Here is a 144179-nt window from a genome sequence, read left to right as displayed (position 1 = left end):
GAGACCCGTCTACAAGGACATCACCACTCTCAGTGAGACCCGTCATTAAGGACATCACCGCTTTCAGTGAGACCCATCTTCAAGGACATCACCACTCTTAGTGAGACCCGTCTTCAAGAACATCACCGCTCTCAGTGAGATCCGTCGTCAAGAACATCGCCGCTCTCAGTGAGACCCGTCTTCAATAACATCACCGCTCTCAGTGAGACCCATCTTCAAAAGCATCACAGCTCTCATTGAGACCCGTCTTCAAGAACATCATCGCTCTCAGTGAGACCCGTCTTCAAGAACATCACCACTCTCAGTGAGACCTGTCTTCAAGGACATCGCCGCTCTCAGTGAGACCCGTCTTCAAGGACATCACCACTCTCAGTCAGACCCATCTTCAAGAACATCACTGCTCTCAGTGAGACCCATCTTCAAGGACATCACTGCTCTCAGTGAGTCCCATCTTCAAGAACATTGCTGCTCTCAGTGAGACCCGTCTTCAAGAACATCACCGCTCTCAGTGAGACCCGTCTTCAAAAGCATCGCCGCTCTCAGTGAGACCCATCATCAAGAACATCACCGCTCTCAGTGAGACGCATCTTCAAGGACATCCCCACTCTCAGTGAGACCCGTCTTCAAGAACATCTCCGCTCTCAGTGAGACCCGCCTTTAAGGAGTTAGCCGCTCTAAGTGAGACCCGTCTTCATGGACATTGCCGCTCTCAGTGAGACCCGTCTTGAAGAACATCATCGCTCTCAGTGAGACCCGTCTTCAAAAGCATCGCCGCTCTCAGTGAGACCCATCATCAAGAACATCACCGCTCTCAGTGAGACGCATCTTCAAGGACATCACCACTCTCAGTGAGACCCGTCTTCAAGAACATCTCCGCTCTCAGTGAGACCCGCCTTTAAGGAGTTAGCCGCTCTAGGTGAGACCCGTCTTCATGGACATTGCCGCTCTCAGTGAGACCCGTCTTGAAGAACATCATCGCTCTCAGTGAGACTCATCATCAAAATTATCGCCGCTCTCAGTGAGACCCATCTTCAAGGACATCACCACTCTCAGAGAGACCCGTCATCAAGAACGTCACCGGTCTCAGTGAGACCCATCTTCAAGAACATCACCGCTCACAGTGAGGCAAGACTTAAGGACATCACCTCTCTCAGTGAGTCCTATCTTCAAGAACATCACCGCTCTCAGTGAGACAAGTCTTCAAAAACATCACCGCTCTCAGTGAAACCCATCTTCAAAAGCAACGCCGCTCTCAGTGAGACCCATCTTTAAGGATATCACCGCTCTCAGTGAGACCCGTCTTCAATAACATCACCGCTCTCAGTGAGACCCATCTTCAAAAGCATCACAGCTCTCATTGAGACCCGTCTTCAAGAACATCATCGCTCTCAGTGAGACCCGTCTTCAAGAACATCGCCGCTCTCAGTTAGACCCATCTTCAAGAACATCACCGGTCTCAGTGAGACCCGTCTTTAAGGATATCACCGCTCTCAGTGAGTCCTGTCTTCAAGAACATCACCGCTCTCAGTGAGACCCGTGTTCAAGAACATCACCGCTCTCAGTGAGACCCGTCATTAAGGACATCTCTGCTCTCAGTGAGACCCATCTTCGAGAATATCGCCGCTCTCAGTGATACCCGTCTTCAAGAACATCACCGCTCTCAGTGAGACCCGTCTTCAAGGACATCGCCGCTCTCAGTGAGACCCGTCTACAAGGACATCACCACTCTCAGTGAGACCCGTCATTAAGGACATCACCGCTTTCAGTGAGACCCATCTTCAAGGACATCACCACTCTTAGTGAGACCCGTCTTCAAGAACATCACCTCTCTCAGTGAGATCCGTCGTCAAGAACATCACCGCTCTCAGTGAGACCCATCTTCAAAAGCATCACAGCTCTCATTGAGACCCGTCTTCAAGAACATCATCGCTCTCAGTGAGACCCGTCTTCAAGAACATCACCACTCTCAGTGAGACCTGTCTTCAAGGACATCGCCGCTCTCAGTGAGACCCGTCTACAAGGACATCACCACTCTCAGTGAGACCCGTCATTAAGGACATCACCGCTTTCAGTGAGACCCATCTTCAAGGACATCACCACTCTTAGTGAGACCCGTCTTCAAGAACATCACCTCTCTCAGTGAGATCCGTCGTCAAGAACATCACCGCTCTCAGTGAGACCCATCTTCAAAAGCATCACAGCTCTCATTGAGACCCGTCTTCAAGAACATCATCGCTCTCAGTGAGACCCGTCTTCAAGAACATCACCACTCTCAGTGAGACCTGTCTTCAAGGACATCGCCGCTCTCAGTGAGACCCGTCTTCAAGGACATCACCACTCTCAGTCAGACCCATCTTCAAGAACATCACCTCTCTCAGTGAGACCCATCTTCAAGGACATCACTGCTCTCAGTGAGTCCCATCTTCAAGAACATTGCTGCTCTCAGTGAGACCCATCTTCAAGAACATCACCGCTCTCAGTGAGACCCGTCTTCAAAAGCATCGCTGCTCTCAGTGAGACCCATCATCAAGAACATCACCGCTCTCAGTGAGACGCATCTTCAAGGACATCACCGCTCTCAGTGAGACCCGTCTTCAAGAACATCTCCGCTCTCAGTGAGGACCCGCCTTTAAGGAGTTAGCCGCTCTCAGTGAGACCCGTCTTGAAGAACATCATCGCTCTCAGTGAGACTCATCATCAAAAATATCGCCGCTCTCAGTGAGACCCATCTTCAAGGACATCACCACTCTCAGTGAGACCCGTCATCAAGAACGTCACCGGTCTCAGTGAGACCCATCTTCAAGAACATCACCGCTCACAGTGAGGCAAGTCTTAAGGACATCACCTCTCTCAGTGAGTCCTATCTTCAAGAACATCACCGCTCTCAGTGAGACAAGTCTTCAAAAACATCACCGCTCTCAGTGAAACCCATCTTCAAAAGCAACGCCGCTCTCAGTGAGACCCACCTTTAAGGATATCACCGCTCTCAGTGAGACCCGTCTTCAATAACATCACCGCTCTCAGTGAGACCCATCTTCAAAAGCATCACAGCTCTCATTGAGACCCGTCTTCAAGAACATCATCGCTCTCAGTGAGGACCGTCTTCAAGAACATCGCCGCTCTCAGTTAGACCCATCTTCAAGAACATCACCGGTCTCAGTGAGACCCGTCTTTAAGGATATCACCGCTCTCAGTGAGTCCTGTCTTCAAGAACATCACCGCTCTCAGTGAGACCGGTGTTCAAGAACATCACCGCTCTCAGTGAGACCCGTCATTAAGGACATCTCTGCTCTCAGTGAGACCCATCTTCGAGAATATCGCCGCTCTCAGTGATACCCGTCTTCAAGAACATCACCGCTCTCAGTGAGACCCGTCTTCAAGGAAATCAACGCTCTCAGTGAGACCCGTCTTCAAGAACATGACCACTCTCAATGAGACACGTCTTCAAGAACATCACCGCTTCAGTGAGACCGACTTCAAGGGCATCACCGCTCTCAGTGAGACCCGTCTACAAGGACATCACCGCTTTCATGAGACCCATCTTCAAGGACATCACCACTCTTAGTGAGACCCGTCTTCAAGAACATCACCGCTCTCAGTGAGATCCGTCGTCATGAACATCGCCGCTCTCAGTGAGACCCGTCTTCAATAACATCACCGCTCTCAGTGAGACCCATCTTCAAAAGCATCACAGCTCTCATTGAGACCCGTCTTCAAGAACATCATCGCTCTCAGTGAGACCCGTCTTCAAGAACATCGCCGCTCTCAGTTAGACCCGTCTTCAAGAACATCACCGGTCTCAGTGAGACCCGTCTTCAAGAACATCACTGCTCTCAGTGAGACCTGTCTTCAAGGACATCGCCGCTCTCAGTGAGACCCGTCTTCAAGGACATCACCACTCTCAGTCAGACCCATATTCAAGAACATCACCTCTCTCAGTGAGACCCATCTTCAAGGACATCACTGCTCTCAGTGAGTCCCATCTTCAAGAACATTGCTGCTCTCAGTGAGACCCGTCTTCAAGAACATCACCGCTCTCAGTGAGACCCGTCTTCAAGAACATCTCCGCTCTCAGTGAGACCCGCCTTTAAGGAGTTAGCCGCTCTAGGTGAGACCCGTCTTCATGGACATCGCCGCTCTCAGTGAGACCCGTCTTGAAGAACATCACCGCTCTCAGTGAAACCCATCTTCAAAAGCAACGCCGCTCTCAGTGAAACCCATCTTCAAAAGCAACGCCGCTCTCAGTGAGACCCATCTTTAAGGATATCACCGCTCTCAGTGAGACCCGTCTTCAATAACATCACCGCTCTCAGTGAGACCCATCTTCAAAAGCATCACAGCTCTCATTGAGACCCGTCTTCAAGAACATCATCGCTCTCAGTGAGACCCGTCTTCAAGATCATCACCGGTCTCAGTGAGACCCGTCTTTAAGGATATCACCGCTCTCAATGAGTCCTGTCTTCAAGAACATCACCGCTCTCAGTGAGACCCGTGTTCAAGAACATCACCGCTCTCAGTGAGACCCGTCATTAAGGACATCTCTGCTCTCAGTGAGACCCATCTTCGAGAATATCGCCGCTCTCAGTGATACCCGTCTTCAAGAACATCACCGCTCTCAGTGAGACCCGTCTTCAAGGACATCGCCGCTCTCAGTGAGACCCGTCTACAAGGACATCACCACTCTCAGTGAGACCCGTCATTAAGGACATCACCGCTTTCAGTGAGACCCATCTTCAAGGACATCACCACTCTTAGTGAGACCCGTCTTCAAGAACATCACCGCTCTCAGTGAGATCCGTCGTCAAGAACATCGCCGCTCTCAGTGAGACCCATCTTCAATAACATCACCGCTCTCAGTGAGACCCATCTTCAAAAGCATCACAGCTCTCATTGAGACCCGTCTTCAAGAACATCATCGCTCTCAGTGAGACCCGTCTTCAAGAACATCACCACTCTCAGTGAGACCTGTCTTCAAGGACATCGCCGCTCTCAGTGAGACCCGTCTTCAAGGACATCACCACTCTCAGTCAGACCCATCTTCAAGAACATCACTGCTCTCAGTGAGACCCATCTTCAAGGACATCACTGCTCCCAGTGAGTCCCATCTTCAAGAACATTGCTGCTCTCAGTGAGACCCGTCTTCAAGAACATCACCGCTCTCAGTGAGACCCGTCTTCAAAAGCATCGCCGCTCTCAGTGAGACCCATCATCAAGAACATCACCGCTCTCAGTGAGACGCATCTTCAAGGACATCACCACTCTCAGTGAGACCCGTCTTCAAGAACATCTCCGCTCTCAGTGAGACCCGCCTTTAAGGAGTTAGCCGCTCTAGGTGAGACCCGTCTTCATGGACATTGCCGCTCTCAGTGAGACCCGTCTTGAAGAACATCATCGCTCTCAGTGAGACCCGTCTTCAAAAGCATCGCCGCTCTCAGTGAGACCCATCATCAAGAACATCACCGCTCTCAGTGAGACGCATCTTCAAGGACATCACCACTCTCAGTGAGACCCGTCTTCAAGAACATCTCCGCTCTCAGTGAGACCCGCCTTTAAGGAGTTAGCCGCTCTAGGTGAGACCCGTCTTCATGGACATTGCCGCTCTCAGTGAGACCCGTCTTGAAGAACATCATCGCTCTCAGTGAGACTCATCATCAAAATTATCGCCGCTCTCAGTGAGACCCATCTTCAAGGACATCACCACTCTCAGAGAGACCCGTCATCAAGAACGTCACCGGTCTCAGTGAGACCCATCTTCAAGAACATCACCGCTCACAGTGAGGCAAGTCTTAAGGACATCACCTCTCTCAGTGAGTCCTATCTTCAAGAACATCACCGCTCTCAGTGAGACCCGTCTTCAATAACATCACCGCTCTCAGTGAGACCCATCTTCAAAAGCATCACAGCTCTCATTGAGACCCGTAATCAAGAACATCGCCGCTCTCACTTAGACCCATCTTCAAGAACATCACCGGTCTCAGTGAGACCCGTCTTTAAGGATATCACCACTCTCAGTGAGTCCTGTCTTCAAGAACATCACCGCTCTCAGAGAGACCCGTGTTCAAGAACATCACCGCTCTCAGTGAGACCCGTCATTAAGGACATCACTGCTCTCAGTGAGACCCATCTTCGAGAATATCGCCGCTCTCAGTGATACCCGTCTTCAAGAACATCACCGCTCTCAGTGAGACCCGTCTTCAAGGACATCGCCGCTCTCAGTGAGACCCGTCTACAAGGACATCACCACTCTCAGTGAGACCCGTCATTAAGGACATCACCGCTTTCAGTGAGACCCATCTTCAAGGACATCACCACTCTTAGTGAGACCCGTCTTCAAGAACATCACCTCTCTCAGTGAGATCCGTCGTCAAGAACATCACCGCTCTCAGTGAGACCCATCTTCAAAAGCATCACAGCTCTCATTGAGACCCGTCTTCAAGAACATCATCGCTCTCAGTGAGACCCGTCTTCAAGAACATCACCACTCTCAGTGAGACCTGTCTTCAAGGACATCGCCGCTCTCAGTGAGACCCGTCTTCAAGGACATCACCACTCTCAGTCAGACCCATCTTCAAGAACATCACCTCTCTCAGTGAGACCCATCTTCAAGGACATCACTGCTCTCAGTGAGTCCCATCTTCAAGAACATTGCTGCTCTCAGTGAGACCCGTCTTCAAGAACATCACCGCTCTCAGTGAGACCCGTCTTCAAAAGCATCGCCGCTCTCAGTGAGACCCATCATCAAGAACATCACCGCTCTCAGTGAGATGCATCTTCAAGGACATCACCACTCTCAGTGAGACCCGTCTTCAAGAACATCTCCGCTCTCAGTGAGGACCCGCCTTTAAGGAGTTAGCCGCTCTCGGTGAGACCCGTCTTCATGGACATTGCCGCTCTCAGTGAGACCCGTCTTGAAGAACATCATCGCTCTCAGTGAGACTCATCATCAAAAATATCGCCGCTCTCAGTGATACCCGTCTTCAAGAACATCACCGCTCTCAGTGAGACCCGTCTTCAAGGACATCGCCGCTCTCAGTGAGACCCGTCTACAAGGACATCACCACTCTCAGTGAGACCCGTCATTAAGGACATCACCGCTTTCAGTGAGACCCATCTTCAAGGACATCACCACTCTTAGTGAGACCCGTCTTCAAGAACATCACCGCTCTCAGTGAGATCCGTCGTCAAGAACATCGCCGCTCTCAGTGAGACCCATCTTCAATAACATCACCGCTCTCAGTGAGACCCATCTTCAAAAGCATCACAGCTCTCATTGAGACCCGTCTTCAAGAACATCATCGCTCTCAGTGAGACTCGTCTTCAAGAACATCACCACTCTCAGTGAGACCTGTCTTCAAGGACATCGCCGCTCTCAGTGAGACCCGTCTTCAAGGACATCACCACTCTCAGTCAGACCCATCTTCAAGAACATCACCTCTCTCATTGAGACCCATCTTCAAGGACATCACTGCTCTCAGTGAGTCCCATCTTCAAGAACATTGCTGCTCTCAGTGAGACCCGTGTTCAAGAACATCACCGCTCTCAGTGAGACCCGTCTTCAAAAGCATCGCCGCTCTCAGTGAGACCCATCATCAAGAACATCACCGCTCTCAGTGAGATGCATCTTCAAGGACATCACCACTCTCAGTGAGACCCGTCTTCAAGAACATCTCCGCTCTCAGTGAGACCCGCCTTTAAGGAGTTAGCCGCTCTAGGTGAGACCCGTCTTCATGGACATTGCCGCTCTCAGTGAGACCCGTCTTGAAGAACATCATCGCTCTCAGTGAGACTCATCATCAAAAATATCGCCGCTCTCAGTGAGACCCATCTTCAAGGACATCACCACTCTCAGTGAGACCCGTCATCAAGAACGTCACCGGTCTCAGTGAGACCCATCTTCAAGAACATCACCGCTCACAGTGAGGCAAGTCTTAAGGACATCACCTCTCTCAGTGAGTCCTATCTTCAAGAACATCACCGCTCTCAGTGAGACAAGTCTTCAAAAACATCACCGCTCTCAGTGAAACCCATCTTCAAAAGCAACGCCGCTCTCAGTGAGACCCATCTTTAAGGATATCACCGCTCTCAGTGAGACCCGTCTTCAATAACATCACCGCTCTCAGTGAGACCCATCTTCAAAAGCATCACAGCTCTCATTGAGACCCGTCTTCAAGAACATCATCGCTCTCAGTGAGACCCGTCTTCAAGAACATCGCCGCTCTCAGTTAGACCCATCTTCAAGAACATCACCGGTCTCAGTGAGACCCGTCTTTAAGGATATCACCGCTCTCAGTGAGTCCTGTCTTCAAGAACATCACCGCTCTCAGTGAGACCCGTGTTCAAGAACATCACCGCTCTCAGTGAGACCCGTCATTAAGGACATCTCTGCTCTCAGTGAGACCCATCTTCGAGAATATCGCCGCTCTCAGTGATACCCGTCTTCAAGAACATCACCGCTCTCAGTGAGACCCGTCTTCAAGGACATCGCCGCTCTCAGTGAGACCCGTCTACAAGGACATCACCACTCTCAGTGAGACCCGTCATTAAGGACATCACCGCTTTCAGTGAGACCCATCTTCAAGGACATCACCACTCTTAGTGAGACCCGTCTTCAAGAACATCACCGCTCTCAGTGAGATCCGTCGTCAAGAACATCGCCGCTCTCAGTGAGACCCGTCTTCAATAACATCACCGCTCTCAGTGAGACCCATCTTCAAAAGCATCACAGCTCTCATTGAGACCCGTCTTCAAGAACATCATCGCTCTCAGTGAGACCCGTCTTCAAGAACATCACCACTCTCAGTGAGACCTGTCTTCAAGGACATCGCCGCTCTCAGTGAGACCCGTCTTCAAGGACATCACCACTCTCAGTCAGACCCATCTTCAAGAACATCACCTCTCTCATTGAGAACCATCTTCAAGGACATCACTGCTCTCAGTGAGTCCCATCTTCAAGAACATTGCTGCTCTCAGTGAGACCCGTCTTCAAGAACATCACCGCTCTCAGTGAGACCCGTCTTCAAAAGCATCGCCGCTCTCAGTGAGACCCATCATCAAGAACATCACCGCTCTCAGTGAGACCCATCTTCTAGGACATCACCACTCTCAGTGAGACCCGTCATCAAGAACGTCACCGGTCTCAGTGAGACCCATCTTCAAGAACATCACCGCTCAAGGTGAGGCAAGTCTTAAGGACATCACCTCTCTCAGTGAGTCCTATCTTCAAGAACATCACCGCTCTCAGTGAGACCCGTCTTCAATAACATCACCGCTCTCAGTGAGACCCATCTTCAAAAGCATCACAGCTCTCATTGAGACCCGTCTTCAAGATCATCATCGCTCTCAGTGAGACCCGTCTTCAAGAACATCGCCGCTCTCAGTTAGACCCATCTTCAAGAACATCACCGGTCTCAGTGAGACCCGTCTTTAAGGATATCACCACTCTCAGTGAGTCCTGTCTTCAAGAACATCACCGCTCTCAGTGAGACCCGTCTTCAAGAACATCACCGCTCTCAGTGAGACCCGTCTACAAGGACATCACCACTCTCAGTGAGACCCGTCATTAAGGACATCACCGCTTTCAGTGAGACCCATCTTCAAGGACATCACCACTCTCAGTGAGACCCGTCTTCAAGAATATCACCGCTCTCAGTGAGATCCGTCGTCAAGAACATCACCGCTCTCAGTGAGACCCATCTTCAAAAGCATCACAGCTCTCATTGAGACCCGTCTTGTAGAACATCATCGCTCTCAGTGAGACCCGTCTTCAAGAACATCACCACTCTCAGTGAGACCTGTCTTCAAGGACATCGCCGCTCTCAGTGAGACCCGTCTTCAAGGACATCACCACTCTCAGTCAGACCCATCTTCAAGAACATCACCTCTCTCAGTGAGACCCATCTTCAAGGACATCACTGCTCTCAGTGAGTCCCATCTTCAAGAACATTGCTGCTCTCAGTGAGACCCGTCTTCAAGAACATCACCGCTCTCAGTGAGACCCGTCTTCAAAAGCATCGCCGCTCTCAGTGAGACCCATCATCAAGAACATCACCGCTCTCAGTGAGACGCATCTTCAAGGACATCACCGCTCTCAGTGAGACCCGTCTTCAAGAACATCTCCGCTCTCAGTGAGGACCCGCCTTTAAGGAGTTAGAAGCTCTCGGTGAGACCCGTCTTCATGGACATTGCCGCTCTCAGTGAGACCCGTCTTGAAGAACATCATCGCTCTCAGTGAGACTCATCATCAAAAATATCGCCGCTCTCAGTGAGACCCATCTTCAAGGACATCACCACTCTCAGTGAGACCCGTCATCAAGAACGTCACCGGTCTCAGTGAGACCCATCTTCAAGAACATCACCGCTCACAGTGAGGCAAGTCTTAAGGACATCACCTCTCTCAGTGAGTCCTATCTTCAAGAACATCACCGCTCTCAGTGAGACAAGTCTTCAAAAACATCACCGCTCTCAGTGAAACCCATCTTCAAAAGCAACGCCGCTCTCAGTGAGACCCATCTTTAAGGATATCACCGCTCTCAGTGAGACCCGTCTTCAATAACATCACCGCTCTCAGTGAGACCCATCTTCAAAAGCATCACAGCTCTCATTGAGACCCGTCTTCAAGAACATCATCGCTCTCAGTGAGACCCGTCTTCAAGAACATCGCCGCTCTCAGTTAGACCCATCTTCAAGAACATCACCGGTCTCAGTGAGACCCGTCTTTAAGGATATCACCGCTCTCAGTGAGTCCTGTCTTCAAGAACATCGCCGCTCTCAGTGAGAGCCGTGTTCAAGAACATCACCGCTCTCAGTGAGACCCGTCATTAAGGACATCTCTGCTCTCAGTGAGACCCATCTTCGAGAATATCGCCGCTCTCAGTGAGACCCATCTTCAAGGACATCACCACTCTCAGTGAGACCCGTCATCAAGAACGTCACCGGTCTCAGTGAGACCCATCTTCAAGAACATCACCGCTCAAGGTGAGGCAAGTCTTAAGGACATCACCTCTCTCAGTTAGTCCTATCTTCAAGAACATCACCGCTCTCAGTGAGACCCGTCTTCAATAACATCACCGCTCTCAGTGAGACCCATCTTCAAAAGCATCACAGCTCTCATTGAGACCCGTCTTCAAGAACATCATCGCTCTCAGTGAGACCCGTCTTCAAGAACATCGCCGCTCTCAGTTAGACCCATCTTCAAGAACATCACCGGTCTCAGTGAGACCCGTCTTTAAGGATATCACCGCTCTCAGTGAGTCCTGTCTTCAAGAACATCGCCGCTCTCAGTGAGAGCCGTGTTCAAGAACATCACCGCTCTCAGTGAGACCCGTCATTAAGGACATCTCTGCTCTCAGTGAGACCCATCTTCGAGAATATCGCCGCTCTCAGTGAGACCCATCTTCAAGGACATCACCACTCTCAGTGAGACCCGTCATCAAGAACGTCACCGGTCTCAGTGAGACCCATCTTCAAGAACATCACCGCTCAAGGTGAGGCAAGTCTTAAGGACATCACCTCTCTCAGTTAGTCCTATCTTCAAGAACATCACCGCTCTCAGTGAGACCCGTCTTCAATAACATCACCGCTCTCAGTGAGACCCATCTTCAAAAGCATCACAGCTCTCATTGAGACCCGTCTTCAAGAACATCATCGCTCTCAGTGAGACCCGTCTTCAAGAACATCGCCGCTCTCAGTTAGACCCATCTTCAAGAACATCACCGGTCTCAGTGAGACCCGTCTTTAAGGATATCACCGCTCTCAGTGAGTCCTGTCTTCAAGAACATCACCGCTCTCAGTGAGACCCGTGTTCAAGAACATCACCGCTCTCAGTGAGACCCGTCTACAAGGACATCACCACTCTCAGTGAGACCCGTCATTAAGGACATCACCGCTTTCAGTGAGACCCATCTTCAAGGACATCACCACTCTTAGTGAGACCCGTCTTCAAGAACATCACCGCTCTCAGTGAGATCCGTCGTCAAGAACATCGCCGCTCTCAGTGAGACCCGTCTTCAATAACATCACCGCTCTCAGTGAGACCCATCTTCAAAAGCATCACAGCTCTCATTGAGACCCGTCTTCAAGAACATCATCGCTCTCAGTGAGACCCGTCTTCAAGAACATCACCACTCTCAGTGAGACCTGTCTTCAAGGACATCGCCGCTCTCAGTGAGACCCGTCTTCAAGGACATCACCACTCTCAGTCAGACCCATCTTCAAGAACATCACCTCTCTCAGTGAGACCCATCTTCAAGGACATCACTGCTCTCAGTGAGTCCCATCTTCAAGAACATTGCTGCTCTCAGTGAGACCCGTCTTCAAGAACATCACCGCTCTCAGTGAGACCCGTCTTCAAAAGCATCGCCGCTCTCAGTGAGACCCATCATCAAGAACATCACCGCTCTCAGTGAGACGCATCTTCAAGGACATCACCACTCTCAGTGAGACCCGTCTTCAAGAACATCTCCGCTCTCAGTGAGACCCGCCTTTAAGGAGTTAGCCGCTCTAGGTGAGACCCGTCTTCATGGACATTGCCGCTCTCAGTGAGACCCGTCTTGAAGAACATCATCGCTCTCAGTGAGACTCATCATCAAAATTATCGCCGCTCTCAGTGAGACCCATCTTCAAGGACATCACCACTCTCAGTGAGACCCGTCATTAAGAACGTCACCGGTCTCAGTGAGACCCATCTTCAAGAACATCACCGCTCAAGGTGAGGCAAGTCTTAAGGACATCACCTCTCTCAGTGAGTCCTATCTTCAAGAACATCACCGCTCTCAGTGAGACCCGTCTTCAAGGACATCGCCGCTCTCAGTGAGACCCGTCTACAAGGACATCACCACTCTCAGTGAGACCCGTCATTAAGGACATCACCGCTTTCAGTGAGACCCATCTTCAAGGACATCACCACTCTTAGTGAGACCCGTCTTCAAGAACATCACCGCTCTCAGTGAGATCCGTCGTCAAGAACATCGCCGCTCTCAGTGAGACCCGTCTTCAATAACGTCACCGCTCTCAGTGAGACCCATCTTCAAAAGCATCACAGCTCTCATTGAGACCCTTCTTCAAGAACATCATCGCTCTCAGTGAGACCCGTCTTCAAGAACATCACCACTCTCAGTGAGACCTGTCTTCAAGGACATCGCCGCTCTCAGTGAGACCCGCCTTCAAGGACATCACCACTCTCAGTCAGACCCATCTTCAAGAACATCACCTCTCTCAGTGAGACCCATCTTCAAGGACATCACTGCTCTCAGTGAGTCCCATCTTCAAGAACATTGCTGCTCTCAGTGAGACCCGTCTTCAAGAACATCACCGCTCTCAGTGAGACCCGTCTTCAAAAGCATCGCCGCTCTCAGTGAGACCCATCATCAAGAACATCACCGCTCTCAGTGAGACGCATCTTCAAGGACATCACCACTCTCAGTGAGACCCGTCTTCAAGAACATCTCTGCTCTCAGTGAGACCCGCCTTTAAGGAGTTAGCCGCTCTAGGTGAGACCCGTCTTCATGGACATTGCCGCTCTCAGTGAGACCCGTCTTGAAGAACATCATCGCTCTCAGTGAGACTCATCATCAAAATTATCGCCGCTCTCAGTGAGACCCATCTTCAAGGACATCACCACTCTCAGTGAGACCCGTCATCAAGAACGTCACCGGTCTCAGTGAGACCCATCTTCAAGAACATCACCGCTCACAGTGAGGCAAGTCTTAAGGACATCACCTCTCTCAGTGAGTCCTATCTTCAAGAACATCACCGCTCTCAGTGAGACAAGTCTTCAAAAACATCACCGCTCTCAGTGAAACCCATCTTCAAAAGCAACGCCGCTCTCAGTGACACCCATCTTTAAGGATATCACCGCTCTCAGTGAGACCCGTCTTCAATAACATCACCGCTCTCAGTGAGACCCATCTTCAAAAGCATCACAGCTCTCATTGAGACCCGTCTTCAAGAACATCATCGCTCTCAGTGAGACCCGTCTTCAAGAACATCGCCGCTCTCAGTTAGACCCAACTTCAAGAACATCACCGGTCTCAGTGAGACCCGTCTTTAAGGATATCACCGCTCTCAGTGAGTCCTGTCTTCAAGAACATCACCGCTCTCAGTGAGACCCGTGTTCAAGAACATCACCGCTCTCAGTGAGACCCATCATCAAGGACATCACTGCTCTCAGTGAGTCCCATCTTCAAGAACATTGCTGCTCTCAGTGAGACCCGTCTTCAAGAACATCACCGCTCTCAGTGAGACCCGTCTTCAAAAGCATCGCCGCTCTCAGTGAGACCCATCATCTAGAACATTACCGCTCTCAGTGAGACCCATCATCAAGAACATCACCATGCTCAGTGAGACCCGTCTTCAAGAACATCTCCGCTCTCAGTGAGACCCGCCTTTAAGGAGTTAGCCGCTCTAGGTGAGACCCGTCTTCATGGACATTGCCGCTCTCAGTGAGACCCGTCTTGAAGAATATCATCGCTCTCAGTGAGACTCATCATCAAAATTATCGCCGCTCTCAGTGAGACCCATCTTCAAGGACATCACCACTCTCAGTGAGACCCGTCATCAAGAACGTCACCGGTCTCAGTGAGACCCATCTTCAAGAACATCACCGCTCAAGGTGAGGCAAGTCTTAAGGACATCACCTCTCTCAGTGAGTCCTATCTTCAAGAACATCACCGCTCTCAGTGAGACCCGTCTTCAATAACATCACCGCTCTCAGTGAGACCCATCTTCAAAAGCATCAAAGCATTCATTGAGACCCGTCTTCAAGAACATCATCGCTCTCAGTGAGACCCGTCTTCAAGAACATCGCCGCTCTCAGTTAGACCCATCTTCAAGAACATCACCGGTCTCAGTGAGACCCGTCTTTAAGGATATCACCGCTCTCAGTGAGTCCTGTCTTCAAGAACATCACCGCTCTCAGTGAGACCCGTGTTCAAGAACATCACTGCTCTCAGTCAGACCCGTCATTAAGGACATCACTGCTCTCAGTGAGACCCATCTTCGAGAATATCGCCGCTCTCAGTGATACCCGTCTTCAAGAACATCACCGCTCTCAGTGAGACCCGTCTTCAAGGACATCGCCGCTCTCAGTGAGACCCGTCTACAAGGACATCACCACTCTCAGTGAGACCCGTCATCAAGAACGTCACCGGTCTCAGTGAGACCCATCTTCAAGAACATCACCGCTCACAGTGAGGCAAGTCTTAAGGACATCACCTCTCTCAGTGAGTCCTATCTTCAAGAACATCACCGCTCTCAGTGAGACAAGTCTTCAAAAACATCACCGCTCTCAGTGAAACCCATCTTCAAAAGCAACGCCGCTCTCAGTGAGACCCATCTTTAAGGATATCACCGCTCTCAGTGAGACCCGTCTTCAATAACATCACCGCTCTCAGTGAGACCCATCTTCAAAAGCATCACAGCTCTCATTGAGACCCGTCTTCAAGAACATCATCGCTCTCAGTGAGACCCGTCTTCAAGAACATCGCCGCTCTCAGTTAGACCCATCTTCAAGAACATCACCGGTCTCAGTGAGACCCGTCTTTAAGGATATCACCGCTCTCAGTGAGTCCTGTCTTCAAGAACATCACCGCTCTCAGTGAGACCCGTGTTCAAGAACATCACCGCTCTCAGTGAGACCCGTCATTAAGGACATCTCTGCTCTCAGTGAGACCCATCTTCGAGAATATCACCACTCTTAGTGAGACCCGTCTTCAAGAACATCACCGCTCTCAGTGAGATCCGTCGTCAAGAACATCGCCGCTCTCAGTGAGACCCGTCTTCAATAACATCAACGCTCTCAGTGAGACCCATCTTCAAAAGCATCACAGCTCTCATTGAGACCCGTCTTCAAGAACATCATCGCTCTCAGTGAGACCCGTCTTCAAGAACATCACCACTCTCAGTGAGACCTGTCTTCAAGGACATCGCCGCTCTCAGTGAGACCCGTCTTCAAGGACATCACCACTCTCAGTCAGACCCATCTTCAAGAACATCACCTCTCTCAGTGAGACCCATCTTCAAGGACATCACTGCTCTCAGTGAGTCCCATCCTCAAGAACATTGCTGCTCTCAGTGAGACCCGTCTTCAAGAACATCACCGCTCTCAGTGAGACCCGTCTTCAAAAGCATCGCCGCTCTCAGTGAGACCCATCATCAAGAACATCACCGCTCTCAGTGAGACGCATCTTCAAGGACATCACCACTCTCAGTGAGACCCGTCTTCAAGAACATCTCTGCTCTCAGTGAGACCCGCCTTTAAGGAGTTAGCCGCTCTAGGTGAGACCCGTCTTCATGGACATTGCCGCTCTCAGTGAGACCCGTCTTGAAGAACATCATCGCTCTCAGTGAGACTCATCATCAAAATTATCGCCGCTCTCAGTGAGACCCATCTTCAAGGACATCACCACTCTCAGTGAGACCCGTCATCAAGAACGTCACCGGTCTCAGTGAGACCCATCTTCAAGAACATCACCGCTCACAGTGAGGCAAGTCTTAAGGACATCACCTCTCTCAGTGAGTCCTATCTTCAAGAACATCACCGCTCTCAGTGAGACAAGTCTTCAAAAACATCACCGCTCTCAGTGAAACCCATCTTCAAAAGCAACGCCGCTCTCAGTGAGACCCATCTTTAAGGATATCACCGCTCTCAGTGAGACCCGTCTTCAATAACATCACCGCTCTCAGTGAGACCCATCTTCAAAAGCATCACAGCTCTCATTGAGACCCGTCTTCAAGAACATCATCGCTCTCAGTGAGACCCGTCTTCAAGAACATCGCCGCTCTCAGTTAGACCCAACTTCAAGAACATCACCGGTCTCAGTGAGACCCGTCTTTAAGGATATCACCGCTCTCAGTGAGTCCTGTCTTCAAGAACATCACCGCTCTCAGTGAGACCCGTGTTCAAGAACATCACCGCTCTCAGTGAGACCCATCATCAAGGACATCACTGCTCTCAGTGAGTCCCATCTTCAAGAACATTGCTGCTCTCAGTGAGACCCGTCTTCAAGAACATCACCGCTCTCAGTGAGACCCGTCTTCAAAAGCATCGCCGCTCTCAGTGAGACCCATCATCTAGAACATTACCGCTCTCAGTGAGACCCATCATCAAGAACATCACCATGCTCAGTGAGACCCGTCTTCAAGAACATCTCCGCTCTCAGTGAGACCCGCCTTTAAGGAGTTAGCCGCTCTAGGTGAGACCCGTCTTCATGGACATTGCCGCTCTCAGTGAGACCCGTCTTGAAGAATATCATCGCTCTCAGTGAGACTCATCATCAAAATTATCGCCGCTCTCAGTGAGACCCATCTTCAAGGACATCACCACTCTCAGTGAGACCCGTCATCAAGAACGTCACCGGTCTCAGTGAGACCCATCTTCAAGAACATCACCGCTCAAGGTGAGGCAAGTCTTAAGGACATCACCTCTCTCAGTGAGTCCTATCTTCAAGAACATCACCGCTCTCAGTGAGACCCGTCTTCAATAACATCACCGCTCTCAGTGAGACCCATCTTCAAAAGCATCAAAGCATTCATTGAGACCCGTCTTCAAGAACATCATCGCTCTCAGTGAGACCCGTCTTCAAGAACATCGCCGCTCTCAGTTAGACCCATCTTCAAGAACATCACCGGTCTCAGTGAGACCCGTCTTTAAGGATATCACCGCTCTCAGTGAGTCCTGTCTTCAAGAACATCACCGCTCTCAGTGAGACCCGTGTTCAAGAACATCACTGCTCTCAGTCAGACCCGTCATTAAGGACATCACTGCTCTCAGTGAGACCCATCTTCGAGAATATCGCCGCTCTCAGTGATACCCGTCTTCAAGAACATCACCGCTCTCAGTGAGACCCGTCTTCAAGGACATCGCCGCTCTCAGTGAGACCCGTCTACAAGGACATCACCACTCTCAGTGAGACCCGTCATCAAGAACGTCACCGGTCTCAGTGAGACCCATCTTCAAGAACATCACCGCTCACAGTGAGGCAAGTCTTAAGGACATCACCTCTCTCAGTGAGTCCTATCTTCAAGAACATCACCGCTCTCAGTGAGACAAGTCTTCAAAAACATCACCGCTCTCAGTGAAACCCATCTTCAAAAGCAACGCCGCTCTCAGTGAGACCCATCTTTAAGGATATCACCGCTCTCAGTGAGACCCGTCTTCAATAACATCACCGCTCTCAGTGAGACCCATCTTCAAAAGCATCACAGCTCTCATTGAGACCCGTCTTCAAGAACATCATCGCTCTCAGTGAGACCCGTCTTCAAGAACATCGCCGCTCTCAGTTAGACCCATCTTCAAGAACATCACCGGTCTCAGTGAGACCCGTCTTTAAGGATATCACCGCTCTCAGTGAGTCCTGTCTTCAAGAACATCACCGCTCTCAGTGAGACCCGTGTTCAAGAACATCACCGCTCTCAGTGAGACCCGTCATTAAGGACATCTCTGCTCTCAGTGAGACCCATCTTCGAGAATATCGCCGCTCTCAGTGATACCCGTCTTCAATAACATCACCGCTCTCAGTGAGACCCAGCTTCAAAAGCATCACAGCTCTCATTGAGACCCGTCTTCAAGAACATCATCACTCTCAGTGAGACCCGTCTTCAAGAACATCACCACTCTCAGTCAGACCCATCTTCAAGAACATCACCTCTCTCAGTGAGACCCATCTTCAAGGACATCACTGCTCTCAGTGAGTCCCATCTTCAAGAACATTGCTGCTCTCAGTGAGACCCGTCTTCAAGAACATCACCGCTCTCAGTGAGACCCGTCTTCAAAAGCATCGCCGCTCTCAGTGAGACCCATCATCAAGGACATCACTGCTCTCAGTGAGTCCCATCTTCAAGAACATTGCTGCTCTCAGTGAGACCCGTCTTCAAGAACTTTACCGCTCTCAGTGAGACCCATCATCAAGAACATCACCATGCTCAGTGAGACCCGTCTTCAAGAACATCTCCGCTCTCAGTGAGACCCGCCTTTAAGGAGTTAGCCGCTCTAGGTGAGACCCGGCTTCATGGACAATGCCGCTCTCAGTGAGACCCGTCTTGAAGAACATCATCGCTCTCAGTGAGACTCATCATCAAAATTATCGCCGCTCTCAGTGAGACCCATCTTCAAGGACATCACCACTCTCAGTGAGACCCGTCATCAAGAACGTCACCGGTCTCAGTGATACCCATCTTCAAGAACATCACCGCTCAAGGTGAGGCAAGTCTTAAGGACATCACCTCTCTCAGTGAGTCCTATCTTCAAGAACATCACCGCTCTCAGTGAGACCCGTCTTCAATAACATCACCGCTCTCAGTGAGACCCATCTTCAAAAGCATCAAAGCATTCATTGAGACCCGTCTTCAAGAACATCATCGCTCTCAGTGAGACCCGTCTTCAAGAACATCGCCGCTCTCAGTTAGACCCATCTTCAAGAACATCACCGGTCTCAGTGAGACCCGTCTTTAAGGATATCACCGCTCTCAGTGAGTCCTGTCTTCAAGAACATCACCGCTCTCAGTGAGACCCGTGTTCAAGAACATCACTGCTCTCAGTCAGACCCGTCATTAAGGACATCACTGCTCTCAGTGAGACCCATCTTCGAGAATATCGCCGCTCTCAGTGATACCCGTCTTCAAGAACATCACCGCTCTCAGTGAGACCCGTCTTCAAGGACATCGCCGCTCTCAGTGAGACCCATCTACAAGGACATCACCACTCTCAGTGAGACCCGTCATTAAGGACATCACCGCTTTCAGTGAGACCCATCTTCAAGGACATCACCACTCTTAGTGAGAACCGTCTTCAAGAACATCACCGCTCTCAGTGAGATCCGTCGTCAAGAACATCGCCGCTCTCAGTGAGACCCGTCTTCAATAACATCACCGCTCTCAGTGAGACCCATCTTCAAAAGCATCACAGCTCTCATTGAGACCCGTCTTCAAGAACATCATCGCTCTCAGTGAGACCCGTCTTCAAGAACATCACCACTCTCAGTGAGACCTGTCTTCAAGGACATCGCCGCTCTCAGTGAGACCCGTCTTCAAGGACATCACCACTCTCAGTCAGACCCATCTTCAAGAACATCACCTCTCTCAGTGAGACCCATCTTCAAGGACATCACTGCTCTCAGTGAGTCCCATCTTCAAGAACATTGCGGCTCTCAGTGAGACCCGTCTTCAAGAACATCACCGCTCTCAGTGAGACCCGTCTTCAAAAGCATCGCCGCTCTCAGTGAGACCCATCATCAAGAACATCACCGCTCTCAGTGAGACGCATCTTCAAGGAAATCACCACTCTCAGTGAGACCCGTCTTGAAGAACATCATCGCTCTCAGTGAGACTCATCATCAAAATTATCGCCGCTCTCAGTGAGACCCATCTTCAAGGACATCACCACTCTCAGTGAGACCCGTCATCAAGAACGTCACCGGTCTCAGTGAGACCCATCTTCAAGAACATCACCGCTCACAGTGAGGCAAGTCTTAAGGACATCACCTCTCTCAGTGAGTCCTATCTTCAAGAACATCACCGCTCTCAGTGAGACAAGTCTTCAAAAACATCACCGCTCTCAGTGAAACCCATCTTCAAGGACCTCACTGCTCTCACTGAGACCCGTCTTCCAGAACATTGCTGCTCTCAATGAGACCCCTCTTCAAGAACATCACCGCTCTCAGTGAGACCCATCTTCAAGGACCTCACTGCTCTCACTGAGACCCGTCTTCCAGAACATTGCTGCTCTCAATGAGACCCCTCTTCAAGAACATCACCGCTCTCAGTGAGACCCATCTTCAAGGACCTCACTGCTCTCACTGAGACCCGTCTTCCAGAACATTGCTGCTCTCAATGAGACCCCTCTTCAAGAACATCACCGCTCTCAGTGAGACCCTTCTTCATGTATATCAGGGCTCTCATTGAGACCCGTCTTCAAGGACATCACCGCTTTCATTTAGACCCGTCATCAACAACATTGCCGCTCTCAGTGAGACCCATCTTCAAGGAAATTACGTACTCAGTGAGACCCTTCCTCAAGAACATTGCCGCTCTCAGTGAGACCCGTCTTCAAGGACATCACCATTCTCAATGAGTCCTGCCTTCCAGAACATCACCGTTCTCAGTAAGACCCATCTTCAAGGACAACGCTGCTCTCAGTGAGACCTGTCTTCAAGAACATCGCACCTCTCAGTGAGACCCGTCTTCAAGAACGTCACCGCTCTCAGTGAGACCAGTCTTCAAGAACATCGCAGCTCTCAGTGAGACCCTTCTTCAAGAACATCACCGTTCTCAGTGAGACCTGTCTTCAAAATCATCACCGCTCTCAGTGAAACCCATCTTCAAAAGCAACGCCGCTCTCAGTGAGACCCATCTTTTAGGATATCACCGCTCTCAGTGAGACCCGTCTTCAATAACATCACCGCTCTCAGTGAGACCCATCTTCAAAAGCATCACAGCTCTCATTGAGACCCGTCTTCAAGAACATCATCGCTCTCAGTGAGACCCGTCTTCAAGAACATCGCCGCTCTCAGTTAGACCCATCTTCAAGAACATCACCGGTCTCAGTGAGACCCGTCTTTAAGGATATCACCGCTCTCAGTGAGTCCTGTCTTCAAGAACATCACCGCTCTCAGTGAGACCCGTGTTCAAGAACATCACCGCTCTCAGTGAGACCCGTCATTAAGGACATCTCTGCTCTCAGTGAGACCCATCTTCGAGAATATCGCCGCTCTCAGTGATACCCGTCTTCAAGAACATCACCGCTCTCAGTGAGACCCGTCTTCAAGGACATCGCCGCTCTCAGTGAGACCCGTCTACAAGGACATCACCACTCTCAGTGAGACCCGTCATTAAGGACATCACCGCTTTCAGTGAGACCCATCTTCAAGGACATCACCACTCTTAGTGAGACCCGTCTTCAAGAACATCACCGCTCTCAGTGAGATCCGTCGTCAAGAACATCGCCGCTCTCAGTGACACCTGTCTTCAATAACATCACCGCTCTCAGTGAGACCCATCTTCAAAAGCATCACAGCTCTCATTGAGACCCGTCTTCAAGAACATCATCGCTCTCAGTGAGACCCGTCTTCAAGAACATCACCACTCTCAGTGAGACCTGTCTTCAAGGACATCGCTGCTCTCAGTGAGACCCGTCTTCAAGGACATCACCACTCTCAGTCAGACCCATCTTCAAGAACATCACCTCTCTCAGTGAGACCCATCTTCAAGGACATCACTGCTCTCAGTGAGTCCCATCTTCAAGAACATTGCTGCTCTCAGTGAGACCCGTCTTCAAGAACATCACCGCTCTCAGTGAGACCCGTCTTCAAAAGCATCGCCGCTCTCAGTGAGACCCATCATCAAGAACATCACCGCTCTCAGTGAGACGCATCTTCAAGGACATCACCACTCTCAGTGAGACCCGTCTTCAAGAACATCTCCGCTCTCAGTGAGACCCGCCTTTAAGGAGTTAGCCGCTCTAGGTGAGACCCGTCTTCATGGACATTGCCGCTCTCAGTGAGACCCGTCTTGAAGAACATCATCGCTCTCAGTGAGACTCATCATCAAAATTATCGCCGCTCTCAGTGAGACCCATCTTCAAGGACATCACCACTCTCAGTGAGACCCGTCATCAAGAACGTCACCGGTCTCAGTGAGACCCATCTTCAAGAACATCACCGCTCAAGGTGAGGCAAGGCTTAAGGACATCACCTCTCTCAGTGAGTCCTATCTTCAAGAACATCACCGCTCTCAGTGAGACCCGTCTTCAAGGACATCGCCGCTCTCAGTGAGACCCGTCTACAAGGACATCACCACTCTCAGTGAGACCCGTCATTAAGGACATCACCGCTTTCAGTGAGACCCATCTTCAAGGACATCACCACTCTTAGTGAGACCCGTCTTCAAGAACATCACCGCTCTCAGTTTGATCCGTCGTCAAGGACATCACCACTCTCAGTCAGACCCATCTTCAAGAACATCACCTCTCTCAGTGAGACCCATCTTCAAGGACATCACTGCTCTCAGTGAGTCCCATCTTCAAGAACATTGCTGCTCTCAGTGAGACCCGTCTTCAAGAACATCACCGCTCTCAGTGAGACCCGTCTTCAAAAGCATCGCCGCTCTCAGTGAGACCCATCATCAAGAACATCACCGCTCTCAGTGAGACGCATCTTCAAGGACATCACCACTCTCAGTGAGACCCGTCTTCAAGAACATCTCCGCTCTCAGTGAGACCCGCCTTTAAGGAGTTAGCCGCTCTAGGTGAGACCCGTCTTCATGGACATTGCCGCTCTCAGTGAGACCCGTCTTGAAGAACATCATCGCTCTCAGTGAGACTCATCATCAAAATTATCGCCGCTCTCAGTGAGACCCATCTTCAAGGACATCACCACTCTCAGTGAGACCCGTCATCAAGAACGTCACCGGTCTCAGTGAGACCCATCTTCAAGAACATCACCGCTCACAGTGAGGCAAGTCTTAAGGACATCACCTCTCTCAGTGAGTCCTATCTTCAAGAACATCACCGCTCTCAGTGAGACAAGTCTTCAATAACATCACCGCTCTCAGTGAAACCCATCTTCAAAAGCAACGCCGCTCTCAGTGAGACCCATCTTTAAGGATATCACCGCTCTCAGTGAGACCCGTCTTCAATAACATCACCGCTCTCAGTGAGACCCATCTTCAAAAGCATCACAGCTCTCATTGAGACCCGTCTTCAAGAACATCATCGCTCTCAGTGAGACCCGTCTTCAAGAACATCGCCGCTCTCAGTTAGACCCATCTTCAAGAACATCACCGGTCTCAGTGAGACCCGTCTTTAAGGATATCACCGCTCTCAGTGAGTCCTGTCTTCAAGAACATCACCGCTCTCAGTGAGACCCGTGTTCAAGAACATCACCGCTCTCAGTGAGACCCGTCATTAAGGACATCTCTGCTCTCAGTGAGACCCATCTTCGAGAATATCACCACTCTTAGTGAGACCCGTCTTCAAGAACATCACCGCTCTCAGTGAGATCCGTCGTCAAGAACATCGCCGCTCTCAGTGAGACCCGTCTTCAATAACATCAACGCTCTCAGTGAGACCCATCTTCAAAAGCATCACAGCTCTCATTGAGACCCGTCTTCAAGAACATCATCGCTCTCAGTGAGACCCGTCTTCAAGAACATCACCACTCTCAGTGAGACCTGTCTTCAAGGACATCGCCGCTCTCAGTGAGACCCGTCTTCAAGGACATCACCACTCTCAGTCAGACCCATCTTCAAGAACATCACCTCTCTCAGTGAGACCCATCTTCAAGGACATCACTGCTCTCAGTGAGTCCCATCCTCAAGAACATTGCTGCTCTCAGTGAGACCCGTCTTCAAGAACATCACCGCTCTCAGTGAGACCCGTCTTCAAAAGCATCGCCGCTCTCAGTGAGACCCATCATCAAGAACATCACCGCTCTCAGTGAGACGCATCTTCAAGGACATCACCACTCTCAGTGAGACCCGTCTTCAAGAACATCTCCGCTCTCAGTGAGACCCACCTTTAAGGAGTTAGCCGCTCTAGGTGAGACCCGTCTTCATGGACATTGCCGCTCTCAGTGAGACCCGTCTTGAAGAACATCATCGCTCTCAGTGAGACTCATCATCAAAATTATCGCCGCTCTCAGTGAGACCCATCTTCAAGGACATCACCACTCTCAGTGAGACCCGTCATCAAGAACGTCACCGGTCTCAGTGAGACCCATCTTCAAGAACATCACCGCTCAAGGTGAGGCAAGTCTTAAGGACATCACCTCTCTCAGTGAGTCCTATCTTCAAGAACATCACCGCTCTCAGTGAGACCCGTCTTCAATAACATCACCGCTCTCAGTGAGACCCATCTTCAAAAGCATCACAGCTCTCATTGAGACCCGTCTTCAAGAACATCATCGCTCTCAGTGAGACCCGTCTTCAAGAACATCGCCGCTCTCAGTTAGACCCATCTTCAAGAACATCACCGGTCTCAGTGAGACCCGTCTTTAAGGATATCACCGCTCTCAGTGAGTCCTGTCTTCAAGAACATCACCGCTCTCAGTGAGACCCGTGTTCAAGAACATCACCGCTCTCAGTGAGACCCGTCATTAAGGACATCACTGCTCTCAGTGAGACCCATCTTCGAGAATATCGCCGCTCTCAGTGATACCCGTCTTCAAGAACATCACCGCTCTCAGTGAGACCCGTCTTCAAGGACATCGCCGCTCTCAGTGAGACCCGTCTACAAGGACATCACCACTCTCAGTGAGACCCGTCATTAAGGACATCACCGCTTTCAGTGAGACCCATCTTCAAGGACATCACCACTCTTAGTGAGACCCGTCTTCAAGAACATCACCGCTCTCAGTGAGATCCGTCGTCAAGAACATCGCCGCTCTCAGTGAGACCCGTCTTCAATAACATCACCGCTCTCAGTGAGACCCATCTTCAAAAGCATCACAGCTCTCATTGAGACCCGTCTTCAAGAACATCATCGCTCTCAGTGAGACCCGTCTTCAAGAACATCACCACTCTCAGTGAGACCTGTCTTCAAGGACATCGCCGCTCTCAGTGAGACCCGTCTTCAAGAACATCACCGCTCTCAGTGAGACCCGTCTTCAAGAACATCACCACTCTCAGTGAGACCTGTCTTCAAGGACATCGCCGCTCTCAGTGAGACCCGTCTTCAAGGAAATCACCACTCTCAGTCAGACCCATCTTCAAGAACATCACCTCTCTCAGTGAGACCCATCTTCAAGGACATCACTGCTCTCAGTGAGTCCCATCTTCAAGAACATTGCTGCTCTCAGTGAGACCCGTCTTCAAGAACATCACCGCTCTCAGTGAGACCCGTCTTCAAAAGCATCGCCGCTCTCAGTGAGACCCATCATCAAGAACATCACCGCTCTCAGTGAGACGCATCTTCAAGGAAATCACCACTCTCAGTGAGACCCGTCTTCAAGAACATCTCCGCTCTCAGTGAGACCCGCCTTTAAGGAGTTAGCCGCTCTAGGTGAGACCCGTCTTCATGAACATTGCCGCTCTCAGTGAGACCCGTCTTGAAGAACATCATCGCTCTCAGTGAGACTCATCATCAAAATTATCGCCGCTCTCAGTGAGACCCATCTTCAAGGACATCACCACTCTCAGTGAGACCCGTCATCAAGAACGTCACCGGTCTCAGTGAGACCCATCTTCAAGAACATCACCGCTCACAGTGAGGCAAGTCTTAAGGACATCACCTCTCTCAGTGAGTCCTATCTTCAAGAACATCACCGCTCTCAGTGAGACAAGTCTTCAAAAACATCACCGCTCTCAGTGAAACCCATCTTCAAGGACCTCACTGCTCTCACTGAGACCCGTCTTCCAGAACATTGCTGCTCTCAATGAGACCCCTCTTCAAGAACATCACCGCTCTCAGTGAGACCCATCTTCAAGGACCTCACTGCTCTCACTGAGACCCGTCTTCCAGAACATTGCTGCTCTCAATGAGACCCCTCTTCAAGAACATCACCGCTCTCAGTGAGAGCCATCTTCAAGGACCTCACTGCTCTCACTGAGACCCGTCTTCCAGAACATTGCTGCTCTCAATGAGACCCCTCTTCAAGAACATCACCGCTCTCAGTGAGACCCTTCTTCATGTATATCAGGGCTCTCATTGAGACCCGTCTTCAAGGACATCACCGCTTTCATTTAGACCCGTCATCAACAACATTGCCGCTCTCAGTGAGACCCATCTTCAAGGAAATTACGTACTCAGTGAGACCCTTCCTCAAGAACATTGCCGCTCTCAGTGAGACCCGTCTTCAAGGACATCACCATTCTCAATGAGTCCTGCCTTCCAGAACATCACCGTTCTCAGTAAGACCCATCTTCAAGGACAACGCCGCTCTCAGTGAGACCTGTCTTCAAGAACATCGCACCTCTCAGTGAGACCCGTCTTCAAGAACGTCACCGCTCTCAGTGAGACCAGTCTTCAAGAACATCGCAGCTCTCAGTGAGACCCTTCTTCAAGAACATCACCGTTCTCAGTGAGACCTGTCTTCAAAATCATCACCGCTCTCAGTGAGACCCGTCTTCAAAAGCATCGCCGCGCTCAGTGAGACCTGTCTTCAAGAACATCGCAGCTCTCAGTGAGACCCATCTTCAAGTACATCACCGCTCTCAGTGAGACCCGTCTTCAAGGACATCACCGCTCTCAGTGAGACCTGTCTTCAAGAACATCACCGCTCTCAGTGAGACCCGCCTTCAAGGACATAGCCGCTCTCAGTGAGACCTGTCTTCATGGACATCGCCGCTCTCAGTGAGACCCATCTTCAAGAACATCATCGCTCTCAGTGAGAGTCATCATCAAAATTATCGCCGCTCTCAGTGAGACCCATCTTCAAGGACATCACCACTCTCAGTGAGACCCGTCATCAAGAACGTCACCGGTCTCAGTGAGACCCATCTTCAAGAACATCACCGCTCACAGTGAGGCAAGTCTTAAGGACATCACCTCTCTCAGTGAGTAATATCTTCAAGAACATCACCGCTCTCAGTGAAACCCATCTTCAAGGACCTCACTGCTCTCACTGAGACCCGTCTTCCAGAACATTGCTGCTCTCAATGAGACCCCTCTTCAAGAACATCACCGCTCTCAGTGAGACCCATCTTCAAGGACCTCACTGCTCTCACTGAGACCCGTCTTTCAGAACATTGCTGCTCTCAATGAGACCCCTCTTCAAGAACATCACCGCTCTCAGTGAGACCCTTCTTCATGTATATCAGGGCTCTCATTGAGACCCGTCTTCAAGGACATCACCGCTTTCATTTAGACCCGTCATCAAGAACATTGCCGCTCTCAGTGAGACCCATCTTCAAGGAAATTACGTACTCAGTGAGACCCTTCCTCAAGAACATTGCCGCTCTCAGTGAGACCCGTCTTCAAGAACATCACCACTCTCAGTGAGACCTGTCTTCAAGGACATCGCCGCTCTCAGTGAGACCCGTCTTCAAGGACATCACCACTCTCAGTCAGACCCATCTTCAAGAACATCACCTCTCTCAGTGAGACCCATCTTCAAGGACATCACTGCTCTCAGTGAGTCCCATCCTCAAGAACATTGCTGCTCTCAGTGAGACCCGTCTTCAAGAACATCACCGCTCTCAGTGAGACCCGTCTTCAAAAGCATCGCCGCTCTCAGTGAGACCCATCATCAAGAACATCACCGCTCTCAGTGAGACGCATCTTCAAGGACATCACCACTCTCAGTGAGACCCGTCTTCAAGAACATCTCCGCTCTCAGTGAGACCCGCCTTTAAGGAGTTAGCCGCTCTAGGTGAGACCCGTCTTCATGGACATTGCCGCTCTCAGTGAGACCCATCTTGAAGAACATCATCGCTCTCAGTGAGACTCATCATCAAAATTATCGCCGCTCTCAGTGAGACCCATCTTCAAGGACATCACCACTCTCAGTGAGACCCGTCATCAAGAACGTCACCGGTCTCAGTGAGACCCATCTTCAAGAACATCACCGCTCAAGGTGAGGCAAGTCTTAAGGACATCACCTCTCTCAGTGAGTCCTATCTTCAAGAACATCACCGCTCTCAGTGAGACCCGTCTTCAATAACATCACCGCTCTCAGTGAGACCCATCTTCAAAAGCATCACAGCTCTCATTGAGACCCGTCTTCAAGAACATCATCGCTCTCAGTGAGACCCGTCTTCAAGAACATCGCCGCTCTCAGTTAGACCCATCTTCAAGAACATCACCGGTCTCAGTGAGACCCGTCTTTAAGGATATCACCGCTCTCAGTGAGTCCTGTCTTCAAGAACATCACCGCTCTCAGTGAGACCCGTGTTCAAGAACATCACCGCTCTCAGTGAGACCCGTCATTAAGGACATCACTTCTCTCAGTGAGACCCATCTTCGAGAATATCGCCGCTCTCAGTGATACCCGTCTTCAAGAACATCACCGCTCTCAGTGAGACCCGTCTTCAAGGACATCGCCGCTCTCAGTGAGACCCGTCTACAAGGACATCACCACTCTCAGTGAGACCCGTCATTAAGGACATCACCGCTTTCAGTGAGACCCATCTTCAAGGACATCACCACTCTTAGTGAGACCCGTCTTCAAGAACATCACTGCTCTCAGTGAGATCCGTCGTCAAGAACATCGCCGCTCTCAGTGAGACCCGTCTTCAATAACATCACCGCTCTCAGTGAGACCCATCTTCAAAAGCATCACAGCTCTCATTGAGACCCGTCTTCAAGAACATCATCGCTCTCAGTGAGACCCGTCTTCAAGAACATCACCACTCTCAGTGAGACCTGTCTTCAAGGACATCGCCGCTCTCAGTGAGACCCGTCTTCAAGAACATCACCGCTCTCAGTGAGACCCGTCTTCAAGAACATCACCACTCTCAGTGAGACCTGTCTTCAAGGACATCGCCGCTCTCATTGAGACCCGTCTTCAAGGACATCACCACTCTCAGTCAGACCCATCTTCAAGAACATCACCTCTCTCAGTGAGACCCATCTTCAAGGACATCACTGCTCTCAGTGAGTCCCATCTTCAAGAACATTGCTGCTCTCAGTGAGACCCGTCTTCAAGAACATCACCGCTCTCAGTGAGACCCGTCTTCAAAAGCATCGCTGCTCTCAGTGAGACCCATCATCAAGAACATCACCGCTCTCAGTGAGACGCATCTTCAAGGACATCACCACTCTCAGTGAGACCCGTCTTCAAGAACATCTCCGCTCTCAGTGAGACCCGCCTTTAAGGAGTTAGCCGCTCTAGGTGAGACCCGTCTTCATGGACATTGCCGCTCTCAGTGAGACCCGTCTTGAAGAACATCATCGCTCTCAGTGAGACACATCATCAAAATTATCGCCGCTCTCAGTGAGACCCATCTTCAAGGACATCACCACTCTCAGTGAGACCCGTCATCAAGAACGTCACCGGTCTCAGTGAGACCCATCTTCAAGAACATCACCGCTCACAGTGAGGCAAGTCTTAAGGACATCACCTCTCTCAGTGAGTCCTATCTTCAAGAACATCACCGCTCTCAGTGAGACAAGTCTTCAAAAACATCACCGCTCTCAGTGAAACCCATCTTCAAGGACCTCACTGCTCTCACTGAGACCCGTCTTCCAGAACATTGCTGCTCTCAATGAGACCCCTCTTCAAGAACATCACCGCTCTCAGTGAGACCCATCTTCAAGGACCTCACTGCTCTCACTGAGACCCGTCTTCCAGAACATTGCTGCTCTCAATGAGACCCCTCTTCAAGAACATCACCGCTCTCAGTGAGACCCATCTTCAAGGACCTCACTGCTCTCACTGAGACCCGTCTTCCAGAACATTGCTGCTCTCAATGAGACCCCTCTTCAAGAACATCACCGCTCTCAGTGAGACCCTTCTTCATGTATATCAGGGCTCTCATTGAGACCCGTCTTCAAGGACATCACCGCTTTCATTTAGACCCGTCATCAAGAACATTGCCGCTCTCAGTGAGACCCATCTTCAAGGAAATTACGTACTCAGTGAGACCCTTCCTCAAGAACATTGCCGCTCTCAGTGAGACCCGTCTTCAAGGACATCACCATTCTCAATGAGTCCTGCCTTCCAGAACATCACCGTTCTCAGTAAGACCCATCTTCAAGGACAACGCCGCTCTCAGTGAGACCTGTCTTCAAGAACATCGCACCTCTCAGTGAGACCCGTCTTCAAGAACGTCACCGCTCTCAGTGAGACCAGTCTTCAAGAACATCGCAGCTCTCAGTGAGACCCTTCTTCACGAACTTCGCCGTTCTCAGTGAGACCTGTCTTCAAAATCATCACCGCTCTCAGTGAGACCCGTCTTCAAAAGCATCGCCGCGCTCAGTGAGACCTGTCTTCAAGAACATCGCAGCTCTCAGTGAGACCCATCTTCAAGTACATCACCGCTCTCAGTGAGACCCGTCTTCAAGGACATCACCGCTCTCAGTGAGACCTGTCTTCAAGAACATCACCGCTCTCAGTGAGACCCGCCTTCAAGGACATAGCCGCTCTCAGTGAGACCTGTCTTCATGGACATCGCCGCTCTCAGTGAGACCCATCTTCAAGAACATCATCGCTCTCAGTGAGAGTCATCATCAAAATTATCGCTGCTCTCAGTGAGACCCATCTTCAAGGACATCACCACTCTCAGTGAGACCCGTCATCAAGAACGTCACCGGTCTCAGTGAGACCCATCTTCAAGAACATCACCGCTCACAGTGAGGCAAGTCTTAAGGACATCACCTCTCTCAGTGAGTCCTATCTTCAAGAACATCACCGCTCTCAGTGAGACAAGTCTTCAAAAACATCACCGCTCTCAGTGAAACCCATCTTCAAGGACCTCACTGCTCTCACTGAGACCCGTCTTCCAGAACATTGCTGCTCTCAATGAGACCCCTCTTCAAGAACATCACCGCTCTCAGTGAGACCCATCTTCAAGGACCTCACTGCTCTCACTGAGACCCGTCTTCCAGAACATTGCTGCTCTCAATGAGACCCCTCTTCAAGAACATCACCGCTCTCAGTGAGACCCATCTTCAAGGACCTCACTGCTCTCACTGAGACCCGTCTTCCAGAACATTGCTGCTCTCAATGAGACCCCTCTTCAAGAACATCACCGCTCTCAGTGAGACCCATCTTCAAGGACCTCACTGCTCTCACTGAGACCCGTCTTTCAGAACATTGCTGCTCTCAATGAGACCCCTCTTCAAGAACATCACCGCTCTCAGTGAGACCCTTCTTCATGTATATCAGGGCTCTCATTGAGACCCGTCTTCAAGGACATCACCGCTTTCATTTAGACCCGTCATCAACAACATTGCCGCTCTCAGTGAGACCCATCTTCAAGGAAATTACGTACTCAGTGAGACCCTTCCTCAAGAACATTGCCGCTCTCAGTGAGACCCGTCTTCAAGGACATCACCATTCTCAATGAGTCCTGCCTTCCAGAACATCACCGTTCTCAGTAAGACCCATCTTCAAGGACAACGCCGCTCTCAGTGAGACCTGTCTTCAAGAACATCGCACCTCTCAGTGAGACCCGTCTTCAAGAACGTCACCGCTCTCAGTGAGACCAGTCTTCAAGAACATCGCAGCTCTCAGTGAGACCCTTCTTCAAGAACATCACCGTTCTCAGTGAGACCTGTCTTCAAAATCATCACCGCTCTCAGTGAGACCCGTCTTCAAAAGCATCGCCGCGCTCAGTGAGACCTGTCTTCAAGAACATCGCAGCTCTCAGTGAGACCCATCTTCAAGTACATCACCGCTCTCAGTGAGACCCGTCTTCAAGGACATCACCGCTCTCAGTGAGACCTGTCTTCAAGAACATCACCGCTCTCAGTGAGACCCGCCTTCAAGGACATAGCCGCTCTCAGTGAGACCTGTCTTCATGGACATCGCCGCTCTCAGTGAGACCCATCTTCAAGAACATCATCGCTCTCAGTGAGAGTCATCATCAAGAATATCGCCGCTCTCAGTGAGACCCGTCTTCAAGGACATCACAGCTCTCAGTGAGACCCGTCATCAAGAACATCACCGGTCTCAGTGAGACCCGTCTTCAAGTACATCACCGCTCTCAGTGAGACAAGTCTTAAGGACATCACCGTTCTCACTGAGTCCTATCTTCAAGGACATCACTGCACAAAGAGTGTCCCGTCTTCAAGAAATTCGCTGCTTTCAGTCAGACCCATCTTTAAGGACATCACCGCTATCAGTGAGACAGGTCTACAAGAACATCACTGCTCTCAGAGTGACCCATCTTCAAGAACATGACAACTGTCTGTGAGACACGTCTACAGTAACATTTCCGTTCTCAGTGAGACCCGCCTTGAATAACATTGCCGCTCTCAGTGAGACCCGTCTTCTAGGACATCACCGCTCTCAGTGAGACCCATCTTCAAGAACATCGCTGCTCTCAGTGAGACCCATCTTCAAGGACCTCACTGCTCTCACTGAGACCCGTCTTCCAGAACATTGCTGCTCTCAATGAGACCCCTCTTCAAGAACATCACCGCTCTCAGTGAGACCCTTCTTCATGTATATCAGGGCTCTCATTGAGACCCGTCTTCAAGGACATCACCGCTTTCATTTAGACCCGTCATCAAGAACATTGCCGCTCTCAGTGAGGCCCATCTTCAAGGAAATTACGTACTCAGTGAGACCCTTCCTCAAGAACATTGCCGCTCTCAGTGAGACCCGTCTTCAAGGACATCACCATTCTCAATGATGCCTGCCTTCCAGAACATCACCGTTCTCAGTAAGACCCATCTTCAAGGACAACGCCGCTCTCAGTGAGACCTGTCTTCAAGAACATCGCACCTCTCAGTGAGACCCGTCTTCAAGAACGTCACCGCTCTCAGTGAGACCAGTCTTCAAGAACATCGCAGCTCTCAGTGAGACCCTTCTTCAAGAACATCACCGTTCTCAGTGAGACCTGTCTTCAAAATCATCACCGCTCTCAGTGAGACCCGTCTTCAAAATCATCGCCGCGCTCAGTGAGACCTGTCTTCAAGAACATCGCAGCTCTCAGTGAGACCCATCTTCAAGTACATCACCGCTCTCAGTGAGACCCGTCTTCAAGGACATCACCGCTCTCAGTGAGACCTGTCTTCAAGAACATCACCGCTCTCAGTGAGACCCGCCTTCAAGGACATAGCCGCTCTCAGTGAGACCTGTCTTCATGGACATCGCCGCTCTCAGTGAGACCCATCTTCAAGAACATCATCGCTCTCAGTGAGAGTCATCATCAAGAATATCGCCGCTCTCAGTGAGACCCGTCTTCAAGGACATCACCGCTCTCAGTGAGACCCGTCATCAAGAACATCACCGGTCTCAGTGAGACCCGTCTTCAAGTACATCACCGCTCTCAGTGAGACAAGTCTTAAGGACATCACCGTTCTCACTGAGTCCTATCTTCAAGGACATCACTGCACAAAGAGAGTCCCGTCTTCAAGAAATTCGCTGCTTTCAGTCAGACCCATCTTTAAGGACATCACGGCTCTCAATGACTCCTGTCTTCAAGAACATTGCCTCTCTCAGTGTGAATCGTTTTCAAGAACATCGCCGGTCTCAGTGAGACCCGTCTTCAAGGACATCACTGCTCTCGGTAAGATCCCTCTTCAAGGACCTCACCGCTCTCAGTGAGACCCATCATCAAGAACATCACTGCTGTCAGTGAGACCCTTCGTCAAGAACATCGCCGCTCTCAGGGAAACCCGTCTTCAAGAACATCACCACTCTCAGTGAGACCCGTCTTCAAGGACATCACCGCTCTCCGTGAGACCCATCATCATGAACATTTCCACTCTCAGTGACACCCGGCTTCAAGGACATCACCGCTCTCAGTGAGAACCTTCTTCACGAACATCGCCGCTCTCAGTGAGACCTGCCTTCAAAAGCATTGGCCCTCTTAGTGAGACCTGTCTTCAAGAACATCACCGCTCTCAGTGCGACCCGTCTTCATGGACATCACCGTTCAAGTGAGACCCGTCTTCAAGAACATCTCTGCTCTCATTGAGACCTACCTTCAAGGACTTAGACGCTCTCAGTGAGACCCGTATACATAGACATCACCACTCTCAGTGAGACCCGTCTCCAAGGACATTACCGCTCTCAGTGAGACCCGTCTTCAAGAACATCACCGCTCTCAGCGAGACACGTCTTCAAGGACATCACTGCGCTCAGTGAGTCCTATCTTGAAGAACATCGCCGCTCTCAGTGAGACCCGTCTTCAAGGACATCTCCGGTCTCTTTGAGACCCAGATTCAAGGAATTAGACGCTCTCATGAAACCCGTCTTCAAGAACATCGCCGCTCTCATTGAGATATGTCTTCAAGAACATCACCGCTCTCAGTGAGACCCGTCTTCAAGAACATCACCACTCTCAGTCAGACCCGTCTTCAAGGACATCACCGCTCTCAGTGAGACGCGTCTACAAGAACATCACCACTCTCAGAGTGACCCATCTTCAAGAACATGACCACTGTCTGTGAGACACGTCTTCAATAACATTTCCCCTCTCAGTGAGACCCGTCTTGAATAACATCGCCTCTCTCAGTGAGACCCGTCTTCTAGGACATCACCGCTCTCAGTGATTTCTGCCTTCAAGAACATCACCACTCTCAGTGAGACCCGTCTTGAATATCATCACCGCTCTCAGTGAGACCCGTCTTCAAGGACCTCACTGCTCTCAGTGAGAACCATCTTCAAAAACATTGCCGCTCTCAATGAGACCCCTCTTCAAGAACATCACCGCTCTCAGTGAGACCCTTCTTCAAGGATATCAGGGCTCTCATTGAGACCCGTCTTCATGGACATCACCGCTTTCAGTTAGACCCATAATCAAGAACATTGCCGCTCTCAGTGAGACCCATCTTCAAGGACATCACCTACTCAGTGAGACCCGTCCTCAAGAACATTGCCGCTCTCAGTGAGACAAGTCTTCAAAAACATCACCGCTCTCAGTGAGACCCGTCTTCTAGGATATCGCCGCTCTCAGTGAGACCCGTCTTCAAGGACATCACTGATCTCAGTGAGACCCGTCTTCAAGGACATCACCACTCTCAGTGAGACCTGTCTTCAAGAACATCTCCGCTCTCAGTGAGACCTGCCTTTAAGGACTTAGCCACTCTCAGTGAGACCCGTCTTCAAGAACATCATCGCTCTCAGTGAGACTCATCATCAAGAATATCGCCGCTCTCAGTGAGACCCATCTTCAAGGACATCACCACTCTCAGTGAGACCCGTCATCAAGAACATCACAGGTCTCAGTGAGACCCGTCTTCAAGAACATCACCGCTCGCAGTGAGACAAGTCTTAAGGACATCACCTCTCTCAGTGAGTCCTATCTTCAAGAACATCACCGCTCTCAGTGAGACAAGTCTTCAAAAACATCACCGCTCTCAGTGAAACCCATCTTCAAAAGCAACGCCGCTCTCAGTGAGACCCGTCTTCAAGGACATCACTGCTCTCAGTGAGTCCTATCTTAAAGAACATCGCTGCTCTCAGTGAGACCCGTCTTCAAAAACAACACCGCTCTCAGAGAGACCCATCTTCAAAAGCATCGCCACTCTCAGTGAGACCCCCCTTCAAGAACATCAACGCTCTCAGTGAGACCCGTCGTCAAGAACATCGCCGCTCTCAGTGAGACCCGTCTTCAAGAACATCGTCGCTCTCAGTGAGACCCGTCTTCAAGGACATCACCGCTCTCAGTGAGAACCTTCTTCAACAACATCGCCGCTCTCAGTGAGACCCGTCTTCAAAAGCATTGACGTTCTTAGTGAGACCCGTCTTCAAGAACATCACTGATCTCAGTGGGACCCGTCTTCAAGGACATCACCGCGCTCAGTGAGACCCGTCTTCAAGAACATCTCCGCTCTCAGTGAGAGTCATCATCAAGAATATCGCCGCTCTCAGTGAGACCCGTCTTCAAGGACATCATAGCTCTCAGTGAGACCCGTCATCAAGAACATCACCGGTCTCAGTGAGACCCGTCTTCAAGTACATCACCGCTCTCAGTGAGACAAGTCTTAAGGACATCACCGTTCTCACTGAGTCCTATCTTCAAGGACATCACTGCACAAAGAGTGTCCCGTCTTCAAGAAATTCGCTGCTTTCAGTCAGACCCATCTTTAAGGACATCACCGCTATCAGTGAGACAGGTCTACAAGAACATCACTGCTCTCAGAGTGACCCATCTTCAAGAACATGACAACTGTCTGTGAGACACGTCTACAGTAACATTTCCGTTCTCAGTGAGACCCGCCTTGAATAACATTGCCGCTCTCAGTGAGACCCGTCTTCTAGGACATCACCGCTCTCAGTGAGACCCATCTTCAAGAACATCGCTGCTCTCAGTGAGACCCATCTTCAAGGACCTCACTGCTCTCACTGAGACCCGTCTTCCAGAACATTGCTGCTCTCAATGAGACCCCTCTTCAAGAACATCACCGCTCTCAGTGAGACCCTTCTTCATGTATATCAGGGCTCTCATTGAGACCCGTCTTCAAGGACATCACCGCTTTCATTTAGACCCGTCATCAAGAACATTGCCGCTCTCAGTGAGGCCCATCTTCAAGGAAATTACGTACTCAGTGAGACCCTTCCTCAAGAACATTGCCGCTCTCAGTGAGACCCGTCTTCAAGGACATCACCATTCTCAATGATGCCTGCCTTCCAGAACATCACCGTTCTCAGTAAGACCCATCTTCAAGGACAACGCCGCTCTCAGTGAGACCTGTCTTCAAGAACATCGCACCTCTCAGTGAGACCCGTCTTCAAGAACGTCACCGCTCTCAGTGAGACCAGTCTTCAAGAACATCGCAGCTCTCAGTGAGACCCTTCTTCAAGAACATCACCGTTCTCAGTGAGACCTGTCTTCAAAATCATCACCGCTCTCAGTGAGACCCGTCTTCAAAATCATCGCCGCGCTCAGTGAGACCTGTCTTCAAGAACATCGCAGCTCTCAGTGAGACCCATCTTCAAGTACATCACCGCTCTCAGTGAGACCCGTCTTCAAGGACATCACCGCTCTCAGTGAGACCTGTCTTCAAGAACATCACCGCTCTCAGTGAGACCCGCCTTCAAGGACATAGCCGCTCTCAGTGAGACCTGTCTTCATGGACATCGCCGCTCTCAGTGAGACCCATCTTCAAGAACATCATCGCTCTCAGTGAGAGTCATCATCAAGAATATCGCCGCTCTCAGTGAGACCCGTCTTCAAGGACATCACCGCTCTCAGTGAGACCCGTCATCAAGAACATCACCGGTCTCAGTGAGACCCGTCTTCAAGTACATCACCGCTCTCAGTGAGACAAGTCTTAAGGACATCACCGTTCTCACTGAGTCCTATCTTCAAGGACATCACTGCACAAAGAGAGTCCCGTCTTCAAGAAATTCGCTGCTTTCAGTCAGACCCATCTTTAAGGACATCACGGCTCTCAATGACTCCTGTCTTCAAGAACATTGCCTCTCTCAGTGTGAATCGTTTTCAAGAACATCGCCGGTCTCAGTGAGACCCGTCTTCAAGGACATCACTGCTCTCGGTAAGATCCCTCTTCAAGGACCTCACCGCTCTCAGTGAGACCCATCATCAAGAACATCACTGCTGTCAGTGAGACCCTTCGTCAAGAACATCGCCGCTCTCAGGGAAACCCGTCTTCAAGAACATCACCACTCTCAGTGAGACCCGTCTTCAAGGACATCACCGCTCTCCGTGAGACCCATCATCATGAACATTTCCACTCTCAGTGACACCCGGCTTCAAGGACATCACCGCTCTCAGTGAGAACCTTCTTCACGAACATCGCCGCTCTCAGTGAGACCTGCCTTCAAAAGCATTGGCCCTCTTAGTGAGACCTGTCTTCAAGAACATCACCGCTCTCAGTGCGACCCGTCTTCATGGACATCACCGTTCAAGTGAGACCCGTCTTCAAGAACATCTCTGCTCTCATTGAGACCTACCTTCAAGGACTTAGACGCTCTCAGTGAGACCCGTATACATAGACATCACCACTCTCAGTGAGACCCGTCTCCAAGGACATTACCGCTCTCAGTGAGACCCGTCTTCAAGAACATCACCGCTCTCAGCGAGACACGTCTTCAAGGACATCACTGCGCTCAGTGAGTCCTATCTTGAAGAACATCGCCGCTCTCAGTGAGACCCGTCTTCAAGGACATCTCCGGTCTCTTTGAGACCCAGATTCAAGGAATTAGACGCTCTCATGAAACCCGTCTTCAAGAACATCGCCGCTCTCATTGAGATATGTCTTCAAGAACATCACCGCTCTCAGTGAGACCCGTCTTCAAGAACATCACCACTCTCAGTCAGACCCGTCTTCAAGGACATCACCGCTCTCAGTGAGACGCGTCTACAAGAACATCACCACTCTCAGAGTGACCCATCTTCAAGAACATGACCACTGTCTGTGAGACACGTCTTCAATAACATTTCCCCTCTCAGTGAGACCCGTCTTGAATAACATCGCCTCTCTCAGTGAGACCCATCTTCTAGGACATCACCGCTCTCAGTGATTTCTGCCTTCAAGAACATCACCACTCTCAGTGAGACCCGTCTTGAATATCATCACCGCTCTCAGTGAGACCCGTCTTCAAGGACCTCACTGCTCTCAGTGAGAACCATCTTCAAAAACATTGCCGCTCTCAATGAGACCCCTCTTCAAGAACATCACCGCTCTCAGTGAGACCCTTCTTCAAGGATATCAGGGCTCTCATTGAGACCCGTCTTCATGGACATCACCGCTTTCAGTTAGACCCATAATCAAGAACATTGCCGCTCTCAGTGAGACCCATCTTCAAGGACATCACCTACTCAGTGAGACCCGTCCTCAAGAACATTGCCGCTCTCAGTGAGACAAGTCTTCAAAAACATCACCGCTCTCAGTGAGACCCGTCTTCTAGGATATCGCCGCTCTCAGTGAGACCCGTCTTCAAGGACATCACTGATCTCAGTGAGACCCGTCTTCAAGGACATCACCACTCTCAGTGAGACCTGTCTTCAAGAACATCTCCGCTCTCAGTGAGACCTGCCTTTAAGGACTTAGCCACTCTCAGTGAGACCCGTCTTCAAGAACATCATCGCTCTCAGTGAGACTCATCATCAAGAATATCGCCGCTCTCAGTGAGACCCATCTTCAAGGACATCACCACTCTCAGTGAGACCCGTCATCAAGAACATCACAGGTCTCAGTGAGACCCGTCTTCAAGAACATCACCGCTCGCAGTGAGACAAGTCTTAAGGACATCACCTCTCTCAGTGAGTCCTATCTTCAAGAACATCACCGCTCTCAGTGAGACAAGTCTTCAAAAACATCACCGCTCTCAGTGAAACCCATCTTCAAAAGCAACGCCGCTCTCAGTGAGACCCGTCTTCAAGGACATCACTGCTCTCAGTGAGTCCTATCTTAAAGAACATCGCTGCTCTCAGTGAGACCCGTCTTCAAAAACAACACCGCTCTCAGAGAGACCCATCTTCAAAAGCATCGCCACTCTCAGTGAGACCCCCCTTCAAGAACATCAACGCTCTCAGTGAGACCCGTCGTCAAGAACATCGCCGCTCTCAGTGAGACCCGTCTTCAAGAACATCGTCGCTCTCAGTGAGACCCGTCTTCAAGGACATCACCGCTCTCAGTGAGAACCTTCTTCAACAACATCGCCGCTCTCAGTGAGACCCGTCTTCAAAAGCATTGACGTTCTTAGTGAGACCCGTCTTCAAGAACATCACTGATCTCAGTGGGACCCGTCTTCAAGGACATCACCGCGCTCAGTGAGACCCGTCTTCAAGAACATCTCCGCTCTCAGTGAGACCTGCCTTTAAGGACTTAGCCGCTCTCGGTGAGACCCGGCTTCATGGACATCGACGCTCTCAGTGAGACCCATCTTCAAGAACATCATCGCTCTCAGTGAGACTCATCATCAAGAATATCGCCGCTCTCAGTGAGACCCATCTTCAAGGACATCACCACTCTCAGTGAGACCCGTCATCAAGAACATCACAGGTCTCAGTGAGACCCGTCTTCAAGAACATCACCGCTCGCAATGAGTCAAGTCTTAAGGACATCACCTCTCTCAGTGAGTCCTATCTTCAAGAACATCACCGCTCTCAGTGAGACAAGTCTTCAAAAACATCACCGCTCTCAGTGAAACCCATCTTCAAAAGCAATGCCGCTCTCAGTGAGACCCGTCTTCAAGGACATCACTGTTCTCAGTGAGTCCTATCTTAAAGAACATCGCCGCTCTCAGAGAGACCCATCTTCAAAAGCATCGCCACTCTCAGTGAGACCCCCCTTCAAGAACATCAACGCTCTCAGTGAGACCTGCCTTTAAGGACTTAGCCGCTCTCAGTGAGACCCGTCTTCATGGACATCGCCGCTCTCAGTGAGACCCGTCTTCAAGAACATCATCGGTCTCAGTGAGACTCATCATCAAGAATATCACCGCTCTCAGTGAGACCCATCTTCAAGGACATCACCACTCTCAGTGAGACCCGTCATCAAGAACATCACAGGTCTCAGTGAGACCCGTCTTCAAGAACATCACCGCTCGCAGTGAGACAAGTCTTAAGGACATCACCTCTCTCAGTGAGTCCTATATTCAAGAACATCACCGCTCTCAGTGAGACAAGTCTTCAAAAACATCACCGCTCTCAGTGAAACCCATCTTCAAAAGCAACGCTGCTCTCAGTGAGACCCGTCTTTAAGGAGATCACCGCTCTCACTGAGTCCTGTCTTCAAGAACATTGCCGCTCTCAGTGAGACCCATGTTCAAGAACATCACTGCTCTCAGTGAGACCCGTCATTAAGGAAATCACCGCTCTCAGTGAGTCCTGTCTTCAAGAACATCGCCGCTCTCAGTGAGTCCCGTCTTCAAGAACATCACCGCTCCCAGTGAGAGACTTCTTCAAGGATATCACCGCTCTCATTGAGACCCGTCTTCAAGAACATCACCACTCTCAGTGAGACCCGACTTCTAGGACATCACTGCTCTCATTGAGTCCTGCCTTCAAGAACATCACCGCTCTCAGTGAGACCCGTCTTCAAGAACATCGCCGCTCTCAGTGAGACACATCTTCAAAGACCTCACTGCTCTCAGTGAGACCCGTCTTCAAGAACATTGCCGCTCTCAATGAGACCCCTCTTCAAGAACATCACCGCTCTCAGTGAGACACCTCTTCAAGGATATCACCGCTCTCATTGAATCCTGTCTTCAAGAACATCGCCGCTCTCAGGGAGACCCGTCCTCGAAAACATCACCGCTCTCAATGAGACCCGTCTTCAAGAACATCACTGCTCCAAGTGAGACCCGTCTTCAAGAACATCACCGCTCACAGTGAGACCAGTCTTCAAGAACATCTCCCCTCTCAGTGAGACCCGTCTTCCATAACATTACCGCTCTCAGTGAGACCCGTCTTCAAAAACATCACTGCTCCAAGTGAGACCCGTCTTCAAGAACATCACCGCTCACAGTGAGACCAGTCTTCAAGAACATCTCCCCTCTCAGTGAGACCCGTCTTCCATAACATTACCGCTCTCAGTGAGACCCGTCTTCAAGAACATCACCGCTCTCAGTGAGACCAGTCTTCAAGAACATCGCCGCTCTCAGTGAGACCCTTCTTCAAGAACATCACCATTCTCAGTGAGACCAGTCTTCAAGAACATCGCCGCTCTCAGTGAGACCCGTCTTCAAAAGCATCGTCACTCTCAGTGAGACCTGTCTTCAAGAACATTGCCACTCTCAGTGAGACCGTTCTTCAAGAACATCACCATTCTCAGTGAGACCTGTCTTCAAGAACATTGCCGCTCTCAGTGAGACTCATCTTCAAAAGCATCGCCGCTCTCAGTGAGACCTGTCTTCAAGAACATCGCCGATCTCAGTGGGACCAATCTTCAAGAACATCGCCGCTCTCAGTGAGACCCGACTTCAAGAACATCGCCGCTCTCAGTGAGACCCATCTTCAAAGACCTCACTGCTCTCAGTGAGACCCGTCTTCAAGAACATTGCCGCTCTCAATGAGACCCCTCTTCAAGAACATCACCGCTCTCAGTGAGACACTTCTTCAAGGATATCACCGCTCTCATTAAGACCCGTCTTAAAGGACATCACCGCTCTCAGTGAGACCCGTCTTCAATAACATCACCGTTCTCAGTGAGACCAGTCTTCAAGAACATCGCCGCTCTCAGGGAGACCCTTCTTCAAGAGCATCACCATTCTCAGTGAGACCTGTCTTCAAGAACATCACCGCTCTCACTGAGACAAGTCTTAAGGCCATCACCGCTCTCGGTGAGATCTCTCTTCAAGGACCTCACCGCTCTCAGTGAGACCCATCATCAAGAACATCACTGCTGTCAGTGAGATCCTTCGTCAAGAACATCGCCGCTCTCAGGGAAACCCGTCTTCATGAACATCACCACACTCAGTGAGACCCGTCTTCAAGGACATCACCGCTCTCTGTGAGACCCATCATCATGAACATCACTGCTCTCAGTGAATCCTATCTTGAAGAACATTGCTGCTCTCAGTGAGACCCGTCTTCAAGGACATCTCCGCTCTCATTGAGACCCACCTTCAAGGACTTAGACGCTCTCATGAGACCCGTCGTCATGGACATCACCGCTCTCAGTGAGACCCGTCTTCAAGAACATCGCCTTTCTCAGTGAGACTCGTCTTCAAGGACATCACGGCTCTCAGTGAGTCACGTCTTCAAGAACATCACCACTCTCAGTGAGACCTGTCTTCACGAACATCACCGCTCTCAGTGAATCCTGTCTTCAAGAACATCGCCGCTCTCAGGGAGACCCGTCTTCGAAAACATCACCGCTCTCAATGAGACCCGTCTTCAAGAACATCACTGCTCCAAGTGAGACCCGTCTTCAAGAACATCACCGCTCACAGTGAGACCAGTCTTCAAGAACATCTCCCCTCTCAGTGAGACCCGTCTTCCATAACATTACCGCTTTCAGTGAGACCCGTCTTCAAGAACATCACCGCTCTCAGTGAGACCAGTCTTCAAGAACATCGCCGCTCTCAGTGAGACCCTTCTTCAAGAACATCACCATTCTCAGTGAGACCGTTCTTCAAGAACATCACCATTCTCAGTGAGACCTGTCTTCAAGAACATTGCCACTCTCAGTGAGACTCGTCTTCAAAAGCATCACCGCTCTCAGTGAGACCTGTCTTCAAGAACATCGCCGATCTCAGTGGGACCAATCTTCAAGAACATTGCCGCTCTCAGTGAGACCCGACTTCAAGAACATCGCAGCTCTCAGTGAGACCCGTCTTCAAGAACATCACCGCTCTCAGAGAGAACCGTCTTCAAGAACATCGCCGCTTTCAGTCAGACCCGTCTTCAAGGAAATCACTGCTCTCAGTTAGTCCTGTCTTCAAGAATATCACCGCGCTCCGTGAGTCCCATGTTCAAGAACATCGCCACTCTCCGTGAGACCCGTCTTCAATGATATCACTGCTCTTAGTGATTCCCGTCTTCAAGAACATCGCCGCTCTCAGTGAGACCCATCTTCAATAACATCACCATTCTCAGTGAAATCCGTCTTCAGGAACATGGCCACTCTCTGTGAGACCCATCTTCAATAACATCACCTCTCTCTTTAAGACCCGTCTTCAAAAGCATCGCCACTCTCTGTGAGACCCGTCTTCAGCAACATCACCGCTCTCATTGAGACCTGTCTTCAAGAACATCACCACTCTCAATGAGACCCGTCTTGAATAACATCGCCACTCTCACTCAGACCCGTCTTCAAGGACCTCACCGCTCTCAGTGAGACGTGTCTACAAGAACATCACCGCTCTCAGAGTGACCCATCTTCAAGAACATGACCGCTGTCTGTGAGACACGTCTTCAATAACATCTCCACTCTCAGTGAGACCCGTCTTGAATAACATCGCCGCTCTCAGTGAGACCCATCTTCTAGGACATCTCAGCTCTCAGTGAGTTCTGCCTTCAAGAACATCACCGCTCTCAGTGAGACCCGTCTTCAAGAACATCACCGCTCTCAGTGAGACCCGTCTTCAAGGACCTCACTGCTCTCAGTGAGACCCGTCTTCAAGGACCTCACTGCTCTCAGTGAGACCCGTCTTCAAGAACAGTGCCGCTCTCAATGAGATCCCTCTTCAAGAACATCACCGCTCTCAGTGAGACCCTTCTTCAAACATATCACTGCTCCCATTGAGACCCGTCTTCAAGGACATCACCGCTCTCAGTGAGACCCATCTTCAAGAACATCACCGCTCACAGTGAGACCAGTCTTCAAGAAAATCTCCCCTCTCAGTGAGAACCGTCTTCAATAACATCACCGCTCTCAGTGATACCAGTCTTCAAGAACATCGCCGCTCTCAGGGAGACCCTTCTTCAAGAACATCACCGTTCTGAGTGAGACCTGTCTTCAAGAACATCTCCCCTCTCAGTGAGAACCGTCTTCAATAACATCACCGCTCTCAGTGAGACCAGTCTTCAAGAACATTGCCGCTCTCAGTGAGACCCTTCTTCAAGAACATCACCGTTCTCAGTGAGACCTGTCTTCAAGAACATCTCCCCTCTCAGTGAGAACAGTCTTCAAGAACATCACCGCTCTCAGTGAGACAATTTTACAAGAACATCGCCGCTCTCAGGGAGACCCTTCTTCAAGAACATCACCGTTCTCTTTGAGACCCGTCTTCAAGGACATCACCGCTCTCAGAGAGACCCGTCTTCAAAAACATCACCGCTTTCAGTCAGACCCGTCTTCATGGAAATCACTGCTATCAGTGAGTCCTGTCTTCAAGAATATCGCCGCTCTCAGTGAGACCCATGTTCAAGAACATCGCCGCTCTCCATGAGACCCATCTTCAATGACATCACTGCTCTAAGTGATTCCCATCTTCAAGAACATCGCCGCTCTCAGTGAGACCCATCTTCAAGAGCATCACCACGACTAGTGAACTCCGTCTTCTGGAACATGGCCACTCTCTGTGAGACACGTCTTCAATAACATCACTGCTCTCAGTAAGACCCGTCTTCAAAAGCATCGCCACTGTCTGTGAGACCCATCTTCTGGAACATCACCGCTCTCATTGATACCTGTCTTCAAGAACATCACCGGTCTAAGTGAGACCCGTCTTGAATAACATCGCCGCTCTCAGTGAGACCCGTCTTCATGAACAGCACCGCTCTCATGTGAGACCAGTCTTCAAGAACATCACGGCTCTCAGTGAGACCCATCTTCAAGGATACCACCGTTCTCAGTGAGTCCTGCCTTCCAGAACATCACCGGTCTCAGTGAGACCCGTCTTCAAGATCATCACCGTTCTCAGTAAGACCCGTCTTCAAGAACATCACCGCTGTCAGTGAGACCCGTCTTCAAGAACATCACCGCTCTCAGTGAGACCATTCTTCAAGAACATCGCCGCTCTCAGTGAAACCCTTCTTCAATAACATCACCGTTCTCAGTGAGACCTGTCTTCAAAAACATCACCACTCTCAGTGAGACCTGTCATCTAGAACATCGCCGCTCTCTGTGAGACCAGTCTTCAAGAACATTGCCGCACTCAGTGAGACCCGTCTTCAAGAACATCACCGCTCTCAGTGAGACCCGTCTTCAAGGACCTCACTGCTCTCAGTGAGACCCGTCTTCTAGAACATTGCCGCTCTCAATGAGATCCCTCTTCAAGAACATCACCGCTCTCAGTGAGACCCTTCTTCAAACATATCACTGCTCCCATTGAGACCCGTCTTCAAGGACATCACCGCTCTCAGTGAGACCCATCTTCAAGAACATCACCGCTCACAGTGAGACCAGTCTTCAAGAAAATCTCCCCTCTCAGTGAGAACCGTCTTCAATAACATCACCGCTCTCAGTGATACCAGTCTTCAAGAACATCGCCGCTCTCAGGGAGACCCTTCTTCAAGAACATCACCGTTCTGAGTGAGACCTGTCTTCAAGAACATCTCCCCTCTCAGTGAGAACCGTCTTCAATAACATCACCGCTCTCAGTGAGACCAGTCTTCAAGAACATTGCCGCTCTCAGTGAGACCCTTCTTCAAGAAAATCACCGTTCTCAGTGAGACCTGTCTTCAAGAACATCTCCCCTCTCAGTGAGAACAGTCTTCAAGAACATCACCGCTCTCAGTGAGACAATTTTACAAGAACATCGCCGCTCTCAGGGAGACCCTTCTTCAAGAACATCACCGTTCTCAGTGAGACCCGTCTTCAAGGACATCACCGCTCTCAGAGAGACCCGTCTTCAAAAACATCACCGCTTTCAGTCAGACCCGTCTTCATGGAAATCACTGCTATCAGTGAGTCCTGTCTTCAAGAATATCGCCGCTCTCAGTGAGACCCATGTTCAAGAACATCGCCGCTCTCCATGAGACCCATCTTCAATGACATCACTGCTCTAAGTGATTCCCATCTTCAAGAACATCGCCGCTCTCAGTGAGACCCATCTTCAAGAGCATCACCACGACTAGTGAACTCCGTCTTCTGGAACATGGCCACTCTCTGTGAGACACGTCTTCAATAACATCACTGCTCTCAGTAAGACCCGTCTTCAAAAGCATCGCCACTGTCTGTGAGACCCATCTTCTGGAACATGACCGCTCTCATTGATACCTGTCTTCAAGAACATCACCGGTCTAAGTGAGACCCGTCTTGAATAACATCGGCGCTCTCAGTGAGACCCGTCTTCATGAAGAGCACCGCTCTCATGTGAGACCAGTCTTCAAGAACATCACAGCTCTCAGTGAGACCCGTCTTCAAGGATACCACCGTTCTCAGTGAGTCCTGCCTTCCAGAACATCACCGGTCTCAGTGAGACCCGTCTTCAAGATCATCACCGTTCTCAGTAAGACCCGTCTTCAAGAACATCACCGCTGTCAGTGAGACCCGTCTTCAAGAACATCACCGCTCTCAGTGAGACCATTCTTCAAGAACATCGCCGCTCTCAGTGAAACCCTTCTTCAATAACATCACCATTCTCAGTGAGACCTGTCTTCAAAAACATCACCACTCTCAGTGAGACCTGTCATCTAGAACATCGCCGCTCTCTGTGAGACCAGTCTTCAAGAACATTGCCGCACTCAGTGAGACCCGACTTCAAGAACATCGCCGCTCTCAGTGACACCTGTCATCAAGAACATTGCCGCTCTCAGTGAGACGTGTCTACAAGAACATCACCGCTCTCAGAGTGACCCATCTGCAAGAACATGACCGCTGTCTGTGAGACATGTCTTCAATAACATCTCCACTCTCAGTGAGACCCATCTTGAATAACATCGCCGTCTCAGTGAGACCCATCTTCTAGGACATCACAGCTCTCAGTGAGTTCTGCCTTCAAGAACATCACCGCTCTCAGTGAGACCCGTCTTCAAGAACATCACCGCTCTCAGTGAGACCCGTCTTCAAGGACCTCACTGCTCTCAGTGAGACCCGTCTTCAAGAACATTGCTGCTCTCAATGAGACCCCTCTTCAAGAACATCACCGCTCTCAGTAAGACCCTTCTTCAAACATATCCCCGCTCCCATTGAGACCCGTCTTCAAGAACATCACCGCTCTGAGTGAGACCCATCTTCAAGAACATCACCGCTCACAGTGAGGCCAGTCTTCAAGAAAATCTCCCCTCTCAGTGAGAACCGTCTTCAATAACATCACCGCTCTCAGTGATAGCAGTCTTCAAGAACATCTCCGCTCTCAGGGAGACCCTTCTTCAAGAACATCACCATTCTCAGTGAGACCTGTCTTCAAGAACATCTCCCCTCTCAGTGAGAACCATCTTCAAGAACATCACCGCTCTCAGTGAGACAGGTATTCAAGAACATCGCCGCTCTCAGGGAGACCCATCTTCAAAAGCATCGGCGCTCTCAGTGAGACCCGTCTTCAAAAGCATCACCGCTCTCAGTGAGACAAGTCTTCAAGAACATCGCCGCTCTCAGTGAGACCCATCTTCAAGAACATCACCACTCTCAGTGAACTCCGTCTTCACGAACATGGCCATTCTCTGTGAGACACGTCTTCAATAACATCACTGCTCTCAGTAAGACCCGTCTTCAAAAGCATCGCCACTGTCTATGAGACCCATGTTCTGGAACATCACCGCTCTCATTGATACCTGTCTTCAAGAACATCACCGGTCTAAGTGAGACCCGTCTTGAATAACATCGCCTCTCTCAGTGAGACCCGTCTTCATGAACAGCACCGCTCTCTTGTGAGACCAGTCTTCAAGAACATCACCGCTCTCAGTGAGACCCGTCTTCAAGGACACCACCGTTCTCAGTGAGTCTTGCCTTCCAGAACATCACCGGTCGCAGTGAGACCCGTCTTCAAGATCATCACCGTTCTCAGTAAGACCCGTCTTCAAGAACATCACCGCTGTCAGTGAGACCCCTCTTCAAGAACATCACCCCTCTCAGTGAGACCATTCTTCAAGAACATCGCCGCTCTCAGTGAAACCCTTCTTCAATAACATCACCGTTCTCAGTGAGACCTGTCTTCAAAAACTTCACCACTCTCAGTGAGACCTGTCATCTAGAACATCACCGCTCTCTGTGAGACCCGCCTTCAAGAACATCGCCGCTCTCAGTGAGACCCGACTTCAAGAACATCGCCGCTCTCAGTGACACCTGTCATCAAGAACATTGCCGCTCTCAGTGAGACCCTTCCTCAAGAACATCACTGTTCTCAGTGAGACCTGTCATCAAGAACATCGCCGCTCTCAGTGAGACTCATCTTCAAAAGCATCGCCGCTCTCAGTGAGACCTGTCTTCAAGAACATCGCCGCTCTCAGTGAGACCAATCTTCAAGAACATTGCCGCTCTCAGTGAGACCCAACTTCAAGAACATCGGGGGTCTCAGTGAGACCTGTCTTCAAGAACATCACCGCTCTCAGTGAGACCCGTCTTCAAGAACATCACCGCTCTCAGTGAGACCCGTCTTCAAGAACATCGCCGCTCTCAGTGAGACCCGTCTTCAAGGACCTCACTGCTCTCAGTGAGACCCGTCTTCAAGAACATTGCCGATCTCAGTGAGACACCTCCTCAAGGACATCTTCGCTCTCAGTCAGACCCGTCTTCAAGGACATCGCCGCTCTCAGTGAGTCCCATCTTCAAGAACATCACCGCTCTCAGTGAGACCCGTCTTCAAGAACATCACCACTCTCAGTGAGACCCGTCTTCAAGATCATCACCGTTCTCATTAAGACCCGTCTTCAAGGACAACGCCGCTCTGAATGAGACCCATCCACAAGAACATCGCCCCTCTCAGTGAGACCCGTCTTCAATAACATCACCGCTCTCAGTGAGACACGTCTTCAAGAACATCACCGCTCTCAGTGAGACCCGTCTTCTAGAACATCACCGCTCTCAGTGAGACCCGTCTTCAAGAACATTGCCGCTCTCAGTGAGACCCCTCCTCAAGGACATCTTCGCTCTCAGTCAGACACGTCTTCAGGACATCACCGCTCTCAGTGAATCCCATCTTCAAGAACATCGCCGCTCTCAGTGAGACCCGTCTTCAAGAACATCACCGCTCTCAGTGAGACCCGTCTTCAAGATCATCACCGTTCTCAGTAAGACCCGTCTTCAAGGACAACGCCGCTCTGAGTGAGACCCATCCTCAAGAACATCGCCGCACTCAGTGAACTCCGTCTTCACGAACATGGCCATTCTCTGTGAGACACGTCTTCAATAACATCACCGCTCTCAGTAAGACCCGTCTTCAAAAGCATCGCCACTGTCTATGAGACCCATGTTCTGGAACATCACCGCTCTCATTGATACCTGTCTTCAAGAACATCACCGGTCTAAGTGAGACCCGTCTTGAATAACATCGCCGCTCTCAGTGAGACCCGTCTTCATGAACAGCACCGCTCTCTTGTGAGACCAGTCTTCAAGAACATCACCGCTCTCAGTGAGACCCGTCTTCAAGGACACCACCGTTCTCAGTGAGTCCTGCCTTCCAGAACATCACCGGTCGCAGTGAGACCCGTCTTCAAGATCATCACCGTTCTCAGTAAGACCCGTCTTCAAGAACATCACCGCTGTCAGTGAGACCCCTCTTCAAGAACATCACCCCTCTCAGTGAGACCATTCTTCAAGAACATCGCCGCTCTCAGTGAAACCCTTCTTCAATAACATCACCGTTCTCAGTGAGACCTGTCTTCAAAAACATCACCACTCTCAGTGAGACCGGTCATCTAGAACATCACCACTCTCAGTGAGACCAGACTTCAAGAACATCGCCGCTCTCAGTGAGACCCGACTTCAAGAACATCGCCGCTCTCAGTGACACCTGTCATCAAGAACATTGCCGCTCTCAGTGAGACCCTTCCTCAAGAACATCACTGTTCTCAGTGAGACCTGTCATCAAGAACATCGCCGCTCTCATTGAGACTCATCTTCAAAAGCATCGCCGCTCTCAGTGAGACCTGTCTTCAAGAACATCGCCGCTCTCAGTGAGACCAATCTTCAAGAACATTGCCGCTCTCAGTGAGACCCAACTTCAAGAACATCGGGGGTCTCAGTGAGACCTGTCTTCAAGAACATCACCGCTCTCAGTGAGACCCGTCTTCAAGAACATCACCGCTCTCAGTGAGACCCGTCTTCAAGAACATCGCCGCTCTCAGTGAGACCCGTCTTCAAGGACCTCACTGCTCTCAGTGAGACCCGTCTTCAAGAACATTGCCGATCTCAGTGAGACACCTCCTCAAGGACATCTTCGCTCTCAGTCAGACCCGTCTTCAAGGACATCGCCGCTCTCAGTGAGTCCCATCTTCAAGAACATCACCGCTCTCAGTGAGACCCGTCTTCAAGAACATCGCCACTCTCAGTGAGACCCGTCTTCAAGATCATCACCGTTCTCAGTAAGACCCGTCTTCAAGGACAACGCCGCTCTGAGTGAGACCCATCCACAAGAACATCGCCCCTCTCAGTGAGACCCGTCTTCAATAACATCACCGCTCTCAGTGAGACACGTCTTCAAGAACATCACCGCTCTCAGTGAGACCCGTCTTCTAGAACATCACCGCTCTCAGTGAGACCCGTCTTCAAGAACATTGCCGCTCTCAGTGAGACCCCTCCTCAAGGACATCTTCGCTCTCAGTCAGACACGTCTTCAGGACATCACCGCTCTCAGTGAATCCCATCTTCAAGAACATCGCCGCTCTCAGTGAGACCCGTCTTCAAGAACATCACCGCTCTCAGTGAGACCCGTCTTCAAGATCATCACCGTTCTCAGTAAGACCCGTCTTCAAGGACAACGCCGCTCTGAGTGAGACCCATCCTCAAGAACATCGCCGCACTCAGTGAGACCCGACTTCAAGAACATCACCGCTCTCAGTGAGACCTGTCTTTAAGAACATTGCCGCTCTCAGTGAGAACATTCTTCAAGAACAACACCGCTCTCAGTGAGACCTGTCTTCAAGAACATCGCCGCTCTCATTGAGACTCGTCTTCAAAAGCATCGCCGCTCTCTGTGAGACATGTCTTCAAGAACATCGCCGCTCTCAGTGAGACCTATCTTCAAGAACATCGCCGCTCTCAGTGAGACCCGACTTCAAGAACATCGCCGCTCTCAGTAAGACCTGTCTTCAAGAACATCGCCCCTCTCAGTGAGACCAATCTTCAAGAACATCGCCGCCCTCAGTGAGACCTGTCCTCAAGAACATCGCCGCTCTCAGTGAGACCCGTGTTCAAGGACCTCACTGCTCTCAATGAGACCCGTATTCAAGAACATTGCTGCTCTCAATGAGACCCCTCTTCAAGAACATCACCGCTCTCAGTGAGACCCTTCTTCAAGCATATCAAAGATCTCATTGAAATTCGTCTTCAAGTACATCACCGCTCTCAGTGAGACCCGTCTTCAAGATCATCACCGCTCTGAGTTTGACCCATCTTAAAGAACATCGCCCCTCTCAGTGAGACCCATCTTCAAGAACATCACCGCTCTCAGTGAGACCATTCTTCAAGAACATCACCGCTCTCAGTGAGACCTGTCTTCAAGAACATCGCCGCTCTCAGTGAGACTCGTCTTCAAAAGCATCGCCGCTCTCTGTGAGACCTGTCTTCAAGAACATCGCCGCTCTCAGTGAGACCAATCTTCAAGAACATCGCCGCTCTCAGTGAGACCTCTCTTCAAGAACATCGCCGCTCTCAGTGAGACCTGTCTTCAAGAACATTGCCGCTCTCAGTGTGACCCGCCTTCAAGAACATCGCCGCTCTCAGTGAGACCCGTGTTCAAGGACCTCACTGCTCTCATCGAGACCCGTATTCAAGAACATTGCTGCTCTCAATGAGACCCCTCTTCAAGAACATCACCGCTCTCAGTGAGACCCTTATTCAACCATATCAAAGCTCTCATTGAGATCCGTCTTCAAGGACATCACCGCTCTGAGTGAGACCCATCTTCAAGAACATCACCCCTCTCAGTGAGACCCGTCTTCAAGAACATCGCCGCTCTCAGTGAGACCAGTCTTCAAGAACATCGCCGCTTTCAGTGAGACCCTTCTTCAATAACATGACAGTTCTCAGTGAGACCTGTCTTCAAAAACATCACCACTCTCAGTGAGACCTGTCATCTAGAACACCGCCGCTCTATGTGAGACCCGTCTTCAAGAACATCGCCGCACTCAGTGAGACCCGACTTCAAGAACATCGTCGCTCTCAGTGACACCTGTCATCAAGAACATTGCCGCTCTCAGTGAGACCGTTCTTCAAGAAAATCACCGTTCTCAGTGAGACCTGTCATCAAGAACATCGCCGTTCTCAGTGAGACTCGTCTTCAACAGCATCGCAGCTCTCAGTGAGACCTGTCTTCAAGAACATCGCCGCTCTCAGTGAGACCAATCTTCAAGAACATTGCCGCTCTCAGTGAGACCCGACTTCAAGAACATCGGGGCTCTAAGTGAGACCTGTCTTCAAGAACATTGCCGCTCTCAGTGTGACCCGTCTTCAAGAACATCGCCGCTCTCAGTGAGACCTGTCTTCAAGGATCTCACTGCTCTCAGTGAGACCCATCTTCAAGAACATTGCCGATCTCAGTGAGACCCCTCCTCAAGGACATCTTCGCTCTCAGTCAGACCCGTCTTCAAGGACATCACCGCTCTCAGTGAATCCCATCTTCAAGAACATCGCCGCTCTCAGTGAGACCCGTCTTCAAGAACATCACCGCTCTCAGTGAGACCCGTCTTCAAGATCATCACCGTTCTCAGTAAGACCCGTCTTCAAGGACACCGCCGCTCTCAGTGAGACCCATCCTCAAGAACATCGCCCCTCTCAGTGAGACCCGTCTTCAATAACATCACCGCTCTCAGTGAGACCAGTCTTCAAGAACATCGCTGCTCTCTGTGAGTACCGTCTTCAAGAACATCACCGCACTCAGTGAGACCCGACTTCAAGAATATCGCCGCTCTCAGTGAGACCATTCTCCAAGAACATCACCGTTCTCAGTGAGACCTGTCTTCAAGAACATCGCCGCTCTCAGTGAGACTCGTCTTCAAAAGCATCGCCGCTATCTGTGAGACCTGTCTTCAAGAATATCGCCGCTCTCAGTGAGACCAATCTTCAAGAACATCGCCGCTCTCAGTGAGACGCGACTTCAAGAACATCGCCGCTCTCAGTGAGTCCTGTCTTTAAGAACATCGCCGCTCTCAGTGAGACCAGTCTTCAAGAACATCGCCGCTCTCAGTGTGACCCGTCTTCAAGCACATTGCCGCTCTCAGTGTGACCCATCTTCAAGAACATCACCGTTCTCAGTGAGACCTGTCTTCAAGAACATCGCCACTCTCAGTGAGACCCGTCTTCAAGAACATCGACGCTCTCAGGGAGACCCTTCTTCAAGAACATCACCGTTCTCAGTGAGACCTGTCTTCAAGAACATCACCGCTCTCAGTGAGACCTGTCTTTAAGAACATTGCCGCTCTCAGTGAGAACATTCTTCAAGAACATCACCGCTCTCAGTGAGACCTGTCTTCAAGAACATCGCCGCTCTCAGTGAGACCCGTGTTCAAGGACCTCACTGCTCTCAATGAGACCCGTATTCAAGAACATTGCTGCTCTCAATGAGACCCCTCTTCAAGAACATCACCGCTCTCAGTGAGACCCTTCTTCAAGCATATCAAAGATCTCATTGAAATTCGTCTTCAAGTACATCACCGCTCTCAGTGAGACCCGTCTTCAAGATCATCACCGCTCTGAGTTTGACCCATCTTAAAGAACATCGCCCCTCTCAGTGAGACCCATCTTCAAGAACATCACCGCTCTCAGTGAGACCATTCTTCAAGAACATCACCGCTCTCAGTGAGACCTGTCTTCAAGAACATCGCCGCTCTCAGTGAGACTCGTCTTCAAAAGCATCGCCGCTCTCTGTGAGACCTGTCTTCAAGAACATCGCCGCTCTCAGTGAGACCAATCTTCAAGAACATCGCCGCTCTCAGTGAGACCTCTCTTCAAGAACATCGCCGCTCTCAGTGAGACCTGTCTTCAAGAACATTGCCGCTCTCAGTGTGACCCGCCTTCAAGAACATCGCCGCTCTCAGTGAGACCCGTGTTCAAGGACCTCACTGCTCTCATCGAGACCCGTATTCAAGAACATTGCTGCTCTCAATGAGACCCCTCTTCAAGAACATCACCGCTCTCAGTGAGACCCTTATTCAACCATATCAAAGCTCTCATTGAGATCCGTCTTCAAGGACATCACCGCTCTGAGTGAGACCCATCTTCAAGAACATCACCCCTCTCAGTGAGACCCGTCTTCAAGAACATCACCGCTCTCAGTGAGACCCATCTTCAAGAACATCGCCGCTCTCAGTGAGACCAGTCTTCAAGAACATCGCCGCTTTCAGTGAGACCCTTCTTCAATAACATGACAGTTCTCAGTGAGACCTGTCTTCAAAAACATCACCACTCTCAGTGAGACCTGTCATCTAGAACACCGCCGCTCTATGTGAGACCCGTCTTCAAGAACATCGCCGCACTCAGTGAGACCCGACTTCAAGAACATCGTCGCTCTCAGTGACACCTGTCATCAAGAACATTGCCGCTCTCAGTGAGACCGTTCTTCAAGAAAATCACCGTTCTCAGTGAGACCTGTCATCAAGAACATCGCCGTTCTCAGTGAGACTCGTCTTCAAAAGCATCGCAGCTCTCAGTGAGACCTGTCTTCAAGAACATCGCCGCTCTCAGTGAGACCAATCTTCAAGAACATTGCCGCTCTCAGTGAGACCCGACTTCAAGAACATCGGGGCTCTAAGTGAGACCTGTCTTCAAGAACATTGCCGCTCTCAGTGTGACCCGTCTTCAAGAACATCGCCGCTCTCAGTGAGACCTGTCTTCAAGGATCTCACTGCTCTCAGTGAGACCCATCTTCAAGAACATAGCCGATCTCAGTGAGACCCCTCCTCAAGGACATCTTCGCTCTCAGTCAGACCCGTCTTCAAGGACATCACCGCTCTCAGTGAATCCCATCTTCAAGAACATCGCCGCTCTCAGTGAGACCCGTCTTCAAGAACATCACCGCTCTCAGTGAGACCCGTCTTCAAGATCATCACCGTTCTCAGTAAGACCCGTCTTCAAGGACACCGCCGCTCTCAGTGAGACCCATCCTCAAGAACATCGCCCCTCTCAGTGAGACCCATCTTCAATAACATCACCGCTCTCAGTGAGACCAGTCTTCAAGAACATCGCTGCTCTCTGTGAGTACCGTCTTCAAGAACATCACCGCACTCAGTGAGACCCGACTTCAAGAACATCGCCGCTCTCAGTGAGACCATTCTCCAAGAACATCACCGTTCTCAGTGAGACCTGTCTTCAAGAACATCGCCGCTCTCAGTGAGACTCGTCTTCAAAAGCATCGCCGCTATCTGTGAGACCTGTCTTCAAGAATATCGCCGCTCTCAGTGAGACCAATCTTCAAGAACATCGCCGCTCTCAGTGAGACGCGACTTCAAGAACATCGCCGCTCTCAGTGAGTCCTGTCTTTAAGAACATCGCCGCTCTCAGTGAGACCAGTCTTCAAGAACATCGCCGCTCTCAGTGTGACCCGTCTTCAAGAACATTGCCGCTCTCAGTGTGACCCGTCTTCAAGAACATCACCGTTCTCAGTGAGACCTGTCTTCAAGAACATCGCCACTCTCAGTGAGACCCGTCTTCAAGAACATCGACGCTCTCAGGGAGACCCTTCTTCAAGAACATCACCGTTCTCAGTGAGACCTGTCTTCAAGAACATCACCGCTCTCAGTGAGACCTGTCTTTAAGAACATTGCCGCTCTCAGTGAGAACATTCTTCAAGAACATCACCGCTCTCAGTGAGACCTGTCTTCAAGAACATCGCCGCTCTCATTGAGACTCGTCTTCAAAAGCATCGCCGCTCTCTGTGAGACATGTCTTCAAGAACATCGCCGCTCTCAGTGAGACCTATCTTCAAGAACATCGCCGCTCTCAGTGAGACCCGACTTCAAGAACATCGCCGCTCTCAGTAAGACCTGTCTTCAAGAACATCGCCGCTCTCAGTGAGACCAGTCTTCAAGAACATCACCGCTCTCAGTGAGACCCGTGTTCATAAACAGAACCGCTCTCAATGAGACCAGTCTTCAAGAACATCACTGCTGTCATTGAGGCCCGTCTTCAAGGACATCACCGTTCTCAGTGAGTCCTGACTTCCAGAACATCACCGCTCTCAGTCAGACCCGTCTTCACGATCATCACCGTCCGCAGTAAGACCCGTCTTCAAGGACAACGCAGTTCTGAGTGAGACCCATCTTCAAGAACATCGCCCCTCTCAGTGAGACCAGTCTTCAATAACATCACCGTTCTCAGTGAGACCTGGCTTCAAAAACATCACCGCTCTCAGTGGGACCTGTCTTCAAAAACATCACCTCTCTCTGTGAGACCTGTCTTCAAGAACATCGCCGCACTCAGTGAGACCCGACTTCAAGAACATCGCCGCTCTCAGGGAGACCCTTCTTCAAGAACATCACCGTTCTGAGTGAGACCTGTCTTCAAGAACATCTCCCCTCTCAGTGAGAACCGTCTTCAATAACATCACCGCTCTCAGTGAGACCAGTCTTCAAGAACATTGCCGCTCTCAGTGAGACCCTTCTTCAAGAACATCACCGTTCTCAGTGAGACCTGTCTTCAAGAACATCTCCCCTCTCAGTGAGAACAGTCTTCAAGAACATCACCGCTCTCAGTGAGACAATTTTACAAGAACATCGCCGCTCTCAGGGAGACCCTTCTTCAAGAACATCACCGTTCTCAGTGAGACCCGTCTTCAAGGACATCACCGCTCTCAGAGAGACCCGTCTTCAAAAACATCACCGCTTTCAGTCAGACCCGTCTTCATGGAAATCACTGCTATCAGTGAGTCCTGTCTTCAAGAATATCGCCGCTCTCAGTGAGACCCATGTTCAAGAACATCGCCGCTCTCCATGAGACCCATCTTCAATGACATCACTGCTCTAAGTGATTCCCATCTTCAAGAACATCGCCGCTCTCAGGGAGACCCTTCTTCAAGAACATCACCGTTCTGAGTGAGACCTGTCTTCAAGAACATCTCCCCTCTCAGTGAGAACCGTCTTCAATAACATCACCGCTCTCAGTGAGACCAGTCTTCAAGAACATTGCCGCTCTCAGTGAGACCCTTCTTCAAGAAAATCACCGTTCTCAGTGAGACCTGTCTTCAAGAACATCTCCCCTCTCAGTGAGAACAGTCTTCAAGAACATCACCGCTCTCAGTGAGACAATTTTACAAGAACATCGCCGCTCTCAGGGAGACCCTTCTTCAAGAACATCACCGTTCTCAGTGAGACCCGTCTTCAAGGACATCACCGCTCTCAGAGAGACCCGTCTTCAAAAACATCACCGCTTTCAGTCAGACCCGTCTTCATGGAAATCACTGCTATCAGTGAGTCCTGTCTTCAAGAATATCGCCGCTCTCAGTGAGACCCATGTTCAAGAACATCGCCGCTCTCCATGAGACCCATCTTCAATGACATCACTGCTCTAAGTGATTCCCATCTTCAAGAACATCGCCGCTCTCAGTGAGACCCATCTTCAAGAGCATCACCACGACTAGTGAACTCCGTCTTCTGGAACATGGCCACTCTCTGTGAGACACGTCTTCAATAACATCACTGCTCTCAGTAAGACCCGTCTTCAAAAGCATCGCCACTGTCTGTGAGACCCATCTTCTGGAACATGACCGCTCTCATTGATACCTGTCTTCAAGAACATCACCGGTCTAAGTGAGACCCGTCTTGAATAACATCGGCGCTCTCAGTGAGACCCGTCTTCATGAAGAGCACCGCTCTCATGTGAGACCAGTCTTCAAGAACATCACAGCTCTCAGTGAGACCCGTCTTCAAGGATACCACCGTTCTCAGTGAGTCCTGCCTTCCAGAACATCACCGGTCTCAGTGAGACCCGTCTTCAAGATCATCACCGTTCTCAGTAAGACCCGTCTTCAAGAACATCACCGCTGTCAGTGAGACCCGTCTTCAAGAACATCACCGCTCTCAGTGAGACCATTCTTCAAGAACATCGCCGCTCTCAGTGAAACCCTTCTTCAATAACATCACCGTTCTCAGTGAGACCTGTCTTCAAAAACATCACCACTCTCAGTGAGACCTGTCATCTAGAACATCGCCGCTCTCTGTGAGACCAGTCTTCAAGAACATTGCCGCACTCAGTGAGACCCGACTTCAAGAACATCGCCGCTCTCAGTGACACCTGTCATCAAGAACATTGCCGCTCTCAGTGAGACGTGTCTACAAGAACATCACCACTCTCAGAGTGACCCATCTGCAAGAACATGACCGCTGTCTGTGAGACATGTCTTCAATAACATCTCCACTCTCAGTGAGACCCATCTTGAATAACATCGCCGTCTCAGTGAGACCCATCTTCTAGGACATCACAGCTCTCAGTGAGTTCTGCCTTCAAGAACATCACCGCTCTCAGTGAGACCCGTCTTCAAGAACATCACCGCTCTCAGTGAGACCCGTCTTCAAGGACCTCACTGCTCTCAGTGAGACCCGTCTTCAAGAACATTGCCGCTCTCAATGAGACCCCTCTTCAAGAACATCACCGCTCTCAGTATGACCCTTCTTCAAACATATCCCCGCTCCCATTGAGACCCGTCTTCAAGAACATCACCGCTCTGAGTGAGACCCATCTTCAAGAACATCACCGCTCACAGTGAGGCCAGTCTTCAAGAAAATCTCCCCTCTCAGTGAGAACCGTCTTCAATAACATCACCGCTCTCAGTGATAGCAGTCTTCAAGAACATCTCCGCTCTCAGGGAGACCCTTCTTCAAGAACATCACCATTCTCAGTGAGACCTGTCTTCAAGAACATCTCCCCTCTCAGTGAGAACCATCTTCAAGAACATCACCGCTCTCAGTGAGACAGGTATTCAAGAACATCGCCGCTCTCAGGGAGACCCTTCTTCAAAAGCATCGCCGCTCTCAGTGAGACCCGTCTTCAAAAGCATCGCCGCTCTCAGTGAGACAAGTCTTCAAGAACATCGCCGCTCTCAGTGAGACCCATCTTCAAGAACATCACCACTCTCAGTGAACTCCGTCTTCACGAACATGGCCATTCTCTGTGAGACACGTCTTCAATAACATCACCGCTCTCAGTAAGACCCGTCTTCAAAAGCATCGCCACTGTCTATGAGACCCATGTTCTGGAACATCACCGCTCTCATTGATACCTGTCTTCAAGAACATCACCGGTCTAAGTGAGACCCGTCTTGAATAACATCGCCGCTCTCAGTGAGACCCGTCTTCATGAACAGCACCGCTCTCTTGTGAGACCAGTCTTCAAGAACATCACCGCTCTCAGTGAGACCCGTCTTCAAGGACACCACCGTTCTCAGTGAGTCCTGCCTTCCAGAACATCACCGGTCGCAGTGAGACCCGTCTTCAAGATCATCACCGTTCTCAGTAAGACCCGTCTTCAAGAACATCACCGCTGTCAGTGAGACCCCTCTTCATGAACATCACCCCTCTCAGTGAGACCATTCTTCAAGAACATCGCCGCTCTCAGTGAAACCCTTCTTCAATAACATCACCGTTCTCAGTGAGACCTGTCTTCAAAAACATCACCACTCTCAGTGAGACCTGTCATCTAGAACATCACCGCTCTCTGTGAGACCCGCCTTCAAGAACATCACCGCTCTCAGTGAGACCCGACTTCAAGAACATCGCCGCTCTCAGTGACACCTGTCATCAAGAACATTGCCGCTCTCAGTGAGACCCTTCCTCAAGAACATCACTGTTCTCAGTGAGACCTGTCATCAAGAACATCGCCGCTCTCAGTGAGACCCATCTTCAAAAGCATCGCCGCTCTCAGTGAGACCTGTCTTCAAGAACATCGCCGCTCTCAGTGAGACCAATCTTCAAGAACATTGCCGCTCTCAGTGAGACCCAACTTCAAGAACATCGGGGGTCTCAGTGAGACCTGTCTTCAAGAACATCACCGCTCTCAGTGAGACCCGTCTTCAAGAACATCACCGCTCTCAGTGAGACCCGTCTTCAAGAACATCGCCGCTCTCAGTGAGACCCGTCTTCAAGGACCTCACTGCTCTCAGTGAGACCCGTCTTCAAGAACATTGCCGATCTCAGTGAGACACCTCCTCAAGGACAACGCCGCTCTGAGTGAGACCCATCCTCAAGAACATCGCCGCACTCAGTGAGACCCGACTTCAAGAACATCACCGCTCTCAGTGAGACCTGTCTTTAAGAACATTGCCGCTCTCAGTGAGAACATTCTTCAAGAACAACACCGCTCTCAGTGAGACCTGTCTTCAAGAACATCGCCGGTCTCATTGAGACTCGTCTTCAAAAGCATCGCCGCTCTCTGTGAGACATGTCTTCAAGAACATCGCCGCTCTCAGTGAGACCTATCTTCAAGAACATCGCCGCTCTCAGTGAGACCCGACTTCAAGAACATCGCCGCTCTCAGTGAGACCCTTCTTCATGTATATCAGGGCTCTCATTGAGACCCGTCTTCAAGGACATCACCGCTTTCATTTAGACCCGTCATCAAGAACATTGCCGCTCTCAGTGAGACCCGACTTCAAGAACATCGCCGCTCTCAGTAAGACCTGTCTTCAAGAACATCGCCGCTCTCAGTGAGACCAGTCTTCAAGAACATCACCACTCTCAGTGAGACCCGTGTTCATAAACAGAACCGCTCTCAATGAGACCAGTCTTCAAGAACATCACTGCTGTCAGTGAGGCCCGTCTTCAAGGACATCACCATTCTCAGTGAGTCCTGACTTCCAGAACATCACCGCTCTCAGTCAGACCCGTCTTCACGATCATCACCGTCCGCAGTAAGACCCGTCTTCAAGGACAACACAGTTCTGAGTGAGACCCATCTTCAAGAACATCGCCCCTCTCAGTGAGACCAGTCTTCAATAACATCACCGTTCTCAGTGAGACCTGGCTTCAAAAACATCACCGCTCTCAGTGAGACCTGTCTTCAAAAACATCACCTCTCTCTGTGAGACCTGTCTTCAAGAACATCGCCGCACTCAGTGAGACCCGACTTCAAGAACATCGCCGCTCTCAGTGAGACCTGTCTTCAAGAACATCGCCGCTCTCATTGAGACTCGTCTTCAAAAGCATCGCCGCTCTCTGTGAGACATGTCTTCAAGAACATCGCCGCTCTCAGTGAGACCTATCTTCAAGAACATCGCCGCCTTCAGTGAGACCCGACTTCAAGAACATCGCCGCTCTCAGTAAGACCTGTCTTCAAGAACATCGCCGCTCTCAGTGAGACCAGTCTTCAAGAACATCACCGCTCTCAGTGAGACCCGTGTTCATAAACAGAACCACTCTCAATGAGACCAGTCTTCAAGAACATCACTGCTGTCAGTGAGGCCCGTCTTCAAGGACATCACCGTTCTCAGTGAGTCCTGACTTCCAGAACATCACCGCTCTCAGTCAGACCCGTCTTCACGATCATCACCGTCCGCAGTAAGACCCGTCTTCAAGGACAACGCAGTTCTGAGTGAGACCCATCTTCAAGAACATCGCCCCTCTCAGTGAGACCAGTCCTCAATAACATCACCGTTCTCAGTGAGACCTGGCTTCAAAAACATCACCGCTCTCAGTGAGACCTGTCTTCAAAAACATCACCTCTCTCTGTGAGACCTGTCTTCAAGAACATCGCCGCACTCAGTGAGACCCGACTTCAAGAACATTGCCGCTCTCAGTGAGACCATTCTTCAAGAACATCACCGTTCTCAGTGAGACCTGTCTTCAAGAACATCGCCCCTCTCAGTGAGACCAATCTTCAAGAACATCGCCGCCCTCAGTGAGACCTGTCCTCAAGAACATCGCCGCTCTCAGTGAGACCCGTGTTCAAGGACCTCACTGCTCTCAATGAGACCCGTATTCAAGAACATTGCTGCTCTCAATGAGACCCCTCTTCAAGAACATCACCGCTCTCAGTGAGACCCTTCTTCAAGCATATCAAAGATCTCATTGAAATTCGTCTTCAAGTACATCACCGCTCTCAGTGAGACCCGTCTTCAAGATCATCACCGCTCTGAGTTTGACCCATCTTAAAGAACATCGCCCCTCTCAGTGAGACCCATCTTCAAGAACATCACCGCTCTCAGTGAGACCATTCTTCAAGAACATCACCGCTCTCAGTGAGACCTGTCTTCAAGAACATCGCCGCTCTCAGTGAGACTCGTCTTCAAAAGCATCGCCGCTCTCTGTGAGACCTGTCTTCAAGAACATCGCCGCTCTCAGTGAGACCAATCTTCAAGAACATCGCCGCTCTCAGTGAGACCTCTCTTCAAGAACATCGCCGCTCTCAGTGAGACCTGTCTTCAAGAACATTGCCGCTCTCAGTGTGACCCGCCTTCAAGAACATCGCCGCTCTCAGTGAGACCCGTGTTCAAGGACCTCACTGCTCTCAACGAGACCCGTATTCAAGAACATTGCTGCTCTCAATGAAACCCCTCTTCAAGAACATCACCGCTCTCAGTGAGACCCTTATTCAACCATATCAAAGCTCTCATTGAGATCCGTCTTCAAGGACATCACCGCTCTGAGTGAGACCCATCTTCAAGAACATCACCCCTCTCAGTGAGACCCGTCTTCAAGAACATCACCGCTCTCAGTGAGACCCATCTTCAAGAACATCGCCGCTCTCAGTGAGACCAGTCTTCAAGAACATCGCCGCTTTCAGTGAGACTCTTCTTCAATAACATCACCGCTCTCAGTGAGACCAGTCTTCAAGAACATCGCCGCTCTCAGTGTGACCCGTCTTCAAGAACATCACCGTTCTCAGTGAGACCTGTCTTCAAGAACATCGCCACTCTCAGTGAGACCCGTCTTCAAGAACATCGCCGCTCTCAGTGTGACCCGTCTTCAAGAACATCACCGTTCTCAGTGAGACCTGTCTTCAAGAACATCTCCCCTCTCAGTGAGAACCGTCTTCAAGAACATCACCGCTCTCAGTGAGACAAGTCTTCAAAAGCATCGCCACTGTCTGTGAGACCCGTCTTCTGGATCATCACCGCTCTCATTGATACCTGTCTTCAAGAACATCACCGGTCTAAGTGAGACCAATCTTGAATAACATCGCCACTCTCAGTGAGACCCATCTTCATGAACAGCACCGCTCTCAGTGAGACCAGTCTTCAAGAAGATCACCGCTCTCAGTGAGAACCGTCTTCAAGGACACCACCGTTCTCAGTGAGTCCTGCTTCCAGAACATCACCGGTCTCAGTGAGACCCCTCTTCAAGATCATCACCGTTCTCAGTAAGACCCGTCTTCAAGGACATCACCGCTCTCAGTGAGACCTGTCTTCAAAAACATCGCCGCTCTCTGTGAGACCTGTCTTAAAGAACATCGCCGCACTCAGTGAGACCCGACTTCAAGAACATTGCCGCTCTCAGTGAGACCTGTCTTCAAGAACATTGCCACTCTTAAGAGACCATTCTTCAAAACATCACCGTTCTCAGTGAGACCTGTCTTCAAGAACATCGCCGCTCTCAGTGAGACTCGTCTTCAAAAGCATCGCCGCTCTCTGTGAGACCTGTCTTCAAGAACATCGCCGCTCTCAGTGAGACCCTTCTTCAAGAACATCGCCGCTCTCAGTGAGACCCGACTTCAAGAACATCGGGGCTCTCAGTGAGTCCTTTCTTCAAGAACATTGCCGATCTCAGTGAGACCACTCTTCTAGAACATCGCCGCTCTCAGTGTGACCCGTCTTCAAGAACATCGCCGCTCTCAGTGAGACCCGTGTTCAAGGACCTCACTGCTCTCAATGAGACCCGTATTCAAGAACATTGCTGCTCTCAATGAGACCCCTCTTCAAGAACATCACCGCTCTCAGTGAGACCCTTCTTCAAGCATATCAAAGCTCTCATTGAGATCCGTCTTCAAGGACATCACCGGTCTCAGTGAGACCCGTCTTCAAGAACATTACCGCTCACAGTGAGACCACTCTTCAAGAACATCTCCCCTCTCAGTGAGACCCATCTTGAATAACATCGTCGCTTTCAGTCAGACCCGTCTTCAAGGACATCACCGCTCTCAGTGAGTCCCATCTTCAGAACATCGCCGCTCTCAGTGAGACCCGTCTTCAAGAACATCACCACTCTCAGTGAGACGCGTCTTATGAACAGCACCGCTCTCAGTGAGACCAGTCTTCAAGAACATCACCGCTCTCAGTGAGACCCGTCTTAAAGGACATCACCGTTCTCAGTAAGTCCTGCCTTCCAGAACATCACCGCTCTCAGTGACACCCATCTTCAATAACATTACCGCTCTCAGTGAGACCTGTCATCAAGAACATTGCCGCTCTCAGTGAGACCCTTCCTCAAGAACATCACTGTTCTCAGTGAGACCTGTCATCAAGAACATCGCCGCTCTCAGTGAGACTCATCTTCAAAAGCATCGCCGCTCTCAGTGAGACCTGTCTTCAAGAACATCGCCGCTCTCAGTGAGACCAATCTTCAAGACATTGCCGCTCTCAGTGAGACCCAACTTCAAGAACATCGGGGGTCTCAGTGAGACCTGTCTTCAAGAACATCACCGCTCTCAGTGAGACCCGTCTTCAAGAACATCACCGCTCTCAGTGAGACCCGTCTTCAAGAACATCGCCGCTCTCAGTGAGACCCGTCTTCAAGGACCTCACTGCTCTCAGTGAGACCCGTCTTCAAGAACATTGCCGATCTCAGTGAGACACCTCCTCAAGGACATCTTCGCTCTCAGTCAGACCCGTCTTCAAGGACATCGCCGCTCTCAGTGAGTCCCATCTTCAAGAACATCACCGCTCTCAGTGAGACCCGTCTTCAAGAACATCACCACTCTCAGTGAGACCCGTCTTCAAGATCATCACCGTTCTCATTAAGACCCGTCTTCAAGGACAACGCCGCTCTGAATGAGACCCATCCACAAGAACATCGCCCCTCTCAGTGAGACCCGTCTTCAATAACATCACCGCTCTCAGTGAGACACGTCTTCAAGGACATCACCGCTCTCAGTGAGACCCGTCTTCTAGAACATCACCGCTCTCAGTGAGACCCGTCTTCAAGAACATTGCCGCTCTCAGTGAGACCCCTCCTCAAGGACATCTTCGCTCTCAGTCAGACACGTCTTCAGGACATCACCGCTCTCAGTGAATCCCATCTTCAAGAACATCGCCGCTCTCAGTGAGACCCGTCTTCAAGAACATCACCGCTCTCAGTGAGACCCGTCTTCAAGATCATCACCGTTCTCAGTAAGACCCGTCTTCAAGGACAACGCCGCTCTGAGTGAGACCCATCCTCAAGAACATCGCCGCACTCAGTGAACTCCGTCTTCACGAACATGGCCATTCTCTGTGAGACACGTCTTCAATAACATCACCGCTCTCAGTAAGACCCGTCTTCAAAAGCATCGCCACTGTCTATGAGACCCATGTTCTGGAACATCACCGCTCTCATTGATACCTGTCTTCAAGAACATCACCGGTCTAAGTGAGACCCGTCTTGAATAACATCGCCGCTCTCAGTGAGACCCGTCTTCATGAACAGCACCGCTCTCTTGTGAGACCAGTCTTCAAGAACATCACCGCTCTCAGTGAGACCCGTCTTCAAGGACACCACCGTTCTCAGTGAGTCCTGCCTTCCAGAACATCACCGGTCGCAGTGAGACCCGTCTTCAAGATCATCACCGTTCTCAGTAAGACCCGTCTTCAAGAACATCACCGCTGTCAGTGAGACCCCTCTTCAAGAACATCACCCCTCTCAGTGAGACCATTCTTCAAGAACATCGCCGCTCTCAGTGAAACCCTTCTTCAATAACATCACCGTTCTCAGTGAGACCTGTCTTCAAAAACATCACCACTCTCAGTGAGACCTGTCATCTAGAACATCACCACTCTCTGTGAGACCAGCCTTCAAGAACATCGCCGCTCTCAGTGAGACCCGACTTCAAGAACATCGCCGCTCTCAGTGACACCTGTCATCAAGAACATTGCCGCTCTCAGTGAGACCCTTCCTCAAGAACATCACTGTTCTCAGTGAGACCTGTCATCAAGAACATCGCCGCTCTCATTGAGACTCATCTTCAAAAGCATCGCCGCTCTCAGTGAGACCTGTCTTCAAGAACATCGCCGCTCTCAGTGAGACCAATCTTCAAGAACATTGCCGCTCTCAGTGAGACCCAACTTCAAGAACATCGGGGGTCTCAGTGAGACCTGTCTTCAAGAACATCACCGCTCTCAGTGAGACCCGTCTTCAAGAACATCACCGCTCTCAGTGAGACCCGTCTTCAAGAACATCGCCGCTCTCAGTGAGACCCGTCTTCAAGGACCTCACTGCTCTCAGTGAGACCCGTCTTCAAGAACATTGCCGATCTCAGTGAGACACCTCCTCAAGGACATCTTCGCTCTCAGTCAGACCCGTCTTCAAGGACATCGCCACTCTCAGTGAGACCTCCCTTCAAGAACAACACCGCTCTCACTGAGACCAGTCTTCAAGAACATCGCCGCTCTCAGTGAGACCCTTCTTCAAGAACATCACCGTTCTCAGTGAGACCTGTCTTCAAAAAGATCACCACTCTCAGTGAGTCCCGTCTTCAAGAACACCACCGCTCTCAGTGAGACCCGTCTTGAAGAACATCACCGCTCTCAGTGAAAACCGTCTCAAGAACATCACCGCTCACAGTGAGACCAGTCTTCAAGAACATCTCCCCTCTCAGTGAGACCCGTCTTCAATAACATCGCCGCTCTCAGTGAGACCCGTCTTCAAGGACATCGCCGCTCTCAGTGGGACCCGTCTTCAAGAACATCACCGCTCTCAGTGAGTCCTGTCTTCAAGAACATCGCCGCTCTCAGTGAGACCCGTCTTCAAGAATATCACCGCTCTCAGTGAGACCCATCTTCAAGGACATCGCCTCTGTCAGTGAGATCCGTCTTCAAGAACTTCACTGCTCTCAGTGAGACCCGTCTTCAAAAACATTGCCGCTCCAAGTGAGACCCATCTTCAAAAGCATGGCTGCTCTCATTGAGACGCATCTTCAAGGACATCGCTGCTCTCAGTGAGTCCCGTCTTCAAAAACATCGCCGCTCTCAGTGAGACCCATCTTCAAGAACATCACCACTCTCAGTGAGACCTGTCTTCAAGAACATCACCGCTCTCAGTGAGACCCGTCTTGAAGAACATCACCGCTCTCAGTGAGACCTGTCTTGAAGAACATCACCGCTCTCAGTGAGACCCGTCTTCAAGAACATCACCACTCTCAGTGAGACCTGTCTTCAAGAACATCACCGCTCTCAGTGAGACCCGTCTTCAAGAACATCACCGCTTACAGTGGGACCAGTCTTCAAGAACATCTCCCCTCTCAGTGAGACCTGTCTTGAATAACATCGCCGCTCTCAGTGAGACCCGTCTTCAAGGACATCGCCGCTCTCAGTGTGACCTGTCTTCAAGATCATCACCGTTCTTAGTAAGTCCCGTCTTCAAGGACATCGCCGCTCTCAGTGGGACCCGTCTTCAAGAACATCACCGCTCTCAGTGAGTCCTGTCTTCAAGAACATCGCCGCTCTCAGTGAGACCCGTCTTCAAGAATATCGCCGCTCTCAGTGAGACCCGTCTTCAAGGACATCGCCGCTGTCAGTGAGATCCGTCTTCAAAAACTTCACCGCTCTCAGTGAGACCCATCTTCAAAAACATCGCCGCTCCAAGTGAGACCCGTCTTCAAGAACATCACCGGTCTCAGTGAGACCCCTCTTCAAGATCATCACCGTTCTCAGTAAGACCCGTCTTCAAGAACATCGCCGCTCTCAGTGAGACCCGTCTTCAAGAACATTGCCGCTCTCAATTAGACCCCTCATCAGGACATCACCACTCTCAGTGAGACCCTTCTTCAAGGACATCACCGCTCTCATTGAGACTCGTCTTCAAGGACATTACCGCTCTCAGTGAGATTTGTCTTCAAGAACATCGTCACTCTCACTCAGACTCGTCTTCAAGGACATCACGCTCTCAGTGAGATTTGTCTTCAAGAACATCGCCACTCTCACTCAGACTCGTCTTCAAGAACATCGCCACTCTCAGTGAGACCTCCCTTCAAGAACAACACCGCTCTCACTGAGACCAGTCTTCAAGAACATCGCCGCTCTCAGTGAGACCCGTCTTCAAGGACATCGCCGCTCTCAGTGAGACCCTTCTTCAAGAACATCACCGTTCTCAGTGAGACCCGTCTTCACGAACATCGCCGCTCTCAGTGAGACCCGTGTTCAAGGACATCACTGCTCTCAGTTAGTCCTGTCGTCAAGAACATCGCCACTCTCAGTGAGACCCATCTTCAATAGCATCACCGCACTCAGTGAGACCTGTCCTCAAGGACATCGCATATCTCAGTGAGACCCATCTTCAAGAACATCTCCGCTCTCGGTGAGACCCATTTTCAAACGCATCGCCGCTCTCAGTGAGACCCGTCTTCCAGGACATCACCGCTCTCAGTGAGACCAGCCTTCAAAAGCATCGCCGCTCTTAATGAGACCCGTCTTCAAGGACATGACCTCTCAAGTGAGACCCATCTTCAAGAACATCTCCGCTCTCATTGAGACCCACCTTCAAGGACTTAGACGCTCTCAGTGAGACCCGTCTTCATGGACATCGCCGCTCTCAGTGAGACCCGTCTTCAAGAACATCATCGCTCTCAGCGAGACCCGTCTTCAAAAACATTGCCGCTCTCAGTGAGACCCATCTTCAAGGACATCACCGCTCTCAGTGAGACCCGTCTTCAAGGACCTCACCGCTCTCATGAGACACGTCTTCAAGAACATTGCCGCTCTCAATGAGACCCCTCTTCAAGGACATTACTGCTCTCAGTGAGACCCTTCTTCAAGGACATCACCGCTCTCAGTGAGCCCTGTCTTCAAGAACATCGCCGCTCTCAGTGAGACGAGTGTTCAAGAACATCGCTTCTATCAGTGAGATCCATCTTCAAGAACATCGCCGCTCTCAGTGAGACCCGTGTTCAAGGACCTCACTGCTCTCAACGAGACCTGTATTCAAGAACATTGCTGCTCTCAATGAGACCCCTCTTCAAGAACATCACCGCTCTCAGTGAGACCCTTCTTCAAGCATATCAAAGATCTCATTGAGATCCGTCTTCAAGTACATCACCGCTCTCAGTGAGACCAGTCTTCAAGATCATCACCGCTCTGAGTTTGACCCATCTTCAAGAACATCGCCACTCTCAGTGAGACCCGTCTTCAAGAACATCACCGCTCTCAGTGAGACCATTCTTCAAGAACATCACAGCTCTCATGAGACACGTCTTCAAGAACATTGCCGCTCTCAATGAGACCCCTCTTCAAGGACATTACTGCTCTCAGTGAGACCCTTCTTCAAGGACATCACCGCTCTCAGTGAGCCCTGTCTTCAAGAACATCGCCGCTCTCAGTGAGCCGAGTGTTCAAGAACATCGCTTCTATCAGTGAGATCCATCTTCAAGAACATCGCCGCTCTCAGTGAGACCCGTGTTCAAGGACCTCACTGCTCTCAACGAGACCCGTATTCAAGAACATTGCTGCTCTCAATGAGACCCCTCTTCAAGAACATCACCGCTCTCAGTGAGACCCTTCTTCAAGCATATCAAAGATCTCATTGAGATCCGTCTTCAAGTACATCACCGCTCTCAGTGAGACCCGTCTTCAAGATCATCACCGCTCTGAGTTTGACCCATCTTCAAGAACATCGCCCCTCTCAGTGAGACCCGTCTTCAAGAACATCACCGCTCTCAGTGAGACCATTCTTCAAGAACATCACCGCTCTCAGTGAGACCTGTCTTCAAGAACATCGCCGCTCTCAGTGAGACTCGTCTTCAAAAGCATCACCGCTCTCTGTGAGACCTGTCTTCAAGAACATCACCACTCTCAGTGAGACCCATCTTCAAGGACATCGCCGCTCTCAGTGAGACCCATCTTCAAGGACATCGCCGCTCTCAGTGAGACCTGTCTTCAAGGACATCACTGCTTTCAGTGAGACCCGTCTTCAAGAAAATCACTGCTCTCAGTGAGACCCGTCTTCAAGAACATCGCCGTTTTCAGTCAGAACTGTCTTTAAGGACATCACCGCTCTCAGTGAGTCCTGTCTTCAAGAACATCTCCGCTCTCAGTGAGACCAGTGTTCAAAAACATCGCCTCTCTCAGTGAGATCCATCTTCAGGAACATCGCCGCACTCAGTGAGACCCGTCTTCAAAAATATCGCCGCTCTCAGTGAGACCCATCTTCAAGAACATCGCCGCTCTCAGTGAGACCCATCTTCAAAAGCATCGCCGCTCTCAGTGAGACCCGTCTTCAAGGACATCGCCGCTCTCAGTGAGACCCGTCCTCAAGGACATCGCCACTCTCAGTGAGACCCGTCTTCACGAACATCACTGCTCTCAGTGTGACCCATCTTCAAGATCATCACCATTCTCAGTAAGTCCCGTCTTCAAGGACATCGCCGCTCTCAGTGGGACCCGTCTGAAAGAACATCACCGCTCTCCGTGAGACCCGTTTTCAAGAACATCGCCGCTCTCAGTGAGACCCATCTTCAAGAACATCGCCACTCTCTGTGATACCCGTCTTCAGGAACATCACCGTTCTCAGTGAGACCTGTCTTCAAAAACATCACCGCTCTCAGTGAGACCCGTGTTCAAGGATATCACTGCTCAGTTAGTCCTGCCTTCAAAAACATCGCTGCTCTCAGTGGGACCCATCTTCAATAGCATCACCGCTCTCAGTGAGACCTGTCTTCAAGGACATCGCAGATCTCAGTGAGACCCATCTTCAAGAACATCTCCGCTCTCAGTGAGACCCATCTTCAAACGCATTGCCATTCTGAGTGAGACCCGTCTTCAAGGACATCTCTGCTCTCAGTGAGAACAGTCTTCAAAAACATCGCCGCTCTCAGTGAGACCCGTCTTCAAGGACATTTCTGCTCGAAGTGAATCTCAGTGAGACCCACTTCAAAAGCATCGCCACTCTCAGTTAGACCCGTCTTCAAGAACATCACCGCTCTCAGTGAGACCCGTCTTCAAAAACATCACCGCTCTCAGTGAAACCCGTCTTCAAGGACATCGCCGCTCTCAGTGAGACCCATCATGAATAACATCGCCACTCTCAGTCAGACCCGTCTTCAAGGACATCACCGCTTAGAGTGAGTCCTGCCTTCAAGAACATCACAGCTCTCAGTGAGACCAGTCTTCAAGCACATCACCGCTCTCAGTGAGACCCGTCTTCAAAAACATTGCCGCTCCAAGTGAGACCCATCTTCAAAAGCATGGCTGCTCTCATTGAGACGCGTCTTCAAGGACATCGCTGCTCTCAGTGAGTCCCGTCTTCAAAAACATCGCTGCTCTCAGTGGGACCCATCTTCAATAGCATCACCGCTCTCAGTGAGACCTGTCTTCAAGGACATCGCAGATCTCAGTGAGACCCATCTTCAAGAACATCTCCGCTCTCAGTGAGACCCATCTTCAAACGCATTGCCATTCTGAGTGAGACCCGTCTTCAAGGACATCTCTGCTCTCAGTGAGAACAGTCTTCAAAAACATCGCCGCTCTCAGTGAGACCCGTCTTCAAGGACATTTCTGCTCGAAGTGAACCTCAGTGAGACCCACTTCAAAAGCATCGCCACTCTCAGTTAGACCCGTCTTCAAGAACATCACCGCTCTCAGTGAGACCCGTCTTCAAAAACATCACCGCTCTCAGTGAAACCCGTCTTCAAGGACATCGCCGCTCTCAGTGAGACCCATCATGAATAACATCGCCACTCTCAGTCAGACCCGTCTTCAAGGACATCACCGCTTAGAGTGAGTCCTGCCTTCAAGAACATCACAGCTCTCAGTGAGACCAGTCTTCAAGCACATCACCGCTCTCAGTGAGACCCGTCTTCAAAAACATTGCCGCTCCAAGTGAGACCCATCTTCAAAAGCATGGCTGCTCTCATTGAGACGCGTCTTCAAGGACATCGCTGCTCTCAGTGAGTCCCGTCTTCAAAAACATCGCCGCTCTCAGTGAGACAAAAATCTTCAAGAACATCGCCGCTCTCAGTGAGACGCGACTTCAAGAACATCGCCGCTCTCAGTGAGTCCCGTCTTCAAGGACATCGCCGCTCTCAGTGAGACCCATCTTCAAGAACATCGCCGCTCTCAGTGAGACGCGACTTCAAGAACATCGCCGCTCTCAGTGAGTCCTGTCTTTAAGAACATCGCCGCTCTCAGTGAGACCAGTCTTCAAGAACATCGCCGCTCTCAGTGTGACCCGTCTTCAAGAACATTGCCGCTCTCAGTGTGACCCGTCTTCAAGAACATCACCGTTCTCAGTGAGACCTGTCTTCAAGAACATCGCCACTCTCAGTGAGACCCGTCTTCAAGAACATTGACGCTCTCAGGGAGACCCTTCTTCAAGAACATCACCGTTCTCAGTGAGAACTGTCTTCAAGAACATCACCGCTCTCAGTGAGACAAGTCTTCAAAAGCATCGCCACTGTCTGTGAGACCCGTCTTCTGGATCATCACCGCTCTCATTGATACCTGTCTTCAAGAACATCACCGGTCTAAGTGAGACCAATCTTGAATAACATCGCCACTCTCAGTGAGACCCATCTTCATGAACAGCACCGCTCTCAGTGAGACCAGTCTTCAAGAAGATCACCGCTCTCAGTGAGAACCGTCTTCAAGGACACCACCGTTCTCAGTGAGTCCTGCTTCCAGAACATCACCGGTCTCAGTGAGACCCCTCTTCAAGATCATCACCGTTCTCAGTAAGACCCGTCTTCAAGGACATCACCGCTCTCAGTGAGACCTGTCTTCAAAAACATCGCCGCTCTCTGTGAGACCTGTCTTCAAGAACATCGCCGCACTCAGTGAGACCCGACTTCAAGAACATTGCCGCTCTCAGTGAGACCTGTCTTCAAGAACATTGCCACTCTTAAGAGACCATTCTTCAAAACATCACCGTTCTCAGTGAGACCTGTCTTCAAGAACATCGCCGCTCTCAGTGAGACTCGTCTTCAAAAGCATCGCCGCTCTCTGTGAGACCTGTCTTCAAGAACATCGCCGCTCTCAGTGAGACCCTTCTTCAAGAACATCGCCGCTCTCAGTGAGACCCGACTTCAAGAACATCGGGGCTCTCAGTGAGTCCTTTCTTCAAGAACATTGCCGATCTCAGTGAGACCAGTCTTCTAGAACATCGCCGCTCTCAGTGTGACCCGTCTTCAAGAACATCGCCGCTCTCAGTGAGACCAGTGTTCAAGGACCTCACTGCTCTCAACGAGACCCGTATTCAAGAACATTGCTGCTCTCAATGAGACCCCTCTTCAAGAACATCACCGCTCTCAGTGAGACCCTTCTTCAAGCATATCAAAGCTCTCATTGAGATCCGTCTTCAAGGACATCACCGGTCTCAGTGAGACCCGTCTTCAAGAACATTACCGCTCACAGTGAGACCACTCTTCAAGAACATCTCCCCTCTCAGTGAGACCCATCTTGAATAACATCGTCGCTTTCAGTCAGACCCGTCTTCAAGGACATCACCGCTCTCAGTGAGTCCCATCTTCAGAACATCGCCGCTCTCAGTGAGACCCGTCTTCAAGAACATCACCACTCTCAGTGAGACGCGTCTTATGAACAGCACCGCTCTCAGTGAGACCAGTCTTCAAGAACATCACCGCTCTCAGTGAGACCCGTCTTAAAGGACATCACCGTTCTCAGTAAGTCCTGCCTTCCAGAACATCACCGCTCTCAGTGACACCCATCTTCAATAACATTACCGCTCTCGGTGAGACCAGTCTTCAAGAACATCGCCGCTCTCAGTGAGACCCTTCTTCAAGAACATCACCGTTCTCAGTGAGACCTGTCTTCAAAAAGATCACCGCTCTCAGTGAGTCCCGTCTTCAAGAACACCACCGCTCTCAGTGAGACCCGTCTTGAAGAACATCACCGCTCTCAGTGAAAACCGTCTCAAGAACATCACCGCTCACAGTGAGACCAGTCTTCAAGAACATCTCCCCTCTCAGTGAGACCCGTCTTCAATAACATCGCCGCTCTCAGTGAGACCCGTCTTCAAGGACATCGCCGCTCTCAGTGGGACCCGTCTTCAAGAACATCACCGCTCTCAGTGAGTCCTGTCTTCAAGAACATCGCCGCTCTCAGTGAGACCCGTCTTCAAGAATATCGCCGCTCTCAGTGAGACCCGTCTTCATGGACATCGCCGCTGTCAGTGAGATCCGTCTTCAAAAACTTCACCGCTCTCAGTGAGACCCATCTTCAAAAACATCGCCGCTCCAAGTGACTCCCGTCTTCAAGAACATCACTGCTCTCTGTGAGACCAGATTTCAAGAAAATCACCGCTCTCATTGAGACCCGTCTTCAAGAACATCGCCGCTCTCAGTGAGACCCGTCTTCAAGAACATTGCCGCTCTCAATTAGACCCCTCATCAGGACATCACCACTCTCAGTGAGACCCTTCTTCAAGGACATCACCGCTCTCATTGAGACTCGTCTTCAAGGACATTACCGCTCTCAGTGAGATTTGTCTGCAAGAACATCGTCACTCTCACTCAGACTCGTCTTCAAGGACATCACGCTCTCAGTGGGATTTGTCTTCAAGAACATCGCCACTCTCACTCAGGCTCGTCTTCAAGAACATCGCCACTCTCAGTGAGACCTCCCTTCAAGAACAACACCGCTCTCACTGAGACCAGTCTTCAAGAACATCGCCGCTCTCAGTGAGACCCGTCTTCAAGGACATCGCCGCTCTCAGTGAGACCCTTCTTCAAGAACATCACCGTTCTCAGTGAGACCCATCTTCACGAACATCGCTGCTCTCAGTGAGACCCGTGTTCAAGGACATCACTGCTCTCAGTTAGTCCTGTCGTCAAGAACATCGCCACTCTCAGTGAGACCCATCTTCAATAGCATCACCGCACTCAGTGAGACCTGTCCTCAAGGACATCACATATCTCAGTGAGACCCATCTTCAAGAACATCTCCGCTCTCGGTGAGACCCATTTTCAAACGCATCGCCGCTCTCAGTGAGACCCGTCTTCCAGGACATCACCGCTCTCAGTGAGACCAGCCTTCAAAAGCATCGCCGCTCTTAATGAGACCCGTCTTCAAGGACATGACCTCTCAAGTGAGACCCATCTTCAAGAACATCTCCGCTCTCATTGAGACCCACCTTCAAGGACTTAGACGCTCTCAGTGAGACCCGTCTTCATGGACATCGCCGCTCTCAGTGAGACCCGTCTTCAAGAACATCATCGCTCTCAGCGAGACCCGTCTTCAAAAACATTGCCGCTCTCAGTGAGACCCATCTTCAAGGACATCACCGCTCTCAGTGAGACCCGTCTTCAAGGACCTCACCGCTCTCATGAGACACGTCTTCAAGAACATTGCCGCTCTCAATGAGACCCCTCTTCAAGGACATTACTGCTCTCAGTGAGACCCTTCTTCAAGGACATCACCGCTCTCAGTGAGCCCTGTCTTCAAGAACATCGCCGCTCTCAGTGAGACGAGTGTTCAAGAACATCGCTTCTATCAGTGAGATCCATCTTCAAGAACATCGCCGCTCTCAGTGAGACCCGTGTTCAAGGACCTCACTGCTCTCAACGAGACCCGTATTCAAGAACATTGCTGCTCTCAATGAGACCCCTCTTCAAGAACATCACCGCTCTCAGTGAGACCCTTCTTCAAGCATATCAAAGATCTCATTGAGATCCGTCTTCAAGTACATCACCGCTCTCAGTGAGACCAGTCTTCAAGATCATCACCGTTCTGAGTTTGACCCATCTTCAAGAACATCGCCCCTCTCAGTGAGACCCGTCTTCAAGAACATCACCGCTCTCAGTGAGACCATTCTTCAAGAACATCACCGCTCTCAGTGAGACCTGTCTTCAAGAACATCGCCGCTCTCAGTGAGACTCGTCTTCAAAAGCATCACCGCTCTCTGTGAGACCTGTCTTCAAGAACATCACCACTCTCAGTGAGACCCATCTTCAAGGACATCGCCGCTCTCAGTGAGACCCATCTTCAAGGACATCGCCGCTCTCAGTGAGACCTGTCTTCAAGGACATCACTGCTTTCAGTGAGACCCGTCTTCAAGAAAATCACTGCTCTCAGTGAGACCCGTCTTCAAGAACATCGCCGTTTTCAGTCAGAACTGTCTTTAAGGACATCACCGCTCTCAGTGAGTCCTGTCTTCAAGAACATCGCCGCTCTCAGTGAGACCAGTGTTCAAAAACATCGCCTCTCTCAGTGAGATCCATCTTCAGGAACATCGCCGCACTCAGTGAGACCCGTCTTCAAAAATATCGCCGCTCTCAGTGAGACCCATCTTCAAGAACATCGCCGCTCTCAGTGAGACCCATCTTCAAAAGCATCGCCGCTCTCAGTGAGACCCGTCTTCAAGGACATCGCCGCTCTCAGTGAGACCCGTCCTCAAGGACATCGCCACTCTCAGTGAGACCCGTCTTCACGAACATCACTGCTCTCAGTGTGACCCATCTTCAAGATCATCACCATTCTCAGTAAGTCCCGTCTTCAAGGACATCGCCGCTCTCAGTGGGACCCGTCTGAAAGAACATCACCGCTCTCCGTGAGACCCGTTTTCAAGAACATCGCCGCTCTCAGTGAGACCCATCTTCAAGAACATCGCCACTCTCTGTGATACCCGTCTTCAGGAACATCACCGTTCTCAGTGAGACCTGTCTTCAAAAACATCACCGCTCTCAGTGAGACCCGTGTTCAAGGATATCACTGCTCAGTTAGTCCTGCCTTCAAAAACATCGCTGCTCTCAGTGGGACCCATCTTCAATAGCATCACCGCTCTCAGTGAGACCAGTCTTCAAGGACATCGCAGATCTCAGTGAGACCCATCTTCAAGAACATCTCCGCTCTCAGTGAGACCCATCTTCAAACGCATTGCCATTCTGAGTGAGACCCGTCTTCAAGGACATCTCTGCTCTCAGTGAGAACAGTCTTCAAAAACATCGCCGCTCTCAGTGAGACCCGTCTTCAAGGACATTTCTGCTCGAAGTGAATCTCAGTGAGACCCACTTCAAAAGCATCGCCACTCTCAGTTAGACCCGTCTTCAAGAACATCACCGCTCTCAGTGAGACCCGTCTTCAAAAACATCACCGCTCTCAGTGAAACCCGTCTTCAAGGACATCGCCGCTCTCAGTGAGACCCATCATGAATAACATCGCCACTCTCAGTCAGACCCGTCTTCAAGGACATCACCGCTTAGAGTGAGTCCTGCCTTCAAGAACATCACCGCTCTCAGTGAGACCCGTCTTCAAAAACATTGCCGCTCCAAGTGAGACCCATCTTCAAAAGCATGGCTGCTCTCATTGAGACGCGTCTTCAAGGACATCGCTGCTCTCAGTGAGTCCCGTCTTCAAAAACATCGCTGCTCTCAGTGGGACCCATCTTCAATAGCATCACCGCTCTCAGTGAGACCTGTCTTCAAGGACATCGCAGATCTCAGTGAGACCCATCTTCAAGAACATCTCCGCTCTCAGTGAGACCCATCTTCAAACGCATTGCCATTCTGAGTGAGACCCGTCTTCAAGGACATCTCTGCTCTCAGTGAGAACAGTCTTCAAAAACATCGCCGCTCTCAGTGAGACCCGTCTTCAAGGACATTTCTGCTCGAAGTGAACCTCAGTGAGACCCACTTCAAAAGCATCGCCACTCTCAGTTAGACCCGTCTTCAAGAACATCACCGCTCTCAGTGAGACCCGTCTTCAAAAACATCACCGCTCTCAGTGAAACCCGTCTTCAAGGACATCGCCGCTCTCAGTGAGACCCATCATGAATAACATCGCCACTCTCAGTCAGACCCGTCTTCAAGGACATCACCGCTTAGAGTGAGTCCTGCCTTCAAGAACATCACAGCTCTCAGTGAGACCAGTCTTCAAGCACATCACCGCTCTCAGTGAGACCCGTCTTCAAAAACATTGCCGCTCCAAGTGAGACCCATCTTCAAAAGCATGGCTGCTCTCATTGAGACGCGTCTTCAAGGACATCGCTGCTCTCAGTGAGTCCCGTCTTCAAAAACATCGCCGCTCTCAATGAGACAAAAATCTTCAAGAGCATCGCCGCTCTCAGTGAGACGCGACTTCAAGAACATCGCCGCTCTCAGTGAGTCCTGTCTTTAAGAACATCGCCGCTCTCAGTGAGACCAGTCTTCAAAAACATTGCCGCTCCAAGTGAGACCCATCTTCAAAAGCATGGCTGCTCTCATTGAGACGCGTCTTCAAGGACATCGCTGCTCTCAGTGAGTCCCGTCTTCAAAAACATCGCCGCTCTCAGTGAAACCCGTCTTCAAGGACATCGCCGCTCTCAGTGAGACCCATCATGAATAACATCGCCACTCTCAGTCAGACCCGTCTTCAAGGACATCACCGCTTAGAGTGAGTCCTGCCTTCAAGAACATCACAGCTCTCAGTGAGACCAGTCTTCAAGCACATCACCGCTCTCAGTGAGACCCGTCTTCAGGGACTTTGCCGCTCTCAGTGAGACCCGCCTTCAAGGACATCACTGCTCTCAGTGAGTCCTGTCTTCAAGCACATCGCCGTTCTCAGTTAAACCCGTCATCAACAACATCACCGCTCTGAGGGAGACTCGTCTTCAAGAACATCACCACTCTCATTGAGACCCATCTTCAAAAACATCACCGTTCTCAGTGAGACCCGTCTTCAAGGACATCGACGCTCTCAGTGAGACCCGTCTTCAAGAACATCACCGTTCTCAGTGAGACCCGTCTTCACGGACATCACCGCTCTCAGTGAGACCCGCCTTCAAGGACATCACTGCTCTCAGTGAGTCCTGTCTTCAAGAACATCGCCGCTCTCAGTGAGACCCATCTTCAAAAACATCACTGCTCTCAGTGAGACCCATCTTCAATAGCATCACCGCTCTCAGTGAGACCTGTCTTCAAGGACATCGCCGATCTCAGTGAGACCCGTCTTCAAGAACATCGCCGCTCTCAGTGAGACCCGTCTTCAAGAACATCACCGCTCTCAGTGAGACCCGTCTTAAAGAACATCACTGCTCTCAGTGAGACCCGTATTCAAGGACATCACCACTCTCAGTAAGACCCGTCTTCAAAAACATCACCGCTCTCAGTGTGACCCGTCTTCAAGATCATCACCGGTCTCAGTAAGACCCGTCTTCAAGGACATCGCCGCTCTCAGTGGGACCCGTCCTCAAGAACAACACTGCTCTCAGTGAGACCCGTCTTCAAGAACATCGCTGCTCTCAGTGAGACCTGTCTTCAAGAACATCGCCGCTCTCAGTGATACCCGTCTTCAGGAACATCACCGTTCTCAATGAGACCTGCCTTCAAAAACATCACCGCTCTCAGTGACACCCGTCTTCAAAAGCTTTGCCGCTCTCAGTGAAACCCATCTTCAAGGACATGGCCACGCTCAGTGAGACCCATCTTCAAGAACATCACCGCTCTCAGTGAGACCATTCTTCAAGAACATCACCGCTCTCATGAGACACGTCTTCAAGAACATTGCCGCTCTCAATGAGACCCCTCTTCAAGGACATTACTGCTCTCAGTGAGACCCTTATTCAAGGACATCACCGCTCTCAGTGAGCCCTGTCTTCAAGAACATCGCCGCTCTCAGTGAGCAGAGTGTTCAAGAACATCGCTTCTATCAGTGAGATCCATCTTCAAGAACATCGCCGCTCTCAGTGAGACCCGTGTTCAAGGACCTCACTGCTCTCAACGAGACCCGTATTCAAGAACATTGCTGCTCTCAATGAGACCCCTCTTCAAGAACATCACCGCTCTCAGTGAGACCCTTCTTCAAGCATATCAAAGATCTCATTGAGATCCGTCTTCAAGTACATCACCGCTCTCAGTGAGACCCGTCTTCAAGATCATCACCGCTCTGAGTTTGACCCATCTTCAAGAACATCGCCCCTCTCAGTGAGACCCGTCTTCAAGAACATCACCGCTCTCAGTGAGACCATTCTTCAAGAACATCACCGCTCTCAGTGAGACCTGTCTTCAAGAACATCGCCGCTCTCAGTGAGACTCGTCTTCAAAAGCATCGCCGCTCTCTGTGAGACCTGTCTTCAAGAACATCACCACTCTCAGTGAGACCCATCTTCAAGGACATCGCCGCTCTCAGTGAGACCCATCTTCTAATGCATCGCCGCTCTCAGTGAGACCCGTCTTCAAGAACATCACCACTCTCAGTGAGCCCCTTCTTCAATAACATCACCACTCTCAGTGAGACCTGTCTTCAAGAACATCACCACTCTCAGTGAGACCCATCTTCAAGGACATCGCCGCTCTCAGTGAGACCTGTCTTCAAGGACATCACTGCTTTCAGTGAGACCCGTCTTCAAGAAAATCACTGCTCTCAGTGAGACCCGTCTTCAAGAACATCGCCGTTTTCAGTCAGAACTGTCTTTAAGGACATCACCGCTCTCAGTGAGTCCTGTCTTCAAGAACATCGGCGCTCTCAGTGAGACCAGTGTTCAAAAACATCGCCTCTATCAGTGAGATCCATCTTCAAGAACATCGCCGCACTCAGTGAGACCCGTCTTCAAAAATATCGCCGCTCTCAGTGAGACCCATCTTCAAGAACATCGCCGCTCTCAGTGAGACCCATCTTCAAAAGCATCGCCGCTCTCAGTGAGACCCGTCTTCAAGGACATCGCCGCTCTCAGTGAGACCCGTCATGAATAACATCGCCACTCTCAGTGAGACCCGCCTTCAAGAACATCACCGCTCTCAGTGAGACCCGTCTTCAAGGACATCGCCGCTCTCAGTGAGACCCGTCTTCACGAACATCACTGCTCTCAGTGTGACCCATCTTCAAGATCATCACCATTCTCAGTAAGTCCCGTCTTCAAGGACATCACCGCTCTCAGTGGGACCCGTCTGAAAGAACATCACCGCTCTCCGTGAGACCCGTTTTCAAGAACATCGCCGCTCTCAGTGAGACCCATCTTCAAGAACATCGCCACTCTCTGTGATACCCGTCTTCAGGAACATCACCGTTCTCAGTGAGACCTGTCTTCAAAAACATCACCGCTCTCAGTGAGACCCGTCTTCATGGACATCGCCGCTCTCAGTGAGACCCGTGTTCAAGGATATCACTGCTCAGTTAGTCCTGCCTTCAAAAACATCGCTGCTCTCAGTGGGACCCATCTTCAATAGCATCACCGCTCTCAGTGAGACCTGTCTTCAAGGACATCGCAGATCTCAGTGAGACCCATCTTCAAGAACATCTCCGCTCTCAGTGAGACCCATCTTCAAACGCATTGCCATTCTGAGTGAGACCCGTCTTCAAGGACATCTCTGCTCTCAGTGAGAACAGTCTTCAAAAACATCGCCGCTCTCAGTGAGACCCGTCTTCAAGGACATTTCTGCTCGAAGTGAATCTCAGTGAGACCCACTTCAAAAGCATCGCCACTCTCAGTTAGACCCGTCTTCAAGAACATCACCGCTCTCAGTGAGACCCGTCTTCAAAAACATCACCGCTCTCAGTGAAACCCGTCTTCAAGGACATCGCCGCTCTCAGTGAGACCCATCATGAATAACATCGCCAATCTCAGTCAGACCCGTCTTCAAGGACATCACCGCTTAGAGTGAGTCCTGCCTTCAAGAACATCACAGCTCTCAGTGAGACCAGTCTTCAAGCACATCACCGCTCTCAGTGAGACCCGTCTTCAGGGACTTTGCCGCTCTCAGTGAGACCCGCCTTCAAGGACATCACTGCTCTCAGTGAGTCCTGTCTTCAAGCACATCGCCGTTCTCAGTTAAACCTGTCATCAACAACATCACCGCTCTGAGGGAGACTCGTCTTCAAGAACATCACCACTCTCATTGAGACCCGTCTTCAAAAACATCACCGTTCTCAGTGAGACCCGTCTTCAAGGACATCGACGCTCTCAGTGAGACCCGTCTTCAAGAACATCACCGTTCTCAGTGAGACCCGTCTTCACGGACATCACCGCTCTCAGTGAGACCTGCCTTCAAGGACATCACTGCTCTCAGTGAGTCCTGTCTTCAAGAACATCGCCGCTCTCAGTGAGACCCATCTTCAAAAACATCACTGCTCTCAGTGAGACCCATCTTCAATAGCATCACCGCTCTCAGTGAGACCTGTCTTCAAGGACATCGCCGATCTCAGTGAGACCCGTCTTCAAGAACATCGCCGCTCTCAGTGAGACCCGTCTTCAAGAACATCACCGCTCTCAGTGAGACCCGTCTTAAAGAACATCACTGCTCTCAGTGAGACCCGTATTCAAGGACATCACCACTCTCAGTAAGACCCGTCTTCAAAAACATCACCGCTCTCAGTGTGACCCGTCTTCAAGATCATCACCGGTCTCAGTAAGACCCGTCTTCAAGGACATCGCCGCTCTCAGTGGGACCCGTCTTCAAGAACAACACTGCTCTCAGTGAGACCCGTCTTCAAGAACATCGCTGCTCTCAGTGAGACCTGTCTTCAAGAACATCGCCGCTCTCAGTGATACCCGTCTTCAGGAACATCACCTTTCTCAATGAGACCTGCCTTCAAAAACATCACCGCTCTCAGTGACACCCGTCTTCAAAAGCTTTGCCGCTCTCAGTGAGACCCATCTTCAAGGACATCGCCACGCTCAGTGAGACCCATCTTCAAGAACGTCGCCTCTCTCAGTGAGACCATTCTCCAAGAACATCACCGTTCTCAGTGAGACCTGTCTTCAAGAACATCGCCGATCTCAGTGAGACCCCTCCTCAAGGACATCTTCGCTCTCAGTCAGACCCGTCTTCAAGGACATCACCGCTCTCAGTGAATCCCATCTTCAAGAACATCGCCGCTCTCAGTGAGACCCGTCTTCAAGAACATCACCGCTCTCAGTGAGACCCGTCTTCAAGAACATCACCGGTGTCAGTAAGACCCGTCTTCAAGGACAACGCCGCTCTCAGTGAGACCCATCCTCAAGAACATCGCCCCTCTCAGTGAGACCCGTCTTCAATAACATCACCGCTCTCAGTGAGACCCGTCTTCAAGAACATCACCACTCTCAGTGAGACCAGTCTTCAAGAACATCGCTGCTCTCTGTGAGTCCCGTCTTCAAGAACATCACCGCACTCAGTGAGACCCGACTTCAAGAACATCGCCGCTCTCAGTGAGACCATTTTCCAAGAACATCACCGGTCTCAGTGAGACCTGTCTTCAAGAACATCGCCGCTCTCAGTGAGACTCGTCTTCAAAAGCATCGCCGCTATCTGTGAGACCTGTCTTCAAGAATATCGCCGCTCTCAGTGAGACCAATCTTCAAGAACATCGCCGCTCTCAGTGAGACGCGACTTCAAGAACATCGCCGCTCTCAGTGAGTCCTGTCTTTAAGAACATCGCCGCTCTCAGTGAGACCTGTCTTCAAGAACATCTCCCCTCTCAGTGAGAACTGTCTTCAAGAACATCACCGCTCTCAGTGAGACAAGTGTTCAAAAGCATCGCCACTGTCTGTGAGACCCGTCTTCTGGACCATCACCGCTCTCATTGAGACCTGTCTTCAAGAACATCACCGGTCTAAGTGAGACCAATCTTGAATAACATCGCCACTCTCAGTGAGAACCATCTTCATGAACAGCACCGCTCTCAGTGAGACCAGTCTTCAAGAACATCACCGCTCTCAGTGATATCCGTCTTCAGGAACATCATCGTTCTCAGTGAGACCTGTCTTCAAAAACATCACCGCTCTCAGTGAGACCCGTCTTCATGGACTTCGCCGCTCTCAGTGAGACCCGTGTTCAAGGATATCACTGCTCAGTTAGTCCTGCCTTCAAAAACATCGCTGCTCTCAGTGGGACCCATCTTCAATAGCATCACCGCTCTCAGTGAGACCTGTCTTCAAGGACATCGCAGATCTCAGTGAGACCCATCTTCAAGAACATCTCCGCTCTCAGTGAGACCCATCTTCAAACGCATTGCCATTCTGAGTGAGACCCGTCTTCAAGGACATCTCTGCTCTCAGTGAGAACAGTCTTCAAAAACATCGCCGCTCTCAGTGAGACCCGTCTTCAAGGACATTTCTGCTCGAAGTGAATCTCAGTGAGACCCACTTCAAAAGCATCGCCACTCTCAGTTAGACCCGTCTTCAAGAACATCACCGCTCTCAGTGAGACCCGTCTTCAAAAACATCACCGCTCTCAGTGAAACCCGTCTTCAAGGACATCGCCGCTCTCAGTGAGACCCATCATGAATAACATCGCCACTCTCAGTCAGACCCGTCTTCAAGGACATCACCGCTTAGAGTGAGTCCTGCCTTCAAGAACATCACAGCTCTCAGTGAGACCAGTCTTCAAGCACATCACCGCTCTCAGTGAGACCCGTCTTCAGGGACTTTGCCGCTCTCAGTGAGACCCGCCTTCAAGGACATCACTGCTCTCAGTGAGTCCTGTCTTCAAGCACATCGCCGTTCTCAGTTAAACCCGTCATCAACAACATCACCGCTCTGAGGGAGACTCGTCTTCAAGAACATCACCACTCTCATTGAGACCCGTCTTCAAAAACATCACCGTTCTCAGTGAGACCCGTCTTCAAGGACATCGACGCTCTCAGTGAGACCCGTCTTCAAGAACATCACCGTTCTCAGTGAGACCCGTCTTCACGGACATCACCGCTCTCAGTGAGACCCGCCTTCAAGGACATCACTGCTCTCAGTGAGTCCTGTCTTCAAGAACATCGCCGCTCTCAGTGAGACCCATCTTCAAAAACATCACTGCTCTCAGTGAGACCCATCTTCAATAGCATCACCGCTCTCAGTGAGACCTGTCTTCAAGGACATCGCCGATCTCAGTGAGACCCGTCTTCAAGAACATCGCCGCTCTCAGTGAGACCCGTCTTCAAGAACATCACCGCTCTCAGTGAGACCCGTCTTAAAGAACATCACTGCTCTCAGTGAGACCCGTATTCAAGGACATCACCACTCTCAGTAAGACCCGTCTTCAAAAACATCACCGCTCTCAGTGTGACCCGTCTTCAAGATCATCACCGGTCTCAGTAAGACCCGTCTTCAAGGACATTGCCGCTCTCAGTGGGACCCGTCTTCAAGAACAACACTGCTCTCAGTGAGACCCGTCTTCAAGAACATCGCTGCTCTCAGTGAGACCTGTCTTCAAGAACATCGCCACTCTCAGTGATACCCGTCTTCAGGAACATCACTGTTCTCAATGAGACCTGCCTTCAAAAACATCACCGCTCTCAGTGAGACCCGTCTTCAAAAGCTTTGCCGCTCTCAGTGAGACCCATCTTCAAGGACATCGCCACGCTCAGTGAGACCCATCTTCAAGAACGTCGCCTCTCTCAGTGAGACCATTCTCCAAGAACATCACCGTTCTCAGTGAGACCTGTCTTCAAGAACATCGCCGATCTCAGTGAGACCCCTCCTCAAGGACATCTTCGCTCTCAGTCAGACCCGTCTTCAAGGACATCACCGCTCTCAGTGAATCCCATCTTCAAGAACATCGCCGCTCTCAGAGAGACCCGTCTTCAAGAACATCACCGCTCTCAGTGAGACCCGTCTTCAAGATCATCACCGTTTTCAGTAAGACCCGTCTTCAAGGACAACGCCGCTCTCAGTGAGACCCATCCTCAAGAACATCGCCCCTCTCAGTGAGACCCGTCTTCAATAACATCACCGCTCTCAGTGAGACCCGTCTTCAAGAACATCACCACTCTCAGTGAGACCAGTCTTCAAGAACATCGCTGCTCTCTGTGAGTCCCGTCTTCAAGAACATCACCGCACTCAGTGAGACCCGACTTCAAGAACATCGCCGCTCTCAGTGAGACCATTTTCCAAGAACATCACCGTTCTCAGTGAGACCTGTCTTCAAGAACATCGCCGCTCTCAGTGAGACTCGTCTTCAAAAGCATCGCCGCTATCTGTGAGACCTGTCTTCAAGAATATCGCCGCTCTCAGTGAGACCAATCTTCAAGAACATCGCCGCTCTCAGTGAGACGCGACTTCAAGAACATCGCCGCTCTCAGTGAGTCCTGTCTTTAAGAACATCGCCGCTCTCAGTGAGACCTGTCTTCAAGAACATCTCCCCTCTCAGTGAGAACTGTCTTCAAGAACATCACCGCTCTCAGTGAGACAAGTGTTCAAAAGCATCGCCACTGTCTGTGAGACCCGTCTTCTGGACCATCACCGCTCTCATTGAGACCTGTCTTCAAGAACATCACCGGTCTAAGTGAGACCAATCTTGAATAACATCGCCACTCTCAGTGAGACCCATCTTCATGAACAGCACCGCTCTCAGTGAGACCAGTCTTCAAGAACATCACCGCTCTCAGTGAGACCCGTCTTCAAGGACACCACCGTTCTCAGTGAGTCCTGCCTTTCAGAACATCACCGGTCTCAGTGAGACCCGTCTTCAAGATCATCACCATTCTCAGTAAGACCCGTCTTCAAGGACATCGCCGCTCTCAGTGAGACCTGTCTTCAAAAACATCGCCGCTCTCTGTGAGACCTGTCTTCAAGAACATCGCCGCACTCAGTGAGACCCGACTTCAAGAACATCGCCGCTCTCAGTGAGACCCGTCTTCATGAACATCACTGCTCTCAGTGTGACCCATCTTCAAGATCATCACCATTCTCAGTAAGTCCCGGCTTCAAGGACATCACCGCTCTCAGTGGGACCCGTCTGAAAGAACATCACCGCTCTCCGTGAGACCCGTTTTCAAGAACATCGCCGCTCTCAGTGAGACCCATCTTCAAGAACATCGCCACTCTCTGTGATACCCGTCTTCAGGAACATCATCGTTCTCAGTGAGACCTGTCTTCAAAAACATCACCGCTCTCAGTGAGACCCGTCTTCATGGACATCGCCGCTCTCAGTGAGACCCGTGTTCAAGGATATCACTGCTCAGTTAGTCCTGCCTTCAAAAACATCGCTGCTCTCAGTGGGACCCATCTTCAATAGCATCGCCGCTCTCAGTGAGACCTGTCTTCAAGGACATCGCAGATCTCAGTGAGACCCATCTTCAAGAACATCTCCGCTCTCAGTGAGACCCATCTTCAAACGCATTGCCATTCTGAGTGAGACCCGACTTCAAGGACATCTCTGCTCTCAGTGAGAACAGTCTTCAAAAACATCGCCGCTCTCAGTGAGACCCGTCTTCAAGGACATTTCTGCTCGAAGTGAATCTCAGTGAGACCCACTTCAAAAGCATCGCCACTCTCAGTTAGACCCGTCTTCAAGAACATCACCGCTCTCAGTGAGACCCGTCTTCAAAAACATCACCGCTCTCAGTGAAACCCGTCTTCAAGGACATCGCCGCTCTCAGTGAGACCCATCATGAATAACATCGCCACTCTCAGTCAGACCCGTCTTCAAGGACATCACCGCTTAGAGTGAGTCCTGCCTTCAAGAACATCACAGCTCTCAGTGAGACCAGTCTTCAAGCACATCACCGCTCTCAGTGAGACCCGTCTTCAGGGACTTTGCCGCTCTCAGTGAGACCCGCCTTCAAGGACATCACTGCTCTCAGTGAGTCCTGTCTTCAAGCACATCGCCGTTCTCAGTTAAACCCGTCATCAACAACATCACCGCTCTGAGGGAGACTCGTCTTCAAGAACATCACCACTCTCATTGAGACCCGTCTTCAAAAACATCACCGTTCTCAGTGAGACCCGTCTTCAAGGACATCGACGCTCTCAGTGAGACCCGTCTTCAAGAACATCACCGTTCTCAGTGAGACCCGTCTTCACGGACATCACCGCTCTCAGTGAGACCCGCCTTCAAGGACATCACTGCTCTCAGTGAGTCCTGTCTTCAAGAACATCGCCGCTCTCAGTGAGACCCATCTTCAAAAACATCACTGCTCTCAGTGAGACCCATCTTCAATAGCATCACCGCTCTCAGTGAGACCTGTCTTCAAGGACATCGCCGATCTCAGTGAGACCCGTCTTCAAGAACATCGCCGCTCTCAGTGAGACCCGTCTTCAAGAACATCACCGCTCTCAGTGAGACCCGTCTTAAAGAACATCACTGCTCTCAGTGAGACCCGTATTCAAGGACATCACCACTCTCAGTAAGACCCGTCTTCAAAAACATCACCGCTCTCAGTGTGACCCGTCTTCAAGATCATCACCGGTCTCAGTAAGACCCGTCTTCAAGGACATCGCCGCTCTCAGTGGGACCCGTCTTCAAGAACAACACTGCTCTCAGTGAGACCCGTCTTCAAGAACATCGCTGCTCTCAGTGAGACCTGTCTTCAAGAACATCGCCGCTCTCAGTGATACCCGTCTTCAGGAACATCACCTTTCTCAATGAGACCTGCCTTCAAAAACATCACCGCTCTCAGTGACACCCGTCTTCAAAAGCTTTGCCGCTCTCAGTGAGACCCATCTTCAAGGACATCGCCACGCTCAGTGAGACCCATCTTCAAGAACGTCGCCTCTCTCAGTGAGACCATTCTCCAAGAACATCACCGTTCTCAGTGAGACCTGTCTTCAAGAACATCGCCGATCTCAGTGAGACCCCTCCTCAAGGACATCTTCGCTCTCAGTCAGACCCGTCTTCAAGGACATCACCGCTCTCAGTGAATCCCATCTTCAAGAACATCGCCGCTCTCAGTGAGACCCGTCTTCAAGAACATCACCGCTCTCAGTGAGACCCGTCTTCAAGATCATCACCGTTTTCAGTAAGACCCGTCTTCAAGGACAACGCCGCTCTCAGTGAGACCCATCCTCAAGAACATCGCCCCTCTCAGTGAGACCCGTCTTCAATAACATCACCGCTCTCAGTGAGACCCGTCTTCAAGAACATCACCACTCTCAGTGAGACCAGTCTTCAAGAACATCGCTGCTCTCTGTGAGTCCCGTCTTCAAGAACATCACCGCACTCAGTGAGACCCGACTTCAAGAACATCGCCGCTCTCAGTGAGACCATTTTCCAAGAACATCACCGTTCTCAGTGAGACCTGTCTTCAAGAACATCGCCGCTCTCAGTGAGACTCGTCTTCAAAAGCATCGCCGCTATCTGTGAGACCTGTCTTCAAGAATATCGCCGCTCTCAGTGAGACCAATCTTCAAGAACATCGCCGCTCTCAGTGAGACGCGACTTCAAGAACATCGCCGCTCTCAGTGAGTCCTGTCTTTAAGAACATCGCCGCTCTCAGTGAGACCTGTCTTCAAGAACATCTCCCCTCTCAGTGAGAACTGTCTTCAAGAGCATCACCGCTCTCAGTGAGACAAGTGTTCAAAAGCATCGCCACTGTCTGTGAGACCCGTCTTCTGGACCATCACCGCTCTCATTGAGACCTGTCTTCAAGAACATCACCGGTCTAAGTGAGACCAATCTTGAATAACATCGCCACTCTCAGTGAGACCCATCTTCATGAACAGCACCGCTCTCAGTGAGACCAGTCTTCAAGAACATCACCGCTCTCAGTGAGACCCGTCTTCAAGGACACCACCGTTCTCAGTGAGTCCTGCCTTTCAGAACATCACCGGTCTCAGTGAGACCCGTCTTCAAGATCATCACCATTCTCAGTAAGACCCGTCTTCAAGGACATCACCGCTCTCAGTGAGACCTGTCTTCAAAAACATCGCCGCTCTCTGTGAGACCTGTCTTCAAGAACATCGCCGCACTCAGTGAGACTCGACTTCAAGAACATCGCCGCTCTCAGTGAGACCTGTCTTCAAGAACATTGCCGCTCTTAAGAGACCATTCTTCAAAACATCACCGTTCTCAGTGAGACCTGTCTTCAAGAACATCGCCGCTCTCAGTGAGACTCGTCTTCAAAAGCATCGCCGCTCTCTGTGAGTTCTGTCTTCAAGAACATCGCCGCTCCCAGTGAGACCCTTCTTCAAGAACATCGCCGCTCTCAGTGAGACCCGACTTCAAGAACATCGGGGCTCTCAGTGAGACCTTTCTTCAAGAACATTGCCGATCTCAGTGAGACCAGTCTTCTAGAACATCGCCGCTCTCAGTGTGACCCGTCTTCAAGAACATCACCGCTCTCAGTGAGACCCGTGTTCAAGGACCTCACTGCTCTCAACGAGACCCATATTCAAGAACATTGCTGCTCTCAATGAGACCCCTCTTCAAGAACATCACCGCTCTCAGTGAGACCCTTCTTCAAGCATATCAAAGCTCTCATTGAGATCCGTCTTCACGGACATCACCGCTCTCAGTGAGACCCGTCTTCAAGAACATCACCGCTCACAGTGAGACCACTCTTCAAGAACATCTCCCCTCTCAGTGAGACCCATCTTGAATAACATCGTCGCTTTCAGTCAGACCCATCTTCAAGGACATCACCGCTCTCAGTGAGTCCCATCTTCAGAACATCGCCGCTCTCAGTGAGACCCGTCTTCAAGAACATCACCACTCTCAGTGAGACGCGTGTTATGAACAGCACCGCTCTCAGTGAGACCCGTCTTAAAGGACATCACCGTTCTCAGTAAGTCCTGCCTTCCAGAACATCACCGCTCTCAGTGAGACCCGTCTTCAAGGTCATCACCGTTCTCAGTAAGACACGTCTTCAAGGACACCGCCGCTCTCAGTGAGACCCATCTTCAAAACATTGCCCCTCTCAGTGACACCCATCTTCAATAACATTACCGCTCTCAGTGAGACCAGTCTTCAAGAACATCGCCACTCTCAGTGAGACCCTTCTTCAAGAACATCACCGTTCTCAGTGAGACCTGTCTTCAAAAACATCACCGCTCTCAGTGAGATCCGTCTTCAAAAGCATCGCCGCTCTCAGTGAGACCTGCCTTTAAGGACATCACCACTCTCAGTGAGTCCCGTCTTCAAGAACACCACCGCTCTCAGTGAGACCCGTCTTGAAGAACATCACCGCTCTCAGTGAAAACCGTCTCAAGAACATCACCGCTCACAGTGAGACCAGTCTTCAAGAACATCTCCCCTCTCAGTGAGACCCGTCTTCAATAACATCGCCGCTCTCAGTGAGACCCGTCTTCAAGGACATCGCCGCTCTCAGTGTGACCCGTCTTCAAGATCATCACCGTTCTTAGTAAGTCCCGTCTTCAAGGACATCGCCGCTCACAGTGGGACCCGTCTTCAAGAACATCACCGCTCTCAGTGAGTCCTGTCTTCAAGAACATCACCGCTCTCAGTGAGACCCGTCTTCAAGAATATCGCCGCTCTCAGTGAGACCCGTCTTCAAGGACATCGCCTCTGTCAGTGAGATCCGTCTTCAAGAACTTCACTGCTCTCAGTGAGACCCGTCTTCAAAAACATTGCCGCTCCAAGTGAGACCCATCTTCAAAAGCATGGCTGCTCTCATTGAGACGCGTCTTCAAGGACATCGCTGCTCTCAGTGAGTCCCATCTTCAAGAACATCGCCGCTCTCAGTGAGACCCATCTTCAAGAACATCACCACTCTCAGTGAGACCTGTCTTCAAGAACATCACCGCTCTCAGTGAGACCCGTCTTGAAGAACATCACCGCTCTCAGTGAGACCCGTCTTCAAGAACATCACCGCTTACAGTGAGACCAGTCTTCAAGAACATCTCCCCTCTCAGTGAGACCTGTCTTGAATAACATCGCCGCTCTCAGTGAGACCCGTCTTCAAGGACATCGCCGCTCTCAGTGTGACCTGTCTTCAAGATCATCACCGTTCTTAGTAAGTCCCGGCTTCAAGGACATCGCCGCTCTCAGTGGGACCCGTCTTCAAGAACATCGCCGCTCTCAGTGAGTCCTGTCTTCAAGAACATCGCCGCTCTCAGTGAGACCCGTCTTCAAGAATATCACCGCTCTCAGTGAGACCCGTCTTCAAGGACATCGCCGCTGTCAGTGAGATCCGTCTTCAAAAACTTTGCCGCTCTCAGTGAGACCCATCTTCAAAAACATCGCCGCTCCAAGTGAGACCCGTCTTCAAAAGCATGGCTGCTCTCATTGAGACGCGTCTTCAAGGACATCGCTGCACTCAGTGAGTCCCGTCTTCGAGAATATCGCCGCTCTCAGTGAGACACATCTTCAAGAACATCACCACTCTCAGTGAGATTTGTCTTCAAGAACATCGCGACTCTCAGTGAGACCCGTCTTCAAGAACATTGCCGCTCTCAATTAGACCCCTCCTCAGGACATCACCACTCTCAGTGAGACCCTTCTTCAAGGACATCACCGCTCTCATTGAGACTCGTCTTCAAGGACATTACCGCTCTCAGTGAGATTTGTCTGCAAGAACATCGCCACTCTCACTCAGACTCGTCTTCAAGGACATCACGCTCTCAGTGAGATTTGTCTTCAAGAACATCGCCACTCTCACTCAGACTCATCTTCAAGAACATCGCCACTCTCAGTGAGACCTCCCTTCAAGAACAACACCGCTCTCACTGAGACCAGTCTTCAAGAACATCGCCACTCTCAGTGAGACCCGTCTTCAAGGACATCGCCGCTCTCAGTGAGACCCTTCTTCAAGAACATCACCGTTCTCAGTGAGACCTGTCTTCAAAAACATCACCGCTCTCAGTGAGACCTGTCTTCAAAAACATCACCTCTCTCTGTGAGACCTGTCTTCAAGAACATCGCCGCACTCAGTGAGACCCGACTTCAAGAACATCGCCGCTCTCAGTGAGACCTGTCTTCAAGAACATTGCCGCTCTCAGTGAGACCATTCTTCAAGAACATCACCGTTCTCAGTGAGACCTGTCTTCAAGAACATCGCCCCTCTCAGTGAGACCAATCTTCAAGAACTTCGCCGCCCTCAGTGAGACCTGTCTTCAAGAACATCGCCGCTCTCAGTGAGACCCGTGTTCAAGGACCTCACTGCTCTCAACGAGACCCGTAATCAAGAACATTGCTGCTCTCAATGAGACCCCTCTTCAAGAACATCACCGCTCTCAGTGAGACCCTTCTTCAAGCATATCAAAGATCTCATTGAGATTCGTCTTCAAGTACATCACCGCTCTCAGTGAGACCCGTCTTCAAGGACCTCACCGCTCTCATGAGACACGTCTTCAAGAACATTGCCGCTCTCAATGAGACCCCTCTTCAAGGACATTACTGCTCTCAGTGAGACCCTTCTTCAAGGACATCACCGCTCTCAGTGAGCCCTGTCTTCAAGAACATCGCCGCTCTCAGTGAGCCGAGTGTTCAAGAACATCGCTTCTATCAGTGAGATCCATCTTCAAGAACATCGCCGCTCTCAGTGAGACCCGTGTTCAAGGACCTCACTGCTCTCAACGAGACCCGTATTCAAGAACATTGCTGCTCTCAATGAGACCCCTCTTCAAGAACATCACCGCTCTCAGTGAGACCCTTCTTCAAGCATATCAAAGATCTCATTGAGATCCGTCTTCAAGTACATCACCGCTCTCAGTGAGACTCGTCTTCAAGATCATCACCGCTCTGAGTTTGACCCATCTTCAAGAACATCGCCCCTCTCAGTGAGACCCGTCTTTAAGAACATCACCGCTCTCAGTGAGACCATTCTTCAAGAACATCACCGCTCTCAGTGAGACCTGTCTTCAAGAACATCGCCGCTCTCAGTGAGACTCGTCTTCAAAAGCATTGCCGCTCTCTGTGAGACCTGTCTTCAAGAACATCGCCGCTCTCAGTGAGACCAATCTTCAAGAACATCGCCGCTCTCAGTGAGACCTCTCTTCAAGAACATCGCCGCTGTCAGTGAGACCTGTCTTCAAGAACATTGCCGCTCTCAGTGTGACCCGCCTTCAAGAACATCGCCGCTCTCATTGAGACCCGTGTTCAAGGACCTCACTGCTCTCAACGAGACCCGTATTCAAGAACATTGATGCTCTCAATGAGACCCCTCTTCAAGAACATCACCGCTCTCAGTGAGACCCTTCTTCAAGCATATCAAAGCTCTCATTGAGATCCATCTTCAATGACATCACCGCTCTGAGTGAGACCCCTCTTCAAGAACATCGCCCCTCTCAGTGAGACCCGTCTTCAAGAACATCACCGCTCTCAGTGAGACCCATCTTCAAGAACATCGCCGCTCTCAGTGAGACCAGTCTTCAAGAACATCGCCGCTTTCAGTGAGACCCTTCTTCAATAACATCACCGTTCTCAGTGAGACCTGTCTTCAAAAACATCACCACTCTCAGTGAGACCTGTCATCTAGAACATCGCCGCTCTATGTGAGACCCGTCTTCAAGAACATCGCCGCACTCAGTGAGACCCGACTTCAAGAACATCGTCGCTCTCAGTGAGACCCGTCTTCAAGAACATCGCCGTTCTCAGTGAGACTCGTCTTCAAAAGCATTGCAGCTCTCAGTGAGACCTGTCTTCAAGAACATCGCCGCTCTAAGTGAGACCAATCTTCAAGAACATCGCCGCTCTCAGTGAGACCCGACTTCAAGAACATCGGGGCTCTAAGTGAGACCTGTCTTCAAGAACATTGCCGCTCTCAGTGTGACCCGTCTTCAAGAACATCGCCGCTCTCAGTGAGACCCGTCTTCAAGGATCTCACTGCTCTCAGTGAGACCCATCTTCAAGAACATTGCCTATCTCAGTGAGACCCCTCCTCAAGGACATCTTCGCTCTCAGTCAGACCCGTCTTCAAGGACATCACCGCTCTCAGTGAATCCCATCTTCAAGAACATCGCCGCTCTCAGTGAGACCCGTCTTCAAGAACATCACCGCTCTCAGTGAGACCCATCTTCAAGAACATCGCCGCTCTCAGTGAGACCAGTCTTCAAGAACATCGCCGCTTTCAGTGAGACACTTCTTCAATAACATCACCGTTCTCAGTGAGACCTGTCTTCAAAAACATCACCACTCTCAGTGAGACCTGTCATCTAGAACATCGCCGCTCTATGTGAGACCCGTCTTCAAGAACATCGCCGCACTCAGTGAGACCCGACTTCAAGAACATCGTCGCTCTCAGTGAGACCCGTCTTCAAGAACATCGCCGTTCTCAGTGAGACTCGTCTTCAAAAGCATTGCAGCTCTCAGTGAGACCTGTCTTCAAGAACATCGCCGCTCTAAGTGAGACCAATCTTCAAGAACATCGCCGCTCTCAGTGAGACCCGACTTCAAGAACATCGGGGCTCTAAGTGAGACCTGTCTTCAAGAACATTGCCGCTCTCAGTGTGACCCGTCTTCAAGAACATCGCCGCTCTCAGTGAGACCCGTCTTCAAGGATCTCACTGCTCTCAGTGAGACCCATCTTCAAGAACATTGCCTATCTCAGTGAGACCCCTCCTCAAGGACATCTTCGCTCTCAGTCAGACCCGTCTTCAAGGACATCACCGCTCTCAGTGAATCCCATCTTCAAGAACATCGCCGCTCTCAGTGAGACCCGTCTTCAAGAACATCACCGCTCTCAGTGAGACCCGTCTTCAAGATCATCACCGTTCTCAGTAAGACCCGTCTTCAAGGACAATGCCGCTCTCAGTGAGACCCATCCTCAAGAACATCGACCCTCTCAGTGAGACCCGTCTTCAATAACATCACCGCTCTCAGTGAGACCAGTCTTCAAGAACATCGCTGCTCTCTGTGAGTCCCGTCTTCAAGAACATCACCGCACTCAGTGAGACCCGACTTCAAGAACATCGCCGCTCTCAGTGAGACCATTCTCCAAGAACATCACCGTTCTCAGTGAGACCTGTCTTCAAGAACATCGCCGCTCTCAGTGAGACTCGTCTTCAAAAGCATCGCCGCTATCTGTGAGACCTGTCTTCAAGAATATCGCCGCTCTCAGTGAGACCAATCTTCAAGAACATCGCCGCTCTCAGTGAGACGCGACTTCAAGAACATCGCCGCTCTCAGTGAGTCCTGTCTTTAAGAACATCGCCGCTCTCAGTGAGACCAGTCTTCAAGAACATCGCCGCTCTCAGTGTGACCCATCTTCAAGAACATTGCCGCTCTCAGTGAGACCTGTCTTCAAGAACATTGCCGCTCTCAGTGAGACCCATCTTCAAGAACATCACCGTTCTCAGTGAGACCTGTCTTCAAGAACATCGCCACTCTCAGTGAGACCCGTCTTCAAGAACATCGCCGCTCTCAGGGAGACCCTTCTTCAAGAACATCACCGTTCTCAGTGAGACCTGTCTTCAAGTACATCTCCCTTCTCAGTGAGAACTGTCTTCAAGAACATCACCGCTCTCAGTGAGACAAGTCTTCAAAAGCATCGCCACTGTCTGTGAGACCCGTCTTCTGGAACATGACCGCTCTCATTGATACCTGTCTTCAAGAACATCACCGGTCTAAGTGAGACCAATCTTGAATAACATCGCCACTCTCAGTGAGACCCATCTTCATGAACAGCACCGCTCTCAGTGAGACCAGTCTTCAAGAACATCACCGCTCTCAGTGAGACCCGTCTTCAAGGACACCACCGTTCTCAGTGAGTCCTGCCTTCCAGAACATCACCGGTCTCAGTGAGACCCGTCTTCAAGATCATCACCGTTCTCACTAAGACCCGTCTTCAAGGACATCACCGCTCTCAGTGAGACCTGTCTTCAAAAACATCGCCGCTCTCTGTGAGACCTGTCTTCAAGAACATCGCCGCACTCAGTGAGACCCGACTTCAAGAACATCGCCGCTCTCAGTGAGACCTGTCTTCAAGAACATTGCCGCTCTTAAGAGACCATTCTTCAAAACATCACCGTTCTCAGTGAGACCTGTCTTCAAGAACATCGCCGCTCTCAGTGAGACTCGTCTTCAAAAGCATCGCCGCTCTCTGTGAGTTCTGTCTTCAAGAACATCGCCGCTCTCAGTGAGACCCTTCTTCAAGAACATCGCCGCTCTCAGTGAGACCCGACTTCAAGAACATCACCACTCTCAGTGAGACGCGTCTTATGAACAGCACCGCTCTCAGTGAGACCAGTCTTCAAGAACATCACCGCTCTCAGTGAGACCCGTCTTAAAGGACATCACCGTTCTCAGTAAGTCCTGCCTTCCAGAACATCACCGCTCTCAGTGAGACCCGTCTTCAAGGTCATCACCATTCTCAGTAAGACACGTCTTCAAGGACACCGCCGCTCTCAGTGAGACCCATCTTCAAAACATTGCCCCTCTCAGTGACACCCATCTTCAATAACATTACCGCTCTCAGTGAGACCAGTCTTCAAGAACATCGCCGCTCTCAGTGAGACCCTTCTTCAAGAACATCACCGTTCTCAGTGAGACCTGTCTTCAAAAACATCACCGCTCTCAGTGAGATCCGTCTTCAAAAGCATCGCCGCTCTCAGTGAGACCTGCCTTTAAGGACATCACCGCTCTCAGTGAGTCCCATCTTCAAGAACACCACCGCTCTCAGTGAGACCCGTCTTGAAGAACATCACTGCTCACAGTGAGACCAGTCTTCAAGAACATCTCCCCTCTCAGTGAGACCCGTCTTCAATAACATCGCCGCTCTCAGTGAGACCCATCTTCAAGGACATCGCCGCTCTCAGTGGGACCCATCTTCAAGAACATCACCGCTCTCAGTGAGTCCTGTCTTCAAGAACATCGCCGCTCTCAGTGAGACCCGTCTTCAAGAATATCGCCGCTCTCAGTGAGACCCATCTTCAAGGACATCGCCTCTGTCAGTGTGATCCGTCTTCAAGAACTTCACTGCTCTCAGTGAGACCCGTCTTCAAAAACATTGCCGCTCCAAGTGAGACCCATCTTCAAAAGCATGGCTGCTCTCATTGAGACGCGTCTTCAAGGACATCGCTGCTCTCAGTGAGTCCCGTCTTCAAGAACATCGCCGCTCTCAGTGAGACCCATCTTCAAGAACATCACCACTCTCAGTGAGACCTGTCTTCAAGAACATCACCGCTCTCAGTGAGACCCGTCTTGAAGAACATCACCGCTCTCAGTGAGACCCGTCTTCAAGAACATCACCGCTTACAGTGAGACCAGTCTTCAAGAACATCTCCCCTCTCAGTGAGACCCGTCTTGAATAACATCGCCGCTCTCAGTGAGACCCGTCTTCAAGGACATCGCCGCTCTCAGTGTGACCTGTCTTCAAGATCATCACCGTTCTTAGTAAGTCCCGTCTTCAAGGACATCGCCGCTCTCAGTGGGACCCGTCTTCAAGAACATCACCGCTCTCAGTGAGTCCTGTCTTCAAGAACATCGCCGCTCTCAGTGAGACCCGTCTTCAAGAATATCGCCGCTCTCAGTGAGACCCATCTTCAAGGACATCGCCGCTGTCAGTGAGATCCGTCTTCAAAAACTTCGCCGCTCTCAGTGAGACCCATCTTCAAGAACATCACCACTCTCAGTGAGACCTGTCTTCAAGAACATCACCGCTCTCAGTGAGATCCGTCTTCAAGAACATCACTGCTCTCTGCGAGACCAGATTTCAAGAAAATCACCGCTCTCATTGAGACCCGTCTTCAAGAACATCGCCGCTCTCAGTGAGACCCGTCTTCAAGAACATTGCCGCTCTCAATTAGACCCCTCCTCAGGACATCACCACTCTCAGTGAGACCCATCTTCAAGGACATCACCGCTCTCATTGAGACTCATCTTCAAGGACATTACCGCTCTCAGTGAGATTTGTCTTCAAGAACATCGCCACTCTCACTCAGACTCGTCTTCAAGGACATCACGCTCTCAGTGAGATTTGTCTTCAAGAACATCGCCACTCTCACTCAGACTCGTCTTCAAGAACATCGCCACTCTCAGTGAGACCTCCCTTCAAGAACAACACCGCTCTCACTGAGACCAGTCTTCAAGAACATCGCCGCTCTCAGTGAGACCCGTCTTCAAGGACATCGCCGCTCTCAGTGAGACCCTTCTTCAAGAACATCACCGTTCTCAGTGAGACCCGTCTTCACGAACATTGCCGCTCTCAGTGAGACCCATCTTCAAGGACCTCACCGCTCTCATGAGACACGTCTTCAAGAACATTGCCGCTCTCAATGAGACCCCTCTTCAAGGACATTACTGCTCTCAGTGAGACCCTTCTTCAAGGACATCACCGCTCTCAGTGAGCCCTGTCTTCAAGAACATCGCCCCTCTCAGTGAGACGAGTGTTCAAGAACATCGCTTCTATCAGTGAGATCCATCTTCAAGAACATCGCCGCTCTCAGTGAGACCCGTGTTCAAGGACCTCACTGCTCTCAACGAGACCCGTATTCAAGAACATTGCTGCTCTCAATGAGACCCCTCTTCAAGAACATCACCGCTCTCAGTGAGACCCTTCTTCAAGCATATCAAAGATCTCATTGAGATCCGTCTTCAAGTACATCACCGCTCTCAGTGAGACCCGTCTTCAAAATCATCATCGCTCTGAGTTTGACCCATCTTCAAGAACATCGCCCCTCTCAGTGAGACCCGTCTTCAAGAACATCACCGCTCTCAGTGAGACCATTCTTCAAGAACATCACCGCTCTCAGTGAGACCTGTCTTCAAGAACATCGCCGCTCTCAGTGAGACTCGTCTTCAAAAGCATCGCCGCTCTCTGTGAGACCTGTCTTCAAGAACATCACCACTCTCAGTGAGACCCATCTTCAAGGACATCGCCGCTCTCAGTGAGACCCATCTTCTAATGCATCGCCGCTCTCAGTGAGACCCGTCTTCAAGAACATCACCACTCTCAGTGAGCCCCTTCTTCAATAACATCACCACTCTCAGTGAGACCTGTCTTCAAGAACATCACCACTCTCAGTGAGACCCATCTTCAAGGACATTGCCGCTCTCAGTGAGACCTGTCTTCAAGGACATCACTGCTTTCAGTGAGACCCGTCTTCAAGAAAATCACTGCTCTCAGTGAGACCCGTCTTCAAGAACATCGCCGTTTTCAGTCAGAACTGTCTTTAAGGACATCACCGCTCTCAGTGAGTCCTGTCTTCAAGAACATCGCCGCTCTCAGTGAGACCAGTGTTCAAAAACATCGCCTCTCTCAGTGAGATCCATCTTCAAGAACATCGCCGCACTCAGTGAGACCCGTCTTCAAAAATATCACCGCTCTCAGTGAGACCCATCTTCAAAAGCATCGCCGCTCTCAGTGAGACCCGTCCTCAAGGACATCGCCGCTCTCAGTGAGACCCGTCATGAATAACATCGCCACTCTCAGTGAGACCCGCCTTCAAGAACATCACCGCTCTCAGTGCGACCCTTCTTCAAGGACATCGCCGCTCTCAGTGAGACCCGTCTTCAAGGACATCGCTGCTCTCAGTGGGACCCGTCTGAAAGAACATCACCGCTCTCCGTGAGACCCGTTTTCAAGAACATCGCCGCTCTCAGTGAGACCCATCTTCAAGAACATCGCCACTCTCTGTGATACCCGTCTTCAGGAACATCACCGTTCTCAGTGAGACCTGTCTTCAAAAACATCACCGCTCTCAGTGAGACCCGTCTTCATGGACATCGCCGCTCTCAGTGAGACCCGTGTTCAAAGATATCACTGCTCATTTAGTCCTGCCTTCAAAAACATCGCTGCTCTCAGTGGGACCCATCTTCAATAGCATCACCGCTCTCAGTGAGACCTGTCTTCAAGGACATCGCAGATCTCAGTGAGACCCATCTTCAAGAACACCTCCGCTCTCAGTGAGACCCATCTTCAAACGCATTGCCATTCTGAGTGAGACCCGTCTTCAAGGACATCTCTGCTCTCAGTGAGAACAGTCTTCAAAAACATCGCCGCTCTCAGTGAGACCCGTCTTCAAGGACATTTCTGCTCGAAGTGAATCTCAGTGAGACCCACTTCAAAAGCATCGCCACTCTCAGTTAGACCCGTCTTCAGGAACATCACCGCTCTCAGTGAGACCCATCTTCAAAAACATCACCGCTCTCAGTGAAACCCGTCTTCAAGGACATCGCCGCTCTCAGTGAGACCCGTCATGAATAACATCGCCACTCTCAGTCAGACCCGTCTTCAAGGACATCACCGCTTAGAGTGAGTCCTGCCTTCAAGAACATCACAGCTCTCAGTGAGACCAGTCTTCAAGCACATCACCGCTCTCAGTGAGACCCGTCTTCAAGGACTTCGCCGCTCTCAGTGAGACCCGTCTTCAAGGACATCACAGCTCTCAGTGAGTCCTGTCTTCAAGCACATCGCCGTTCTCAGTTAAACCCGTCATCAACAACATCACCGCTCTGAGGGAGACTCATCTTCAAGAACATCACCACTCTCATTGAGACCCGTCTTCAAAAACATCACCGTTCTCAGTGAGACCCGTCTTCAAGGACATCGACGCTCTCAGTGAGACCCGTCTTCAAGAACATCACCGTTCTCAGTGAGACCCGTCTTCACGGACATCACCGCTCTCAGTGAGACCCGCCTTCAAGGACATCACTGCTCTCAGTGAGTCCTGTCTTCAAGAACATCGCCGCTCTCAGTGAGACCCATCTTCAAAAACATCACTGCTCTCAGTGAGACCCGTCTTCAATAGCATCACCGCTCTCAGTGAGACCTGTCTTCAAGGACATCGCCGATCTCAGTGAGACCCGTCTTCAAGAACATCGCCGCTCTCAGTGAGACCCGTCTTCAAGAACATCACCGCTCTCAGTGAGACCCGTCCTAAAGAACATCACCGCTCTCAGTGAGACCCGTATTCAAGGACATCACCACTCTCAGTAAGACCCGTCTTCAAAAACATCACCGCTCTCAGTGTGACCCGTCTTCAAGATCATCACCGGTCTCAGTAAGACCCGTCTTCAAGGACATCGCCGCTCTCAGTGGGACCCGTCTTCAAGAACAACACTGCTCTCAGTGAGACCCATCTTCAAGAACATCGCTGCTCTCAGTGAGACCTGTCTTCAAGAACATCGCCGCTCTCAGTGACACCCGTCTTCAGGAACATCACCGTTCTCAATGAGACCTGCCTTCAAAAACATCACCGCTCTCAGTGACACCCGTCTTCAAAAGCTTTGCCGCTCTCAGTGAGACCCATCTTCAAGGACCTCGCCGCGCTCAGTGAGACCCATCTTCAAGAACGTCGCCTCTCTCAGTGAGACCTGTCTTCAAGGACATCACAGATTTAAGTGAGTCCCGTCTTCAAGAACTTCGCCGCTCTCAGTGCCACCCATTTCTAGAACATCACCACTCTCAGTGAGATCCATCTTCAAGAACGTCACCTCTCTCTGTGTGACACGTCTTCAAGAACATCACCGCTCTCAGTGAAACCCATCTTCAAGGACATCGCCGCTCTCAGTGAGACCCGTCATGAATAACATCGCCACTCTCAGTCAGACCCGTCTTCAAGAACATCGCCGGTCTCAGTGAGACCCGTCTTCAAGGACATCGCCGCTCTCAGTGAGACCCGTCTTCAAGGACATCGCCACTCTCAGTCAGACCCGTCTTCAAGGACATCACCGCTCTCAGTGAGTCCTGCCTTCAAGAACATCACAGCTCTCAGTGAGACCAGGAGACCAGTCTTCAAGAACATCACCGCTCTCAGTGAGACCCGTCTTCAAGGACTTTGCCGCTCTCAGTGAGACCACCCTTCAAGGACATCACTGCTCTCAGTGAGTCCTGTCTTCAAGCACATCGCCGCTCTCAGTGAAACCCGTCTTCAAGAACATCGCTGCTCTCAGTGAGACCCGTCTTCAAAAACATCACCGTTCTCAGTGAGACCCGTCTTCAAGAACATCACCGTTCTCAGTGAGACCCATCTTCACGGACATCACCGCTCTCAGTGAGACCCGCCTTCAAGGACATCACTGCTCTCAGTGAGTCCTGTCTTCAAGAACATCGCCACTCTCAGTGAGACCCATCTTCAAAAACATCACTGCTCTCAGTGAGACCCATCTTCAATACCATCACCACTCTCAGTGAGACCTGTCTTCAAGGACATCGCCGATCTCAGTGAGACCCGTCTTCAAGAACATCACCGCTCTCAGTGAGACCCGTATTCAATGACATCACCACTCTCAGTAAGACCCGTCTTCAAAAACATCACCGGTCTCAGTGAGACCCGTCTTCAAGAACATCACCACTCTCAGTGAGCCCCTTCTTCAAGAACATCACCGCTCTCAGTGAGACCCGTCTTCAAGGACATCACTGCTTTAAGTGAGTCCCGTCTTAAAGAACTTCGCCTCTCTCAGTGACACCCATTTTCTAGAACATCACCACTCTCAGTGAGATCCATCTTCAAGAACGTCACCGCTCTCAGTGAGACCCGTCTTCAAAAGCATCACCGCTCTCAGTGAGACCCGTCTTCAAGAACATCACTGCTCTCAGTGATACCCGTCGTCAAGAACATCACCGCTCTCAGTGAGACCCGTATTCAAGAACATCGCCGCTCTCAGTGAGACCCGTCCTCAAGGACATCGCTGCTCTCAGTGAGACCCGTCTTCAAGGACATCACCGCTCTCAGTTAAACCCGTCTTCAAAGACATCACCGCTCTCAGTGCGACCCGTCTTCAAGAACATCACCACTCTCAGTGAGAACCGTCTTCAAGAACATCGCCGCTCTCAGTGAGACCCGTCTTCAAGAACATCACCGTTCTCAGTGAGACCCGTCTTCAAGGACCTCACTGCTCTCAGTGAGACCCGTCTTCAAGATCATCACTGTTCTCAGTAAGACCTCTCTTCAATAACATCGCCGCTCTCAGTGAAACCCGTCTTCAAGAACATCGCCGGTATCAGTGAGACCCATCTTCAATACCATCACCGCTCTCAGTGAGACCTGTCTTCAAGGACATCGCCGATCTCAGTGAGACCCGTCTTCAAGAACATCACTGCTCTCAGTGAGACCCGTATTCAAGGACATCACCACTCTCAGTAAGACCCGTCTTCAAAAACATCACCGCTCTCAGTGAGACCCGTCTTCAAGAACATCACCACTCTCAGTGAGCCCCTTCTTCAAGAACATCACTGCTTTAAGTGAGTCCCGTCTTCAAGAACTTCGCCTCTCTCAGTGACACCCATTTTCTAGAACATCACCACTCTCAGTGAGATCCATCTTCATGAACGTCACCGCTCTCTGTGCGACACGTCTTCAAGAACATCACCGCTCTCAGTGAGACCCGTCTTCAAAAGCATCACCGCTCTCAGTGTGACCCGTCTTCAAGAACATCACCACTCTCAGTGAGACCCGTCTTCAAGAACATCGCCGCTCTCAGTGAGACCCGTCTTCAAGAACATCACCACTCTCAGTGAGACCCGTCTTCAAGAACATCGCCGCTCTCAGTGAGACCCGTCTTCAAAAAGATCACCGTTCTCAGTGAGACCCGTCTTCAAGGACATCGCCGCTCTCAGTGAGACCCGTCTTCAAGAACCTCACTGCTCTCAGTGAGACCCGTCTTCAAGATCATCACTGTTCTCAGTAAGACCTCTCTTCAATAACATCGCCGCTCTCAAAGAGACCCGTCTTCAAGAACATCGCCGGTATCAGTGAGACCCGTCTTCAAAAACATCGCCGCTCTCAGTGAAACCCGTCTTCAAGGACATCGCCGCTCTCAGTGAGACCCGTCATGAATAACATCGCCACTCTCAGTCAGACCCGTCTTCAAGAACATCGCCGGTCTCAGTGAGACCCGTCTTCATGGACATCGCCGCTCTCAGTGAGACCCGTCGTCAAGAACATCGCCGCTCTCAGTGAGAGCCGTCTTCAAAAACATCGCCGCTCTCAGTGAAACCCGCCTTCAAGCACATCGCCGCTCTCAGTGAGACCCGTCATGAATAACATCGCCACTCTCAGTCAGACCCGTCTTCAAGGACATCACCGCTCTCAGTGAGTCCTGCCTTCAAGAACATCACAGCTCTCAGTGAGACCAGTCTTCAAGAACATCACCGCTCTCAGTGAGACCCGTCTTCAAGGACTTTGCCGCTCTCAGTGAGACCCCCCTTCAAGGACATTACTGCTCTCAGTGAGTCCTGTCTTCAAGCACATCGCCGCTCTCAGTGAGACCCGTCTTCAAAAACATCACCGTTCTCAGTGAGACCCGTCTTCAAGGACATCGCCACTCTCATTGAGACCCGTCTTCAAGAACATCACCGTTCTCAGTGAGACCCGTCTTCACGGACATCACCGCTCTCAGTGAGACCCATCTTCTAATGCATCGCCGCACTCAGTGAGACCCGTCTTCAAAAATATTGCCGCTCTCAGTGAGACCCATCTTCAAGAACATCGCCGCTCTCAGTGAGACCCGTCATGAATAACATCGCCACTCTCAGTGAGACCCGTCTTCAAGAACATCACCGCTCTCAGTGAGACCCGTCTTCAAGGACATCGCCGCTCTCAGTGAGACCCGTCTTCACGAACATCACTGCTCTCAGTGTGACCCATCTTCAAGATCATCACCATTCTCAGTAAGTCCCGTCTTCAAGGACATCGCCGCTCTCAGTGGGACCCGTCTGAAAGAACATCACCGCTCTCCGTGAGACCCGTTTTCAAGAACATCGCCGCTCTCAGTGAGACCCATCTTCAAGAACATCGCCACTCTCTGTGATACCCGTCTTCAGGAACATCACCATTCTCAGTGAGACCTGTCTTCAAAAACATCACCGCTCTCAGTGAGACCCGTCTTCATGGACATCGCCGCTCTCAGTGAGACCCGTGTTCAAGGATATCACTGCTCAGTTAGTCCTGCCTTCAAAAACATCGCTGCTCTCAGTGGGACCCATCTTCAATAGCATCACCGCTCTCAGTGAGACCTGTCTTCAAGGACATCGCAGATCTCAGTGAGACCCATCTTCAAGAACATCTCCGCTCTCAGTGAGACCCATCTTCAAACGCATTGCCATTCTGAGTGAGACCCGTCTTCAAGGACATCTCTGCTCTCAGTGAGAACAGTCTTCAAAAACATCGCCGCTCTCAGTGAGACCCGTCTTCAAGGACATTTCTGCTCGAAGTGAATCTCAGTGAGACCCACTTCAAAAGCATCGCCACTCTCAGTTAGACCCGTCTTCAAGAACATCACCGCTCTCAGTGAGACCCGTCTTCAAAAACATCACCGCTCTCAGTGAAACCCGTCTTCAAGGACATCGCCGCTCTCAGTGAGACCCATCATGAATAACATCGCCAATCTCAGTCAGACCCGTCTTCAAGGACATCACCGCTTAGAGTGAGTCCTGCCTTCAAGAACATCACAGCTCTCAGTGAGACCAGTCTTCAAGCACATCACCGCTCTCAGTGAGACCCGTCTTCAGGGACTTTGCCGCTCTCAGTGAGACCCGCCTTCAAGGACATCACTGCTCTCAGTGAGACCCGTCTTCAAGAACATCGCCGCTCTCAGTGAGACCCGTCTTCAAAAACATCACCGTTCTCAGTGAGACCCGTCTTCAAGGACATCGCCGCTCTCAGTGAGACCCGTCTTCAAGAACCTCACTGCTCTCAGTGAGACCCGTCTTCAAGATCATCACTGTTCGCAGTAAGACCTCTCTTCAATAACATCGCCGCTCTCAAAGAGACCCGTCTTCAAGAACATCGCCGGTATCAGTGAGACCCGTCTTCAAAAACATCGCCGCTCTCAGTGAAACCCGTCTTCAAGGACATCGCCGCTCTCAGTGAGACCCGTCATGAATAACATCGCCACTCTCAGTCAGACCCGTCTTCAAGAACATCGCCGGTCTCAGTGAGACCCGTCTTCATGGACATCGCCGCTCTCAGTGAGACCCGTCGTCAAGAACATCACTGCTCTCAGTGAGTCCTGTCTTCAAGCACATCGCCGTTCTCAGTTAAACCTGTCATCAACAACATCACCGCTCTGAGGGAGACTCGTCTTCAAGAACATCACCACTCTCATTGAGACCCGTCTTCAAAAACATCACCGTTCTCAGTGAGACCCGTCTTCAAGGACATCGACGCTCTCAGTGAGACCCGTCTTCAAGAACATCACCGTTCTCAGTGAGACCCGTCTTCACGGACATCACCGCTCTCAGTGAGACCCGCCTTCAAGGACATCACTGCTCTCAGTGAGTCCTGTCTTCAAGAACATCGCCGCTCTCAGTGAGACCCGTATTCAAGGACATCACCAATCTCAGTAAGACCCGTCTTCAAAAACATTGCCGCTCTCAGTGAGACCCGTCTTCAAGAACATCACCACTCTCAGTGAGCCCCTTCTTCAAGAACATCACTGCTCTCAGTGAGACCCGTCTTCAAGAACATCACCGCTCTCAGTGTGACCCGTCTTCAAGATCATCACCGGTCTCAGTAAGACCCGTCTTCAAGGACATCGCCGTTCTCAGTGGGACCCGTCTTCAAGAACAACACTGCTCTCAGTGAGACCCGTCTTCAAGAACATCGCTGCTCTCAGTGAGACCTGTCTTCAAGAACATCGCCGCTCTCAGTGATACCCGTCTTCAGGAACATCACCGTTCTCAATGAGACCTGCCTTCAAAAACATCACCACTCTCAGTGACACCCGTCTTCAAAAGCTTTGCCGCTCTCAATGAGACCCATCTTCAAGGACATCGCCGCGCTCAGTGAGACCCATCTTCAAGAACGTCGCCTCTCTCAGTGAGACCTGTCTTCAAGAACATCACAGCTTTAAGTGAGTCCCGTCTTCAAGAACTTCGCCGCTCTCAGAGCCACCCATTTCTAGAACATCACCACTCTCAGTGAGATCCATCTTCAAGAACGTCACCGCTCTCTGTGCGACACGTCTTCAAGAACATCACCGCTCTCAGTGAAACCCGTCTTCAAGGACATCGCCGCTCTCAGTGAGACCCGTCATGAATAACATCGCCACTCTAAGTCAGATCCGTCTTCAAGAACATCGCCGGTCTCAGTGAGACCCGTCTTCAAGGACATCGCCACTCTCAGTCAGACCCGTCTTCAAGGACATCACCGCTCTCAGTGAGTCCTGCCTTCAAGAACATCACAGCTCTCAGTGAGACCAGGAGACCAGTCTTCAAGAACATCACCGCTCTCAGTGAGACCCGTCTTCAAGGACTTTGCCGCTCTCAGTGAGACCCCCCTTCAAGGACATCACTGCTCTCAGTGAGTCCTGTCTTCAAGCACATCGCCGCTCTCAGTGAAACCCATCTTCAAGAACATCGCTGCTCTCAGTGAGACCCGTCTTCAAAAACATCACCGTTCTCAGTGAGACCCATCTTCAAGGACATCGCCGCTCTCATTGAGACCCGTCTTCAAGAACATCACCGTTCTCAGTGAGACCCGTCTTCACGGACATCACCGCTCTCAGTGAGACCCGCCTTCAAGGACATCACTGCTCTCAGTGAGTCCTGTCTTCAAGAACATCGCCGCTCTCAGTGAGACCCATCTTCAAAAACATCACTGCTCTCAGTGAGACCCATCTTCAATACCATCACCGCTCTCAGTGAGACCTGTCTTCAAGGACATCGCCGATCTCAGTGAGACCCGTCTTCAAGAACATCACCGCTCTCAGTGAGACCCGTATTCAAGGACATCACCACTCTAAGTAAGACCCGTCATCAAAAACATCGCTGGTCTCAGTGAGACCCGTCTTCAAGAACATCACCACTCTCAGTGAGCCCCTTCTTCAAGAACATCACCGCTCTCAGTGAGACCCGTCTTCAAGGACATCACTGCTTTAAGTGAGTCCCGTCTTCAAGAACTTCGCCTCTCTCAGTGACACCCATTTTCTAGAACATCACCACTCTCAGTGAGATCCATCTTCAAGAACGTCACCGCTCTCTGTGCGACACGTCTTCAAGAACATCACCGCTCTCAGTGAGACCCGTCTTCAAAAGCATCACCGCTCTCAGTGAGACCCATCTTCAAGAACATCGCCGCTCTCAGTGAGACCCGTCTTCAAGAACTTCGCCGCTCTCAGTGATACCCGTCTTCAGGAACATCACCGTTCTCAGTGAGACCTGTCTTCAAAAACATCACTGCTCTCAGTGAGACCCGTCTTCAAAAGCTTTGCCGCTCTCAGTGAGACCCATCTTCAAGGACCTCGCCTCTCTCAGTGAGACCCATCTTCAAGGACATCACTGCTTTAAGTGATTCCCGTCTTCAAGAACTTCGCCGCTCTCAGTGACACCCATTTTCTAGAACATCACCACTCTCAGTGAGATCCATCTTCAAGAACGTCACCGCTCTCTGTGCGACACGTCTTCAAGAACATCACCGCTCTCAGTGAGACCCGTCTTCAAAAGCATCACCGGTCTCAGTGAGACCCGTCTTCAAGAACATCACTGCTCTCAGTGATACCCGTCGTCAAGAACATCACCGCTCTCAGTTAGTCCTGTCTTCAAGAACATCGCCGCTCTCAGTGAGATCCGTATTCAAGAACATCGCCGCTCTCAGTGAGACCCGTCCTCAAGGACATCGCTGCTCTCAGTGAGACCCGTCTTCAAGGACATCACCGCTCTCAGTGAGTCCTGTCTTCAAGCACATCGCCGTTCTCAGTTAAACCCGTCATCAACAACATCACCGCTCTGAGGGAGACTCGTCTTCAAGAACATCACCACTCTCATTGAGACCCGTCTTCAAAAACATCACCGTTCTCAGTGAGACCCGTCTTCAAGGACATCGACGCTCTCAGTGAGACCCGTCTTCAAGAACATCACCGTTCTCAGTGAGACCCGTCTTCACGGACATCACCGCTCTCAGTGAGACCCGCCTTCAAGGACATCACTGCTCTCAGTGAGTCCTGTCTTCAAGAACATCGCCGCTCTCAGTGAGACCCATCTTCAAAAACATCACTGCTCTCAGTGAGACCCATCTTCAATAGCATCACCGCTCTCAGTGAGACCTGTCTTCAAGGACATCGCCGATCTCAGTGAGACCCGTCTTCAAGAACATCGCCGCTCTCAGTGAGACCCGTCTTCAAGAACATCACCGCTCTCAGTGAGACCCGTCTTAAAGAACATCACCGCTCTCAGTGAGACCCGTATTCAAGGACATCACCACTCTCAGTAAGACCCGTCTTCAAAAACATCGCCGCTCTCAGTGAGACCCGTCTTCAAGAACATCACCACTCTCAGTGAGCCCCTTCTTCAAGAACATCACTGCTCTCAGTGAGACCCGTCTTCAAGAACATCACCGCTCTCAGTGTGACCCGTCTTCAAGATCATCACCGGTCTCAGTAAGACCCGTCTTCAAGGACATCGCCGTTCTCAGTGGGACCCGTCTTCAAGAACAACACTGCTCTCAGTGAGACCCGTCTTCAAGAACATCGCTGCTCTCAGTGAGACCTGTCTTCAAGAACATCGCCGCTCTCAGTGATACCCGTCTTCAGGAACATCACCGTTCTCAATGAGACCTGCCTTCAAAAACATCACCGCTCTCAGTGACACCCGTCTTCAAAAGCTTTGCCGCTCTCAATGAGACCCATCTTCAAGGACATCGCCGCGCTCAGTGAGACCCATCTTCAAGAACGTCGCCTCTCTCAGTGAGACCTGTCTTCAAGGACATCACAGCTTTAAGTGAGTCCCGTCTTCAAGAACTTCGCCGCTCTCAGTGCCACCCATTTCTAGAACATCACCACTCTCAGTGAGGTCCATCTTCAAGAACGTCACCGCTCTCTGTGCAACACGTCTTCAAGAACATCACCGCTCTCAGTGAAACCCGTCTTCAAGGACATCGCCGCTCTCAGTGAGACTCGTCATGAATAACATCGCCACTCTCAGTCAGACCCGTCTTCAAGAACATCGCCGGTCTCAGTGAGACCCGTCTTCAAGGACATCGCCACTCTCAGTCAGACCCGTCTTCAAGGACATCACCGCTCTCATTGAGTCCTGCCTTCAAGAACATCACAGCTCTCAGTGAGACCAGGAGACCAGTCTTCAAGAACATCACCGCTCTCAGTGAGACCCGTCTTCAAGGACTTTGCCGCTCTCAGTGAGACCCCCCTTCAAGGACATCACTGCTCTCAGTGAGTCCTGTCTTCAAGCACATCGCCGCTCTCAGTGAAACCCGTCTTCAAGAACATCGCTGCTCTCAGTGAGACCCGTCTTCAAAAACATCACCGTTCTCAGTGAGACCCATCTTCAAGGACATCGCCGCTCTCATTGAGACCCGTCTTCAAGAACATCACCGTTCCCAGTGAGACCCGTCTTCACGGACATCACCGCTCACAGTGAGACCACTCTTCAAGAACATCTCCCCTCTCAGTGAGACCCGTCTTGAATAACATCGTCGCTTTCAGTCAGACCCTTCTTCAAGGACATCACCGCTCTCAGTGAGTCCCATCTTCAGAACATCGCCGCTCTCAGTGAGACCCGTCTTCAAGAACATCACCACTCTCAGTGAGACGCGTCTTATGAACAGCACCGCTCTCAGTGAGACCAGTCTTCAAGAACATCACCGCTCTCAGTGAGACCCGTCTTAAAGGACATCACAGTTCTCAGTAAGTCCTGCCTTCCAGAACATCACCGCTCTCAGTGAGACCCGTCTTCAAGGTCATCACCGTTCTCAGTAAGACACGTCTTCAAGGACACCGCCGCTCTCAGTGAGACCCATCTTCAAAACATTGCCCCTCTCAGTGACACCCATCTTCAATAACATTACCGCTCTCAGTGAGACCAGTCTTCAAGAACATCGCCGCTCTCAGTGAGACCCTTCTTCAAGAACATCACCGTTCTCAGTGAGACCTGTCTTCAAAAACATCACCGCTCTCAGTGAGATCCGTCTTCAAAAGCATCGCCGCTCTCAGTGAGACCTGCCTTTAAGGACATCACCGCTCTCAGTGAGTCCCATCTTCAAGAACACCACCGCTCTCAGTGAGACCCGTCTTGAAGAACATCACTGCTCACAGTGAGACCAGTCTTCAAGAACATCTCCCCTCTCAGTGAGACCCGTCTTCAAGATCATCACCGGTCTCAGTAAGACCCGTCTTCAAGGACATCGCCGCTCTCAGTGGGACCCGTCTTCAAGAACAACACTGCTCTCAGTGAGACCCGTCTTCAAGAACATCGCTGCTCTCAGTGAGACCTGTCTTCAAGAACACCACCGCTCTCAGTGAGACCCGTCTTGAAGAACATCACCGCTCTCAGTGAAAACCGTCTCAAGAACATCACCGCTCTCAGTGAGACCCGTCTTCAAGGACATCGCCGGTCTCAGTGAGACCCGTCTTCAAGGACATCACCGCTCTCAGTGAGACCCGTCTTCAAGGACATCGCCACTCTCAGTGTGACCCGTCTTCAAGATCATCACCGTTCTTAGTAAGTCCCGTCTTCAAGGACATCGCCGCTCTCAGTGGGACCCGTCTTCAAGAACATCACCGCTCTCAGTGAGTCCTGTCTTCAAGAACATCGCCGCTCTCAGTGAGACCCGTCTTCAAGAATATCGCCGCTCTCAGTGAGACCCGTCTTCAAGAATATCGCCGCTCTCAGTGAGACCCATCTTCAAGGACATCGCCTCTGTCAGTGAGATCCGTCTTCAAGAACTTCACTGCTCTCAGTGAGACCCGTCTTCAAAAACATTGCCGCTCCAAGTGAGACCCATCTTCAAAAGCATGGCTGCTCTCATTGAGACGCGTCTTCAAGGACATCGCTGCTCTCAGTGAGTCCCGTCTTCAAGAACATCGCTGCTCTCAGTGAGACCTGTCTTCAAGAACATCGCCGCTCTCAGTGATACCCGTCTTCAGGAACATCACCGTTCTCAATGAGACCTGCCTTCAAAAACATCACCGCTCTCAGTGACACCCGTCTTCAAAAGCTTTGCCGCTCTCAATGAGACCCATCTTCAAGGACATCGCCGCGCTCAGTGAGACCCATCTTCAAGAACGTCGCCTCTCTCAGTGAGACCTGTCTTCAAGGACATCACAGCTTTAAGTGAGTCCCGTCTTCAAGAACTTCGCCGCTCTCAGAGCCACCCATTTCTAGAACATCACCACTCTCAGTGAGATCCATCTTCAAGAACGTCACCGCTCTCTGTGCGACACGTCTTCAAGAACATCACCGCTCTCAGTGAAACCCGTCTTCAAGGACATCGCCGCTCTCAGTGAGACCCGTCATGAATAACATCGCCACTCTAAGTCAGATCCGTCTTCAAGAACATCGCCGGTCTCAGTGAGACCCGTCTTCAAGGACATCGCCACTCTCAGTCAGACCCGTCTTCAAGGACATCACCGCTCTCAGTGAGTCCTGCCTTCAAGAACATCACAGCTCTCAGTGAGACCAGGAGACCAGTCTTCAAGAACATCACCGCTCTCAGTGAGACCCGTCTTCAAGGACTTTGCCGCTCTCAGTGAGACCCCCCTTCAAGGACATCACTGCTCTCAGTGAGTCCTGTCTTCAAGCACATCGCCGCTCTCAGTGAAACCCATCTTCAAGAACATCGCTGCTCTCAGTGAGACCCGTCTTCAAAAACATCACCGTTCTCAGTGAGACCCATCTTCAAGGACATCGCCGCTCTCATTGAGACCCGTCTTCAAGAACATCACCGTTCTCAGTGAGACCCGTCTTCACGGACATCACCGCTCTCAGTGAGACCCGCCTTCAAGGACATCACTGCTCTCAGTGAGTCCTGTCTTCAAGAACATCGCCGCTCTCAGTGAGACCCATCTTCAAAAACATCACTGCTCTCAGTGAGACCCATCTTCAATACCATCACCGCTCTCAGTGAGACCTGTCTTCAAGGACATCGCCGATCTCAGTGAGACCCGTCTTCAAGAACATCACCGCTCTCAGTGAGACCCGTATTCAAGGACATCACCACTCTAAGTAAGACCCGTCATCAAAAACATCGCTGGTCTCAGTGAGACCCGTCTTCAAGAACATCACCACTCTCAGTGAGCCCCTTCTTCAAGAACATCACCGCTCTCAGTGAGACCCGTCTTCAAGGACATCACTGCTTTAAGTGAGTCCCGTCTTCAAGAACTTCGCCTCTCTCAGTGACACCCATTTTCTAGAACATCACCACTCTCAGTGAGATCCATCTTCAAGAACGTCACCGCTCTCTGTGCGACACGTCTTCAAGAACATCACCGCTCTCAGTGAGACCCGTCTTCAAAAGCATCACCGCTCTCAGTGAGACCCATCTTCAAGAACATCGCCGCTCTCAGTGAGACCCGTCTTCAAGAACATCGCCGCTCTCAGTGATACCCGTCTTCAGGAACATCACCGTTCTCAGTGAGACCTGTCTTCAAAAACATCACTGCTCTCAGTGAGACCCGTCTTCAAAAGCTTTGCCGCTCTCAGTGAGACCCATCTTCAAGGACCTCGCCTCTCTCAGTGAGACCCATCTTCAAGGACATCACTGCTTTAAGTGATTCCCGTCTTCAAGAACTTCGCCGCTCTCAGTGACACCCATTTTCTAGAACATCACCACTCTCAGTGAGATCCATCTTCAAGAACGTCACCGCTCTCTGTGCGACACGTCTTCAAGAACATCACCGCTCTCAGTGAGACCCGTCTTCAAAAGCATCACCGGTCTCAGTGAGACCCGTCTTCAAGAACATCACTGCTCTCAGTGATACCCGTCGTCAAGAACATCACCGCTCTCAGTTAGTCCTGTCTTCAAGAACATCGCCGCTCTCAGTGAGATCCGTATTCAAGAACATCGCCGCTCTCAGTGAGACCCGTCCTCAAGGACATCGCTGCTCTCAGTAAGACCCGTCTTCAAGGACATCACCGCTCTCAGTGAGTCCTGTCTTCAAGCACATCGCCGTTCTCGGTTAAACCCGTCATCAACAACATCACCGCTCTGAGGGAGACTCGTCTTCAAGAACATCACCACTCTCATTGAGACCCGTCTTCAAAAACATCACCGTTCTCAGTGAGACCCGTCTTCAAGGACATCGACGCTCTCAGTGAGACCCGTCTTCAAGAACATCACCATTCTCAGTGAGACCCGTCTTCACGGACATCACCGCTCTCAGTGAGACCCGCCTTCAAGGACATCACTGCTCTCAGTGAGTCCTGTCTTCAAGAACATCGCCGCTCTCAGTGAGACCCATCTTCAAAAACATCACTGCTCTCAGTGAGACCCATCTTCAATAGCATCACCGCTCTCAGTGAGACCCGTCTTAAAGAACATCACCGCTCTCAGTGAGACCCGTATTCAAGGACATCACCACTCTCAGTAAGACCCGTCTTCAAAAACATCGCCGCTCTCAGTGAGACCCGTCTTCAAGAACATCACCACTCTCAGTGAGCCCCTTCTTCAAGAACATCACTGCTCTCAGTGAGACCCGTCTTCAAGAACATCACCGCTCTCAGTGTGACCCGTCTTCAAGATCATCACCGGTCTCAGTAAGACCCGTCTTCAAGGAAATCGCCGTTCTCAGTGGGACCCGTCTTCAAGAACAACACTGCTCTCAGTGAGACCCGTCTTCAAGAACATCGCTGCTCTCAGTGAGACCTGTCTTCAAGAACATCGCCGCTCTCAGTGATACCCGTCTTCAGGAACATCACCGTTCTCAATGAGACCTGCCTTCAAAAACATCACCGCTCTCAGTGACACCCGTCTTCAAAAGCTTTGCCGCTCTCAATGAGACCCATCTTCAAGGACATCGCCGCGCTCAGTGAGACCCATCTTCAAGAACGTCGCCTCTCTCAGTGAGACCTGTCTTCAAGGACATCACAGCTTTAAGTGAGTCCCGTCTTCAAGAACTTCGCCGCTCTCAGTGCCACCCATTTCTAGAACATCACCACTCTCAGTGAGGTCCATCTTCAAGAACGTCACCGCTCTCTGTGCAACACGTCTTCAAGAACATCACCGCTCTCAGTGAAACCCGTCTTCAAGGACATCGCCGCTCTCAGTGAGACTCGTCATGAATAACATCGCCACTCTCAGTCAGACCCGTCTTCAAGAACATCACCGGTCTCAGTGAGACCCGTCTTCAAGGACATCGCCACTCTCAGTCAGACCCGTCTTCAAGGACATCACCGCTCTCAGTGAGTCCTGCCTTCAAGAACACCACAGCTCTCAGTGAGACCAGGAGACCAGTCTTCAAGAACATCACCGCTCTCAGTGAGACCCGTCTTCAAGGACTTTGCCGCTCTCAGTGAGACCCCCCTTCAAGGACATCACTGCTCTCAGTGAGTCCTGTCTTCAAGCACATCGCCGCTCTCAGTGAAACCCGTCTTCAAGAACATCGCTGCTCTCAGTGAGACCCGTCTTCAAAAACATCACCGTTCTCAGTGAGACCCATCTTCAAGGACATCGCCGCTCTCATTGAGACCCGTCTTCAAGAACATCACCGTTCCCAGTGAGACCCGTCTTCACGGACATCACCGCTCACAGTGAGACCACTGTTCAAGAACATCTCCCCTCTCAGTGAGACCCATCTTGAATAACATTGTCGCTTTCAGTCAGACCCTTCTTCAAGGACATCACCGCTCTCAGTGAGTCCCATCTTCAGAACATCGCCGCTCTCAGTGAGACCCGTCTTCAAGAACATCACCACTCTCAGTGAGACGCGTCTTATGAACAGCACCGCTCTCAGTGAGACCAGTCTTCAAGAACATCACCGCTCTCAGTGAGACCCGTCTTAAAGGACATCACCGTTCTCAGTAAGTCCTGCCTTCCAGAACATCACCGCTCTCAGTGAGACCCGTCTTCAAGGTCATCACCGTTCTCAGTAAGACACGTCTTCAAGGACACCGCCGCTCTCAGTGAGACCCATCTTCAAAACATTGCCCCTCTCAGTGACACCCATCTTCAATAACATTACCGCTCTCAGTGAGACCAGTCTTCAAGAACATCGCCGCTCTCAGTGAGACCCTTCTTCAAGAACATCACCGTTCTCAGTGAGACCTGTCTTCAAAAACATCACCGCTCTCAGTGAGATCCGTCTTCAAAAGCATCGCCGCTCTCAGTGAGACCTGCCTTTAAGGACATCACCGCTCTCAGTGAGTCCCATCTTCAAGAACACCACCGCTCTCAGTGAGACCCGTCTTGAAGAACATCACTGCTCACAGTGAGACCAGTCTTCAAGAACATCTCCCCTCTCAGTGAGACCCGTCTTCAAGATCATCACCGGTCTCAGTAAGACCCGTCTTCAAGGACATCGCCGCTCTCAGTGGGACCCGTCTTCAAGAACAACACTGCTCTCAGTGAGACCCGTCTTCAAGAACATCGCTGCTCTCAGTGAGACCTGTCTTCAAGAACACCACCGCTCTCAGTGAGACCCGTCTTGAAGAACATCACCGCTCTCAGTGAAAACCGTCTCAAGAACATCACCGCTCTCAGTGAGACCCGTCTTCAAGGACATCGCCGGTCTCAGTGAGACCCGTCTTCAAGGACATCACCGCTCTCAGTGAGACCCGTCTTCAAGGACATCGCCACTCTCAGTGTGACCCGTCTTCAAGATCATCACCGTTCTTAGTAAGTCCCATCTTCAAGGACATCGCCGCTCTCAGTGGGACCCGTCTTCAAGAACATCACCGCTCTCAGTGAGTCCTGTCTTCAAGAACATCGCCGCTCTCAGTGAGACCCGTCTTCAAGAATATCGCCGCTCTCAGTGAGACCCATCTTCAAGGACATCGCCTCTGTCAGTGAGATCCGTCTTCAAGAACTTCACTGCTCTCAGTGAGACCCGTCTTCAAAAACATTGCCGCTCCAAGTGAGACCCATCTTCAAAAGCATGGCTGCTCTCATTGAGACGCGTCTTCAAGGACATCGCTGCTCTCAGTGAGTCCCGTCTTCAAAAACATCGCCGCTCTCAGTGAGACCCATCTTCAAGAACATCACCACTCTCAGTGAGACCTGTCTTCAAGAACATCACCGCTCTCAGTGAGACCCGTCTTGAAGAACATCACCGCTCTCAGTGAGACCCGTCTTCAAGAACATCACCGCTTACAGTGAGACCAGTCTTCAAGAACATCTCCCCTCTCAGTGAGACCCGTCTTGAATAACATCGCCGCTCTCAGTGAGACCCGTCTTCAAGGACATCGCCGCTCTCAGTGTGACCTGTCTTCAAGATCATCACCGTTCTTAGTAAGTTCCGTCTTCAAGGATATCGCCGCTCTCAGTGGGACCCGTCTTCAAGAACATCACCGCTCTCAGTGAGTCCTGTCTTCAAGAACATCGCCGCTCTCAGTGAGACCCGTCTTCAAGAATATCGCCGCTCTCAGTGAGACCCATCTTCAAGGACATCGCCGCTGTCAGTGAGATCCGTCTTCAAAAACTTTGCCGCTCTCAGTGAGACCCATCTTCAAAAACATCGCCGCTCCAAGTGAGACCCGTCTTCAAAAGCATGGCTGCTCTCATTGAGACGCGTTTTCAAGGACATCGCTGCACTCAGTGAGTCCCGTCTTCGAGAACATCGCCGCTCTCAGTGAGACCCATCTTCAAGAACATCACCACTCTCAGTGAGACCTGTCTTCAAGAACATCACCGCTCTCAGTGAGATCCGTCTTCAAGAACATCACTGCTCTCTGTGAGACCAGATTTCAAGAAAATCACCGCTCTCATTGAGACCCGTCTTCAAGAACATCGCCGCTCTCAGTGAGACCCGTCTTCAAGGACATCACCGCTCTCATTGAGACTCGTCTTCAAGGACATTACCGCTCTCAGTGAGATTTGTCTTCAAGAACATCGCCACTCTCACTCAGACTCGTCTTCAAGGACATCACGCTCTCAGTGAGATTTGTCTTCAAGAACATCGCCACTCTCACTCAGACTCGTCTTCAAGAACATCGCCACTCTCAGTGAGACCTCCCTTCAAGAACAACACCGCTCTCACTGAGACCAGTCTTCAAGAACATCGCCGCTCTCAGTGAGACCCGTCTTCAAGGACATCGCCGCTCTCAGTGAGACCCTTCTTCAAGAACATCACCGTTCTCAGTGAGACCAGTCTTCACGAACATCGCCGCTCTCAGTGAGACCCGTGTTCAAGGACATCACTGCTCTCAGTTAGTCCTGTCGTCAAGAACATCGCCACTCTCAGTGAGACCCATCTTCAATAGCATCACCGCACTCAGTGAGACCTGTCCTCAAGGACATCGCATATCTCAGTGAGACCCATCTTCAAGAACATCTCCGCTCTCGGTGAGACCCATTTTCAAACGCATCGCCGCTCTCAGTGAGACCCGTCTTCCAGGACATCACCGCTCTCAGTGAGACCAGCCTTCAAAAGCATCGCCGCTCTTAATGAGACCCGTCTTCAAGGACATGACCTCTCAAGTGAGACCCATCTTCAAGAACATCTCCGCTCTCATTGAGACCCACCTTCAAGGACTTAGATGCTCTCAGTGAGACCCGTCTTCATGGACATCGCCGCTCTCAGTGAGACCCGTCTTCAAGAACATCATCGCTCTCAGCGAGACCCGTCTTCAAAAACATTGCCGCTCTCAGTGAGACCCATCTTCAAGGACCTCACCGCTCTCATGAGACACATCTTCAAGAACATTGCCGCTCTCAATGAGACCCCTCTTCAAGGACATTACTGCTCTCAGTGAGACCCTTCTTCAAGGACATCACCGCTCTCAGTGAGCCCTGTCTTCAAGAACATCGCCCCTCTCAGTGAGACCCGTGTTCAAGGGCCTCACTGCTCTCAACGAGACCCGTATTCAAGAACATTGCTGCTCTCAATGAGACCCCTCTTCAAGAACATCACCGCTCTCAGTGAGACCCTTCTTCAAGCATATCAAAGATCTCATTGAGATCCGTCTTCAAGTACATCACCGCTCTCAGTGAGACCCGTCTTCAAGATCATCATCGCTCTGAGTTTGACCCATCTTCAAGAACATCGCCCCTCTCAGTGAGACCCGTCTTCAAGAACATCACCGCTCTCAGTGAGACCTGTCTTCAAGAACATCGCCGCTCTCAGTGAGACTCGTCTTCAAAAGCATCGCCGCTCTCTGTGAGACCTGTCTTCAAGAACATCACCACTCTCAGTGAGACCCATCTTCAAGGACATCGCCGCTCTCAGTGAGACCCATCTTCTAATGCATCGCCGCTCTCAGTGAGACCCGTCTTCAAGAACATCACCACTCTCAGTGAGCCCCTTCTTCAATAACATCACCACTCTCAGTGAGACCTGTCTTCAAGATCATCACCGTTCTTAGTAAGTTCCGTCTTCAAGGATATCGCCGCTCTCAGTGGGACCCATCTTCAAGAACATCACCGCTCTCAGTGAGTCCTGTCTTCAAGAACATCGCCGCTCTCAGTGAGACCCGTCTTCAAGAATATCGCCGCTCTCAGTGAGACCCATCTTCAAGGACATCGCCGCTGTCAGTGAGATCCGTCTTCAAAAACTTCGCCGCTCTCAGTGAGACCCATCTTCAAAAACATCGCCGCTCCAAGTGAGACCCGTCTTCAAAAGCATGGCTGCTCTCATTGAGACGCGTTTTCAAGGACATCGCTGCACTCAGTGAGTCCCGTCTTCGAGAACATCGCCGCTCTCAGTGAGACCCATCTTCAAGAACATCACCACTCTCAGTGAGACCTGTCTTCAAGAACATCACCGCTCTCAGTGAGATCCGTCTTCAAGAACATCACTGCTCTCTGTGAGACCAGATTTCAAGAAAATCACCGCTCTCATTGAGACCCGTCTTCAAGAACATCGCCGCTCTCAGTGAGACCCGTCTTCAAGGACATCACCGCTCTCATTGAGACTCGTCTTCAAGGACATTACCGCTCTCAGTGAGATTTGTCTTCAAGAACATCGCCACTCTCACTCAGACTCGTCTTCAAGGACATCACGCTCTCAGTGAGATTTGTCTTCAAGAACATCGCCACTCTCACTCAGACTCGTCTTCAAGAACATCGCCACTCTCAGTGAGACCTCCCTTCAAGAACAACACCGCTCTCACTGAGACCAGTCTTCAAGAACATCGCCTCTCTCAGTGAGACCCGTCTTCAAGGACATCGCCGCTCTCAGTGAGACCCTTCTTCAAGAACATCACCGTTCTCAGTGAGACCAGTCTTCACGAACATCGCCGCTCTCAGTGAGACCCGTGTTCAAGGACATCACTGCTCTCAGTTAGTCCTGTCGTCAAGAACATCGCCACTCTCAGTGAGACCCATCTTCAATAGCATCACCGCACTCAGTGAGACCTGTCCTCAAGGACATCGCATATCTCAGTGAGACCCATCTTCAAGAACATCTCCGCTCTCGGTGAGACCCATTTTCAAACGCATCGCCGCTCTCAGTGAGACCCGTCTTCCAGGACATCACCGCTCTCAGTGAGACCAGCCTTCAAAAGCATCGCCGCTCTTAATGAGACCCGTCTTCAAGGACATGACCTCTCAAGTGAGACCCATCTTCAAGAACATCTCCGCTCTCATTGAGACCCACCTTCAAGGACTTAGATGCTCTCAGTGAGACCCGTCTTCATGGACATCGCCGCTCTCAGTGAGACCCGTCTTCAAGAACATCATCGCTCTCAGCGAGACCCGTCTTCAAAAACATTGCCGCTCTCAGTGAGACCCATCTTCAAGGACCTCACCGCTCTCATGAGACACATCTTCAAGAACATTGCCGCTCTCAATGAGACCCCTCTTCAAGGACATTACTGCTCTCAGTGAGACCCTTCTTCAAGGACATCACCGCTCTCAGTGAGCCCTGTCTTCAAGAACATCGCCCCTCTCAGTGAGACCCGTGTTCAAGGGCCTCACTGCTCTCAACGAGACCCGTATTCAAGAACATTGCTGCTCTCAATGAGACCCCTCTTCAAGAACATCACCGCTCTCAGTGAGACCCTTCTTCAAGCATATCAAAGATCTCATTGAGATCCGTCTTCAAGTACATCACCGCTCTCAGTGAGACCCGTCTTCAAGATCATCATCGCTCTGAGTTTGACCCATCTTCAAGAACATCGCCCCTCTCAGTGAGACCCGTCTTCAAGGACATCACCGCTCTCATTGAGACTCGTCTTCAAGGACATTACCGCTCTCAGTGAGATTTGTCTTCAAGAACATCGCCACTCTCACTCAGACTCGTCTTCAAGGACATCACGCTCTCAGTGAGATTTGTCTTCAAGAACATCGCCACTCTCACTCAGACTCGTCTTCAAGAACATCGCCACTCTCAGTGAGACCTCCCTTCAAGAACAACACCGCTCTCACTGAGACCAGTCTTCAAGAACATCGCCGCTCTCAGTGAGACCCGTCTTCAAGGACATCGCCGCTCTCAGTGAGACCCTTCTTCAAGAACATCACCGTTCTCAGTGAGACCAGTCTTCACGAACATCGCCGCTCTCAGTGAGACCCGTGTTCAAGGACATCACTGCTCTCAGTTAGTCCTGTCGTCAAGAACATCGCCACTCTCAGTGAGACCCATCTTCAATAGCATCACCGCACTCAGTGAGACCTGTCCTCAAGGACATCGCATATCTCAGTGAGACCCATCTTCAAGAACATCTCCGCTCTCGGTGAGACCCATTTTCAAACGCATCGCCGCTCTCAGTGAGACCCGTCTTCCAGGACATCACCGCTCTCAGTGAGACCAGCCTTCAAAAGCATCGCCGCTCTTAATGAGACCCGTCTTCAAGGACATGACCTCTCAAGTGAGACCCATCTTCAAGAACATCTCCGCTCTCATTGAGACCCACCTTCAAGGACTTAGATGCTCTCAGTGAGACCCGTCTTCATGGACATCGCCGCTCTCAGTGAGACCCGTCTTCAAGAACATCATCGCTCTCAGCGAGACCCGTCTTCAAAAACATTGCCGCTCTCAGTGAGACCCATCTTCAAGGACCTCACCGCTCTCATGAGACACATCTTCAAGAACATTGCCGCTCTCAATGAGACCCCTCTTCAAGGACATTACTGCTCTCAGTGAGACCCTTCTTCAAGGACATCACCGCTCTCAGTGAGCCCTGTCTTCAAGAACATCGCCCCTCTCAGTGAGACCCGTGTTCAAGGGCCTCACTGCTCTCAACGAGACCCGTATTCAAGAACATTGCTGCTCTCAATGAGACCCCTCTTCAAGAACATCACCGCTCTCAGTGAGACCCTTCTTCAAGCATATCAAAGATCTCATTGAGATCCGTCTTCAAGTACATCACCGCTCTCAGTGAGACCCGTCTTCAAGATCATCATCGCTCTGAGTTTGACCCATCTTCAAGAACATCGCCCCTCTCAGTGAGACCCGTCTTCAAGAACATCACCGCTCTCAGTGAGACCTGTCTTCAAGAACATCGCCGCTCTCAGTGAGACTCGTCTTCAAAAGCATCGCCGCTCTCTGTGAGACCTGTCTTCAAGAACATCACCACTCTCAGTGAGACCCATCTTCAAGGACATCGCCGCTCTCAGTGAGACCCATCTTCTAATGCATCGCCGCTCTCAGTGAGACCCGTCTTCAAGAACATCACCACTCTCAGTGAGCCCCTTCTTCAATAACATCACCACTCTCAGTGAGACCTGTCTTCAAGATCATCACCGTTCTTAGTAAGTTCCGTCTTCAAGGATATCGCCGCTCTCAGTGGGACCCATCTTCAAGAACATCACCGCTCTCAGTGAGTCCTGTCTTCAAGAACATCGCCGCTCTCAGTGAGACCCGTCTTCAAGAATATCGCCGCTCTCAGTGAGACCCATCTTCAAGGACATCGCCGCTGTCAGTGAGATCCGTCTTCAAAAACTTCGCCGCTCTCAGTGAGACCCATCTTCAAAAACATCGCCGCTCCAAGTGAGACCCGTCTTCAAAAGCATGGCTGCTCTCATTGAGACGCGTTTTCAAGGACATCGCTGCACTCAGTGAGTCCCGTCTTCGAGAACATCGCCGCTCTCAGTGAGACCCATCTTCAAGAACATCACCACTCTCAGTGAGACCTGTCTTCAAGAACATCACCGCTCTCAGTGAGATCCGTCTTCAAGAACATCACTGCTCTCTGTGAGACCAGATTTCAAGAAAATCACCGCTCTCATTGAGACCCGTCTTCAAGAACATCGCCGCTCTCAGTGAGACCCGTCTTCAAGGACATCACCGCTCTCATTGAGACTCGTCTTCAAGGACATTACCGCTCTCAGTGAGATTTGTCTTCAAGAACATCGCCACTCTCACTCAGACTCGTCTTCAAGGACATCACGCTCTCAGTGAGATTTGTCTTCAAGAACATCGCCACTCTCACTCAGACTCGTCTTCAAGAACATCGCCACTCTCAGTGAGACCTCCCTTCAAGAACAACACCGCTCTCACTGAGACCAGTCTTCAAGAACATCGCCTCTCTCAGTGAGACCCGTCTTCAAGGACATCGCCGCTCTCAGTGAGACCCTTCTTCAAGAACATCACCGTTCTCAGTGAGACCAGTCTTCACGAACATCGCCGCTCTCAGTGAGACCCGTGTTCAAGGACATCACTGCTCTCAGTTAGTCCTGTCGTCAAGAACATCGCCACTCTCAGTGAGACCCATCTTCAATAGCATCACCGCACTCAGTGAGACCTGTCCTCAAGGACATCGCATATCTCAGTGAGACCCATCTTCAAGAACATCTCCGCTCTCGGTGAGACCCATTTTCAAACGCATCGCCGCTCTCAGTGAGACCCGTCTTCCAGGACATCACCGCTCTCAGTGAGACCAGCCTTCAAAAGCATCGCCGCTCTTAATGAGACCCGTCTTCAAGGACATGACCTCTCAAGTGAGACCCATCTTCAAGAACATCTCCGCTCTCATTGAGACCCACCTTCAAGGACTTAGATGCTCTCAGTGAGACCCGTCTTCATGGACATCGCCGCTCTCAGTGAGACCCGTCTTCAAGAACATCATCGCTCTCAGCGAGACCCGTCTTCAAAAACATTGCCGCTCTCAGTGAGACCCATCTTCAAGGACCTCACCGCTCTCATGAGACACATCTTCAAGAACATTGCCGCTCTCAATGAGACCCCTCTTCAAGGACATTACTGCTCTCAGTGAGACCCTTCTTCAAGGACATCACCGCTCTCAGTGAGACCCTTCTTCAAGCATATCAAAGATCTCATTGAGATCCGTCTTCAAGTACATCACCGCTCTCAGTGAGACCCGTCTTCAAGATCATCATCGCTCTGAGTTTGACCCATCTTCAAGAACATCGCCCCTCTCAGTGAGACCCGTCTTCAAGAACATCACCGCTCTCAGTGAGACCTGTCTTCAAGAACATCGCCGCTCTCAGTGAGACTCGTCTTCAAAAGCATCGCCGCTCTCTGTGAGACCTGTCTTCAAGAACATCACCACTCTCAGTGAGACCCATCTTCAAGGACATCGCCGCTCTCAGTGAGACCCATCTTCTAATGCATCGCCGCTCTCAGTGAGACCCGTCTTCAAGAACATCACCACTCTCAGTGAGCCCCTTCTTCAATAACATCACCACTCTCAGTGAGACCTGTCTTCAAGAACATCACCACTCTCAGTGAGACCCATCTTCAAGGACATCGCCGCTCTCAGTGAGACCTGTCTTCAAGGACATCACTGCTTTCAGTGAGACCCGTCTTCAAGAAAATCACTGCTCTCAGTGAGACCCGTCTTCAAGAACATCGCCGTTTTCAGTCAGAACTGTCTTCAAGAACATCGCCGCTCTCAGTGAGACCCGTCTTCAAGGACATCGCCGCTCTCAGTGAGACCCTTCTTCAAGAACATCACCGTTCTCAGTGAGACCAGTCTTCACGAACATCGCCGCTCTCAGTGAGACCCGTGTTCAAGGACATCACTGCTCTCAGTTAGTCCTGTCGTCAAGAACATCGCCACTCTCAGTGAGACCCATCTTCAATAGCATCACCGCACTCAGTGAGACCTGTCCTCAAGGACATCGCATATCTCAGTGAGACCCATCTTCAAGAACATCTCCGCTCTCGGTGAGACCCATTTTCAAACGCATCGCCGCTCTCAGTGAGACCCGTCTTCCAGGACATCACCGCTCTCAGTGAGACCAGCCTTCAAAAGCATCGCTGCTCTTAATGAGACCCGTCTTCAAGGACATGACCTCTCAAGTGAGACCCATCTTCAAGAACATCTCCGCTCTCATTGAGACCCACCTTCAAGGACTTAGATGCTCTCAGTGAGACCCGTCTTCATGGACATCGCCGCTCTCAGTGAGACCCGTCTTCAAGAACATCATCGCTCTCAGCGAGACCCGTCTTCAAAAACATTGCCGCTCTCAGTGAGACCCATCTTCAAGGACCTCACCGCTCTCATGAGACACATCTTCAAGAACATTGCCGCTCTCAATGAGACCCCTCTTCAAGGACATTACTGCTCTCAGTGAGACCCTTCTTCAAGGACATCACCGCTCTCAGTGAGCCCTGTCTTCAAGAACATCGCCCCTCTCAGTGAGACCCGTGTTCAAGGGCCTCACTGCTCTCAACGAGACCCGTATTCAAGAACATTGCTGCTCTCAATGAGACCCCTCTTCAAGAACATCACCGCTCTCAGTGAGACCCTTCTTCAAGCATATCAAAGATCTCATTGAGATCCGTCTTCAAGTACATCACCGCTCTCAGTGAGACCCGTCTTCAAGATCATCATCGCTCTGAGTTTGACCCATCTTCAAGAACATCGCCCCTCTCAGTGAGACCCGTCTTCAAGAACATCACCGCTCTCAGTGAGACCTGTCTTCAAGAACATCGCCGCTCTCAGTGAGACTCGTCTTCAAAAGCATCGCCGCTCTCTGTGAGACCTGTCTTCAAGAACATCACCACTCTCAGTGAGACCCATCTTCAAGGACATCGCCGCTCTCAGTGAGACCCATCTTCTAATGCATCGCCGCTCTCAGTGAGACCCGTCTTCAAGAACATCACCACTCTCAGTGAGCCCCTTCTTCAATAACATCACCACTCTCAGTGAGACCTGTCTTCAAGATCATCACCGTTCTTAGTAAGTTCCGTCTTCAAGGATATCGCCGCTCTCAGTGGGACCCATCTTCAAGAACATCACCGCTCTCAGTGAGTCCTGTCTTCAAGAACATCGCCGCTCTCAGTGAGACCCGTCTTCAAGAATATCGCCGCTCTCAGTGAGACCCATCTTCAAGGACATCGCCGCTGTCAGTGAGATCCGTCTTCAAAAACTTCGCCGCTCTCAGTGAGACCCATCTTCAAAAACATCGCCGCTCCAAGTGAGACCCGTCTTCAAAAGCATGGCTGCTCTCATTGAGACGCGTTTTCAAGGACATCGCTGCACTCAGTGAGTCCCGTCTTCGAGAACATCGCCGCTCTCAGTGAGACCCATCTTCAAGGACATCACCACTCTCAGTGAGACCTGTCTTCAAGAACATCACCGCTCTCAGTGAGATCCGTCTTCAAGAACATCACTGCTCTCTGTGAGACCAGATTTCAAGAAAATCACCGCTCTCATTGAGACCCGTCTTCAAGAACATCGCCGCTCTCAGTGAGACCCGTCTTCAAGGACATCACCGCTCTCATTGAGACTCGTCTTCAAGGACATTACCGCTCTCAGTGAGATTTGTCTTCAAGAACATCGCCACTCTCACTCAGACTCGTCTTCAAGGACATCACGCTCTCAGTGAGATTTGTCTTCAAGAACATCGCCACTCTCACTCAGACTCGTCTTCAAGAACATCGCCACTCTCAGTGAGACCTCCCTTCAAGAACAACACCGCTCTCACTGAGACCAGTCTTCAAGAACATCGCCGCTCTCAGTGAGACCCGTCTTCAAGGACATCGCCGCTCTCAGTGAGACCCTTCTTCAAGAACATCACCGTTCTCAGTGAGACCAGTCTTCACGAACATCGCCGCTCTCAGTGAGACCCGTGTTCAAGGACATCACTGCTCTCAGTTAGTCCTGTCGTCAAGAACATCGCCACTCTCAGTGAGACCCATCTTCAATAGCATCACCGCACTCAGTGAGACCTGTCCTCAAGGACATCGCATATCTCAGTGAGACCCATCTTCAAGAACATCTCCGCTCTCGGTGAGACCCATTTTCAAACGCATCGCCGCTCTCAGTGAGACCCGTCTTCCAGGACATCACCGCTCTCAGTGAGACCAGCCTTCAAAAGCATCGCCGCTCTTAATGAGACCCGTCTTCAAGGACATGACCTCTCAAGTGAGACCCATCTTCAAGAACATCTCCGCTCTCATTGAGACCCACCTTCAAGGACTTAGATGCTCTCAGTGAGACCCGTCTTCATGGACATCGCCGCTCTCAGTGAGACCCGTCTTCAAGAACATCATCGCTCTCAGCGAGACCCGTCTTCAAAAACATTGCCGCTCTCAGTGAGACCCATCTTCAAGGACCTCACCGCTCTCATGAGACACATCTTCAAGAACATTGCCGCTCTCAATGAGACCCCTCTTCAAGGACATTACTGCTCTCAGTGAGACCCTTCTTCAAGGACATCACCGCTCTCAGTGAGACCCTTCTTCAAGCATATCAAAGATCTCATTGAGATCCGTCTTCAAGTACATCACCGCTCTCAGTGAGACCCGTCTTCAAGATCATCATCGCTCTGAGTTTGACCCATCTTCAAGAACATCGCCCCTCTCAGTGAGACCCGTCTTCAAGAACATCACCGCTCTCAGTGAGACCTGTCTTCAAGAACATCGCCGCTCTCAGTGAGACTCGTCTTCAAAAGCATCGCCGCTCTCTGTGAGACCTGTCTTCAAGAACATCACCACTCTCAGTGAGACCCATCTTCAAGGACATCGCCGCTCTCAGTGAGACCCATCTTCTAATGCATCGCCGCTCTCAGTGAGACCCGTCTTCAAGAACATCACCACTCTCAGTGAGCCCCTTCTTCAATAACATCACCACTCTCAGTGAGACCTGTCTTCAAGAACATCACCACTCTCAGTGAGACCCATCTTCAAGGACATCGCCGCTCTCAGTGAGACCTGTCTTCAAGGACATCACTGCTTTCAGTGAGACCCGTCTTCAAGAAAATCACTGCTCTCAGTGAGACCCGTCTTCAAGAACATCGCCGTTTTCAGTCAGAACTGTCTTTAAGGACATCACCGCTCTCAGTGAGTCCTGTCTTCAAGAACATCGCCGCTCTCAGTGAGACCAGTGTTCAAAAACATCGCCTCTCTCAGTGAGATCCATCTTCAAGAACATCGCCGCTCTCAGTGAGACCCATCTTCAAGAACATCGCCACTCTCTGTGATACCCGTCTTCAGGAACATCACCGTTCTCAGTGAGACCTGTCTTCAAAAACATCACCGCTCTCAGTGAGACCCATCTTCATGGACATCGCCGCTCTCAGTGAGACCCGTGTTCAAGGATATCACTGCTCAGTTAGTCCTGCCTTCAAAAACATTGCTGCTCTCAGTGGGACCCATCTTCAATAGCATCACCGCTCTCAGTGAGACCTGTCTTCAAGGACATCGCAGATCTCAGTGAGACCCATCTTCAAGAACACCTCCGCTCTCAGTGAGACCCATCTTCAAACGCATTGCCATTCTGAGTGAGACCCGTCTTCAAGGACATCTCTGCTCTCAGTGAGAACAGTCTTCAAAAACATCGCCGCTCTCAGTGAGACCCCCCTTCAAGGACATCACTGCTCTCAGTGAGTCCTGTCTTCAAGCACATCGCCGCTCTCAGTGAAACCCGTCTTCAAGAACATCGCTGCTCTCAGTGAGACCCGTCTTCAAAAACATCACCGTTCTCAGTGAGACCCATCTTCAAGGACATCGCCGCTCTCATTGAGACCCGTCTTCAAGAACATCACCGTTCCCAGTGAGACCCGTCTTCACGGACATCACCGCTCACAGTGAGACCACTCTTCAAGAACATCTCCCCTCTCAGTGAGACCCGTCTTGAATAACATCGTCGCTTTCAGTCAGACCCTTCTTCAAGCACATCACCGCTCTCAGTGAGTCCCATCTTCAGAACATCGCCGCTCTCAGTGAGACCCGTCTTCAAGAACATCACCACTCTCAGTGAGACGCGTCTTATGAACAGCACCGCTCTCAGTGAGACCAGTCTTCAAGAACATCACCGCTCTCAGTGAGACCCGTCTTAAAGGACATCACCGTTCTCAGTAAGTCCTGCCTTCCAGAACATCACCGCTCTCAGTGAGACCCGTCTTCAAGGTCATCACCGTTCTCAGTAAGACACGTCTTCAAGGACACCGCCGCTCTCAGTGAGACCCATCTTCAAAACATTGCCCCTCTCAGTGACACCCATCTTCAATAACATTACCGCTCTCAGTGAGACCAGTCTTCAAGAACATCGCCGCTCTCAGTGAGACCCTTCTTCAAGAACATCACCGTTCTCAGTGAGACCTGTCTTCAAAAACATCACCGCTCTCAGTGAGATCCGTCTTCAAAAGCATCGCCGCTCTCAGTGAGACCTGCCTTTAAGGACATCACCGCTCTCAGTGAGTCCCATCTTCAAGAACACCACCGCTCTCAGTGAGACCCGTCTTGAAGAACATCACCGCTCTCAGTGAAAACCGTCTCAAGAACATCACCGCTCACAGTGAGACCAGTCTTCAAGAACATCTCCCCTCTCAGTGAGACCCGTCTTCAATAACATCGCCGCTCTCAGTGAGACCCGTCTTCAAGGACATCGCCGGTCTCAGTGAGACCCGTCTTCAAGGACATCACCGCTCTCAGTGAGACCCGTCTTCAAGGACATCGCCACTCTCAGTGTGACCCGTCTTCAAGATCATCACCGTTCTTAGTAAGTCCCGTCTTCAAGGACATCGCCGCTCTCAGTGGGACCCGTCTTCAAGAACATCACCGCTCTCAGTGAGTCCTGTCTTCAAGAACATCGCCGCTCTCAGTGAGACCCGTCTTCAAGAATATCGCCGCTCTCAGTGAGACCCATCTTCAAGGACATCGCCTCTGTCAGTGAGATCCGTCTTCAAGAACTTCACTGCTCTCAGTGAGACCCGTCTTCAAAAACATTGCCGCTCCAAGTGAGACCCATCTTCAAAAGCATGGCTGCTCTCATTGAGACGCGTCTTCAAGGACATCGCTGCTCTCAGTGAGTCCCGTCTTCAAGAACATCGCTGCTCTCAGTGAGACCCATCTTCAAGAACATCACCACTCTCAGTGAGACCTGTCTTCAAGAACATCACCGCTCTCAGTGAGACCCGTCTTGAAGAACATCACCGCTCTCAGTGAGACCCGTCTTCAAGAACATCACCGCTTACAGTGAGACCAGTCTTCAAGAACATCTCCCCTCTCAGTGAGACCCGTCTTGAATAACATCGCCGCTCTCAGTGAGACCCGTCTTCAAGGACATCGCCGCTCTCAGTGTGACCTGTCTTCAAGATCATCACCGTTCTTAGTAAGTTCCGTCTTCAAGGACATCGCCGCTCTCAGTGGGACCCGTCTTCAAGAACATCACCGCTCTCAGTGAGTCCTGTCTTCAAGAACATCGCCGCTCTCAGTGAGACCCGTCTTCAAGAATATCGCCGCTCTCAGTGAGACCCATCTTCAAGGACATCGCCGCTGTCAGTGAGATCCGTCTTCAAAAACATCGCCGCTCTCAGTGAGACCCATCTTCAAAAACATCGCCGCTCCAAGTAAGACCCGTCTTCAAAAGCATGGCTGCTCTCATTGAGACGCGTCTTCAAGGACATCGCTGCACTCAGTGAGTCCCGTCTTCGAGAACATCGCCGCTCTCAGTGAGACCCATCTTCAAGAACATCACCACTCTCAGTGAGACCTGTCTTCAAGAACATCACCGCTCTCAGTGAGATCCATCTTCAAGAACATCACTGCTCTCTGTGAGACCAGATTTCAAGAAAATCACCGCTCTCATTGAGACCCGTCTTCAAGAACATCGCCGCTCTCAGTGAGACCCGTCTTCAAGAACATTGCCGCTCTCAATTAGACCCCTCCTCAGGACATCACCACTCTCAGTGAGACCCTTCTTCAAGGACATCACCGCTCTCATTGAGACTCGTCTTCAAGGACATTACCGCTCTCAGTGAGATTTGTCTTCAAGAACATCGCCACTCTCACTCAGACTCGTCTTCAAGGACATCACGCTCTCAGTGAGATTTGTCTTCAAGAACATCGCCACTCTCACTCAGACTCGTCTTCAAGAACATCGCCACTCTCAGTGAGACCTCCCTTCAAGAACAACACCGCTCTCACTGAGACCAGTCTTCAAGAACATCGCCGCTCTCAGTGAGACCCGTCTTCAAGGACATCGCCGCTCTCAGTGAGACCCTTCTTCAAGAACATCACCGTTCTCAGTGAGACCCGTCTTCACGAACATCGCCGCTCTCAGTGAGACCCGTGTTCAAGGACATCACTGCTCTCAGTTAGTCCTGTCGTCAAGAACATCGCCACTCTCAGTGAGACCCATCTTCAATAGCATCACCGCACTCAGTGAGACCTGTCCTCAAGGACATCGCATATCTCAGTGAGACCCATCTTCAAGAACATCTCCGCTCTCGGTGAGACCCATTTTCAAACGCATCGCCGCTCTCAGTGAGACCCGTCTTCCAGGACATCACCGCTCTCAGTGAGACCAGCCTTCAAAAGCATCGCCGCTCTTAATGAGACCCGTCTTCAAGGACATGACCTCTCAAGTGAGACCCATCTTCAAGAACATCTCCGCTCTCATTGAGACCCACCTTCAAGGACTTAGATGCTCTCAGTGAGACCCGTCTTCATGGACATCGCCGCTCTCAGTGAGACCCGTCTTCAAGAACATCATCGCTCTCAGCGAGACCCGTCTTCAAAAACATTGCCGCTCTCAGTGAGACCCATCTTCAAGGACCTCACCGCTCTCATGAGACACGTCTTCAAGAACATTGCCGCTCTCAATGAGACCCCTCTTCAAGGACATTACTGCTCTCAGTGAGACCCTTCTTCAAGGACATCACCGCTCTCAGTGAGCCCTGTCTTCAAGAACATCGCCCCTCTCAGTGAGACGAGTGTTCAAGAAGATCGCTTCTATCAGTGAGATCCATCTTCAAGAACATCGCCGCTCTCAGTGAGACCCGTGTTCAAGGACCTCACTGCTCTCAATGAGACCCGTATTCAAGAACATTGCTGCTCTCAATGAGACCCCTCTTCAAGAACATCACCGCTCTCAGTGAGACCCTTCTTCAAGCATATCAAAGATCTCATTGAGATCCGTCTTCAAGTACATCACCGCTCTCAGTGAGACCCGTCTTCAAGATCATCATCGCTCTGAGTTTGACCCATCTTCAAGAACATCGCCCCTCTCAGTGAGACCCGTCTTCAAGAACATCACCGCTCTCAGTGAGACCTGTCTTCAAGAACTTCGCCGCTCTCAGTGAGACTCGTCTTCAAAAGCATCGCCGCTCTCTGTGAGACCTGTCTTCAAGAACATCACCACTCTCAGTGAGACCCATCTTCAAGGACATCGCCGCTCTCAGTGAGACCCATCTTCTAATGCATCGCCGCTCTCAGTGAGACCCGTCTTCAAGAACATCACCACTCTCAGTGAGCCCCTTCTTCAATAACATCACCACTCTCAGTGAGACGCGTCTTATGAACAGCACCGCTCTCAGTGAGACCAGTCTTCAAGAACATCACCGCTCTCAGTGAGACCCGTCTTAAAGGACATCACCGTTCTCAGTAAGTCCTGCCTTCCAGAACATCACCGCTCTCAGTGAGACCCGTCTTCAAGGTCATCACCGTTCTCAGTAAGACACGTCTTCAAGGACACCGCCGCTCTCAGTGAGACCCATCTTCAAAACATTGCCCCTCTCAGTGACACCCATCTTCAATAACATTACCGCTCTCAGTGAGACCAGTCTTCAAGAACATCGCCGCTCTCAGTGAGACCCTTCTTCAAGAACATCACCGTTCTCAGTGAGACCTGTCTTCAAAAACATCACCGCTCTCAGTGAGATCCGTCTTCAAAAGCATCGCCGCTCTCAGTGAGACCTGCCTTTAAGGACATCACCGCTCTCAGTGAGTCCCATCTTCAAGAACACCACCGCTCTCAGTGAGACCCGTCTTGAAGAACATCACCGCTCTCAGTGAAAACCGTCTCAAGAACATCACCGCTCACAGTGAGACCAGTCTTCAAGAACATCTCCCCTCTCAGTGAGACCCGTCTTCAATAACATCGCCGCTCTCAGTGAGACCCGTCTTCAAGGACATCGCCGGTCTCAGTGAGACCCGTCTTCAAGGACATCACCGCTCTCAGTGAGACCCGTCTTCAAGGACATCGCCACTCTCAGTGTGACCCGTCTTCAAGATCATCACCGTTCTTAGTAAGTCCCGTCTTCAAGGACATCGCCGCTCTCAGTGGGACCCGTCTTCAAGAACATCACCGCTCTCAGTGAGTCCTGTCTTCAAGAACATCGCCGCTCTCAGTGAGACCCGTCTTCAAGAATATCGCCGCTCTCAGTGAGACCCATCTTCAAGGACATCGCCTCTGTCAGTGAGATCCGTCTTCAAGAACTTCACTGCTCTCAGTGAGACCCGTCTTCAAAAACATTGCCGCTCCAAGTGAGACCCATCTTCAAAAGCATGGCTGCTCTCATTGAGACGCGTCTTCAAGGACATCGCTGCTCTCAGTGAGTCCCGTCTTCAAGAACATCGCTGCTCTCAGTGAGACCCATCTTCAAGAACATCACCACTCTCAGTGAGACCAGTCTTCAAGAACATCACCGCTCTCAGTGAGACCCGTCTTGAAGAACATCACCGCTCTCAGTGAGACCCGTCTTCAAGAACATCACCGCTTACAGTGAGACCAGTCTTCAAGAACATCTCCCCTCTCAGTGAGACCCGTCTTGAATAACATCGCCGCTCTCAGTGAGACCCGTCTTCAAGGACATCGCCGCTCTCAGTGTGACCTGTCTTCAAGATCATCACCGTTCTTAGTAAGTTCCGTCTTCAAGGACATCGCCGCTCTCAGTGGGACCCGTCTTCAAGAACATCACCGCTCTCAGTGAGTCCTGTCTTCAAGAACATCGCCGCTCTCAGTGAGACCCGTCTTCAAGAATATCGCCGCTCTCAGTGAGACCCATCTTCAAGGACATCGCCGCTGTCAGTGAGATCCGTCTTCAAAAACATCGCCGCTCTCAGTGAGACCCATCTTCAAAAACATCGCCGCTCCAAGTAAGACCCGTCTTCAAAAGCATGGCTGCTCTCATTGAGACGCGTCTTCAAGGACATCGCTGCACTCAGTGAGTCCCGTCTTCGAGAACATCGCCGCTCTCAGTGAGACCCATCTTCAAGAACATCACCACTCTCAGTGAGACCTGTCTTCAAGAACATCACCGCTCTCAGTGAGATCCATCTTCAAGAACATCACTGCTCTCTGTGAGACCAGATTTCAAGAAAATCACCGCTCTCATTGAGACCCGTCTTCAAGAACATCGCCGCTCTCAGTGAGACCCGTCTTCAAGAACATTGCCGCTCTCAATTAGACCCCTCCTCAGGACATCACCACTCTCAGTGAGACCCTTCTTCAAGGACATCACCGCTCTCATTGAGACTCGTCTTCAAGGACATTACCGCTCTCAGTGAGATTTGTCTTCAAGAACATCGCCACTCTCACTCAGACTCGTCTTCAAGGACATCACGCTCTCAGTGAGATTTGTCTTCAAGAACATCGCCACTCTCACTCAGACTCGTCTTCAAGAACATCGCCACTCTCAGTGAGACCTCCCTTCAAGAACAACACCGCTCTCACTGAGACCAGTCTTCAAGAACATCGCCGCTCTCAGTGAGACCCGTCTTCAAGGACATCGCCGCTCTCAGTGAGACCCTTCTTCAAGAACATCACCGTTCTCAGTGAGACCCGTCTTCACGAACATCGCCGCTCTCAGTGAGACCCGTGTTCAAGGACATCACTGCTCTCAGTTAGTCCTGTCGTCAAGAACATCGCCACTCTCAGTGAGACCCATCTTCAATAGCATCACCGCACTCAGTGAGACCTGTCCTCAAGGACATCGCATATCTCAGTGAGACCCATCTTCAAGAACATCTCCGCTCTCGGTGAGACCCATTTTCAAACGCATCGCCGCTCTCAGTGAGACCCGTCTTCCAGGACATCACCGCTCTCAGTGAGACCAGCCTTCAAAAGCATCGCCGCTCTTAATGAGACCCGTCTTCAAGGACATGACCTCTCAAGTGAGACCCATCTTCAAGAACATCTCCGCTCTCATTGAGACCCACCTTCAAGGACTTAGATGCTCTCAGTGAGACCCGTCTTCATGGACATCGCCGCTCTCAGTGAGACCCGTCTTCAAGAACATCATCGCTCTCAGCGAGACCCGTCTTCAAAAACATTGCCGCTCTCAGTGAGACCCATCTTCAAGGACCTCACCGCTCTCATGAGACACGTCTTCAAGAACATTGCCGCTCTCAATGAGACCCCTCTTCAAGGACATTACTGCTCTCAGTGAGACCCTTCTTCAAGGACATCACCGCTCTCAGTGAGCCCTATCTTCAAGAACATCGCCCCTCTCAGTGAGACGAGTGTTCAAGAAGATCGCTTCTATCAGTGAGATCCATCTTCAAGAACATCGCCGCTCTCAGTGAGACCCGTGTTCAAGGACCTCACTGCTCTCAATGAGACCCGTATTCAAGAACATTGCTGCTCTCAATGAGACCCCTCTTCAAGAACATCACCGCTCTCAGTGAGACCCTTCTTCAAGCATATCAAAGATCTCATTGAGATCCGTCTTCAAGTACATCACCGCTCTCAGTGAGACCCGTCTTCAAGATCATCATCGCTCTGAGTTTGACCCATCTTCAAGAACATCGCCCCTCTCAGTGAGACCCGTCTTCAAGAACATCACCGCTCTCAGTGAGACCTGTCTTCAAGAACTTCGCCGCTCTCAGTGAGACTCGTCTTCAAAAGCATCGCCGCTCTCTGTGAGACCTGTCTTCAAGAACATCACCACTCTCAGTGAGACCCATCTTCAAGGACATCGCCGCTCTCAGTGAGACCCATCTTCTAATGCATCGCCGCTCTCAGTGAGACCCGTCTTCAAGAACATCACCACTCTCAGTGAGCCCCTTCTTCAATAACATCACCACTCTCAGTGAGACGCGTCTTATGAACAGCACCGCTCTCAGTGAGACCAGTCTTCAAGAACATCACCGCTCTCAGTGAGACCCGTCTTAAAGGACATCACCGTTCTCAGTAAGTCCTGCCTTCCAGAACATCACCGCTCTCAGTGAGACCCGTCTTCAAGGTCATCACCGTTCTCAGTAAGACACGTCTTCAAGGACACCGCCGCTCTCAGTGAGACCCATCTTCAAAACATTGCCCCTCTCAGTGACACCCATCTTCAATAACATTACCGCTCTCAGTGAGACCAGTCTTCAAGAACATCGCCGCTCTCAGTGAGACCCTTCTTCAAGAACATCACCGTTCTCAGTGAGACCTGTCTTCAAAAACATCACCGCTCTCAGTGAGATCCGTCTTCAAAAGCATCGCCGCTCTCAGTGAGACCTGCCTTTAAGGACATCACCGCTCTCAGTGAGTCCCATCTTCAAGAACACCACCGCTCTCAGTGAGACCCGTCTTGAAGAACATCACCGCTCTCAGTGAAAACCGTCTCAAGAACATCACCGCTCACAGTGAGACCAGTCTTCAAGAACATCTCCCCTCTCAGTGAGACCCGTCTTCAATAACATCGCCGCTCTCAGTGAGACCCGTCTTCAAGGACATCGCCGGTCTCAGTGAGACCCGTCTTCAAGGACATCACCGCTCTCAGTGAGACCCGTCTTCAAGGACATCGCCACTCTCAGTGTGACCCGTCTTCAAGATCATCACCGTTCTTAGTAAGTCCCGTCTTCAAGGACATCGCCGCTCTCAGTGGGACCCGTCTTCAAGAACATCACCGCTCTCAGTGAGTCCTGTCTTCAAGAACATCGCCGCTCTCAGTGAGACCCGTCTTCAAGAATATCGCCGCTCTCAGTGAGACCCATCTTCAAGGACATCGCCTCTGTCAGTGAGATCCGTCTTCAAGAACTTCACTGCTCTCAGTGAGACCCGTCTTCAAAAACATTGCCGCTCCAAGTGAGACCCATCTTCAAAAGCATGGCTGCTCTCATTGAGACGCGTCTTCAAGGACATCGCTGCTCTCAGTGAGTCCCGTCTTCAAGAACATCGCTGCTCTCAGTGAGACCCATCTTCAAGAACATCACCACTCTCAGTGAGACCAGTCTTCAAGAACATCACCGCTCTCAGTGAGACCCGTCTTGAAGAACATCACCGCTCTCAGTGAGACCCGTCTTCAAGAACATCACCGCTTACAGTGAGACCAGTCTTCAAGAACATCTCCCCTCTCAGTGAGACCCGTCTTGAATAACATCGCCGCTCTCAGTGAGACCTGTCTTCAAGGACATCGCCGCTCTCAGTGTGACCTGTCTTCAAGATCATCACCGTTCTTAGTAAGTTCCGTCTTCAAGGACATCGCCGCTCTCAGTGGGACCCGTCTTCAAGAACATCACCGCTCTCAGTGAGTCCTGTCTTCAAGAACATCGCCGCTCTCAGTGAGACCCGTCTTCAAGAATATCGCCGCTCTCAGTGAGACCCATCTTCAAGGACATCGCCGCTGTCAGTGAGATCCGTCTTCAAAAACATCGCCGCTCTCAGTGAGACCCATCTTCAAAAACATCGCTGCTCCAAGTAAGACCCGTCTTCAAAAGCATGGCTGCTCTCATTGAGACGCGTCTTCAAGGACATCGCTGCACTCAGTGAGTCCCGTCTTCGAGAACATCGCCGCTCTCAGTGAGACCCATCTTCAAGAACATCACCACTCTCAGTGAGACCTGTCTTCAAGAACATCACCGCTCTCAGTGAGATCCATCTTCAAGAACATCACTGCTCTCTGTGAGACCAGATTTCAAGAAAATCACCGCTCTCATTGAGACCCGTCTTCAAGAACATCGCCGCTCTCAGTGAGACCCGTCTTCAAGAACATTGCCGCTCTCAATTAGACCCCTCCTCAGGACATCACCACTCTCAGTGAGACCCTTCTTCAAGGACATCACCGCTCTCATTGAGACTCGTCTTCAAGGACATTACCGCTCTCAGTGAGATTTGTCTTCAAGAACATCGCCACTCTCACTCAGACTCGTCTTCAAGGACATCACGCTCTCAGTGAGATTTGTCTTCAAGAACATCGCCACTCTCACTCAGACTCGTCTTCAAGAACATCGCCACTCTCAGTGAGACCTCCCTTCAAGAACAACACCGCTCTCACTGAGACCAGTCTTCAAGAACATCGCCGCTCTCAGTGAGACCCGTCTTCAAGGACATCGCCGCTCTCAGTGAGACCCTTCTTCAAGAACATCACCGTTCTCAGTGAGACCCGTCTTCACGAACATCGCCGCTCTCAGTGAGACCCGTGTTCAAGGACATCACTGCTCTCAGTTAGTCCTGTCGTCAAGAACATCGCCACTCTCAGTGAGACCCATCTTCAATAGCATCACCGCACTCAGTGAGACCTGTCCTCAAGGACATCGCATATCTCAGTGAGACCCATCTTCAAGAACATCTCCGCTCTCGGTGAGACCCATTTTCAAACGCATCGCCGCTCTCAGTGAGACCCGTCTTCCAGGACATCACCGCTCTCAGTGAGACCAGCCTTCAAAAGCATCGCCGCTCTTAATGAGACCCGTCTTCAAGGACATGACCTCTCAAGTGAGACCCATCTTCAAGAACATCTCCGCTCTCATTGAGACCCACCTTCAAGGACTTAGATGCTCTCAGTGAGACCCGTCTTCATGGACATCGCCGCTCTCAGTGAGACCCGTCTTCAAGAACATCATCGCTCTCAGCGAGACCCGTCTTCAAAAACATTGCCGCTCTCAGTGAGACCCATCTTCAAGGACCTCACCGCTCTCATGAGACACGTCTTCAAGAACATTGCCGCTCTCAATGAGACCCCTCTTCAAGGACATTACTGCTCTCAGTGAGACCCTTCTTCAAGGACATCACCGCTCTCAGTGAGCCCTGTCTTCAAGAACATCGCCCCTCTCAGTGAGACGAGTGTTCAAGAAGATCGCTTCTATCAGTGAGATCCATCTTCAAGAACATCGCCGCTCTCAGTGAGACCCGTGTTCAAGGACCTCACTGCTCTCAATGAGACCCGTATTCAAGAACATTGCTGCTCTCAATGAGACCCCTCTTCAAGAACATCACCGCTCTCAGTGAGACCCTTCTTCAAGCATATCAAAGATCTCATTGAGATCCGTCTTCAAGTACATCACCGCTCTCAGTGAGACCCGTCTTCAAGATCATCATCGCTCTGAGTTTGACCCATCTTCAAGAACATCGCCCCTCTCAGTGAGACCCGTCTTCAAGAACATCACCGCTCTCAGTGAGACCTGTCTTCAAGAACTTCGCCGCTCTCAGTGAGACTCGTCTTCAAAAGCATCGCCGCTCTCTGTGAGACCTGTCTTCAAGAACATCACCACTCTCAGTGAGACCCATCTTCAAGGACATCGCCGCTCTCAGTGAGACCCATCTTCTAATGCATCGCCGCTCTCAGTGAGACCCGTCTTCAAGAACATCACCACTCTCAGTGAGCCCCTTCTTCAATAACATCACCACTCTCAGTGAGACCTGTCTTCAAGAACATCACCACTCTCAGTGAGACCCATCTTCAAGGACATCGCCGCTCTCAGTGAGACCTGTCTTCAGGAACATCACCGTTCTCAGTGAGACCTGTCTTCAAAAACATCACCGCTCTCAGTGAGACCCGTCTTCATGGACATCGCCGCTCTCAGTGAGACCCGTGTTCAAGGATATCACTGCTCAGTTAGTCCTGCCTTCAAAAACATCGCTGCTCTCAGTGGGACCCATCTTCAATAGCATCACCGCTCTCAGTGAGACCTGTCTTCAAGGACATCGCAGATCTCAGTGAGACCCATCTTCAAGAACACCTCCGCTCTCAGTGAGACCCATCTTCAAACGCATTGCCATTCTGAGTGAGACCCGTCTTCAAGGACATCTCTGCTCTCAGTGAGAACAGTCTTCAAAAACATCGCCGCTCTCAGTGAGACCCGTCTTCAAGGACATTTCTGCTCGAAGTGAATCTCAGTGAGACCCACTTCAAAAGCATCGCCACTCTCAGTTAGACCCGTCTTCAAGAACATCACCGCTCTCAGTGAGACCCGTCTTCAAAAACATCACCGCTCTCAGTGAAACCCGTCTTCAAGGACATCGCCGCTCTCAGTGAGACCCGTCATGAATAACATCGCCACTCTCAGTCAGACCCGTCTTCAAGGACATCACCGCTCTCAGTGAGTCCTGCCTTCAAGAACATCACAGCTCTCAGTGAGACCAGTCTTCAAGCACATCACCGCTCTGAGTGAGACCCGTCTTCAAGGACTTCGCCGCTCTCAGTGAGACCCGCCTTCAAGGACATCACTGCTCTCAGTGAGTCCTGTCTTCAAGCACATCGCCGTTCTCAGTTAAACCCGTCATCAACAACATCACCGCTCTGAGGGAGACTCGTCTTCAAGAACATCACCACTCTCATTGAGACCCGTCTTCAAAAACATCACCGTTCTCAGTGAGACCCGTCTTCAAGGACATCGACGCTCTCAGTGAGACCCGTCTTCAAGAACATCACCGTTCTCAGTGAGACCCGTCTTCACGGACATCACCGCTCTCAGTGAGACCCGCCTTCAAGGACATCACTGCTCTCAGTGAGTCCTGCCTTCAAGAACATCGCCGCTCTCAGTGAGACCCATCTTCAAAAACATCACTGCTCTCAGTGAGACCCGTCTTCAATAGCATCACCGCTCTCAGTGAGACCTGTCTTCAAGGACATCGCCGATCTCAGTGAGACCCGTCTTCAAGAACATCGCCGCTCTCAGTGAGACCCGTCTTCAAGAACATCACCGCTCTCAGTGAGACCCGTCTTAAAGAACATCACCACTCTCAGTGAGACCCGTATTCAAGGACATCACCACTCTCAGTAAGACCCGTCTTCAAAAACATCACCGCTCTCAGTGTGACCCGTCTTCAAGATCATCACCGGTCTCAGTAAGACACGTCTTCAAGGACATCGCCGCTCTCAGTGGGACCCGTCTTCAAGAACAACACTGCTCTCAGTGAGACCCGTCTTCAAGAACATCGCTGCTCTCAGTGAGACCTGTCTTCAAGAACATCGCCGCTCTCAGTGATACCCGTCTTCAGGAACATCACCGTTCTCAATGAGACCTGCCTTCAAAAACATCACCGCTCTCAGTGACACCCGTCTTCAAAAGCTTTGCCGCTCTCAGTGAGACCCATCTTCAAGGACATCGCCGCGCTCAGTGAGACCCATCATCAAGAACGTCGCCTCTCTCAGTGAGACCTGTCTTCAAGGACATCATAGATTTAAGTGAGTCCCGTCTTCAAGAACTTCGCCGCTCTCAGTGCCACACATTTCTAGAACATCACCACTCTCAGTGAGATCCATCTTCAAGAACGTCACCGCTCTCTGTGCGACACGTCTTCAAGAACATCACCGCTCTCAGTGAAACCCATCTTCAAGGACATCGCCGCTCTCAGTGAGACCCGTCATGAATAACATCGCCACTCTCAGTCAGACCCGTCTTCAAGAACATCGCCGGTCTCAGTGAGACCCGTCTTCAAGGACATCGCCGCTCTCAGTGAGACCCGTCATGAATAACATCGCCACTCTCAGTCAGACCCGTCTTCAAGGACATCACCGCTCTCAGTGAGTCCAGCCTTCAAGAACATCACAGCTCTCAGTGAGACCAGGAGACCAGTCTTCAAGAACATCACCGCTCTCAGTGAGACCCGTCTTCAAGGACTTTGCCGCTCTCAGAAAGACCCCCCTTCAAGGACATCACTGCTCTCAGTGAGTCCTGTCTTCAAGCACATCGCCGCTCTCAGTGAAACCCGTCTTCAAGAACATCGCTGCTCTCAGTGAGACCCGTCTTCAAAAACATCACCGTTCTCAGTGAGACCCGTCTTCAAGAACATCACCGTTCTCAGTGAGACCCGTCTTCACGGACATCACCGCTCTCAGTGAGACCCGCCTTCAAGGACATCACTGCTCTCAGTGAGTCCTGTCTTCAAGAACATCGCCGCTCTCAGTGAGACCCATCTTCAAAAACATCACTGCTCTCAGTGAGACCCATCTTCAATACCATCACCGCTCTCAGTGAGACCTGTCTTCAAGGACATCGCCGATCTCAGTGAGAACCGTCTTCAAGAACATCACCGCTCTCAGTGAGACCCGTATTCAATGACATCACCACTCTCAGTAAGACCCGTCTTCAAAAACATCACCGGTCTCAGTGAGACCCGTCTTCAAGAACATCACCACTCTCAGTGAGCCCCTTCTTCAAGAACATCACCGCTCTCAGTGTGACCCGTCTTCAAGGACATCACTGCTTTAAGTGAGTCCCGTCTTCAAGAAATTCGCCTCTCTCAGTGACACCCATTTTCTAGAACATCACCACTCTCAGTGAGATCCATCTTCAAGAACGTCACCGCTCTCTGTGCGACACGTCTTCAAGAACATCACCGCTCTCAGTGAGACCCGTCTTCAAAAGCATCACCGCTCTCAGTGAGACCCGTCTTCAAGAACATCACTGCTCTCAGTGATACCCGTCGTCAAGAACATCACCGCTCTCAGTGAGACCCGTATTCAAGAACATCGCCGCTCTCAGTGAGACCCGTCCTCAAGGACATCGCTGCTCTCAG

The sequence above is a fragment of the Carcharodon carcharias genome, chromosome 11 (assembly GCF_017639515.1).
Source record: "Carcharodon carcharias isolate sCarCar2 chromosome 11, sCarCar2.pri, whole genome shotgun sequence".
NCBI classification, from domain to species: Eukaryota; Metazoa; Chordata; class Chondrichthyes; order Lamniformes; family Lamnidae; genus Carcharodon; species Carcharodon carcharias.
Note: the sequence above shows the minus strand (reverse complement) of the source record.